This window comes from Heterodontus francisci, chromosome 7 (genome assembly GCF_036365525.1).
Source record: "Heterodontus francisci isolate sHetFra1 chromosome 7, sHetFra1.hap1, whole genome shotgun sequence".
Lineage (NCBI taxonomy): Eukaryota > Metazoa > Chordata > Chondrichthyes > Heterodontiformes > Heterodontidae > Heterodontus > Heterodontus francisci.
In genome coordinates, this window is record NC_090377.1 from 78431291 (window position 1) to 78553980 (window position 122690).

General features: G+C 45.7%; 2 protein-coding genes across 7 annotated transcripts; one reads left to right on the forward strand and one right to left on the reverse strand.

The window, feature by feature from the left end:
* The first annotated feature begins 30015 nt into the window (after positions 1-30015).
* hnrnpa3 (heterogeneous nuclear ribonucleoprotein A3) lies at positions 30016-67888 on the forward strand. Of its 5 annotated transcripts, XM_068035491.1 has the most exons (16): positions 30017-30145; positions 32813-32935; positions 34957-35103; positions 35179-35389; positions 40629-40721; positions 40811-40930; positions 41319-41393; positions 42385-42543; positions 42620-42748; positions 45835-45918; positions 46004-48084; positions 48180-48253; positions 49844-49988; positions 50089-50159; positions 51554-51789; positions 65578-67888. In XM_068035491.1, the coding sequence occupies exons 1-10, from the start codon at positions 30140-30142 to the stop codon at positions 45900-45902; spliced, it is 1131 nt and encodes a 376-aa protein (XP_067891592.1). In that variant the 5' UTR covers positions 30017-30139; the 3' UTR covers positions 45903-45918; positions 46004-48084; positions 48180-48253; positions 49844-49988; positions 50089-50159; positions 51554-51789; positions 65578-67888. The 5 variants fall into 5 exon arrangements, with proteins under 5 accessions (XP_067891595.1, XP_067891592.1, XP_067891590.1 ...); XM_068035489.1 differs by lacking the exon at positions 65578-67888 and having other exon boundaries at positions 51554-51975; XM_068035490.1 differs by lacking the exon at positions 65578-67888 and having other exon boundaries at positions 49847-49988; positions 51554-51975.
* Positions 67889-82786: 14898 nt separating this feature from the next.
* On the reverse strand, positions 82787-121135 carry LOC137372100 (nuclear factor erythroid 2-related factor 2-like). 2 transcript variants are annotated; one of them, XM_068035496.1, is made up of 5 exons: positions 88501-88572; positions 86885-87154; positions 86578-86670; positions 85924-86106; positions 82787-84449 (listed from the first exon to the last, which is right to left on the reverse strand). In XM_068035496.1, exons 1-5 carry the CDS (start codon positions 88516-88518, stop codon positions 83214-83216), a joined length of 1800 nt encoding a protein of 599 aa, XP_067891597.1. In that variant the 5' UTR covers positions 88519-88572; the 3' UTR covers positions 82787-83213. The 2 variants fall into 2 exon arrangements, with proteins under 2 accessions (XP_067891597.1, XP_067891596.1); XM_068035495.1 differs by lacking the exon at positions 88501-88572 and adding an exon at positions 121023-121135 and having other exon boundaries at positions 82791-84449.
* Positions 121136-122690: the final 1555 nt, after the last annotated feature.

Here is a 122690-nt window from a genome sequence, read left to right on the forward strand (position 1 = left end):
GAGCGGAGAAGAGATGTGGCAATTGAGGCACCGATTGCAGGAGGGAGCAGGATACTGTTGGAGGGGATGAAGGCATCAATCGTGGCTATTGATTGGTGAAGGAACACTTGGACGTCATTACGTCTGATGTCATTATGCAGTGACATTGATGTGTGCATGTGCAGAACCATACTGGCAAGTAGGCAAATGTTCGGTGTACTGATGACATCAACAATTGCTCTATGCATGCTCTGCGTTGTCAGGAAACACTCTGTTTAACTAATAACTCCAGTTTTAACAGCCAGCACATCTATTTCCAAAGTAGTCAGCAATTTTCCAGGATCAACCAGATGAGTACACAGCGGGGGGGTGTTTCTTCAGTAAATCTGACAGGCTAGAAAGGCTTTGAACAGTGAAACCGAAGAGCTCCAACCATGGCCAGGTGAGAGGCTGGTGCTCACAGCACCTCTTCAGAGATTTTACTTTCATTGCTTGCACTTCACTTACCTTGAGCTGCACATCCCTGCTGTCAGCCTTCATCATGGCATGGGAAAAACTCATGCAGCTCTGCCTTGCACCTCTGATGAGGAACGAGAGGAGCAGTACCAGCAGCACCAACAGCACCAGCTATCTTCTCCTCAGTCACAAAGTGCCCCACAAAGCAGAAGAAATGGACACACAGATCCAGCTCCAAGGAGGTGAGACCCCAACAAAGGGTCTACAGGCAGAGGATCAGCTCTCTCAACATACATGTGCACCAGTGCTTCAGGAGGTGCAGGCTTTCATGGCAGGCCTTGCTGACACCTGCAGCCTCCTGGAACAAGACCTCCTTCCCAGTAGACCAGGTGGGCACACATTGCCAGTGCCCGTCAAGGTGGCTGTCACTAGAGGGTCACCCCCTCTGCCACCCCCAACCCAGGCCTCTGCTCTCCCCAAAGTTGTGTGCCCGCTTCTCCTGCAAGGAGAGAAAGCAGAGAGTTAGGAGTGCTAGCAATGGATTGTAAAGAAGAAAAGAAATACTTGAATTTATATAGCACTTTTCACGACCACCGGTAGCTCAAAGCACTTCACAGCCAATTAAGTACTTTTGAAGTGTAGTTTCTGTTGTAATGTAGGAAATGTGTGGATAGGATGGAATGACAACATTTGTGAAGGGTGACTGTGAGGTACAGGTGCGAGAGGGCAATAGGATGAGGGTGAGTGTTGGCTGCTCAGATGGGCATTTGAGGAGGTGCCTGCAGAGAGGAATGAGTGGAGCTGCGTTGTTTTGTGCTGAGGAGTACTATACAGGGGAATGCTGGGAAGGTCAGACTGTGGGGCTTGGCACCTGAAAGTGCTCTGCTGCTGAGATACTCCTTTCCCCCACCGCCCCCCCCCCCACTCCTGAGATCCTTTATTCTCTTGTTACACTATATCCAGGTTGGAGGGACCACATTCCTTCTGCTGACTTCCTCAGCCTCTCCATGCAAGACTGCTTGGTTTGAGAGGCTGGCCTCTTTCTTTCATCCTTGGACAAGATCACCTCACTGACGTCCCTCAGATGCTGCAACAGGACCTCCAGATAAGCGTGAAGCACCCAGGAAGCAGCCTTCCCAGCTCTCCTCTCCATTCCTATGGTTACTGCAGCCTCAGCAATCTATGTCCTGTTGAGCCTTTCTGACAGATGCCGGGGTCACTTGAAACAGAAATCCTTCCTTTGACAGCTTTGGGGCTGAATTTTCCAAGCCCTTTGGAAATGAACTGGGAGGCGGGAGGGCTGGCAACATGGCAAGGCATTGGGAGTGAAGACCGATGTCTTCCTGCCCCTATACCATGTTGCCAGCAGCAGGAACCTTAGTGGCATGGCCGCTCATCGGGCGGTAAATTGAGCCACTCAAGATCCCACTCAAGGACCCCTTCCCGCCCCGGGTGGTATTTTTCTAGTGTCGGGAGGGCCTGTTGCCACATGGAGAGACCATCAGGTAAATCCTGGTGGCCTTCCAGCCGGTATTTGGGGAGTTCCCTCCTTGATGGGAACTCCATGGCCTACTGAGAGGCCCCCAGCAGCAATAGCCGCCCCTGGTGCCTAAATCACGCAGCTGGAATAACCCCACCCCCTCCGATCGCCAGGGCCTGCCTGCCTGGCCCCAGTTTCCTCAGAAAAACTTACAGCATTGAGGCACCCTCTCCCTCATGCTGCAGCCTCAGCAGTGGTCACTGCAGTGGTTACCTGATGGTGGCACTGCCAAGGCTGCTGAGCTGTTGGCCCTCTGATGGGGCCCGCAGCATTGGGGGGATGGGGGGGTGGGTGTTGCGCCGCCGTCCTTAATTGGATGGTAGCCCCAGCAGCTACCTGTTAATTGGCCATCACCAGTAAAATGCCGATCCAAGATCCCGCTGCCCGTTGGTGTGGGGTTGGCTCCTGCTTCAACCCCAGCAGCGGGACTTGATCCTCTCCGATAAAATTCAGCCCTTGGTGTATCACTCCCATGCCCTCTCTGATTGGCCAGGAAACCTGAAAGTGGGATGCTAATGCCATGGTTCTGTTAAAGAGACATGGCAAAGCCCACTCCAGCAGCAATCGGGTACCCGACCTGCTACAGATCCTGCTGTTTGGCCAGGGACTATTATTTTAAAATTCCGCCCAAAGCATCAGCTCAACTCATTAGCAGCATGCTTGCTTTTAAAGATTGTGGGTTTAAACTCTACTGTAGGACTTGCATTCAGTTGAGTCCTGAGGGAGTTCACAATTATTGGAGGTACTTTCTGTCAAAAGAGATGTTATAACTAAGGTCCTACCTGGTTCAAAAAGACATCAAATCGCTGGAGTTTTCTTGGCATCCTTGCCAAAATTTATCTCTCAACGAACACCACCAAAATATGTAATTGTTTTTGTGGAATCCTGCTGTGCCTAAATTGCTTGCCAATTTTGTCTAAATTATAATAGTGACTATACTTCAAAACATATATTGGCTATAAAACCATGGGAAAGTGCTACACAAATTACATAAAATTTACAGAACAGAAACAGGCCATTCAGCCCAATTGGTCTATGCTGGGTATTTATGCTCCACGTGAACCTCCTCCCACCTTACTTCACTTTATCAACACAACCTTCTATTCCTTTCACTCTCACATACTTAACTAGATTGCCCTTAAATGCATTTATATAGTGCCTTTACCACAGCAAAACATCCTAAGGCACTTCACAGAACTGTTATCAAATAAAATGTGACACCAAACTGCATAAGAAGGTATTAGAATAGGTGACCAATAGCTTGACCAAAGAGGTAGGTTTTAAAGAACGACTTAAAGGAGGAGAGGTAGAGAAGTTTAGGGAGGGAATCCAAAGTTTGGTGCTGTAGGTATAGCTGTCAATATTGTAGAGAAGAAAATCAGGGAGGCTCAAGGGACCAGAATTGGAGCAGCTCAGAGATCTCAGATTGTGGGGTTGGAGCAGGTTACAGAGATAGGGTAGGGGTGAGACCATGGAGGCACAGGAAAACAAGGAGGAAAATTTTAAAATTGAGGTGTTGTCATCCTGAAGCCATTGTAGGTCAGCGAGCATGGAGGTGCTGGGTGAATAGGGCTTGGTGCAAGTTAGGATTTGGACAGCAGAATTTGGTTGAGCTCAAGTTTACACAGGGTGTAAGGTTACAATATGCAAGCACAGGAGTTGTGAACGAGTGGGATCGGTGCAGGATAGAATATGGGCAACATTGTTACTAAAGAGTTGAAGTTTAAGGAAGGTAGAGGATGGAATAAAACAGCTATGATATATTCTTGCCAGGAGGTGAGAAAGGTATAGGTGAGAACATAAGAACTAGGAGCAGGAGTAGGCCAGTCAGCCCCTCAAGCCTGCCCCACCATTCAATAAGATCATGGCTGATCTGCCCCAGACCTCAACTCCCCTTTCGTGCCAGCTCCTCATAGCCCTCAACTCCCCGATATTTCAAAAATCTATCTACCTCCTCTTTAAATACATTCAGTGATCTATCCTCCATAACTCTCTGGGGTAGAGTATACCAGACATTCACTACCCTCTGAGAGAAGAAATTCCTTCGCATCTCAGTTTTAAATGAGTGTCCCTTTATTCTGTAACTATGGTCCCTAGTTCGAGATTCCCCCACTAGTGGAAACATCTTCTCAACATCTACCCTGTCAAGCCCCCTCTGAATCTTGTACGTTTCAATAAGATCACCCCTCATTCTTCTGAACTCCAATGAATAAAAAGGCCTAACCTGTTTAGCTGTTCTTGATAAGTCAACCCCTTCAACCCAGGAATCAGCCTAGTGAATCTATTTTGAACTGCCTCCAATGTCAGTATATCCTTTCTTAAATACCGTGACCAAAACTGTACACGGTACCCCAGGTGCAGCCTCACCAACACCCTGTACAGTTGTAACAAGACTTCCCTATTTTTAAACTCCAACCCCCCAGCAAGAAAGGCCAAAATTCCATTTGCCTTCTTAATTACTTGCTGCACCTGCATGCCAACTTTTTGTGTTTCATGCACAAGAACACCCAGATCCCTCTGTGCTGCACTGTTTTGGAGTCTCTCTACATTTAAATAATAGTCTGCCTTTTGATTCTTCCTACCAAAGTGCATGACCTCACACTTTCCTACATTAAACTCCATCTGCCAAGTTTTTGTCCACTCGCTCAACCTATCTATATCCCCTTGCAGATTCCTTATGTCATCATTACAACATGCCTTCCCATCTATTTTTGTATCGCCAGCAAATTTAGATATATTACACTTTGCCCCCTCCTCCAAGTCATTAATATAGACAGTAAATAATTGAGACCCTAGGACTGATCCTTGTGGCACTCCATTAGTTACGTCTTTCCAACCTTAAAAAGACCCATTAATCCTGACTGTCTGTTTCCTGTGAGTTAACCAATCCTCAATCCATGCTTATATATTACCCCAAATACCATGAGCTCCTATCTTGTGCAATAATCTTTTCTTTGGCACCTTATCAAATGCCTTCTGGAAATCCAAATACACTACATCTACTAGGTCCCCTTTAACAACTCTGCTTGTTATATCCTCAAAGAACTCTAGCAAATTTGTCAAACATGATTTCCCTTTCACAAAACCATGTTGACTCTGATTGTGTTAAGCTTTTTTAACTGTCCTGCTATTTCTTCCTTATTAATGGACTCTAGCATTTTCCCAACTACCGATGTTAGGCTGACTGGCCTATAGTTTCCTACTTTTTGTCTCCCTCCCTTCTTGAACAGGGGCATCACATTAGCAGTTTTCCAATCTGCTGGGACCATCCCAGAATCCAGACAGTTCTGGAATATTTCGACCAATGCCTCCACTATCTCTGCAGCCACTTCCTTTAAAACCCTTGGATGTAGGACATCAGGTCCTGACGACTTGTTTGCCTTTAGTCCCATTAGTTTGTCAAATACTTTGTCCCTTATGATAGAGACTGTTACAAGATCTTTCCTCCCATTAGCTCTTTGCTTATCTGATATCTGTGGGATGTTTATAGTATCCTCCACCATGAATAACAATGCAAAATATTGGTTTAAATTATCTGCCATTTCCCTGTTCCCCATTATCAATTCTCCAGTTGCATCCTCCAGGGGTCCCACGCTCACTTTAGCTACTCTCTTTCTTTTTATATACCCATAGAAGCTTATGCTATTTGTTTTTATATTTCTTGCCAATTTACTTTCATAATCAATTTTCTCCCTCTTTATTAGCTTTTTAGTCATCTGCTGCTGGTTCCTAAAAAATTCCCAATCCTCTGGCCTACTACTAGTTTTCACCGCTTTGTATGCCTTGGATTTTGATTGGACACTCTCCTTGACCGTCTCATCGAGTCCTTCTTTTTGACCAGGATAAATTTTTGCTGAGTGGTTTGAAATATTCGCTTAAATGTCTGCCACTGACCTTCCCCTTAGTCTATTTTCCCAGCCCGCCTTAGACAACTCTTTCTTCATACCTCCGTAATTGCCCTTGTTTAAGTTGAGGACACTGGTTTGAGACCCTAGTTGCTCACCTTCAAACTGAATTTGAAATTCCACCATGTTGTGATTGCTACCCCCCCCCAGAGGATCCTTAACTACGATACCTCTTATCAATCCTATCTCATTACACATTACTAAATCTAAAATAGCCTGTTCCCTGGTAGATTCTGCAACGCATTGCTTTAAGTAACAATCCCTGATGCATTCTACAAATTCGTCTCCCATGTTACCTCTGCCAATCTGATTTGTGCAGATTAAAATCACCCATGACAATTGTAGCGCCCTTCTTACATGCCTCCATTATTTCCCGATTTATACTTTGTCCTACAGTGAGGCAACTCTTCAGGGGCCGATAGATGACTCCCACCCATGACTTCTTCCCCTTGCTATTCCTTATTTCCACCCAAACTAATTCCACATCACGATCTATTGCACCGATATCACTACGCACCACTGCACTGATACCTTAGTTTGTCCAGTTTGCCTACCCACTGATTTTTTTCATGTTTGTACTTGCAGTTGTTCAGTTTTCAGTCCGTTAACACCCTATCTGTACCAATGCTTTGTCTTTCAACACACCATTGACATATTGTTTGCCTTTGCTCCATGATCTTCTAGTCGGTTATTCTCTGTGACCTTGTCCAATCTACACCTCCTTCTTTGTTATCTCTTGCCCCACCCCCGCTTTACTTGCTTAAAACCTTTCACATTTCTAATATTTGCCAGTTCTGAAGAAGGGTCACTGACCTGAAACATTAACTCTGCTTCTCTCTCCACAGATGCTGCCAGATCTGCTGAATATTTCCAGCATTTCTTGTTTTTATTTCAGATTTCCAGCATCCACAGTATTTTGCTTTTATTTTAACTACTCAATATCCTGTTGAACTCCCACTCTCCATAAACTCCTATTTCTGCAAAGATCTGCCACACGTATCCGGTCATACACTCCTGACCTATCCTGACTCTTTATCTTTCAATGTATTAACTTCATAATCCATGTAATCTTTGAATCCTTCTATGATCTTGCCATGACCTATTGACGCAATTTACTCCAGCACCATATCCCACCTCTCATCTCCTGTCTCTGGCCTGATGTACATGCCTCTTTTCTGCAGCTCATCATAGGTTACAGACCCTACAGTAGCCTTAGTCTTACTCTCTGGAATTCCTTCTGTAAACCTCTTGACCTCGTTGTAAAGCATATTGGAACATTTCATTACACTAAAGGGCGAATATAAATGCAAGCTGCTTTTAGACAGTGAAATTAGACTTACAGGACAGTTCCTTCCTCTTTAGGGGGTAGGTGCCATGGGTCAAATGACCATCTTCTGTGTTGTGCAGGGGTGAGAGTGGTCAGAGCCCAAAAGGTATGAAAATTAGTGGCCAAAGATAAAAAGTCTGAATTTTGTTTTGACAAGGAATCATATAATTATAGCACTGTTAATGATCTGTAATGACTGCAAATGCATCTAGGTCATTTCAAATGTATAGAAATGTTCGTTATCGCTTTGTTTACCTTCAATTGCCGTCAAGACGGTGGACCAATGCATTTATATAAAATCACCAAACTGACCTCAGCATTCCAACATTACAGCATTTAATAAAGTTAGTACATCATAAAGTTCACTTCATCCTTCATAATTACAACACCAAAACATAGCCTTCAAAACTTATTCATAAATCTCTGCTCGTTCCTTTGTTGTCACCAGAGCCGGTGGGGGACGGTTGGCATCATCTTGCTTTTTCTCTGGCTTTCTTCAAGCCTCCTTCAGTCCACATCTCAACGTTATCCACCCATTTGATTTTTCCTCTTCTATTTTTCCCCTCAATTTCTCCTTGAATTGTTGCCAAGGCAAAGCTGTCGGGTCTTTGTTTTCGATGTCCATACTTGGCTATCTTTTTTTTATTCGTTCACGGGATGTGGGCATCGCTGTCTAGGCCAGCATTTATTGCCCATCCCTAATTGTCCTTGAGAAGGTGGTGGTGAGCTGCCTTCTTGAACCGCTGCAGTCCATGTGGGGTAGGCACACCCACAGTGCTCTTAGGGAGTTCCAGGATTTTGACCCAGCGACAGTGAAGGAACGGCGATATAGTTTCAAATCAGAATGGTGAGTGGCTTGGAGGGGAACTTGCAGGTGGTGGTGTTCCCATGCATCTGCTGCCCTTGACCTTCTAGGTGGTAGAGGTCGCAGGTTTGGAAGGTGCTGTCCAAGGAGCCTTAGTTAGTTGCTGCAGTACGTCTTGTAGATGGTCCACACTGCTGCCACTGTGCATCGGTGGTGGAGGGAGTAAATGTTTGTGGATGGGCTGCCAATCAAGCGGGCTGCTTTGTCCTGGATGGTGTCGAGCTTCTTGAGTGTTGTTGGAGCTGCACCCATCCAGGTAAATGGAGAATATTCCATCATATTCCTGACTTGTGCCTTGTAGATGGTGCACAGGCCTTTGGGTGTCAGGAGGTGATCGTAATGCCATTGAATGTTAAGGGGAGATGGTAAGATTCTCTCTTGCTTGAGATGGTCATTGCCTGGCACTTGTGTGGCGCGAATGTTACTTGCCACTTTTCAGCCCAAGCCTGGATATTGTCCAGGTCTTTCTGCATTTCTACACAGACTGCTTCAGAATCTGAGGAGTCGCGAATCATGCTGAACATTATGCAATCATCAGCGAACATCCCCACTTCTGACCTTATGATTGAAGGAAGACCATTGATGAAGCAGCTGAAGATGGTTGGGTCTAAGACACTATCCTGAGGAACTCCTGCAGTGATGTCTTGGAGCTCAGATGATTGAGCTCCAACAACCACTACCATCTTCCTTTGCGCTAGGTATGACTCCAACCAGTGGAGAGTTTTCTCCTGATTCCCATTGACTTCCATTTTGGTGGGGCTCCTTGATGCCATACTCAGTCAAATGGTGCCTTGATGTCAAAGGCAGTTCCTCTCACCTCACCTCTTGAATTCAGCTCTTTTGTCCATGTTTGAACCAAGGCTGTAATGAGGTCAGCAGCTGAGTGGCCCTGATGGAACCTAAACTGAGTGTCACTGAGCAGGTTATTGCTAAGTAAGTGCCACTTGATGGCACTGTTGACGACACCTTCCATCACTTTACTGATGATTGAGAGTAGACTGATGGGGCAGTAATTGGCCGGGTTGGACTTGTCCTACTTTTTGTGTATAGGACATACCTGAGCAATTTTCCACATTGCCGGGTAGATGCCATTGTTTTAGCTGCACTGGAACTTCTTTAACCGTACTTAGCAACCCTTTTGATTCCTGAAGTTCAACTCATGATGTAACCCCCTCATTTGTCTTTGTGTCTATCCAGCTGATTCTGAGCATCCTCTGCCCTACCCATATTTCATAAGCTGTTATCCTCCTCACATTCTCTTTCTTCAGAGTCTAACTTTCCCATCCATTGAGTGCAACACTCCACACTAGTAACTAAACTTGATTTTTTTTCAACTTCATGCTGATGCTTTTGGACTTCCAGAAGGTACTTAAGTCACTGGACACACCTCTTGCCGTAGCTAATCTAACCTGGATTTCAATTTTGGATGCAACTTTGGTGTTTATCATCGAGTCAAGGTACTTGAATTTGTCCACTGCCCCTATCTCGGTGCTTCTAATAATGACTTTGCCACTGCCATTTAGAGCCATAATGTTGGTCTTTACCTTATTTATGTTCAGTCCAAAGGACTCATTGTGTCTTTTGACTAGGCCTGCCACAGTCTCTAGCTCTTCCTTTGTTCTGGCTATGAGTCTCGTGTCGTCTGCATACATGAGATTCTATATGCTACGACCTCCTATGAAGCAGCCACATCTCTCTGGTAACTCTCTTCCTGCACCATCCTCATTTTCTTCTCTCCCACAGCATTAAACAGCATGGGTGACAGAAGACTCCCTTCTCAAACTGGAATTAGTTTGTATGCTCATTACCAACTCTGACAACTCGTGAAGCATTTTGTGCTGTTCTTGTATTAGCCACACAAGATGCTTGGGTCTACACCAAAGTCTACAAGTGCCTTCCATAGAGCACCATGCTGGACAGTGTCAAAAGCTTTGGCATAGTCTATGAACATGAGCCAAAGCTGAGCTTCCTGCTTGTTTTACATTTCTCCATGAGATTTCTGAGCATAGCGTCAGTTGTACCCTTTCCTGGAATGAAGCCAAACTACTCTTCTGTCACTTCTCTCTTCACACAAGAGGGTGACTCTGCCTGATGATGTCACGTAGTACCTTAGATGCATGACTGATGAGACTTAGCGTAGGATGTTTTGGACAGTCATGTGTGCCTGCGAAATACTCCAAACTTGATTTATCCTCTATTCTCAGTGCATATTTCAGTTTGGATGGCACTCCATCCAGGTAGATATTAGCCATGGTGCTGAAAGAACTTTCAACCATAGGTCCATGGAAGCAGCTCATCAAAGCAAATACAAATCTGCAGAGAGTGTTGTACTTGCTCCCCTTGTGTATTTCATTCCACCATAAGTCTAAACCTCCATCCTTTTTGTATGGGGATAACTGCTTGTATGGAATTGTCTGACCTCCAGATTGAAGCTCTGAAGTTCTCCCTCAGTATCCCCATCCAACTCGCCACACAAATACACTGTATCCCATCCAACTCCCCCCACACACATGCACTATACCCAATCCAACTGCCCTTCCACACACACACTGTACCCCATCTAACTCCTCCCCCCCCCCACATACACTGTACCCGATCTAACTCTTCCCCCACACACACACGGTAACCCATCCAACTCCCTCCCCCCACAGACACATTGTACCCCATCCAACTCCTCACCCTTTCACACACACTATGTCCCATCCAACTCCCCTCACATATACACTGTACCCCAACCAACTCCTCCCCTACACACACACACACACAGTAACCCATCCAACTCCCTCCCCCCACACATACACTGTACCCCATCCAACTCCCCCCCCAATTATTACACTGTGGCCCATCCACCTCCCCCACACACACTCATTGTGCTCCCTCCAACACGCCCCACATGCACTCTGTACCCCATCCAACTCCCGCCAACACACACACTATATCCCCTCCAACTCCCCCCACACATACACATGGTAGTCCATCCAACTCCTCCCGCCCCCCACACACATTGCACCCCATCTAACTCCTCCCCTACACACACACGGTAACCCATCCAACTCCTTCCCCCCACACATACACCGTACTCCATCCAACTCCCCACCCTTTCACACACATTGTGTCCCATCCAACTCCCCCCACATACATTTACTGTGCTCCCTCCAACCCCCCCCACATGCACACCGTACCCCAACCAACTCCCCCCACACACAAACTATATCCCCTCCAACTCCCTCTAGACATACACACGGTACTCCATCCAACTCCCCTCCAAAACACACACTGTACCCCATCCAACTCCCCTCCAAAACACACACTGTACCCCATCCAACTCCCCACACACACACTGTACCCAATCCAACTCCCCCCGACACACAGTGCCCCATCCAACTCCTGCCCACACACTCACTGTACTCCCTCCAACTCTCCCCACATGCACACTGTAACCTACAGCTCCCAACACACACGCTATATCCTCTCCAACTCCCCCCACACATACACATGGTGCCCCATCCAACTACCTCACCACACATACACACCTACACTGTACCTCATCCAACTCCCCTCACTCACACATTGTACTCCATCCAACGCCCTCCTCCTCCCCACATATACACCACACACACACTGTACCCATCCAACTCCCTCCCCATTCCCAACACACACACTATACCCCATCCAACTACCCCATCACACACACTGTACCCCCATCCAACTTCCACCCCCCCCCCCCCACACACACACAAACAAACACACACAGTACCCCATCCAACTAAAGCAGTTTCGTGTTTTTTTTACAGCTGTTCTTTTAAAGTCAAAAAGGGAGAAGCCAACGGCGGATTTCCAAAACCCCAATGTTGGAAATCCACCATTTGACAGAAATTTCTCATCTCTGGTTGTGAAATTCTATGCGCAGCTCCAGGTACTTTAATGCATTACCTGGAGAGTGTCGGGAGCGGCGGCAGCATGGAACCTAGTACACACCAGAGGGGGGAAAAAAAACTGTGGCATCACTGGAAAGCGGTGAGTTGATTGGTTGGTGAGTATTTGCTGCTTAGGGCCTGAACAACCAGAAGCTTACAAACTTTAAAAATAATAAGTATTAGTAACAAGTGGGTAGTTGCTGAATCCTATCTTTTATTTTAAAATAAGGTTTATTACTATTGGTGAGGTTATTACTACTATTGTTAGCATTTTAGTATTGGTAGAGTATATTAGTAGTGGTATGGTAGATTTGTGTTGGTAACGTTTAGTATTAGCAGTAGTAAGGTTATTATTACTACTGGTAGGGTTATTAGTATTAGCAGTAGCAGGGTTTATTAGTGGCAGGGCTTATTAGTACTACAAAGGTTTATAATTTAATAGATAGAGGAATGGCAGGGCTGCTCCAACCTCAGGAGTGCACATCCTGTGTTATGTGGGAACTCCAAAACACTTCTTGGGTCCTGGATAACCATATGTGTGGGAAGTGTCATCAGTTGCAGCAGCTTGATCTCTAGGTTTCAGAACTTGAGCAGCAGCTGGTGTCACTGCGGCACATCCGTGAGCATGAGAGCTTTGTGGATAGCATGTTTATAGATGTGGTCACCCCACAGCTTAAGAGTATGCAGGCAGAGAGGGAATGGGTGACCACCACACAGTCAAAAAGAAACAGGCAGGTAGTGCAGGAGACCCCTGAGTGCATCTCACCCTTCAACAAGTATTCAGTTCTGAATGCTGAAGAAAATGATGGTTCATCTGGGGAGTGCAGCTGGAGACAAGGCCATGGCACCACAGGTGACTCGGCTGCATAGAGGGGCACAAGGAAGACTAGAACAGCAATAGTGATAGGAGATTCATAGTCAGGGGAACAGACAGGCGTCTCTGTGGCCGCAGATGTGAATCCAGGATAGTGTGTTGCCTCCCTCGTGCCTGGGTCAAGGATGTCACTGGCTGCAGAGCACCCTGAGGGGGAAGGGTGAACAGCTAGCAGTTGAGGTCCACATTGGTACCAACGACATAGGCAGGTTGTGGTTATGCAGAAAGAGTTCAATGAGCTAGGTAAAAAATTAGCAAGCAGGACCTTAAAAGTAGTAATCTCCGGATTACTCCCAGTACCATGTGCAAGTGAGTATAGAAATAGGAAGATAGTGCAGATGCGTGGCAGGAGGAAGGGCTTTAAATTCCTGGGACACTGGGGCCAGTTCTGGAGAAGGTGGGACCTGTACAATCCGGATGGGTTGCACCTGAACAGAGCTGGGACAAATTTCCTTGCGGGACGATTTGCTAGTGCTATTGGGAGCATTTAAACTAACTTGGCAGGGGTGTGGGAACCAGGAGGAAATATAAGAAAGGAATGCAAGGTGCACGCAATACTGGGAGAGATAGCTAGCACTAGCGTAGAGAATAGTAAGTTATGAGGTGGGGTCAGAGTAAGGGAGAAAGTAATAAAATCTAAATCAGGGTTAATGTATGTGAATGCACAGAGTGTTGCTAATAAGATTGGTGAGTTACAGGCGCAGATTGACATGTGGAAATATGATGATGTGGCTATAACAGAGACTTGACTCAAAGAAGGACAAGACTGGGTATTGAGTATTCCTGGATACAAGGTGTTCAGGAAAGATAGGAAAGGGAAAAAGGAGGGAGGAGTGGTGGTATTGACTAAGGAGAGCATTGTTGTGCTGGAGAAAAAAGATGTCCCAGAGGGGTCGAGGACAGAATCAATTTGGCTAAAGCTAAGGAACAAAAAAGGTGCTGTTACATTGTTCGGTGTTGCCTATAGGCCACCAACTAGTGGGAAGGATGTAGAGGGACAAATTTGCAAGGAAATTACAGAAAGGTGCAAAGATTATAGGGTAGTCATAATGAGGGACGATAATTATCCAAACATAGACTGTGATAGTAGTAGAGTAAAGGGGAGGGAGGGGCAAGAGTTCCTAGAGTGTGTTCAGGAAAATTTTCTACAACAGTATGTTTCTAGTCCAATGAGAAAGGAGGCTAGACCTGGTTCTTGGGAATGAGGTAGGCCAAGTGGATCAAGTATCAGCAGGAGATCATTTAGGGGACAGTGATCATTGTATTACAAGGTTTAGGCTGGCAATGGAAAAGGACAAAGAACAATCCAGAGTAAGAATAATTAACTGGGGAAAAGCCAACTTCAATGGGGTAAGAACGGAGCTGAGGCATATAGATTGGTGTCAAAGGTTGGCAGGCAAAATAGTAGCTGAACAATGGGTTACCTTCAAAGAAGAGATAGCTCGGGCACAGTCAAGGTATGTTCCCTTGAAGGGGAAAGGTAGGGTAAAGAAATCCAGAACTCCCTGGATGACAAAAGTGGTTGAGATTAAGATAAAGATGAAAAACTGAGCTGATGACAGATGCCAGGTAGAAAATACTATTGAGAACCAGGCTGAATATAGAAGGTTCGGAGGGGAAGTGAAAAAGCAAATAGAGAAGCAAAGAGAGAGCATGAAAGGAGACTGGCAGCCAGCATTAAAGAGTGGTAAAAGGAAGACTTGGGCCGATTGGGGACTATAAAGAGAATTTACACATGGAGGCAGAGGACTTGGCTGAGGTATTAAATGAATACTTTGCATCTGACTTTACCAAGGAAGAAGGTGCAACCCAGGCAATGGTGAAAGAGGAGGTAATTTAGAATAAAGGCCTGCTACCCGACCTGAACCAGACGGGACTCGACGACATGTGTCAGGTTCAGGTCAGGTCGGGCCCCTCTTCTGGGTCCGGCTTTTGGACTCGGGTCGGATAGGGCCGAGTCCAGATCGGGCCGGGTTCGGGTCGGGCAGGACATATGCGGTAAGTGTGTCAGGTCAAGTTGGGGTCGGGTCGGGTCGGGCTCGGGGCAAAATTGGACGGCTCAGGCCGGGTCGGGCTTGGGTCCGCTGTGAATCGGTCGGGTTCGGGTCGGGTTATTTTTCCGACCTGAGCAGGCCTTTAATTCAGACACTAGAAGGGTTAAAAATTGATAAGGAGGACGTATTAGATAGGCTGTCTGTACTTAAAGTGGATAAAGCACCAGGACTGGCTGAGATGCATCCAAGGATACCGAGGGAAGTGAAGGTAGAAATCGAGGAGACACTGGCCATAATTTTTCAGTCTTCCTGAGACTTGGGGGGTGGTGCCAGAGGACTGGAGAATTGCAAACGTTACACCCTTGTTCAAAAATGGGTGTAAAGATAATTCCAGCAACTACAAGCCAGTCAGTTTAACTTTGGTGGTGGGGAAACTTCTAGTAAGAATAATTTGGGACAAAATTTATGGTCACATGGACAAATGCAGGTTAATTAATAAAAGTCAGCATGGATTTTGTCATGCAAGCCCCCACCTGCCAAGAATGAGGCACTCGTATTTCGCCACATGAACACTGATTTTTGAACTGTTCCTGGAGTAAAGAAAGAACTTGTTTTTAAAAAAACCCATCAGACCCTTGACTGGAAAGACGTTTGCATGGTAACAGACAGTACTTGGAAAAGACAAAGAGGCCACTCTCTGCTCCAATTTAATCCACATTGGACTTTTGATTGCCAGATGTTGAAGGTGGAGAGCCTAGCATCCCAGGTTAACTGCTAAGATGGCTGAATACACAAATAGACATGGTCAGACCAGTTTAGTCACGTGACTAACAGGCTGTAGGTGTTTTCTTGAATTTGAACTTGCCACAGAGTTTTTGAACTGAGACAGAAAGCTCTTTGCTCCTGGACTGAGAACATCTCTCTCCTGTCTGCTCCCATCTCTTTCTCACAGAACTGAAGACCCATTGAAGACACATGAACCCCAAGAGAGAAAGGTCCCCTACAGTGAACAAGGTTTAAGAAGAATACTGGGCCCCAGTGAAAAGCAAGAATTACTTACAAGCAAGAACTACCTACAAAAGGACTACAGTGAGCTCGAAGCACAGTAACAAGAAACTCTCTGATATTGCCTCAAACCTCTCTACACTATTTTCCTTCTGCTCTTTTCTGTCTCTGTTTGCGTGTGCATATCGCATACATATGCTAGCGTGGGGTGCGGCGTGTATCCGTAGGCATTAACCGAATTAGAGTTTAAGTTTTAATAAATTTGACTTTTCTTCTTTACACCTAAGAAGGCCTGTTTGTGCTCATTTCTTTGCCTTATAATTGGAAAGTGGTGAACAAGGATTCACCAAGGGGGACCTCAAAACACAGTGTTTAAAATTAAACCGTGTTACAATAAGACCAGATGAAGACTGAGAAAGACCCTGCGACTCCTTTCTCACCTGGTCATAACAATTTCTTAAGGGAAAATCATGTTTAACTAACCTGCTGGAGTTTTTTGAGGAGGTAACAGAGAGGATTGATGAGGGCAATGCTGTTGATGTAGTGTACATGGACTTTCAAAAGGCGTTTGATACAGTGCCACACAACAGACTTGTGAGCAAAGTTATAGCTCAAGGAATGAAAGGGATGGTAGCAACATGGGTATGGAATTGGTTGAGTGACAGGAAACAAAGAGTAGTGGTTAATGGATGTTTTTCAGGCTGGAGGAAGGTTTGTAGTGGAGTTCCCCAGGGGTCAGAGTTGGGACCCTTGCTTTTCCTGATATATATTAATAAGCTAGACCTTGGTGTACAGGGCACAATTTCAAAGTTTGTGAATGATCCAAAACTTGGAAGTATTGTGAACCATGAGGAGGATAGTGTAGAACTGCAAAAGGACGTAGACAAGTTGGTAGAATGGGCAGACAGATGGCAGATGAAGTTCAATGCAGAGAAATGTGAAATGATTCATTTGGTAGCATACAATATTGTGTGGATGCCTGCACCTGTATACCGGGTGCACCTGGAGTGCAACCTAGTTTCGGGACCAGTGACCGTAGGGAATGTCCCTAGTTTGCCTGTGGACAGGGTTGACCTGCTCCTAGGTAATAATCTGGCTGAGGTGAAGAGAGTGGGGGGGGGGGGGGGAGGAGAGGGGGGGAGGAGAGGGAGGGGGAGAGGGAGGGAGGGGGAGAGGGAGGGAGGGAGGGGGAGAGGGAGGGAGGGAGGGGGAGAGGGAGGGAGGGAAGGGGAGTGGGAGAAGGAGGAGGGGGAGGGAGGGAGGGAGGGAGGGAGGGGGAGAGGGAGGGAGGGAGGGGGAGTGGAGGGAGGGGGGGGTAGTGGGAGGGAGGGGGGGGGAGTGGGAGGGAGGGGGGGGGAGTGGGAGGGAGGGGGGGAGGGGGAGAGGGAGGGGGAGAGGGAGGGAGGGGGAGAGGGAGGGGAAGGGAGGGAGAGAGAGAGGGGGAGAGGGAGGGGAAGGGAGGGAGAGAGGGAGGAAAGAGAGAGGGAGGGAGGGGGAGAGGAGGGAAGAGGGAGGGAGGGGGGGGAGAGAGGGAGGGAGAGAGGGGGGGAGGGGGGGGAGAAGGAGAGAGGGGGAGAAGGAGAGAGGGGGAGGAGGGAGGGAGGGGGAGAGGGAGGGAAAGAGTGGGCGGGTGGGAGGGAGAGTGGGAGGAAGTGTGGGAGGGAGGGAGTGTGGGAAGGTGAGCGGGAGAAGGAGGGAGGGGGAGAGGGAGGAGGGGGAGAGGGAGGGAGAGAGGGAGGGAGGGAGAGAGGGAGGGAGGGAGGGAAGGAGAGTGGGAGGGAGAGGGGGGAGGAGAGGGGAAGAGGAGGGGGAGGGAGGGAGGGGGGAGAGAGGGAGGGAGAGGGAGGGGGAGAAGGAGGGAGGGGGAGAAGGAGAGAGGGGGAGAAGGAGAGAGGGGGAGAAGGAGAGAGGGGGAGAAGGAGAGAGGGGGAGAAGGAGAGAGGGGGAGAAGGAGAGAGGGGGAGAAGGAGAGAGGGGAGGAGGGAGGGAGGAAAGAGAGTGGGCGGGGTGGGAGGGAGGAAGTGTGGGGGGGAGAGTGGGAGGGAGGGGGAGAGAGGAGGGAGGGAGGGGAGAGGGAGGGAGGGAGGGGGAGAGGGAGGGGGAGAGACAGAGGAGGGGGAGGGGAGAGTGGGAGGGAGAGTGGGAGGGGAGAGTGGGAGGGGAGAGTGGGAGGGGAGGGTGGGAGGGGAGGGTGGGAGGGGAGGGGGAGGGAGGGTGGGAGGGAGGGAGGAGGGGAGGGAGGAGGAGGGAGAGGTGGGAGGGAGAGTGGGAGGGAGAGTGGAGGGAGGGTGGGAGGGGGGAGGGAGAGTGGGAGGGAGAGGGTGGGGAGGGAGATTGGGAAGGGAGGGGGAGGAGGGAGGGGGAGGAGGGAGGGGGAGGGGAGTGGGAGGGAGGGGAGAGTGGGAGGGAGGGAGGGGGAGGGAGGGGGAGAGGGAGCGAGTCGGTGGGAGAGGGAGTGGGTGGGAGAGGGAGTGGGTGGGAGAGGGAGGGAAGGGGTATGGAGGGAGGGGGAGAGGGAAAGAGGGAGGGAGTGGAAGGGAGGGAGGGGGAGAGGGAGGGTCGGTGGGAGAGGGAGGGAGGGAGGGGGAGGGAGGGAGGGGGAGAGAGGGAGGGGGAGAGAGGGAGGGGGAGAGAGGGAGGGGGAGAGGGAGGGGGAGAGAGGGAGGGGGAGAGAGGGAGGGGGAGAGAGGGGGGAGAGAGGGAGGGGGAGAGAGGGAGGGGGAGAGAGGGAGGGAGGGGGGGAGAGGGAGGGGGAGAGAGGGAGGGGGAGAGAGGGAGGGGGAGAGAGGGTGGGAGGGGGGAGAGAGGGTGGGAGGGGGAGCGAGGGGGAGAGGGAGGGAGGGAGGGAGGGAGGGTGAGAGGGAGGGAGGGGGAGAGCGGAGAGTAGGAGGGAGAGTGGGAGGGAGGGGCAGAGGAGGGAGAAGGGGAGGGGGAGAGTGAGGGAGGGGGAGAGGGAGGGAGGGGGAGAGGGAGGGGGGAGAGGGAGGGAGGGGGTGAGGGAGGGGGGAGAGGGAGGGAGGGGGTGAGGGAGGGGGAGAGGGAGGGAGGGAGGGAAGGGGAGAGGGAGGGAGGGAAGGGGAGAGAGTGGAAGGGAGGGAAGGGAGAGTGGGAGGGAGGGAAGGGGAGAGTGGGAGGGAGGGAAGGGGAGAGTGGGAGGGAGGGAGGGGGGTGGGAGGGAGGGAGTGAGGGAGGGAGGGGGAGGGGGGAGAACGAGGGAGGGGGTGAGAGGGAGAGGGAGAGGGAGGGAGGGGGAGGGAGGGGGAGAGAGAGGGCGAGAGGGAAGGAGGGAGGGAGGGGGAGAGGGAAGGAGTGAGGGAGGGGGAGAGGGAAGGAGGGAGGGAGGTGGTGAGGGAGGGAGAGAGGTTGGGAGGGAGGGGATGGAGGGAGGGAGGTGGAGAGGGAGGGAGGAAGGGGGAGAGGGAGGGAGGGGGAGAGGGAGGGAGAGAGGGGGAGAGTGAGGGAGGCGAGGAGGGAGGGGGAGTGAGAGAGGGGGGGAGGTGGAGAGGGAGGGAGGGGGAGAGGGAGGGAAAGAGTGGGCGGGTGGAAGTGTGGGAGGGAGTGGTGGGAAGGTGAGCGGGAGAAGGAGGGAGGGGGAGAGGGGGAGAGGGAGGGAGGGAAGGAGAGTGGGAGGGAGAGGGGGGAGGGGAGGGGAAGAGGAGGGGGAGGGAGGGTGGGGGGAGAGAGGGAGGGAGGGAGGGAGAGGGAGGGGGAGAAGGAGGGAGGGGGAGAAGGAGAGAGGGGAGAAGGAGAGAGGGGGAGAAGGAGAGGGGGAGAAGGAGAGGGGGAGAAGGAGAGGGGGAGTAGGAGAGAGGGGGAGGAGAGAGGGGGAGAAGGAGAGAGGGGGAGGAGGGAGGGAGGGAAAGAGAGTGGGCGGGTGGGAGGGAGGAAGTGTGGGTGGGAGGGAGGGAGGGAGTGAGTGGGAAGGAGAGTGGGAGGGAGGGGGAGAGGGAGGGAGGGGGAGAGGGAGGGAGGGGGAGAGGGAGGGAGGGGGAGAGGGAGGGAGGGGGAGAAGGAGGGAGGGGGAGGAGGGAGGGCGAGAAGGAGGGAGGGCGAGAAGGAGGGAGGGCGAGAAGGAGGGAGGGGGAGAAGGAGGGAGGGGGAGAAGGAGGGAGGGGGACAAGGAGGGAGGGGGACAAGGAGGGAGGGGGACAAGGAGGGAGGGGGAGAAGGAGGGAGGGGAGAAGGAGGGAGGGGGAGGGAGAATGAGGGGGAGGGGGAGTGGGAGGGAGGAAGAGTGGGAGTGAGTGGGAGGGAGGGGGAAAGGAAGGGAGAGAGGAAGGGAGGGAGGGGGAGAGGAAGGGAGGGAGAGGAAGGGAGGGAGGGGGAGAGGGAGGGGGAGCGACAGAGGGAGGGGAGAGTGGGAGGGAGGGAGAGTGGGAGGGTGGGAGGGAGGGGAAGGAGGGAGGGGGAGGGGAGTGGGAGGGGAGAGTGGGAGGGAGGGAGGGGGAGAGGGAGGGAGGGGGAGAGGGAGCGAGTCGGTGGGAGAGGGAGTGGGTGGGAGAGGGAGGGAAGGGGTATGGAGGGAGGGGGAGAGGGAAAGAGGGAGGGAGTGGAAGGGAGGGAGGGGGAGAGGGAGGGTCGGTGGGAGAGGGAGGGAGGGGGAGAGGGAGTGGGTGGGAGGGAGGGAGGGGGTATGGAGGGTGGGAGAGAGAGGGAGGGGGAGAGAGGGTGGGGGAGAGAGGGTGGGGGAGAGAGGGTGGGGGAGAGAGGGTGGGGGAGAGAGGGTGGGGGAGAGAGGGAGGGGGAGAGAGGGAGGGGGAGAGAGGGAGGGGGAGAGAGGGAGGGGGAGAGAGGGAGGGGGAGAGAGGGAGGGGGAGAGAGGGAGGGGGAGAGAGGGAGGGGGAGAGAGGGAGGGGGAGAGGGAGGGGGAGAGAGGGAGGGGGAGAGAGGGTGGGGGGGAGAGGGAGGGAGGGGGGAGAGAGGGAGGGGGGAGAGAGGGAGGGGGAGCGAGGGGGAGGGGAGGGAGGGAGGGTGAGAGGGAGGGAGGGGGAGAGCGGAGAGTGGGAGGGAGGGAGAGTGGGAGGGATGGAGAGTGGGAGGGAGGGAGAGTGGGAGGGTGGGGCAGAGGGAGGGAGAGAAGGGGAGGGGGAGAGGGAGGGAGGGGGTGATGGAGGGGGGAGAGGGAGGGGGTGAGGGAGGGGGGAGAGGGAGGGAGGGGGTGAGGGAGGGGGAGAGGGAGGGAGGGGAGAGGGAGGGAGGGGGGAGAGGGAGGGGGAGAGGGAGGGAGGGAGGGAAGGGAAGGGGAGAGGAGGGAGGGAGGGAAGGGGAGAGAGTGGGAGGGAGGGAAGGGGAGAGAGTGGGAGGGAAGGGGAGAGTGGGAGGGAGGGAAGGGAGAGTGGGAGGGAGGGAGGGAGGGGGAGAGTGGGAGGGAGGGAGGGGGGTGAGTGGGAGGGAGGGAGGGGGAGGGGGGAGAACGAGGGAGGGGGTGAGAGGGAGAGAGGGGGAGAGGGAGGGAGGGGGAGAGGGAGGGAGGGCGAGAGGGAAGGAGGGAGGGAGGGGGAGAGGGAAGGAGGGAGGGAGGGGGAGAGGGAAGGAGGGAGGGAGGTGGTGAGGGAGGGGGAGATGGAGGGAGGGAGGTGGAGAGGGAGGGAGGAAGGTGGAGAGGGAGGGAGGAAGGTGGAGAGGGAGGGAGGAAGGGGGAGGGAGGGGGAGAGGGAGGGAGAGAGGGGGAGAGTGAGGGAGGCGAGGAGGGAGGGGGAGTGAGAGAGGGGGGGAGGTGGAGAGGGAGGGAGGGGGAGGGAGGGGAAAGGGGAGAGAGCGGCGGGGGGGGGGAAGGGGAGGGAGCGGGGGGGAGGGGGAGGGAGCGGGGGGGGGAGGGGAGGGAGTGGGGGGGGGGAAAGGGGGAGGGAGCGGGGGGGGGAAAGGGGGAGGGAGCGGGGGGGGAAAGGGGGAGGGAGCGGGGGGGGAAAGAGCGGGGGGGGAAAGAAGGAGGGAGCGGGGGGGAAAGGGGGAGGGAGCGGGGGGGGAAAGGGGGAGGGAGCGGGGGGGAAAGGGGGAGGGAGCGGGGGGGAAAGGGGGAGGGAGCGGGGGGGGGAAAGGGGGAGGGAGCGGGGGGGGAAAGGGGGAGGGAGCGGGGGGGGGAAGGGGGAGGGAGCGGGGGGGAAAGGGGGAGGGAGCGGGGGGGAAAGGGGGAGGGAGCGGGGGGGAAAGGGGGAGGGAGCGGGGGGGGAAAGGGGGAGGGAGCGGGGGGGAAAGGGGGAGGGAGCGGGGTGGAAAGGGGGAGGGAGCGGGGGGGAAAGGGGGAGGGAGCGGGGGGGAAATGGGGGAGGGAGCGGGGGGAAAGGGGGAGGGAGCGGGGGGGAAAGGGGGAGGGAGCGGGGGGGGAAAGGGGGAGGGAGCGGGGGGGGAAAGGGGGAGGGAGGGGGAAAGGGGGAGGGAGGGGAAAGGGGGAGGGAGGGGGAAAGGGGGAGGGAGCGGGGAGGGAAGGGGGGAGGGAGCGGGGGAGGGAAGAGGGGGGAGCGGGGGAGGGAAGGGGGGAGGGAGAGGGGGGTGGGGAAGGGGGAGAGAGCGGGGGGGAAGGGGGAGAGAGCGGGGGGGGAAGGGGGAGAGAGCGGGGGGGGAAGGGGGAGAGAGCGGGAGGGAAGGGGGAGAGAGCGGGGGGGGAAGGGGGAGAGAGCGGGGGGGGAAGGGGGAGAGAGCGGGGGGGGAAGGGGGAGAGAGCGGGGGGGGGAAGGGGGAGAGAGCGGGGGGGGGAAGGGGGAGAGAGCGGGGGGGGGAAGGGGGAGAGAGCGGGGGGGGAAGGGGGAGAGAGCGGGGGGGGAAGGGGGAGAGAGCGGGGGGGAAGGGGGAGAGAGCGGGGGGGGAAGGGGGAGAGAGCGGGGGGGGAAGGGGGAGAGAGCGGGGGGGGGGAAGGGGGAGAGAGCGGGGGGGGGGAAGGGGGAGAGAGCGGGGGGGGGGAAGGGGAGAGAGCGGGGGGGGGAAGGGGGAGAGAGCGGGGGGGGAAGGGGAGAGAGCGGGGGGGAAGGGGGAGAGAGCGGGGGGGGGAAGGGGGAGAGAGCGGGGGGGTAGGGGGAGGGAGCGGGGGGGGTAGGGGGAGGGAGCGGGGGGGGAAGGGGGAGGGAGCGGGGGGGGAAGGGGGAGGGAGAGCGGGGGGGGAAGGGGGAGGGAGCGGGGGGGGAAGGGGGAGGGAGCGGGGGGGGAAGGGGGAGGGAGCGGGGGGGGAAGGGGGAGGGAGCGGGGGGGGAAGGGGGAGGGAGCGGGGGGGGGAAGGGGGAGGGAGCGGGGGGGGAAGGGGGAGGGAGCGGGGGGGAAGGGGGAGGGAGCGGGGGGGGAAGGGGGAGGGAGCGGGGGGGGAAGGGGGAGGGAGCGGGGGGGGGAAGGGGAGGGAGCGGGGGGGGGAAGGGGAGGGAGCGGGGGGGGAAGGGGGAGGGAGCGGGGGGGGGAAGGGGGAGGGAGCGGGGGGGAAGGGGGAGAGAGCGGGGGGGAAGGGGGAGGGAGCGGGGGGGTAGGGGGAGGGAGCGGGGGGGGGAAGGGGGAGGGAGCGGGGGGGGGGAAGGGGGAGGGAGCGGGGGGGAAGGGGGAGGGAGCGGGGGGGGAAGGGGGAGGGAGCGGGGGGGAAGGGGGAGGGAGGGGGGGAAGGGGGAGGGAGCGGGGGGGAAGGGGGAGGGAGCGGGGGGAAGGGGGAGGGAGCGGGGGGGAAGGGGGAGGGAGCGGGGGGGGAAGGGGGAGGGAGCGGGGGGGGAAGGGGGAGGGAGCGGAGGGGGGGAAGGGGAAGGGAGCGGGGGGGGAAGGGGGAAGGGAGCAGGGGGGAAGGGGGAGGGAGCGGGGGGGGGGAGGGGGAGGGAGCGGGGGGGGAAGGGGGAGGGAGCGGGGGGGGGAAGGGGGAGGGAGCGGGGGGGGGAAGGGGGAGGGAGCGGGGGGGGGAAGGGGGAGGGAGCGGGGGGGAAGGGGGAGGGAGCGGGGGGGAAGGGGGAGGGAGCGGGGGGGAAGGGGGAGGGAGCGGGGGGGGGAAGGGGAGGGAGCGGGGGGGAAGGGGGAGGGAGCGGGGGGGAAGGGGGAGGGAGCGGGGGAGGAAGGGGGAGGGAGCGGGGGGAGGAAGGGGGAGGGAGCGGGGGGAGGAAGGGGGAGGGAGCGGGGGGAGGAAGGGGGAGGGAGCGGGGGGGGGTTGGAAAGGGGAGGGAGCGGGGGGGTTGGAAAGGGGAGGGAGCGGGGGGGGAAGGGGGAGGGAGCAGGGGGGGAAGGGGGAGGGAGCAGGGGGGGAATGGGGAGGGAGCGGGGGGGGAAGGGGGAGGGAGCGGGGGGGAAGGGGAGGGAGCGGGGGGGGAAGGGGGAGGGAGCGGGGGGGGAAGGGGGAGGGAGCGGGGGGGGGAAGGGGGAGGGAGCGGGGGGGGAAGGGGGAGGGAGCGGGGGGGGAAGGGGGAGGGAGCGGGGGGGGAAGGGGGAGGGAGCGGGGGGGAAGGGGGAGGGAGCGGGGGGGGAAGGGGAGGGAGCGGGGGGGGAAGGGGGAGGGAGCGGAGGGGGGGAAGGGGGAAGGGAGCGGGGGGGGAAGGGGGAAGGGAGCAGGGGGGAAGGGGGAGGGAGCGGGGGGGGAAGGGGGAGGGAGCGGGGGGGGGAAGGGGGAGGGAGCGGGGGGGGAAGGGGGAGGGAGCGGGGGGGGAAGGGGGAGGGAGCGGGGGGGAAGTGGGAGGGAGCGGGGGGTGAAGGGGGAGGGAGCGGGGGGGGAAGGGGGAGGGAGCGGGGGGGGGAAGGGGGAGGGAGCGGGGGGGAAGGGGGAGGGAGCGGGGGGGGAAGGGGGAGGGAGCGGGGGGGAAGGGGGAGGGAGCGGGGGAGGAAGGGGGAGGGAGCGGGGGGAGGAAGGGGGAGGGAGCGGGGGGAGGAAGGGGGAGGGAGCGGGGGGAGGAAGGGGGAGGGAGCGGGGGGGGGGGTTGGAAAGGGGAGGGAGCGGGGGGGGTTGGAAAGGGGAGGGAGCGGGGGGGGAAGGGGGAGGGAGCAGGGGGGGAAGGGGGAGGGAGCGGGGGGGGAAGGGGGAGGGAGCGGGGGGAAGGGGGAGGGAGCGGGGGGGAAGGGGAGGGAGCGGGGGGGAAGGGGGAGGGAGCGGGGGGGGAGGGAGCGGGGGGGGAAGGGGGAGGGAGCGGGGGGGGAAGGGGGAGGGAGCGGGGGGGGAAGGGGGAGGGAGCGGGGGGGGAAGGGGGAGGGAGCGGGGGGGAAGGGGGAGGGAGCGGGGGCGAAAGGGGGAGGGAGCGGAGGGGGAAGGGGGAGGGAGCGGGGGGGAAGGGGGAGGGAGCGGGGGGGAAGGGGGAGGGAGCGGGGGGGGAAGGGGGAGGGAGCGGGGGGGAAGGGGAGGGAGCGGGGGGGAAGGGGGAGGGAGCGGGGGGGAAGGGGAGGGAGCGGGGGGAAGGGGAGGGAGCGGGGGGGGGAAGGGGGAGGGAGCGGGTGGGGGAAGGGGGAGGGGGTGGGGGAAGGGGGAGGGAGCGGGGGGGAGGGGGAGGGAGCGGGGGGGGAGGGGGAGGGAGCGGGGGGGAGGGGGAGGGAGCGGGGGGGGAGGGGGAGGGAGCGGGGGGGGAGGGGGAGGGTGCGGGGGGGAGGGGGAGGGAGCGGGGGGGGAGGGGGAGGGAGCGGGGAGGGAAGGGGGAGGGAGCGGGGAGGGAAGGGGGAGGGAGCGGGAGGGAAGGGGGAGGGAGCGGGTGGAGGAAGCGGGGGGAGGAAGGGGGAGGGAGCGGGGGGGGGGGGTTGGAAAGGGGAGGGAGCGGGGGGGGTTGAAAGGGGAGGGAGCGGGGGGGAAGGGGGAGGGAGCGGGGGGGGAAGGGGGAGGGAGCGGGGGGGGAAGGGGGAGGGAGCGGGGGGGGAAGGGGGAGGGAGCGGGGGGGAAGGGGGAGGGAGCGGGGGGGGAAGGGGGAGGGAGCGGGGGGGGAGGGAGCGGGGGGGAAGGGGGAGGGAGCGGGGGGGGAAGGGAGAGGAGCGGGGGGGAAGGGGGAGGGAGCGGGGGGAAGGGGGAGGGAGCGGGGGGAAGGGGGAGGGAGCGGGGGGGAAGGGGGAGGGAGCGGAGGGGGGAAGGGGGAAGGGAGCGGGGGGGGAAGGGGGAAGGGAGCGGGGGGGGAAGGGGGAAGGGAGCAGGGGGGAAGGGGGAGGGAGCGGGGGGGGAAGGGGGAGGGAGCGGGGGGGAAGGGGGAGGGAGCGGGGGGGGAGGGAGCGGGGGGGGAAGGGGGAGGGAGCGGGGGGGAAGGGGAGGGAGCGGGGGGGAAGGGGGAGGGAGCGGGGGGGAAGGGGGAGGGAGCGGGGGGGAAGGGGGAGGGAGCGGGGGGGAAGGGGGAGGGAGCGGGGGGGAAGGGGAGGGAGCGGGGGGGAAGGGGAGGGAGCGGGGGGGGAAGGGGAGGGAGCGGGTGGGGGAAGGGGGAGGGGGAAGGGGGAGGGAGCGGGGGGGAGGGGGAGGGAGCGGGGGGGGAGGGGGAGGGAGCGGGGGGGGGAGGGAGCGGGGGGGGAGGGGGAGGGAGCGGGGGGGGAGGGGGAGGGAGCGGGGGGGGAGGGAGCGGGGGGGGAGGGGGAGGGAGCGGGGAGGGAAGGGGGAGGGAGCGGGGAGGGAAGGGGGAGGGAGCGGGGAGGGAAGGGGGAGGGAGCGGGGGGAGGAAGGGGGAGGGAGCGGGGGGAGGAAGGGGGAGGGAGCGGGGGGAGGAAGGGGGAGGGAGCGGGGGGGGGGGTTGGAAAGGGGAGGGAGCGGGGGGGGTTGGAAAGGGGAGGGAGCGGGGGGGGAAGGGGGAGGGAGCAGGGGGGGAAGGGGGAGGGAGCGGGGGGGGAAGGGGGAGGGAGCGGGGGGAAGGGGGAGGGAGCGGGGGGGGAAGGGGGAGGGAGCGGGGGGGGAAGGGGGAGGGAGCGGGGGGGAAGGGGGAGGGAGCGGGGGGGGAAGGGGGAGGGAGCGGGGGGGGAAGGGGGAGGGAGCGGGGGGGGAAGGGGGAGGGAGCGGGGGGGAAGGGGGAGGGAGCGGGGGGGGAAGGGGGAGGGAGCGGGGGGGGAAGGGGGAGGGAGCGGGGGGGAAAGGGGGAGGGAGCGGAGGGGGAAGGGGGAGGGAGCGGGGGGGAAGGGGGAGGGAGCGGGGGGGGAAGGGGGAGGGAGCGGGGGGGAAGGGGGAGGGAGCGGGGGGGAAGGGGGAGGGAGCGGGGGGGAAGGGGGAGGGAGCGGGGGGGAAGGGGGAGGGAGCGGGGGGGAAGGGGAGGGAGCGGGGGGGGGAAGGGGGAGGGAGCGGGTGGGGGAAGGGGGAGGGGGTGGGGGAAGGGGGAGGGAGCGGGGGGAAGGGGGAGGGAGCGGGGGGGAGGGGGAGGGAGCGGGGGGGGAGGGGGAGGGAGCGGGGGGGGAGGGAGCGGGGGGGGAGGGGGAGGGAGCGGGGGGGGAGGGGGAGGGAGCGGGGGGGGAGGGGGAGGGAGCGGGGGGGGAGGGGGAGGGAGCGGGGGGGGAGGGGGAGGGAGCGGGGGGGGAGGGGGAGGGAGCGGGGGGGAGGGGGAGAGAGCGGGGGGGAGGGAGCGGGGGGGGAAGGGGGAGGGAGGGAAGGGGGAGGGAGCGGGGGGGAAGGGGGAGGGAGCGGGGAGGGAAGGGGGAGGGAGCGGGGAGGGAAGGGGGAGGGAGCGGGGAGGGAAGGGGGAGGGAGCGGGGAGGGAAGGGGGAGGGAGCAGGGGGGAAGGGGGAGGGAGCAGGGGGGGGAAGGGGGAGGGAGCAGGGGGGGAAGGGGGAGGGAGCAGGGGGGGAAGGGGGAGGGAGCGGGGGGGGAAGGGGGAGGGAGCGGGGGGGGAAGGGGGAGGGAGCGGGGGGGGAAGGGGGAGGGAGCGGGGGGGGAAGGGGGAGGGAGCGGGGGAGGAAGGGGGAGGGAGCGGGGGGGGAAGGGGGAGGGAGCGGGGGGGGAAGGGGGAGGGAGCGGGGGGGGGAAGGGGGAGGGAGCAGGGGGGGGAAGGGGGAGGGAGCGGGGGGGGAAGGGGGAGGGAGCGGGGGGGGAAGGGGGAGGGAGCGGGGGGGGGGAAGGGGGAGGGAGCGGGGGGGGGAAGGGGGAGGGAGCGGGGGGGGAAGGGGGAGGGAGCGGGGGGGGGAAGGGGGAGGGAGCGGGGGGGGAAGGGGGAGGGAGCGGGGGGGGAAGGGGGAGGGAGCGGGGGGGGAAGGGGGAGGGAGCGGGGGGGGAAGGGGGAGGGAGCGGGGGGGGGAAGGGGGAAAGAGCGGGGGGGGAAGGAAGGGGGAAAGAGCGGGGGGGGAAGGGGGAGGGAGCGGGGGGGGAAGGGGGAGGGAGCGGGGGGGGGAAGGGGGAGGGAGCGGGGGGGGAAGGGGGAGGGAGCGGGGGGGGAAGGGGGAGGGAGCGGGGGGGGGAAGGGGGAGGGAGCGGGGGGGGGAAGGGGGAGGGAGCGGGGGGGGAAGGGGAAGGGAGCGGGGGGGGAAGGGGAAGGGAGCGGGGGGGGAAGGGGAAGGGAGCGGGGGGGGAAGGGGAAGGGAGCGGGGGGGGGAAGGGGGAGGGAGCGGGGGGGGAAGGGGGAGGGAGCGGGGGGGAAGGGGGAGGGAGCGGGGGGGGGGAAGGGGGAGGGAGCGGGGGGGGAAGGGGGAGGGAGCGGGGGGGGGAAGGGGGAGGGAGCGGGGGGGGAAGGGGGAGGGAGCGGGGGGGTGGAATGGGGAGGGAGCGGGGGGGGGTGGAATGGGGAGGGAGCGGGGGGGGTGGAATGGGGAGGGAGCGGGGGGGGGGGTGGAATGGGGAGGGAGCAGGGAGGGTGGAATGGGGAGGGAGCAGGGGGGGTGGAAAGGGGAGGGAGCGGGGGGGGGGTTGGAAAGGGGAGGGAGCGGGGGGGGGTTGGAAAGGGGAGGGAGCGGGGGGGGGTTGGAAAGGGGAGGGAGCAGGGGGGGGTTGGAAAGGGGAGGGAGCGGGGGGGTTGGAAAGGGGAGGGAGCGGGGGGGTTGGAAAGGGGAGGGAGCGGGGGGGGGTTGGAAAGGGGAGGGAGCGGGGGGGGGGTTGGAAAGGGGAGGGAGCGGGGGGGGGGGTTGGAAAGGGGAGGGAGCGGGGGGGGGGTTGGAAAGGGGAGGGAGCGGGGGGAGGGAGCGGGGGGGGGGGGGTTGGATAGGGGAGGGAGCGGGGGGGGGGGGTTGGATAGGGGAGGGAGCGGGGGGGGGGGGGTTGGATAGGGGAGGGAGCGGGGGGGGGGGTTGGATAGGGGAGGGAGCGGGGGGGGGGGTTGGATAGGGGAGGGAGCGGGGGGGGGGGGTTGGAAAGGGGAGGGAGCGGGGGGGGGTGGAAAGGGGAGGGAGCGGGGGGGGGGTGGAAAGGGGAGGGAGCGGGGGGGGGGTGGAAAGGGGAGGGAGCGGGGGGGGGTGGAAAGGGGAGGGAGCGGGGGGGGGGGTGGAAAGGGGAGGGAGCGGGCGGGGGGGGGGTGGGGAGGGAGCGGGCGGGGGGGGGGGGGTGGAAAGGGGGGGGCGGGGGGGGAGGGGTGGAAAGGGGGGGGAGCGGGGTGGAAGTGGGGGGGGAGGGAGGGGAATTGGACAAAGCGCTCCACAGGATGAGTAATGGATAGGGTTGCGGCCTTTCATTTAGTCGGAGGAACATGGAGAGAAATATAAAATAGGTACAATTCTAAAAGGGGTGCAGGAGCAGTGGAACCTGGGTTTATATGTGCACGTTATTGAAGATGGCAGTACAGGTTGAGAGAGCCCCAACATTGGGGCATGGAGCCTTTGGGTCCAATGGTCCCCTCGGCCAGCTACTGGAGTTCTGATCAACATCGGCAAAACACCAGAACTTTCGTAAAATGGCCTCTAAGTGAGGCCTTCATTGCACAAATTGGCTGTTCGACTGAATGCAGCAGGCAGCTACCTGGTTCCCAACCTGACCTTGGGAAAGACCCCTGGAGGCCGGAACGCATCAGGGTGCCCTCCAGCGCTTCCTCCAACCGCAGAAAAAATCTAGCACGAAGGGTGGGACCAATCTTCGTTACAGACCGGAGGACCAGGTTAGTCTGAGTAACACAAAGGGCGGGGCTAGTCTGAGGGATGCATCGAACAAAGGACGGGGTTCGCGTCAGTGACGTTCTACGCCGAGAGAGGGGCCAGTGAGGCACCGCGTGGAGATCGGACCCAGTTTGTCTGACCTCTGCGGAGAGGGCGGGGCCAGTGTCAGTGACGCCTTGCGCAGAAGGCGGGCTCAGCATGATTGACGCGACTATGAGAAAGAGGCCGGCGTGATTGACGCAGGTGTCGGGGCGGGATCAATGTGAATGACGCATATGGGAGGCTGGTTTTCTGCGCTGCAGCGTCTGTCGGGTTGCGATAAAGCTTTTGTGTTCGTTTCGCGCTTTCTCAGGCCGCAGACGTTCAATAACGTACATAATGGAGGTAAGAATAGATCCTTTTTTTCCCTCTGTCAATCGAGGCCTGCTGTTCCCATTCGGGCCCTTTCGTTTCTTAATTAATTAATTTGTTCTGGTTAAAGGGGCTGACATTCGCTCTGTCGAAGGTGCTGAGGTGAGGGGACTGTTCTGTGCGCGGCCTGTACCTTTGGCCTCAACCTTGTGTCTTCGGCCTGTGAGTTCATAATATGGACTCCGCATCGACTTTAAGATGGCGGCCTGGCGGGTTAATTATTAATCGGCAGTTTCCGTTTATCGGAAACGGTCGTTAGAGAGTCGAGCCGGGGCCTGACACCGGAACTCGAGCTTGGGCCAGACACCGGGAGTCGAGCCGAGGCCTGTGTTGAGCGCTCCATTCTGTTGCCCACCCGAGCTGCTGTTGGACGGGAGGCTGGCGCACTGCCCGCTTTGGGTGGAACCGGTTCCACTCGTTCTCCTGTATCCAGCGGGCTGCTGCAGAAATGCTGGCCTCCTTTCGTTTCCCGATTTAAGGGTAAACCTGGAAATGCTAAGGTTGCAGTTTAGATGCAATGCAGCAGGCTCTTCGCTATTATCTCCAGAGTTGGTGTGCGGTGCGGGCTTAACACTCCTATGTAATGTGCTTTTACTTTTAACCTTATACTTTGTAGGGACATCTTGAGTTTATTCATTAATTTTATTCATCGTTTTGTAAGGTAAATCAGCCTGTTGATTTTTTAATGGCTGCCGCCGTTGTTCAGAATGTAATAAATCCTGAACTTCTTCGTAAAGATCTTACGTTCTCAGCAGCAAATGTTGGTTACCTTGTTCACATTGCTGCCCACTTTTGTCTACACTATATTTTATTCATATATTTGTCGTGAAAATGAGTTGTTTTGACAGTACAATCAGCATCTATCAGCCAGAACTGCCCATTCGTCCTCTGCTCAACTCAGATTTGCATTATCCTAATCTTTATCCAACAATCCCTGCTAGACTCCTGAATTTTAGATGCAGACAGGATGTTACTTGCCCCTCCATGGGCGATTAGCCTGTAGCACTCACTTGGGTGTATGAGGAATGGCACCTATTGGATGATATTACAAGAAGGTTGGGTGGGTGGAGAAAGATGTGCAGTGGTTCAAAGCTAGGATGTGGGTCGAATTGGCGAGATGTAATTTCTAAGTTTTAACGGTTGATTTTGAAATAATTTTAAAGGCACTTGAGTCTATGATTTTTCTGGAAGCAAAGCAATTCAAATTTTGCAGTCTCATTGTATACTGTGGTTTAAAAACATTCCTACTCCCAGACTTGTTGCTGAAGTTGGGATTAAGATATCATTTTTTTAATGGAGCTTTTCATTTGGTTTGTGCAGTGCTTGATGTTGACGCTCGCTGTCAAAACTCCCTAGTACTAGTTTACTCATATTTTGGGTAACATAATTCACCAGTAACCTGTCCCTAGATGCAGAAATTAACAAACACATGGGAAAGGCTTCCACTGCTATGTCCAGACTGGCCAAGAGAGTGTGGGAAAATGGCACACTGACACGGAACACAAAAGTCCCAGTGTATCAAGCCTGTGTCCTCAGTACCTTGCTTCTTGGCAGCGAGGCCTGGACAACGTATGTCAGCCAAGAGCGACGTCTCAATTCATTCCATCTTCGCTGCTTGCGGAGAATACTTGGCATCAGGTGGCAGGACCGTATCTCCAACACAGAAGTCCTCGAGGCGGCCAACATACCCAGCTTATACACACTACTGAGTCAGTGGCGCTTGAGATGGCTTGGCCATGTGAGCCGCATGGAAGATGGCAGGATCCCCAGAGACACATTGTACAGCGAGCTCGCCACTGGTGTCAGACCCACCGGCCGTCCATGTCTCCGCTTTAAAGATGTCTGCAAACGCGACATGAAGTCCTGTGATGTTGATCACAAGTCGTGGGAGTCAGTTGCCGGTGTTCGCCAGAGCTGGCGGGCAGCCATGAAGGCGGGGCTAAAGTGTGACGAGTCGAAGAGACTTAGCAGTTGGCAGGAAAAAAGAGAGAAGCGCAAGGGGAGAGCCAACTGTGTAACAGCCCCGACAAACAAATTTTTCTGCAGCACCTGTGGAAGAGCCTGTCACTCTAGAATTAGCCTTTATAGCTACTCCAGGCGCTGCTCCACAAACCACTGACCACCTCCAGGCGCTTACCCATTGTCTCTCGAGATAAGGAGGCCAAAGAAGAATTTTGTCCAAAAGCAGGACAATGAAGTGGCATGAGTGTTACAGCCCTATGTAATTACACTTCATTGCTAAGTATTTTGCTTTTATGCAATATGGGCTTTGCATGGTAGTTTATGTAATTAAGCTTTGTACCCTTTGTACATTTCAATTTTTAAAAAAATCCTTGATGTGGTTATGGGAACTCTCAAGATTGGTCATAGTATTCTGGTAGTAATTTAGTAGCCCAAAGAGTCCTGATAGTTTTTTTTAGATTATGGTCCCATTATTTTCCTCTTGCACTGAACTCATCTAGGCAAAACTAAGAAATTTCATATGTCTTTTGAAAATCTTGTTCTGCTAAAAATTAATTTTGTATACACAAGAATCTAAAGAACAGTTTAAAGGTTGAGATTCTAGTTGCTTCATTCACTAGCGGTCATGATCTGTAGCTGTTTGTTTGCATTTTACATGCTATTACATTTTTGTTTCAGAGTCAAGAACCTAAAGAACCAGAGCAGTTGCGCAAGCTGTTCATTGGTGGATTGAGTTTTGAAACTAATGAAGAGAGTTTAAAGGAGCATTTTGAGCAATGGGGGCAGCTAACCGATTGTGTGGTAAGATTTATTATTTGGTTTTGTTTTTAGCTTGAGGCTTTCTGCGTACTACAAGATTGCTATTTCAGATTTTTAAAAGTTCGTTAAGTGTCACATTTTTGTACTTGGTATCCATCCTTTGTCAATAAAAAAAATCATAACTTTCTGCTTCTATGAAAACCATGAGCTAATTTCTTTTTTTGTGCCTGTGATGTGGGTGTCCTGGGCAAGGCTGTATTTTTGGCACATCTTTAGCTGTTTTTAGGTGTTGCTGGACCTTCTTGAACCACTGCAGTCCTTCTGGTGATGCTGCTCCCACAGTTGTGTTAGGTAGGGAATTTCAAGATTCTAACTTCCATCATAGAATGGCGATTATATGTCCAAGTCAGGGTGGTGCATGGCTTGGTCCTTGATGGCAATTGTTGCTCTTCTACCTCAGAAGATGATTCTATCAAAGTAATGTTGGTGAGTTCGTACATACTGCAGCCACACTGCACTGGTGTAAGGGAGCACTTGTTTAGTTCAGTGGTTGGACTACTAGTCAAGCGAACTGGTCCATCTTGGATGATACCTTGCAGTATTGTGGCAGGGTGCATGGCAAGTGGAGAGTATGCTATCATACTCTTTACTTTAACTGTCTAGATTTTGAAGAGGCTCTAAGGGTCAGGAGGCAAGACACCTGCTCTTGTAGCCATGGTGTTGATTTTAGTTCAGTCAACTTTTTGTCAATGGTGAGAATGCCTTCCCAACACCCACCCCAAAAGATGTTGATGGGGGAGAACAGTGATGGTGTTGGCAGTGAAATGGAGGTGCCAGACCTTTCTCTTGTTTGAGATGGTACTTGTCTGGCATTTCTGTAGTTTGAATGTTACCTAATAACCTGTTGCTAGCCACTCGAGTCTGGATGTTGTCCAGGTCCTATTAGAGGCTGGCATGGGCTGTTTCACTCAAAAGAATTGTGAATGGAACCAAGCTGTCAGCAAACAGCCTTATGATATGGGGCAAGGTTAATAATGAAGATGGGGTAAGAGCACTTGCCTGAAAGCTGCTGCTGGAATGTCCTAGGGCTGTGATGTTGGGCCCCTAACAATTTCTGCCACCATGTTTGTGTTGAGAATGACTGAAGCTATTGAAGGGTTTTTCCAGCTGCCTGACTGGTGTCATTCCTTGCCACATTCTGCCTTGATGTTGAGGCATTTTGGTTATTGGTGAGTAGCTGTTGGTTGATTCCTTCAACCACTTCACTGGTTGGAAACATACTGGCTGGCAAAAGATGATACACATGGCAAACAATCCCATTTAGGTGGGGTGACTTCTCTTGGTGCACCTTTTGTTAATGGTGAGACAGGTTCTGCTACAAGTGCTTGCACGTGAAACTGCCAAGTGACGCAGTGAGTTGTTGTTTTTCGACTTTGGCATCTCTTGCCTAGCTGCTGTTGCAACTGGTTGTCATGGTAGTGCGCACCAGTCCATAGGATGTGTCACCATTTCCCTCTTTCGCCAGCTAGTGACTCCCAGGTGCAATTGTCGATATTTAGGGCCTCCATGTCAGGCTTGCAAGCATCCTTGAAGTGGAGCTTTGGGCGTCCCACTGGTTGTCTGGCCAGGGCTGTCTCACCATACAGAAGGTCTTTGGGTATGTGACCATCTTCCATCCTGTGGATGTGTCCGATCCGCCAAAGCTGCCTCTGTTTGATTCGTGCCAATACACTTGGGAGGATTGCCATATTTGTAATTTTAATATGACTGTTATTAACTGTTAGATTTGTTCTGTATTTTGTGCATAGGACATGCATGGCAATCTTCCATATTTGCATTGAGTCAAATTAATGTATTTTTTATTAATTTCCCCATACTTGGTATACGCTATGTGAAAAGCCTAACTTGTAAGTAGTTACAAACTATTTCCATTTCATATGGGAAGATAACTCATGAACAAGGAAACTGGTAATGAAGGATCATGTGCATCTGTTTCCACTTGGTTTAACGTAAAGGAATGTGTTGGCACCTTGTTCTAAATAGTTTTATCTTTCTGCTTTTAGGTAATGAGAGAACCACAGACAAAACGTTCAAGAGGATTTGGATTTGTGACTTATTCTGCTGTATTGGAGGTGGATGCTGCTATGTCTGCACGGCCACACAAAGTTGACGGTCGTGTTGTCGAACCCAAAAGAGCAGTGTCAAGAGAGGCAAGTTGTAATTTATGCAGGTGTATACTGTGCTTAAAAATGGAGAATGTAACTAACTTGTCACTTGTTTTGTAGGATTCTACAAAACCTGGTGCCCATTTAACAGTGAAGAAAATATTTGTTGGAGGTATCAAAGAAGATACCGAGGAGTACCACTTGAGAGATTATTTTGAGAAGTATGGCAAAATTGAAAATATTGAAGTTATGACTGATCGAGGAAGTGGGAAAAAACGAGGGTTCGCCTTTGTCACATTTGATGATCATGACTCCGTTGACAAAATTGTTGGTGTGTGTTTTTTATATATAAAATGGATTGTTCTAAAAAAAATATATATATATTTTTGTTGGAGTTGCTGTTTCTGCTGGGCTGCTAATAGATTTAGTACAGTGTAGAAGCGGAAATAGTGGTAAATTATAATCTAGGTGAAGAAGTAAAGTCCATTGTACTGGACACCAGCAAACTAAATAGGAGAGAAACAAAGTAAATCATAGTGCTTTGGTATCCCTTACTTATGCCCTTGGGCTGTTAAGTTGTGTGTGCCTCCAGGCACCTCAAAGAGGTAACGTTTAACAGTGGACTACATGTACTGCACTTGATAAACATCGACAAAACGTGTACGGATAGTAGCCCAGAAAATGCTTGGATTGTGATCCGTGTTATAACCTGTAGTACTGAATCTCCAAGTTTGTGAGGACGGTGGAAGAGCACTTTAATATGCATGGGGCAGGACATTGTAAAGGCCACTTTGCCATCTGACTGTGGGGCCTTTGCCAAGATAGATGTTGGCACTGCTCCAATTAGCAAGCTGATCCAGGAATTTTCTTTTTTTTTTAAACAAGGCAGCATTTTATGCTTGGGGGTGCAAGCTGCTGCTTGAGCCTGGACCCATATATTGGATTTTTTTCTGGGGGTGGGGGCGGGGTGCTGGGGGGAAACCGTACAGTATGCTTCACTTCACTGTGTATCAACCACCGTTACTGTGCTGTGCCCCTTCTATGAAATAATAATTCCTGGCTGAGTTCCTGCTCCTTTCCTTGTCTTGACACCAAAGTTTCTTGTAGGTGAGTACTCGTGTTAACCAGTCTTGGCTGTTTCCTTTGGGATGCCACTGGAGTTAGGGTGGGTAATCAACTTGCCCACCAAGGGGTTTCAAATCCAGTATCCCTCAGGCTTAAACAGAAAATATTCTGTGCATTTTCTCACTGAATTTCCTTGTAATTCAATTGATGCTAGCAAAAGAACTAAAATTTACTAATAATGGAAAAGGCTGGCATGGTTAATCTTGGAGATATGGACTTGTTTTCCTTAAGTTGTACTTGAGATGCCTATTTAATGTGCTAGGTGGTAGCTTTCCTACTAGTGGGAATTGCAGGAAGTAGTTTTTCTTTAGCTAAGTTGAATGGAGTGGTCGTATTGCAGTGAAGGGAAATACATTTTGGGACTTGTGAATTATTTGTAAATCCAGTCTATCTTGTGTATATGGGAGCATTCCTTTTCTGGAGATGCTGTGCTTGAGGGCTGCTGTATAATTACAAATTTTAAGCATACATCCTTCGAAACCATTTGCCATAGAAAACCTTTTCTGCTGAACTGATTTTAAACATGTTACTGTGCCTTGACTTCAAGGCAGAGATAGTTCAGGTGCATATTCCCATAAGGAGGAAAGATGGGGCATCCAAAGCTAGAGCTTCCAGACTGACAAGAGAAAATAGATGTTATAATGGAACAGAAATTGGGTTTATGACAAATGTCAGGTACAGAATACAGTAGAAAACCAGAATGCAGTGGGAAATTGAAAAATATAAGGGAACAGAGTGTGAAGATTAGCAGGTAAAATAAAAGGGAACCAAAATCTTTGGTAAACACTAAATAGTAAAAAGATAGTTGCAGGAATGGTGGAGCTGATTAGGAACAAGAAAGGAAATCTTGTGGAGGCAGAGGGCATGACTAAGGTACTGAATGAGTATTTTGCATGTAATTGTTTTTTAAAAGATGAAGTTAATGTTTAGAGGAGGTGGGGTGGCAAAGATATTGGGATAAAAATAGATAGGAAGGAGGTGTTAAATAGGTTGGCATCACAAAGTTGACAAGTCACCTGGCCCAGATGGGGTGCATCCTTGGCTCCTGAGGGAAGCAAGGGTGGAGATAGCAGAACCTCTGACCGCAGTCTTTCAATCCTCCTGGACATGTACCAGAGGATTGGATAATTGCAAATGGGACACCCATCTTCAAAAAAAAACCTGGTAGCTACAAGCTGGTGAGTTGCAGGAAAACTACTTGACTCCCATCAGGGACAAAATTAATTATGTTGGAAAAGCATGGGTTAGCCAGCAAAGATTTATTAAAGGCATATCGTGTTTGACTAACTTGATTGGGTTATTTGAAGTAAGAGTTGATGAAGGCAGCGCAGTAGATGTGTGTATATATGGTCTTGCAAAAAGCATTTGATAAAGTACCACATAACAAATTTATTAGGAAAATAGAAGCACATGGGATTATCTGAATAATAGGCTATATAATTGGCTGAAGGATAGGAGGTAGAAAGTAATGGTAACCAAATGTTTTCTGACTGAAGAAAAATTGCTGTGGGGTCCCCCAAAGGTCATTGCCTTTCTTGTATATAAATGATCAGGACTTTGGTATATGTGTACAGTTTCAAAGTTTGCAGATTATTGCAGATTATTTGCAAGTTTGCAAAATTTGACAACATAGCAGGGCTCAGTACTGGGTCCCCAGCTTTTAGTGGTATAAACGATTTGGACATAAATGTAGGGGGCATGATCTAGAGGTTTGTAGGCAACACAAAGATTGGCTGTGTAGTAGATGACTAGGAGGATGCAGGCTGCAAGGAGATATTGATGGTCTGGTCAGATGGGCAGAAAAGTGGCAAATGGAATTCAGCCTGGAGAAGTGTGAGGTGATGCATTTGGGGAGGGCAAAGGAATACACCATTAATGGGAAAATACTGAAGTGTGGAGAAAGTGAGGGACCTTGGAGTGAATGTCTACAGATCTCTGAAAGTAGCAAGACAGGTCAGGAAGGTGGTTAAGAAGGCAAATGGAATCCTTTCCTTTATTAGCACAGGTACGGCATATAAGAGCAGGGAGATTATGCTGGAACTGTATAAATCATTGGTTAGGCCACAACTTGAGTACTGTGTGCTGTTCTGGTCACTTCATTACAGAAAGGATGTAATTGAACTGGAGAAGGTACAGAGGAGATTTACTAGGATGTTGCCAGGACTGGAAAATTGCAGCTTATGATGAAAGATTGGATAGGCTTGGGTCCTTCTCCTTGGAACAGAGAAGGCTGAGGGGAGATATGATTGAAATGTACAATAGAGAAGTGAAGGGCCTATTCACCTTAGCAGAGAGGTCAATGACTAGGGGTCATAGATTTAAAGTGATTTGAAAAATTAGAGGGGAGATGAGGAAAAACTTTTTCACCCAGAGGGTGGTGGGGGTCTGGAACTCACTGCCTGAAAGGGTAGTTGAGGCAGAAACCCTCAACTCATTCAAAAGGAGTCTGGATATGCGCCTCAAGTGCCGTAATCTGCAGGGCTACGGACCAAATGCTGCAAGGTGGGATTAGAATGGGATGGATTGTTTTTTGGCCGGCACAGACACAATGGGCCAAGTGGCCTCGTTCTATGCCTTAAATTTTCAATGATTTCTATGATTCTAGTAAATAGTGAAGAGGATAGTAGCAAACTTTAGGAGGACATAAAAACAAGTGTTGGAAATACTCAGCAGGTCTGGCAGCATCTGTGGAGAGAGAAGCAGAGTTAACGTTTCAGGTCAGTGATGAAAAGTCCAATCCCCTCTAAACCTCCTGTCCCTTACCCCAAATTTATGCCCCCTGGTTCTTGACCCCTCCGCTAAGGGAAAAAGTTTCTTCCTATCTAACCTATCAATGCCCCACTAATCTTGTACACTGCAATCATTTGCTGCTTCAGTCTTCTCTGCTCCAAGGAAAACAACCCTAGCCTTTTCAGTCTCTCTCCATAGCTGAAATGCTCCAGCCTAGGCAATGTCCTAGTGAATCTCCTCTACACCCCCTCCAGTGCAGTCACATCCTTCCTATAGTGTGGTGACCAGAACTGTACACAGTATTCCAGCTGTGGTCTAACTAGCATTGTAACTTTGGTTGTAAGAATAAAAACAGAATACTTTTTAAAAGGTGTGTAACTTGTAAATGTTGATGTTCAGAGGGACTTGGGTGTACTCTTACAAGGAACACAAAGTTAGTATGCAGGTACAGCAAACCATTAGGAAGGCAAATGGGATGTTGGCCTTTTATTGCAAGCGATTGGAGTACAACAATAAAGAAGTCTTACTACAATTGTACGGGGCTTTGGTGAGACCACACCTGGAATACTGTGTGCAGATATACTTGCCTTGGAGGCAAAACAGTGAAGGTTAATTAGATTGGTCCCTGGGATGAGAAGGTTGTCCTATGATCGGCTGAGTCAATTGGGTCTCTATCTTTTGGAGTTTAGTAGAATGAGAGGCAATCTCATTGAAACAAACAAGATTCTGAAGGGGGTTGACCCTAGGTTGTGTCCTCTGGCTGGGGAATCTAGAACACTGGGGCACAGTCTCAGGATAAGGGGACGATCATTTAGGCCTGAGATCAGGTGAAATTCCTTCACTCAAAAGTTTGTGAATGTTTGGGATTCTCCACCCCAGAGGGTTGTGGATGCTCCATCATTGAATATATTTAAGACTGACAGAGATTTTCAGGGTATCAAGGGATATGGGGAACAGTGGGGGAACGGTATATACGAATTAGCAGAAGTAGGTCATTTGGCCCCTCGAACCTGCTCTGCCGTTCAATACGATCATGGCCGATCAATTTGTGTATCGGATTCCACCCTCCCATCTGCCCCCTTGATTCTCTTGCCTAACAAGAATTTATCAACCTCCGCCTTTTTTTTTTAATTGACCCCCGCCACCACCTTCTGAGGCAGTGTGTTCCAAAGTCTCTCAACCCTCAGAAGAAATTTCTCCTCATCTCTGTCCTAAACAGGTGACCCCTAATTTTAAAACTGTGCCCCTTAGTTTTTGATTCACCCACCAGGGGAAACATCCTCTCCACACCCACCTTGTCAAGACTGTTCAGGATCTTATAAACCTCAATCAGGTCTCCCCTCACTCTTCTAAATTCCAGTGGAGTTGAAGCCTGAGATCAGCCATGATGGCATTGAATGGCAGAGCAGGCTTGATTGCCGTGTGGTCTACTTCTCCTATTTCTTGTGCCTCCTGCCTTCTGTGCTGCATGATTCTAGGTAGTGATTTTCTGTGCTAGGTAATAGAAACAGAAAGTGCAGGAAATAAATGGGTCTGGCAGCATTTGGAGCTTTTATCTCCACAGATGCTGCCGGACCTGCTGTGTATTTCCTGCACTTTGTTTTTATTTCAAATTTTCAGCGTCAACAGTAGTTTGCTTTTATCTTCATGTTAGTTTTAAATTTATTTTGAGTGTTGTGGCATTTAAGGAAAGTAACTGATGTTTTTGTTTCCAGTTCAAAAATACCACACTGTGAATGGACACAACTGTGAAGTGAGAAAAGCACTTTCACGACAGGAGATGCAGGGGCTGGGATCCGGCCAGAGAGGTAATTGGAGAGGATAAAATGGAGGGAGGGAGAGAAAATATGGAATAAAAGTTCAGTTAACTGTTTACATTATCTGTCTCGTTTCTAAGGACGTGGTAGTTCTGGAGGTGGCAATAGCCCTAGCCATTACATGGGACGTGGTGGTGGAAATTTTGGAAGTGGAAATGGAGGCGGCAACTTTAACCGAGGAGGAAATTTCAGTGGCAGAGGTATGCCAATCAAATTGAGCTTGGATTTGTCAAAATCCTAATAATTTAATGTGGTAAACTTGGCATCATCTCTATTACTAATCAAAAGTCTTGTATATACTTAAAATTTAATTATCTATTTTAGTAAAACTTATCTGAATGTTGGGTTCATCAGGATAGGTCAATATAGTGGAACACTTGTATATTTTCAGATGTTAATTTTGTATGCAGTTTTGCACTTCACGTGTGTATGTTATCTTCTGTTGACTGTCCTCTCCTGTGATTTTGGGTGGGGGAAGCCAGGATGGAGATTATAAAACTAGCTTGTGAATGTGCTGTGTTCATCTTTTTTTTTTCTTTCATTCTCTCTCTCTCTCTCTCCTCTCTCTCTCTCCTCCACCCACTCCAGGAATGGGAAATTTTGGAGGTGGCCGGGATGATTATGGAGGGAGTGCTGGTGGTGGATATAATGGATTTGGTGATGGTAAGTAAAGGTTTAGAATGTCAGTATTTTAGATGTATTAATTTGCCAGTGTAAGCAGATTTCTGAAGCTTGCATTTGTCAGCTTTCTCTGAGTTTAAAAACTGAAAAAATTGAGTTTGCCTTTTAAAGAAAATTTGAATTGCTTTTTAACCCTAGATGAATTCAGAATATTGAGGTGCCTCCTATAAAAGAATTAATATTGATTATCTTCTGTGACATATTTTACTCCCAGCCCTTGCCAATGGCTCTTGCATTGCAGTTTATTGCTAATGGATTTGCTTCTCACTAACTGGCTTAATGGAAAACCATAGTTAAAGGTTGGCTTTAAAAAAAAAAAAGTTGCAGTGAGAAGAAACTGCTGAATGGTACTGGCAAAGATTATAATTCAAGTAGTGAAACTGGACCAAATTAAAACTTTGGAATCTCTAATAAAATTAGAACAAGCAAAAGAAAGATCATCTGAATTTCACTAGATTATAGGATGAGTGCAGGGTTTATCAAGATTGTTCTGCTCCCATCTGAGGTTAAAAGCAACTTTTGCATTTTTGTGACTTTTTTTCTAGCCATGCTAATCTGGTTGAAGGACCTGAAGTGTAAATTTTTTTATACAGAATAAAATTAAGTATATGACAAGCTTTACATTAATGTAATATTCCTCAAAGTCTCATTAGCTTCTACCACCCCCACCAAAATTTCCTGGAAGTCAAACATTATAGGTTAAAGATCAACAGTTTCAAGTATTGGTGTACTAAACTTCTAGTACGATGCAGAGCAGCTAAGATCGTGATTTTGGTTTGGACGGGCTAAGCACCAAATGGGTTGGGGGAGATTGGAGCTTGTATGATTAATTTACTGTTTGGAACAGGTTAGTCATAACCTGGGAAGCATTCATCAGACCAACCCTTGGGTGAGAGGATGGTGCAGAAGGGCTGTATAAAGGAAAACATCAATTCTTGGGTTTTTAATATAAATACCTACTAATGTTCTTCAGGTGGCAATTTTGGAGGTGGCCAAGGTTACGGCGGTAGAGGAGGAGGAGGATATGGCGGTGGTGGCCCAGGTTTTGGCAACCAAGGTGGTGGAGGAGGAGGAGGAGGATATGGTGGTGGTGGTGGCTACGACAACTACAATGAAGGTGGAAACTTTGGAGGTAAGATTTTTGACTTTCAGTTTGAAAGAAAAGATATTCACAAATGGTGAATTAATCTGTAAACTCTTATTTTTAGGAAATTTTGGTGGTGGTGGTGGTAGCAGCGGTGGGAGCTATAATGACTTTGGAAACTATCCTAACCAATCATCAAATTACGGACCCATGAAGAATAGCAATTATGGGCGGAACTCTGGTCCCTATGGCGGTGAGTACATTTACTAATTATAGAGAGGGAGAACTTGCTTGGAAACATTTGTATTCATTGCAATTGAGGCTGCAGCTGCATTACTTTAGTGTATAGTCAGCTTTTATTCTTTAGGATACTAAATGAAGATTTTTTTTTCAGTTCACATGGCAAAAGAAAATATAGCGCTATTCAAAACTAAAGGGGAATCTAAACTAAAAACAAAGTCCTGGAAATACTCAGCAGATCTGGCAGCATCTGTGGAGAGAGAAACAGAGTTAACGTTTCAGGCCTGTGACTTTTCATCAAAACCGGCAAAAGTTAGAAATGTAATGGGCTTTGACCAAGTAAAAGGGTGGGGCTGGGGGAGGGGAAGAACAAAAGGGAAGGTGTGTGATGGGGCAGAGGGCAGGACAGATTAATGACAGATGTCACAGAATAAAAGGCAAAGTGAGTGGTACTAAAGTATGAGTCCAGAGAGAGGTGTTAATGGCAGAATAATGAACAGCTGTCCAAAAGCAAAAACATGGAAAAACAAGAAATAAACCAATTAAAAAAAATAAGTCAAAATGGCAGTTATGCTCTGAAATTGTTGAACTCCATGTTGAGTCCAGAAGGTTGTAGTGTGCCTAATTGGAAGATGTGGTGCTGTTCCTCAAGCTAACGTTGAGCTTCTTTGGAACACTGTAGCGGGCATGAGAGCAGGAGGATGAATTAAAATGACAGGCAACCGGAAGCTCGGGATCATGCGGATTGAGCAGAGGTGTTACGCAAAGTGGTCACCCAATTGTAGAGGATACCACATTGAGAGCAGCGAATAAAGTATACTAAATTGGAAGTACAAGTAAATTGCTGCTTCACCTGGTAGGAGTGTTTGGGGCCTTGGATGGTGAGGAAAGAGGAGGTATTACACCTGCGGTTGTATAGGAAGGGGCTGAGGTGTCTGGAGTGATGGAGTGGACCAGGATGTCGTGGAGGGATTGGTCCCTTTGGAATGTTGACTGGAAGGGCAGAGGAAGATGTGTTTGGCATCACGTTGGAGGTGACTGGATGGCAGAGGATGATCCTTTGGATGTGAAGGCTGGTGGGGTGAAAAGTTGAGGTTCTGGGAGGAGGGGAAGGGATGCGGGCAGAAGTGTGGGAAATGGGCAGTCACGGTTGAGGGCTCTGTCAACCACAGAGGGGAGAATCTTCAGTTGAGGAGAAAGGAAGACATCAGAAGCTCTGTGGAAGGTTGCATCATTAGAACAGATACATCTGAGATGGAGAAACTGGGAGAATGGGATGGAGTCCTTTACAGGCAGCACAGTGCAAGGAAGTGTAGTCGAGGTAGCTGTGGGATCGGTGGGCTAATAACGAATATTTGTAGACAGCCTATCCCCAGAGATTGAGACAGCGAAGTCGAGGAAGGAAGGGAAGTGTTGAAGGTGAGAGGGTGGAAATTGGAGGCAAAGTTGAAGTTTTCAGTTCAGGGCAAGAGCAGGAAATGGCACCAATACAGTCATCAGTGTACCGGAAAAAGAGTTGGGGGAGGGGGCTGAGTAAGACTGGAATAAGGTGTGTTTGACATATCCCACAAAAAGACTGGCATAACTAGGACCCATGACCGTTATCTGGTCTAATCCTGACATTGTGATCAAACCTGCTGTCAAGGGCGGTGCTGTTATCAGGTGTACTGATCTCAAACTTGCAGAGGCTGTTCACCAGCTCTCGGATACTTCTTTCCACCTCCCCCTGGGCCATGACCTCACCACTGAATATCAAGCTACACCCTTAATTTGGAGGAAGTGAGTGGAGTTGAAGGAGAAGTTGTTCCATGTGAATAAGTTCAGCCAGGAGGAGGAGGGTGGTGGTGGATGGGGACTGTTTGGGCCTCTGTTTGTGGAAGAAGCAGAGAGCCCTCAAACTGTTCTAGTGGGGGGTGGAGGTATAGAGAGATTGGAGGTGGTTAGAGCCAGAAAACTGGAGTCATGGGTGTGGGTAGGAAGAGACTGGACCAGGAAGGAAAAAATAGTCAAGATAGGAAGAAATAAGTTCAGTGGGGCAGGAGCAGGCTGAAACGATGGGTCTACCAGGGCAGTCCTGTTTGTAGATTTTGGGAAGGAGGTAGAAGTGGACTGTCCGGAGGTTGTGGAATTATGAGGTGGGAAGAGCTGCATAGATGAGGTCCGTGATGGTCCTGGCAATAGTAGCTTGATGTTCAGTGCTGGGGCTGTGGTCCGGGGGAGGTAGGAAGAAGTGTCTGGAAGTTGGTGCTCGACCTCTAAGGTAGAGGTCAGTACGCCAGACAACAACAGCACTGTTATTGTCAGCAGGTTTGATCACACTGTCAGGGTTAGACCTGAGAACAACGTGCAGCAAGTTCAGAGGGAGACAGGTTGGTGAGTGAGGGGAGCAGAGGAATTAAGACGGCCGATGTCACGCCAACAGTTCTCAATGAAAAGACCAAGAACGGGTAAGAGGCCAGAGGGAGAATACTGGAGGTGGGTGAGTGGGTCTGCTGGTCGGGGACTCCTGGCCAAAGAAGTGAGCCCGGAGGTGAAACGGCGGAAGAAGAGTTAAGCGTCGTGCTGAGCACTACTTTCATTGAGGTGGGGGCATACGGGGTTAAAACTGAGTGCTTTACTAAGTATAGATCATTCAGCATCAGAGAGGGGAAGGTCAGAGGGTATTGTGAATACATGGCAAGGGCTGAGATTAAAAAGGGAAGTGAAGAGGAAGAAAGATCTGGAGCAGTGTTGGTCCCCATGAGCTGCTGGAGCTCATGTTCCTTAACAGCTGAAAGGAAGAGAAACTTTTTTTAATGCATCAGATAAGGTGAAAGGGGAACCTAACTTGTACAATTTTTTAGCCTTTTTGTGGCATTGTATGAAGTATGTGCCAGAGTGGGGAAAGAGAATCTCTTCTGCCTAACTGGGAAAAATTCAGTTTTTCACCATCTCTCCCCTCTAATTGCTAGTAAGTATATTACTCCCTGGTCTGTTCCAGACTTTGCCTACTCTTGAAAACCCTGGATATGTTTGATTTGGAAAGCACTGTTCCCAAAAAATGTTTAATACATGTGTAGGTTCAAATTTGTTATTTGTCACTGAGGCTTTTTTTTTAAGGTGGTTATGGATCTACTGGTGGTGGAGGAAGTGGTGGAGGAAGTGGTGGCTATGGTAGAAGATACTGAACACATTTACTGAAAGGTAAGCGTCAATACCAATTCCATGAAAATGTAGTATCCATAATTCACAGTACAATAAGTAACTCTTATCCTGTATCATTCAACAGGCAACAGTTCTTAGCAGGAGAGGATGAGCCAGGAGTTGTCAGGAAAGCTGCAGGTTACTTTGAGACAGAATATCGACCAAGTTCATTTTAAAGGCTGCCCACAGGAAGAGCGATGGTCCAGTAGTCAGAAAAGTCACTGCAGCATTAACATAAGATCATTTCTTGTTCAGGACTGTTTCCTATAGAGAGATTGCAAAAAGTGCAGTTGTTTGTTGCAATGTAGTTGCTGTTAGATGTACATTCCTGAGGTTTTAAAAAAAAAAAACGATGTTCTAGTAATGTCTTTATTTTCCTCATTACCATAGCTGTTGAGCCATGTAATTTATGGTGGTAGAAATGGGAATAAAAAGGATGAGAACTTTTTAACTAAATGATCTGTTTGGAAGTTTTTCTCCATTGTTATTCCAGAAAGGTATTCTATTTAATTTTTAGGCTTCTCAGCACGCTAGAGCTTACTGGAAGTCCAAAAGCTAAATTGACATGTTAGGTCCACCAAACTGCAGTTCTAAGAAAGAAATAACCTGTTAAGTTGATAGATGTAACAGAATAGATCTTCAAATTTCAAATTATTTTGAGGCATTCCTGATCAGTTATTGCATGTCTGAGTACAGAGTGGTGTGATTTTTAAATTTGGCAGGTAAATGCTCTTCAATTTGAAATATTTTTCACTTAAGCTATGACCTATGGGAAACTGCTGCACTAATGAATGTATGCAAATATTTCTGAATTGGGAGACAGTTATCTGTCTGTTCCTGTTCTGGATTTTCTCTCCCTATTCTTTAGAGACTAATTGAACCTGAAGTTAAACTGGATGGATTGAAGGACCACAAGTCGTTTGTGTATGTGTATGTTTTAATCACCAGAAATGCTATGCATGTGATTAGTTTTCAGAAGTGCAATTGCTTCTCCGAAATTTGGATAGGAACACTTCCTTTGTTAGAAGTCACTGTAAATGTCAAATTTGCATGGTTTTGTTTAATGTAGGAAATGGCTGATTTAGCATGGGATATATTGTCACCAGATTTACATTTTTGCTCTTGTAACAAACCTGATTGAGCTGCATTACATGACAATCTTTTTGTTCTAACTTAAAGTTTCATAGTGCAAGTCGCAAATGTTTCCTACAAATTTTTTGCCATCTTTTTGTATGTATAAAATGGTTAAAGTATTTCCACGTTTGGTTACAGGAAGTATCTTAAATCTCCTCAAACCAGACCATTTGGTTCCATCTGCAATTTTGTATGGTAATTTTGATTATGTAGAATAACAGTAATTAACCTTTTTGGATAGGAATAATATTGACCTAATGGGTTTAAGGCATAGGGTACTTTTTTTCCTTAGATTGATTATGATGACATTGGTAAGCTGCAATTTCAGCTACACAAAATTATTTTCCTTTGTCATTCATTTTGGTGGGAACTGTAACTGCTTTGAAATTACAGATGTAAAACCAGGTAGCATTTTGAGTGGATTAGTTTAAATGAGAGAACACCTTGTGATTTTCATCATTTTGCAGATAGATTTTCAGGTAGTGGATGTCACTGGCTGACATTTTTCAAACTTAATATGCCCATGTAACTGAAGGTATTAACAGTGAAAATAATTGCATGCATTTTAAAGGTATGTAAGATTAAATCTGCAAATCATTTCTAGAACTAGATTCACATGGTATATAGATCGCTTCCCTAAGTTACAGATACCAAGCTATTGTAAGAGGACTATGAAAAGGCTATCAATGTCTACAGTGGAGCTACATTAGCACAGTGAATCATGGAGATCCACTAAGACAGGACTACTGCAGCATTTGGACAAGTCAGCATAATTAAAGAATGACAAGGCAGGAGGAGCAAGAGCAACATCTTCGAGAGGAAAGAAAAGCAGGAAGTTCTGTGCTGTTAGGAAACTTCATTATCCAAGGCTAGCTTGGCCTTGAATGACAGCTGAAGTGTGGAAGAGAGTCTAGCAAGAATCTGCAACCTATGGAACGAACTCAGCCGTAGCTACTAAAAGGGACATCAGGGCAGCATAAGCACTTGTAATAGGACTAGCAGTCAAACCTGAAAGGAAAGTGCTGAGTGTAGGTAAGGTTTGACTTTTATCATCATTGCGTTAATAAAAGGAGAAATTAATTCTCTTTGATCAAGTCAAGAGAATAACTGATCTGCTTAATTTACAGATTGAATAAGAAGTCGTCTTCCAGTTTTTACAGTGGCAAGTTGCAAACTGCATTAATGCTCAATTTCTGGAATGGTAAGATTGGAGAAAAATGTGGTGCATCTTGGCTTTAATATGGTAATATCTTTCTTCCCATAGATCGTAACACATTTTCATTGTACAACTATTCGAGTAATGAAATGTTGATGCATAATTATATAGCAAAATAGTTATTGTGCATTTGGCTGCAACTCCCATTTCAGACAGGTCTGATCCTAAGAGTGCCACAAACCTTCAGCTAATCCAGTTCTGATCTCCTCTCAACCTGTGGAAACCCTAGCAATGGAGGTATAGCATCATACTTTAACCAGACACAAATGGTTAATTAACTGACAAGATAACTAAATAAAACAGGAGCCAGGGTGATTAGATTTTTGTTGGCAGTAGTTGCATGCTGTTAAGTGCTCTTATCATTCATTGTTTCTTTATCCCTGAACTTGGCTATTCCTCCAGTGATTTTGTTTTATTTGTTTTTAATAAAGGTTTTTATCACGTCTTCACATTGCCATTGCAAAATGTTCAGATTTCATAAAGTAGTATTTAAGCTTAAATTCCAAATTTATTGTATTACAGAATTTTTTCATGTGTGTAAAATAAAATGTTGCTGAATACAGCTGTGCTACGTCATTTAGATGTATAAAATTAGATTATTTTCTATATGTAAAATTGTAGGTGTTTTATTGAACTATGAAATTATTGCATTTCATCTTAACTATGTTTGCATACTCTTTCAGCCTCTGCTATGTCGAAAGATTACATCCATTCTTACACTCACCTGGTGTAACAATTGTAAATTAAATGCTTTCTATATTGCTGTGGCAGAATAATTAAAGATTCTAGAAGCAAAGGAGAACACCCTATAGGGTGAAAAAGTATATGGCATATCATTTAATAAATGCAACCTGAATGTGTAGATGACTGTTAAACAGGAGAGGACCTAGAATGTGGCTTGCTGTTTACTTTATTAGTAGGATAAGGATTTGGTGCTCTTCCATGTAGCTGATGAAATGAGTTTGTTCCTTTTTGGTATAATTGTTTACAGTTTTAACTGAGGCCCAGCCCAAATATTGCTGCTTTTGGATAAAGCTGTATAATTTTAAAAAGGAGGAGTGATGCTGTGCCAGTTGAATTCCTTAGCATATATGTTTAACTTGGAAACGACTGCTTTCTCTACAGTACCCTTTCAATAATACACTGATTTTAGTTGTAGCAGTTATGAGCTGGTCCTGCAACATTGGTCTGTGTAAGTCTATTGTGATTGCACTGGCATCATCCCTACGTGTCTGCACCATTCCAGTGATGATGGTCAAGGAATGCAGGCATTTTGTTTAAAATAAAAATCAATTGACCTGCATTGTCAATAATATTTGCACTTTGCACTATTTTGGAGAAAACATGTGGGTGGCAACTCCAGGATTCCTTTCAGAAGTCTGCACTGCTTTCTTTGAATCAAGGAAAGAATTTTTATTTAGGCAGTCCCATTCATATCCTCCGCTGTTACAAAGAATTACTATTGAAGTGTAAATAGTGTTGGTAAATTTGGGCACAGGTAAATGTTGGCCAGGATCTCCTGAAATTCCCTGGTGTTAGTGAATAGTGATTTGATCTTTTTTATGTTCACCTTAGCAGGCAGAGAGGGTTACAAGTCTTTGAAAAATGGCAACTTTTGGCAATACTGTCTTGAGTACTGCACTAAAGTGTTAGCTAAGCTTATGTGCTGAAGTCTCCAGAGTGAGGTTTGATCTGCCCCCAGATCCGTCTGAGTCAAGATGTAAGTGCCACCTCTGAGCCAATTAATAAATTGTCTGCAAGAAGTTCTTTGAACATAACAGAATATGGTTTGTAAATCATCAATTCCATTCCTTCCACAGATCATATCCAGTTAAGCACGCTATACCCATTTATAATCTTTTTGATGGAAAGCTGTCTGTCCGACTCAAAGGTAAAATAAAATTCGAGAGAGAATTTCCCATCACCATTTAAGCTTCTATAATGAAACCTGGGATCTAGCATCATTAGATGGTGAGTGTAGTATTAAGCAGCTGTTGGTGCATATCCCTAAAATTTGCATCCTATTTCTAAGCAGTGGGGTGGATACCAAAGATAGGTACACAATCTCTTGTTACATAGAAATTACCTCACAGAAACAGGCCATTTGATTCAACTGGTCTGTGTTGGTATTTGTGATCCACATGAGCTTCCTCTTTGCCCTTGGCCCTAGGTTTTTCTTTTTTGCCTCCCCCCAAGAGATCACATGTCTAAGGCAAGGGAGACTGTGTCTACTTGCAATGCTGTGGCCATCAAGTGTGGGGCAAGCTTGATGGACCAGTTGAATTTTTGTTTTTGTCCCATTTTAATATGTTCACATAAGCCAGACAGCGGAATCCCAAGCTTAATTTGCTATCTGCTGATACAGTTAATTGCAATAAGAGGAGGCAATTGGGATGTACCACCAGTACTCGTGGACAGTGGTGGGCGAATAAAGCAGTTGCAAGCAGTACAGACAACTTAGGCTTAGAACTGACTCTCATGGTCACCTGGTTGAAGAATGAGGTACTAGAAGGCTGTAGATACTCATGGGACCTCAGCCCACTAATTGCCTTGACTGCAGTTATTGCTACCTGCTCCAAGATGGTGTGTCTATTCCCCTGCGTAAAGGCGATGCTCCTTTCCCACTCTAGATGAGAAACCATGCACCAGTTTGAAGAAATTTAATTTATTTTCTTAAATTGACAACCACAGGACTTGAGCTGATAAGTTGACAGCATTTCTTGGGCTGGGCAAGTGAGATAAGAGGAAAGAGGTGCATCACTTGCATTCATGAATGCATATGAAATACTGTTATCTCCCTGCTGTTAAGGTTATAGTGGTTAATTGTAACTTTATCCACTTGTGCACAAATTTTGTATGCATCCTACTTGAATAACAGAAATGAGTGCAAAATTGGAGAAAGGCAGGATAACCTCTAACAGGTTGCATACGCTAGTCTGTCAGCATTTGTGGAGAGAACGAATAAGTTAATATTTCAGGTGTAGATCTCTCAGAATTGGTGTTCAGTAAAGCTCTGTGTTCCTGTAAGTTTTTTCTTTTGTGACTGTTGCCCATGAAGATGATTTTCCTTTTTGAAAGTTTTTTTTACATTCTAGTTTTGGGTAAATATCACCTTGAACCCAAAAAGCCTGACATCTGTTAAGGGTGTAGCTTGGTTGCCAGCTGAAATCCAAATGTTCAAAAATAATTTTGGGCAGATGTCACTGCTTTATATTCATGTTTTAAATCAATTGTATTTGGGAAAATCTTATCCATGGAACTGTTTATTTCCTATTTATTTCCTAGGTACACTGATCATTCTGGACGAGTTCAAAGTTCTGTTTTAAGTTTAGTATGGGGGTACATCCTTAAAGGGAACGTAATCCAACAATAACGGCTGGGCAGTTGTCCAAAACAACTGACTGATATATAGACCTGGACTTGGTTACTGAAGGCACCATATCTAAAATTGCTGATGCCCCAAAAGGAGTGTGGTCAACTGCAGAGGACGTAGATGTCAGATGAAAATTTAATGCAAAGGGGTAAGATTAGAACAGGTGTTGGCCAGTATGTGGTTAATTGGGAATACAAATGTGGCTAATTGCATTTTTCAATTAGTGAACACACAGACTACTGCTGGGCATGTGGTCTTTGTTCTGATTGTATGATGTATGGATGTGTACTCTTAAACTTTTTGTGCCTGTATTGGTAAAATGACCAGATGAAAAGCAGAGTGAGTTTTTTTTTTTGTGGTTTACTTATTGGTCATTTGCTAAAATAGTGTGTAACATGGCTGAAAATGCTGGGCTCCAGCAGCATTGTATTGGGAGAATGACTCTGTGCTCCAGACCAGCAGAAGAAAGTGAGCCTAACCAATAACTGGCAGCTCCAACAGGGCATATCGTGGCAAAGGGCAAGCACCATCCACATGCATTCTTAGTGGAGAGCAGTGTGCCAGTCTGGTGCATCTTGTGTGCATTCTCAGCAATCAGGCTGAAGTCTGCTCACAACTGTTGGACAAAAACCCACAAGCTTCACGAAGATGTGCTAATAAATTGCCGTCCAAAATTCAAAATTTGTTTTAGTAAATATATCCATGCAGTTCAATTTACCTGTACTTTGTGTGGTGTTTCTGTGAAAAATATCAGTGCATGTGGCCAAAATGGTATCCCTGTGCCTAGTCAAGTGATTTCTATTGGGTGATGCTCAATTAGAGTAGACCTGGGGGTTCAGGTACACAAATCTTTAAATTAGACCTTGTGTAGGTTTTCAATCAACTCTTTAGCTTTTACTGCATATGACCAAAGTAATTTGTGGATCAGTAGCAATCAGATGGCATGGGGGGGGAAAGACAATAAGGATTCCAGGCTTTTAGTCATATTAGCATAAACCTCGTGTACCATAATCCCACTTTTTACAACTTGCCATCTGATTTAAAAAAAAAAGAAACAAGGTTTTAATAACTTGATTGTTACATGAGCTGCCAGTCATTACATCACCTGTTTACCTCCCTTCAATCGTCCCCACCTTCCAGTGTGTAAGCTATGATGTATTTGAGTCCAGAAAAGCCTAATCAGTGACCCAGAAGGGGCAAAAGTAGCTGATGGGGACCTTAGGAATAGCAGTAGTCCTGATATCTGCATCTCGTCTGTTTGTAGAACCTAGCTTGTGCAAATTGAGCTACCAGAGTTCCCTATATGTTAAGTGATCACACTTTAAAAGTAGTCTATTGGCTCTGAAGCATTTTGGAATGTCCTGAGACCAATTTTAATTTGTTTCTTTTTAGAAAGCCCAACAGTTAAATAGATCAGGTTTGAACATCAAATCCCTGTCCACTAATAGTTGATTTGCTTTTGATAGCTGACCATAATAGTAACCATCATAAAATGCCGCCTTTGAGGCTATAGGTTGCTTGTCAGTGACCACACATTCAATTAGAGTGCAGCTAATGTATCCTGGATAACGTTCACATCAAACGGACTGAGTTTGAAGTCAACTAGGTATTCTCTGGAAAGTTTTTCTGGGCTACCCAGTTACAAACTCTCATTGATGGAGTTTGTTCCTTTTTTAAATTTGCATAAGCGTGGGTTTTCTCCGGGTGCTCCGGTTTCCTCCCACAAGCCAAAAGACTTGCAGGTTGATAGGTAAATTGGCCATTATAAATTGTCACTAGTATAGGTAGGTGGTAGGGAAATATAGGAACAGGTGGTAGGAATATGGGATTAGTCTAAATGGGTGGTTGATGTTCGGCGCAGACTCGGTGGGCCGAAGGGCCTGTTTCAGTGCTGTATCTCTAATCTAATAACTTTGGTTATATTTTCTTTGGAACTTGTGTTCTCTGTTAGATCCATAACAGAACTCTCCTGTTCTTTCTAGGACCTTTTGAATCTTGTTTGAAGCTCATTTTAGGATGAAATTAGATAGTGGTCTTGTGTTTTTAAATTAGTTTTACATAGAGATAGGCTGTCATAAAAGGCATAGCCGAGTCTTTTAAACTTAACTGCCATGTATGTTTTGTTTTTTGTTTTAGAGATACAGCACTGAAACAGGCCCTTCAGCCCACTGAGTCTGTGCCGACCATCAACCACCCATTTATACTAATCCTACACTAATTCCATATTCCTACCACATCCCCACCTGTCCCTATATTTCCCTACCACCTACCTATACTAGGGGCAATTTATAATGGCCAATTTACCTATCAGCTCACTTTAAATTTGGACGATCAAATGGAGTACTTCCAACTCTACAAGATATTTGTTTGTAAGCAAGTAGGCAGTAACTAAAATTCTTATGTCATTCATGTCCTCCCACATAGCCAAAGACTTGCAGGTGATGGGTAAATTGGCCATTGTAAATTGCCCCTAGTGTAGGTAGGTGGTAGGGAATATGGGATGTATGGTTAGTATAAATGGGTGGTTGTTGGTCGGCACAGACTCGGTGGGCTGAAGGGCCTGTTTCAGTGCTGTATCTCTAAATAAATAAAATATGCCTGCACAGCAGTTGCTTTGAGGTCATTTTATGGTTAATTTTAATGAACCTCTGAACAATAGTCTGCATGTTTATCATGCCTAATAAATTAATTTGTAGGATGGATCTTCAGATTTCCCAGTATATTCATTTCATTTTTTTCCCAGATCGTGTAGTCAAGGTGTCTACATGAATGCAAAAAGCTGGAGTGGGAACAAGGCAACCTGGTAGTAATATCAGAAATGTCACTAATACCGCAATGATTATTACAAACAATGGCATAGAATGTTCAAGATAGAATAGGCAAGGAAGGTTGTTTATATCTAGGGAACCTGGGAGGCTAAGGAAATAAATCCTGTTACGTGAAATGCTATCAAGTAATTACTTTAGGTATTTTGGCACAGGAAGAATAAAATGGGCATGTTAGAGCGAGGTAGTTTACTCCATGAACAGATGAGGGACACCTGAGACCCGGAAGTTAAGTTGAACTATCTAATTTATTAGATAGTAATGTTGGAGTTGGTAATTATAATGCATGATTCTTTTATGATCCAGTATAACATAACAGCTACATCATGGCACTGAGAGAATTCCAACCACCCTGGATAGTAGTAACACAATGTGTTTGAGAGAAATTGATAGCATTTTGATTAACAACAAATGGACTACCTGTAACAGCATACTACAAGATGTGCAGCATAAGTATGTATCTATAATTAGCATTTTCATATTGGACAGGTCAAAGTGAAAAAAGAAAAGCAAAGCTGCAGCTTGTGCAAGGGGAAAACTAAAAGAAATAAGATTTTAAAACAATTACTGATTTTTTTTTTAAAAAGTTGGCAAAATAGAAGTGATCATGGGTGTCTGCATTACTAACTTTTTTTTTAAAAGTGCTAGTGCTATAAACTGCTGTCAGAAGAATGAATCATAATGTACATTATTTAAGTGCTACTTAACACATCTTCCATAGTTAATGGCTAGACATTTCCATCAAGATAGACGTTTTAGAGTCAGATACAATGCTGAAACAGGCCCTTCGGCCCACAATGTGCTGACCATTAAGGACCACCCATTTATACAAATCTTTCATTAATCCCATATTCCCTACCACATCACCACCTTCCCTCAATTCTCCTTCTACCTACCTACACTAGGGGCAATTTACAATGGCCAATTTACCTATCAACCTGCAAGTCTTTGGCTGTGGGAGGAAACCGGAGCACCCGGCGGAAACCCACGCGATCACAGGGAGAACTTGAAAACTCCGCACAGGCAGTACCCAGAACTGAACCTGGGTTGCTAGAGCTGTGAGGCTGCGGTGCTAACCACTGTGCCGCCCTAAACAAATATTCCTGGGATAAATGGGGTTTATCCTAGGTACTAAAATACTGGGATTTATAAAGTGTTGTTTGCCAGTGTTGAGTGTGTCTTAATTCTGAGAGGCCCTGTTCTGTTGCTATTCAAACACGAATAGACTAGTAATTACTCATCAATAACTGCTACTGATTAGGAGAAAAAGCATTGCATGTACATTAGCAATCTGATGAACTGTAACTTTGAAGCAGCAAAGTGGACTGATAGCCTTGTGATGCGCACCTATATTTTTAATTAACGTTCCACACAAAAGATTGCAACATTATCTTGACTTTAAAATAAAACAATTTGTATTTATAGAGGCTGTTAGTGTTGAAATTTTCCATGGAGCTTCATAAAAATTGACTCCAAGCCATAGAAGGAGCTATAAGAGGGGGTGACTAAAATCTTGGTCAAAGAGGAGAGGATTGAGGAAAATTGAATTACTGAATACAGCCAAAGGATCAATGTTTAAAACCTGTATCACTAATTGATATCAATGACCAATTCGAAAGTCAGTGCCAAGGTCAAATTAGCAGACAGCACTAAATAGGCATACATACAATTTAAAAAATCAAATGTCACCCAAGACTACCAGCTGAAGTTCAATAGAACAAGTGTATGGCAATTCAAAGATGAAGGAGGATGGACAGCAATTAGAATGCTGAGCAGTCTTGCTAAATGAGTGAAGCACAAGTCAGACGATGTCATACTTAACTGAGAAGGGAGATATTCAAGTCCAGTGAGTGGTATAGCGAGCGCTGCAATACAAGGAAAGGCAAAAGTCTCTGAAGCCTAGAAGGGACCTCGGCGGTATGCAAGATGATCAGCAATACAGAACTGAGAATCTGGAAAGAGTTAATTCAAAGAGATCAATCATCTCCCATGTAGAACATGTGAGCCAAAAAGCTTATTTAAGGAACAGTTGAGTATTGTAGTAGGTGGACTGTATGTATTGTATAAAAAATGTCCCTGTTGAGTAAAAATACCTTAAGTTGTCCACAATCAATTTGCTAATGTGAATTCTTCAAGATGGAGAGTGACGTAGTTGATTCTGAGACTAGGGTCCTGAATCTTGGTAAAGGAAACTACAAATGTATGTGGCGCGAGTTGGCTATGATGGATTGGGAAACGTTACTTAAAGGGATGACGGTGGATGGGCAATGGCAAACATTTAAAGAGCGCATGGATGAAATGCAACAATTGCTTATCCCTGTCTGGCACAAAAGTAAAACGGCGATGGTAGCCAAACCATGGCTTACAAGGGAAATTAGAGATAGCATTAGATCCAAGGAAAAGGCATATAAATTTGCCAGAAAAAACGAGACCTGAGGATTGGCAGCAGTTTAGAATTCAGCAAAGGAGGACCAAGGGTTTGATTAAGAAGGGGAAAATAGAGTACAAGAGCAAGCTTACGGGGCACATAGAAACTTTTACAGTCAGTTTTTATAGGTATGTGAAGAGAAAAAGATTGGTGAAGACAAATGTAGGTCAATCAGAAACGGGAATTTATTATAGGGAACAAGTGGCTAGCACCGCAGCCTCACAGCTCCAGCGTCCCGGGTTCGGTTCTTTTGGTTCTAGGTACTGCCTGTGTGGAGTTTGCAAGTTCTCCCTGCGAATACGTAAGTTTCCTCCGGGTGCTCCGGTTACCTCCCATATGCCAAAGACTTGGGGTTAATAGGTAAATTGGTCATTGTAAAAAAAAAAAAATTGCCCCGAGTGTAGGTAAGTGGTAGGAGAATTGAGGGAAGGTGGGGATGTGAGAGGGGAAAAATGGGATTAATATAGGATTAGTATAAATGGGTGGCTGATGGTCGGCACGGACTTGGTGGGCCGAAAGGCCTGTTTCGGTGCTGTATCTCTCTGACTCTAAATGGCTGACCAACTAAATGCATACTTTGGTTCTGTCTTCACAAAGGAGGACACAAATATACCAGAAATGTTGGGGAACACAGGGCTTAGTGAGAGAGAGGAACTGAAGAAATTAGTATTAGTAGAGAAATGGTGTGGGGAAATTGATGGGATTGAAGGCCGATTAAATCCCCAGAGCCTGATGGTATGCATTCCAGAGTACTTAAGGAAGTGGCCCTAGAAATAGTGGATGCATTGGTGGTCATCTTCTAAGATTCTATGGACTCTGGAACAGTTCCTGCAGATTGGAGGGTAGCTAATGTAACCCCACTATTTAAAAAGGGAGGTGGAGAGAAAGCAGGGAATTATAGACCAGTAAGTCTGACATCTGTAGTGGGGTAAATTCTAGAGTCCATTATCGAAGATTTTATAGCAGAGCACTTGGAGAACAGTGGTAGAAACGGGCAGAGTCAGCATAGATTAACGAAAGGGAAATCATGCTTGACAAATCTAGAATTCTTTTGAGGATGTAACTAGTACAGTTGATGAGGGGCAGCCAGTGGATGTGGTTTATTTGGACTTTCGGAAGGCTTTCAACCAAATCCCACAAGAGATTAGCATGTAAAATTAAAGTGCATGGGATTGGGGTAGTGTATTGCGATGGATAGAAAATTGGTTGGCAGACAGAAAACAAAGAGTAGGGATAAATGGGTCTTTTTCAGAATGGCAGGCAGTGACTAGTGGGGTTTGGTGGGATCGGTGCTAGTCCCTAGCTATTCACAATATATATTAATGATTTAGATGAGAGAACTAAATGTAATATCTCCAAATTTGCAGATGACATAAAACTGGGTGTGGGGGGGGGGGGGGGGGGGTGAGTTGTGAGGAGGATGCAGAGGGGCTTCAGGGTCATTTGGACAAGTTGAGTGAGTGGGCTAATGCATGGCAGATGCAGTGTAATGTGGATAAATGTGAGGTTATCCACTTTGGTAGCAAACAGGAAGAGATTATTATCTGAACGGCGATAAACAAAGAAGGGAATATGCAGCGAGACCTGGATGTTCTCGTACACCAGTTGCTGAAGGTAATCATGCAGGCGGTAAAGGCAAATGGTATGTTGGCCTTCATAGCGAGAGGATTCAAGTACAGGAGCAGGGATGTCTTGCTGCAATTATACAGGGCCTTGGTGAGGCCAAATCTGGAATACTGTGTGCAGTTTTGGTCTCCTTATCTGAGGAAGGATGCTCTTGCTATGGAGGGAGTGCAGCGAAGGTTTACCAGACTGATTCCTGGGATGGCGGGACTGGCGTATGAGGAGAGATTGAGTCAGGATTATATTCGCTGGAGTTCAGAAGAGTGATGGGGGAATCTCATAAAAACCTATAAAATTCTAACAGGACTTGACAGAATAGATGCAGGAAGGATGTTTCCAATGGTGGGGGAGTCCAGAACCAGGGGTCATAGTCTAAGGATACGGGCTAAACCATTCAGGACTGAGATGAGAAATCTCTTCTCCCGGAGAGTGGTAAGCCTGTGGAATTGGCTACCACAGAAAGCAGTTGAGGCCAAAACATTGTATGTTTTCAAGGAGGAGTTAGATATAGCTCTTGGGTCTAAAGGGATCAAAGGGTATGGGGAGAAAGCAGGAACAGGTTACTGAGTTGATGATCAGCCATGATCATAATGAATGGCAGAGCAGGCTCGAAGGGCCGAATGGCCTACTCCTATTTTCTATGTGACTGCAGTGACTATTGTGACTATCTTTTTTTAAAAAAAAACATTTGAATGGTGTGAAAACAGTTCCTAGTTGTAGCTTAGCTGAGGTAGATGGTGCCGTAGTGGTAATGTCACTAAACTAGCTTAGAGTATGGGGATACGCCATGACAGCTGGTGGAATTTAAATTCAATTAATTTGAAATAATACTGGAATTGAAAACTAGTAATCTATCATTTACAAGAATGTTACCAGGGCTTGAAAGTTGCAGCTATGAGGAAAGATTAGATCGGCTAGGGTTGTTTTCCTTAGAACAGCAGAGGCTGAGGGGTGACTTAATTGAGGTGTACAAAATTGAGGGGCCTAGTTAGAGTACACAGGAAGGACCTGTTTCCCCTAGTGGAGAGGTCAATTACCAGGGGGCCCAGATTGGTAATTGGTAGGATTAGAGGGGGCAGAAGGAAAAAGCTTTTTCATCTAGAGGCTGGTGGATGTCTGGAATTTAAAAGAAGGTACCTGGACATGCACCTAAAGTGCTGTAACTTGCAAGGCTACGGACCAGGTGCTGGAAGGTGGGATTAGATTGGGCGGCTAGTTTTTTCAGCCAGTGCAGATACAATGGGCTGAATCGCCTCTTTCAGTGCTGTAACTTTTCTATGATTTCTATCATCGATTTGTGGTTTAAAAATAAACATCTGGTTCACTAATATCCTTTAGGGAAACAAATCTCCCCTTGCCTGGTCGGGCCTACATGTGACTCCAGACCTACAACAATGTGGTTGACTCATAGCTGCTCTCTGAAATGGCCTAGCAAGCCACTCAGTTGGCAGGGGCAGTTCGAGATGGGTGACAAATGCTGGCCTTGCCAGTGACACACTCATCCCATAAAAGAATTTTTAGAAAAAAAATTGAGCATGGTTGTACTAAATTCCTCCACACAATTCCTGTTAGGTTAGAGAAATAGACCTTTACGCAAGGAGTCTCATCTCAAGGAAGGCAAAAACATTCAAAGGCCTAATCAACCTAGAGCATTCAATAATGCCCTCTCCATTCTGATATGAGTAAATAAAATGGAAAGAAAAAATGCTGGCTCCACGACAGGTCTGGCAACGTCTGGCCCATGATCTTCCATCAGAACTAAAAGATGTTGGAGACTAATAGTTTTTAAGCAAGTGCAGAATAAGGGAAAGATCTGTGATGGAGTGGAGGGCAGGATTAATTCAAGGAGAAAAGGGATGATGATCCAAGACAAAAGATGATGACGGGACAAGTATGGTGATGAGATGGGTCTAGAAGAGGTGCAAATTACAAAATGTCCAGGGGTTACATTCTGTCCATAATCGTCTACCACCTCAATTGTGCCATAGACTGCATCTTTGCTCCCTAAGTTCCAAGAGGTGCAGATCTGAGTGCATTTACTGTACAACTACTTTAGCCATGATCTGGCTGGACTGTTCAGTTCTAATGGGCTTCATTCAATTGCCAAACTACCCGCAGTCACAGGATCATCATAAAGAGCAAAGATAAACCCTAACTTATTTTCTCCACAACCAACTATCACCTTAAACTCTTCCACACTCTCCTCCAACAACATGGATTTCTTTGTACTAAGATTATGATGTGTTCTGCTGCACTACCTTACAATGCTGCCTCAGCCTTGAACCCGTAACTCTAGTTTTCTCCCATCATATCACATGCCATTCCAAGCTCGTCTTGCCCATGAGACTTATCATTTCTCCCCTTATCCCATTCTCAGTGCTGACCACCCATTGTCCCTTGGTCCCCATGCGAGTTGACATTGTAACTGGTGCGCTCATGCACACTCACCCTTTCAAAATCAGTCAATACCCCCTCCACACAAATCCCACCCATAACCCCACTATCCTTGCTGTTTTCCAAAGTTGTGTTTCCTCACCAACCTTGAATGTTTTGTCACTTCTAAATCTCTGCACATTTTTCCATATTTGAATTTCTCTAATCTGGTTTCAGCAGCTAGTAAAGCACAAACAGCCCTAACCAAAGTCACAAGTGCTCTCTGTTACTGAGAGCCTGGTGTATTATAGCTTCTGTTCCTTTTCAACCTCTGCAGTAGTTGAATTGTTGACCACACCATTCTCTTCCCATGCTTTTCCACCATCTATCCTAGGCTCCTTTTGATCTACATTTATCGTCTGCAAATATAAGGATAACTTCCACATGTACTCTGATGACACAGCTATGCTACTGCACCACCTCTCTTGACCCTGCCATTGCTTCGATGTTAACTCTGACATCAGTCTTTGAGCTGCAATTTCCTCCTATTAAACTTTGGAAATACTTTTTTATTCATTCTTGTGGGTGTCACTGGCAAGCATTTGTTGCCCATCCCGAATTGCCTGTGAACTGAGTGGCTTGCCAGGCTATTTCAGAGGGCAGATTAAGAGACAACCACCTCGAGTCACATATAGGCCAGACCAGATAAGGATGGCAGATTCTGCTTTCCACCTTAAAGGCACTAGATAAATGCAAGTTGATTATCTGAGGGGCAGGCAACAAGACTGTGAGGGCCCTAAAAGGTAACTGCCTTTCTTCCCCCCCCCCCCCCCCCCAGGTTATGCACAGATATTTGTGACTTAAGGCCTTCATGCTGCTGTTTAGTTTACAGATACAGCACTGAAACAGGCCCTTTGGCCTGTGCCGACCATCAACCGCCCATTTATACTAATCCTACACTAATCCCATATTCCTACCACATCCCCACTTGTCCCTATATATTTCCCTACCACCTACCTATACTAGGGGCAATTTATAATGGCCAATTAACCTGTCAACCTGCAAGTCTTTGGCATGTGGGAGGAAACTGGAGCACCCGGAGAAAACCTACGTAGACACAGGGAGAACTTGCAAACTGCACACAGGCAGTACCCAGAATTGAACCCGGGTCGCTGGAGCTGTGAGGCTGCGGTGCTAGCCACTGTACCGCCCCTTGGAGAATAGCTAGAAGGCCCTGCAGCTATTCCTGCTACTGTACCCATGAAAGTGTTATAGCAGTGGCTGACTTCCCTCCAGCACAGCTAGGCACTGCTGAGGAACCTACATCCCACTAAAATATGCTAAACCTTGATTCAGGTCATGTCAGATAAAACTTACTTCTGGTACACTTGTGTCCAGGTTGAAAAATGGGCCTATTGTATTTTTTATTTTGTGTTGCTTGAGGTGCTTTGTACTGCCCATGTGACTAATGAATATCACAGTTAATTGTTGATAGAATACAGTGCCCTATATTGGACCTTAAACTCCAGTGAATTTGGCCACGCAATAAACATGAAAGGACATTAACTACCAAAAAATATGAGGCATGTCAATAAACCAGTGAAATTATGGCAATGGTCTAATCTTTCAAATGTCACCTACAGTCTAAGTATCAACAACAGTGAACAAAAAAATGCAGTAGTTGCTTTGAAGAAGGAACATTTTAGGACTAGGTAGAACAACAGCCACATTACTGTTTAATTACCCAATTTACAAAGTTAAACTACTCTGGTTGTTCTGTCTTTTTTATAAGTTATTAATGGATCTGCTGTACTATTGGCACTAGTAAGCTGAAGTATATCTTTTAAAGCTCACAAAGATTATGAATAAATTCTCCATGTAACTGTGTCTCTATTTATTGTCCATGTTTATTTTTATTTTACTCTGATTTGGTCTTCACTTTTTATGGCTCACATTTTCATTATTTCATTGTCTCCAACAACATTGTGACTCCTTTCAGTTAAGTCTTTGGCCAGAATTTCCTTGGGTGTTTTCTACTCTACTGGGTTCTTCCAGGGCCTTGGTCCAAATAGGGACAAATGAGTTTAATTCCAAAGGTGAGGTGAGAGTGACTGCCCTTGACATCAAGGCAACATTTGACAGTGTGTGGCATCAACAAGCCTTAACAAAATTGAAGTAAATGGGAATTGGGGTGAGGAAAGCTCTCCACTGGTTAGAGTCATACCTAGAACAAAGGATTTGGTTGTGGTTGGTGGAGGATAACCATCTCCTCTCAACCCTAGGACATCACTGCAGGAGTTCCTCAGGGTAGTGTCCTAGGTCCAACCATTTTCGGCTGCTTTATCCTTGACCTTCCCTCTAACATAAGTCAGAAATGGGGATGTTTGCTGACGACTGCACTGTGTTCATGGCAACATATCATACAGCATGACCTGGACAACATTCAAGCTTGGACTTATAAGTGGCAAGTAACATTTGTGCCCAGCAATGACTATCTCCACCAAGAGAGAATCTAATGATCTCCCCTTGATGTTCAATAGCATTACAATCACTGAATTCCCCCATCATCAACATCCTAGGGATAACCATTGACCAGAAACTTAACTGGACCAGCGATGTAAATACTGTGGCGACACGAGCAGCTCAGAGGTTGGGAATACAGTGCCAAGTAATTCAGCTCCTGGCTCTCCAAAGCCTGTCCACCATCTACAAGGCACAAGTCAGGAGTGTGATGGAATACTCTCCACATGCCTGGATGAGTACAGCTCCAACAACACTCAAGAAGCTCGTCACCATCCAAGGCAAATCAGCCTGCTTGATCGGTTCCTCATCCACCACCTTAAACATTTACTTTCTTCACTACTGATGCACGGTAGTAACAGTGTGTACCATCTACAAGATGCACTGCAGCAACTCACCCAGGATCCTTCAACACTTCCAAACCTGTGACCTCTATCAGTAAGAAGAACAAGGGCAGCAGATGCATGGGAATACCACCACCTGCAAGTCTCCCACCATCCTGACTTGGAAATATATCTCTGTTGCTGAGTCAAAATCCTGGTACTCCCTCCCTAACAGCACTGTGGGTGCACATCAACCACACAGCTGCAGTGGTTCAAGGCGATGGCTCACCACCACCTTCTCAAGGACAATTGTGGATGGGCAATAAATGCTGTCCTTGCCAGCGACTCCCACATCCCACAAATGAATTAAACAGACTGCCATAACTCTGGCAGAAGTTCAGTGGTGGAAACCCTGAGGAAATTGCTTGCCTTTTTCTTTTCTATATACTATTGCAGCTTTTTTTTCACTCTGTTTCTCACCCTGTATTTTTGTGGATCTGAAGGGCAGGGAAACCACAAATACTATGAGCAAGAGGGAACAAAGGACAATATACTTACCTTGACACTCTGAATTTATTCTTGGATCTGCAAAACTATGTTCACCTGCTTCCTAAAACTGTCCTTTATTTATTTTACACCATGCTTCCTTCTAGGCAGCTTGAGCAGTTACCTTTTTGGAAGAAGCTGGCCTGTAAACAGCTACCAACCTCTTTAGCTGTGCCTCCCATTAGTACTATCTCCAGAGTTTCGTGACTAAATTGAGCTATTTTTACCATATTGTAGCTTGACACACTTAAGTGACTATTTAGGGTGAACATCTTCCTTTTAAGCACTGCTAACAGCCTCAATTTTGTGATTGGAAGATAGCTTGCAGGCCTGACTTCCCAGGCATTTTTTCCATGTGTAGAGAATCCAGGCAAGTGAGAGGCTAGAAATTAAATTGTAAAATTTTGTGCAACAAGCCCCACCACTCAATGGTCACAGGAACACCTGCTGTGTAAGTGCAAATTCAATTTTTCATGTCTCACAAAAGAGAGGGATAATGAACCTTCATTTCATTCATAATAGATATTTTGGGACTCGCATTCTAGTTCTATTTCTAGAGATACATTGTATTACAGTTCAATTGGTTAGTTACTGCAAGTATTAGTTATATAAACTGCATTTGTGCTTTATTACTTAACGAAGTTTCGCTGCTCTCGTTGCTTAGCTATTCATACACATTTTGTCGAACTAATTCCATAATTTCCAAACTGCCTCCTTCAGTTCTACTGCCCCTCCTGGCATTGGTCATCCTCTGTTATGTTACCTAAGCCTTTGAGAATTCTTCAGGGTAAATCATGGGACTTCCAATGTAGATCTTGGGAATTTGTAAGAAATTGCTGCTGAAGAGTAGAAAACATAAGGAACATTTTTGAAGGAGTTATTTCAGGATGGGATGTGATGACTAGGATGCCCCAGTGTTTAGGTCATTACTATTTCTAACTTATTTTATTGATTTTTAATTCATAAACCCCATACAAATTAGTGAAATTTATCAATGAATTATGCCAAAGTAGATAGGGCAGTGGAATTGAAGGAAGCAGTTTGGAAATTTCAGAATGCGTTGGATAAAATGTGAGCGGACTGAAAAATGGCAGAGAAAATTTTAAGCAAGATAAAATTTAATAGAGATAGGTGTTAAGTTCTATGCATGGGAAGGGAAAATGGGTGAGCAGTATACTCCAAAACTGGTACTGAAATAGCTACGGATGAGGTTGAAACAGAGTCTAAGTGACATTGCTGCTCTGGATGTCATAAGCATTAATCAATGAAACCAATAGAATTTTCAACTTTTTTTTTAGCAATACAAATCAGAGGAGGTCCTATTCAATGACGACTTGCATTTATATAACACCTCTTGTGTAAAGTGCTTTACAGCAGCGTTATCAGAGAAATTTCGACACTGAGTCACATGAAGGGAAATATGACCAAAAGTTGATCCTTTGTATAAAAGGTCTGAGTTATGAGGAGAGACTGAGCTTTACATGCTGGAAAGGATGTGACTTCGAGGTGATCTTATAAAGGTATACATGATAATTAAGGGTATGGAATTTTTAAAAATTCGTTCATGGTATGTGGGCATCACTGGCAAGGCGAGCATTTATTGCCCATTGCCTTGAACTGTGTGGCACACTAAGTCATTTCAGAGGGCAGTTTAGAGTCAACCTGGAGTCACATGTAGGCCTGACTAGGTAAGGACAGCAGATTTAGGACATTACCAAACCAGATGGGTTTTTATAACAATTGTTTCATGGTCACTATTAGACTAACTTTTATTTCCAAATTTATCGATTGAATTCAAATCTCACCATCTGGTGTGGTGGGATTCGAACCCATGTCCCCAGAGCCCAGGCTTTTATTTTACTAGTCTAGTGACCTTATCACTATGCCACCTCCCCTAATGGTAAATTCTGATTGCTACTTTGTTAATTTGCAAGAGTAGGACAAAAGGACACTGGTTCAAATTAATAAAAGTTAAATTTAGCATTGAATCCAAAAGTTTTTCTTAACATAAGGAGTGGTCAATGCGTGGAATGGAATTGCAGATGGTGGAGATGAAGCCCTTAAATCATTTAGGAAACAATTAGATGCTGCAGTGTGTTCAACATAGAGGATATAAATTGAACCTTGTTCCCTTTTTATGAGTGTAAACTGTGAGTGATGAGGACCAATTATAAGGATCAACATCCTGCACCCCCTGGACACCTGAAAGATGGTCAACCCAATATTAGGTCAGTCCATTGTTCAGCTGTGAGGGTGGCCACCTATAAAGGGGTGTTAGGACCTTTGCATAAGCCAAAAAGGGCCTAAATGTTGGTTTTAGATCCTCACTAGTAAATTGAGCTTTCCTGAGTGGAGAAAGCCCGGCACCTGTTCTGCGTGCAGCTGAGCAAGTGGCTGCCAGCAAAAAGATAAGTACATTTTTAAAGATTTTAATGTGGAGCCAAGAGGAACAAGTGTGCCACTGCCAGCCTGTGATTGGATCCCCTCCTGTTGGCCCCACCCCATACCAGGATTTACCTGAGAGCCACTGTTGATGAAACAAGGGGAAGAAATTGATCCATCGTCAATGTGGAAGTTGCCTCTGGGGACGTGACGGGCACCAGCAGCTTTCCCAAATTCTTGAAATGAGGCTCAAGACCCAATTTCAGGTGAGTCTCATGCTTCTCAGTTGGGATGTGTGTTTTGTGCACTGTTAATTACATGCCTGAAAATAGGCTATAACCAAGTTCTACTCCATGTGTTTTTTTTTGGGTAGATGGACTAAATGTTTTGTCTTATCTGGAATAAATTTCTGACTCTAGCCTAAATGGATATTGTTACTTTATGAACCCTGACAGTGTGAGTGGTGGTAGACTGTTCAATTTTAAGGATAATGCAGCTTATCCTCTCCTCATCCAATGTTCACATGGTTCCACTTGCAGCAGGAGTCATGGATAATAATCAGGAGTGATCTGGTTTTCTTTTTCAAATCAAAGACACTGAAGCCCGCTGTGCTGCTTCCCAGCTCCACCACAGCTGAGATCTGTTAACTCAGGATGGACCGGAGGTTGAACCTAGGACCTTTCTGCTCTGAAATATAAACAGAAAATGCTGGAAACACTCAGCTGGTTAGGCAGTAGCTGTGGAAGGCAGGGTTAATGTTTCAGGTTGATCTGTTGTCAGAGTTCTAATGGAGGGCCATCAACCTGGAACATTAACCCTAAGTTCCTCTCTGCACAGATGTGGCCCGCCCTGAGTCTTTCCAACAATTTAATTTGTTTTCGTTTCAGATTTCCAGCATCTGCAGTAATTTATTTTTGTTTGACCTTTTCTGGTCTGGGTGAGTCAGCTACTCATGATTAGACCCACAGACCAAGAAATGGAGGTGAATTTTACATTCAGCCTCATTTCCATTCAGGCTGGTGCAATACAAATTTATTTTTTGCTTTAAAATATCTCCTCTCAATATGAAGAGTGTGAGACTTTTCATCCTTTTTTTTGCTTACCCACCCTGCTGTTTCTCTAGTGTTTACTTTCAGTTCAGATATTTAAAATGACATTAGTAATCTGTATTTATGGTAATGTATTGACATTGTAAATGAGAAAATAAAACATTTAAGAAAAATATAAGATGAGTAAATATGGAAATGGTTTTTTTAAGTTTATTGATAATTAGATAAGATATGAAAATACAATCAATAGTTAAAAGTCCAATTCTATTACAGTTATAATTGTTTTATTTGGTATATCTTTGTGCTGGAAAGATGTACCAGAATTTGATTTAAAATATCCACTTACAATTTTAAAGTATTAAGACCCAGAAATGTCATGGTTGTGCCAGTCTCCTGCCTTAAAACTGGGACAGTAGTGTCAGAAAAAACAGGGAAAAAAGAACAGTTGTGAAAGGTCTGCACAGATCTCCACTGATTCCAGAATTTTTCTGGTTTTCTTGTAAGGGGCAGAACCTCTGCCTGGCAGAGCCAAAGAATTCCTCAATGGGATTTGATGCTCCTCAGGCTGGAAGGGGCCAGGCATATCAGTGAAGTGCAGTACTTCAAGTGAGTGGAGGTCTACTGGCCTCCAAAAGGGCTAATTGTGCCCCACAAGTGGGGTTCAGGTCAGGCAAGTGGCCTGGACACCTAAAGGAATTTTTTTTACATAAGCAGAGGATCAAAGGACAGCAGCTGGGGTGGGGGAGTTTTGGCACAGGCAGGTAAGCACTAGAGTTTCCAATGAATATGTGCAGACAGACCAAAGATCCACTCAAAGTGGCACCAGCACTTTCCTGACCCATGTAAATGATCCCATAAATTCCCACTCTAGGAATTTCAGAACCTTTGAGAAAATAGTCCAAAGAGTCTCAATGATGTGCTTCTTCTCATTGTTCAACATCAGTTCCTCGTATTCTTTCAAAATGTCGAAGTCCACATTTTGGGTGGAGGGCACCAACCCTAGTTGGTGCCAAGCCATGTAATCTTCCATTCAGCATCCACTGGGTCCAACATTTCTGAAGACATTTTTTGCATTTATGTCTTTTTTGGTGAATTGTCATTATCTAGTTGAGAGATATCAATGCTGGCAGTGGAACATTTTGTTACCCAGCGTCAGCAATATGTTCTGTCAGTTCAGGTACAAACTTCTGAATGTTATTTAATGGGGGAAGCACTATGTTATGCACATGGTGCAAGACATCTCAAAGCATGTCCATCCATGAATGGGTAGCCATTAATTGTATCAGAACTTGAAAGGGACTTGAGGTAATCATTGACTTCACTAAAAGTTCACAAGCAATGTGAGATAGCTTTCAGGAATAATGGTTTCTTGCGTGCACTATCAAGTCATGAAGTACAGAACTAAAAGCAATATAGTTGGATTATATAAGGTCTTGATTCGTCCATATTTGAACCATTGTGTCAAAAGTTTTATCCCTATATTTGCAGATGGATATTGAGGCTGTAGAGAGGACACAGGAAGGCAATGTGGATAATACCTAAAGGAAGAACTCTCACTTTTATATAGCATTTTTCCCAAACTCAGGACACTCAAATGCTCCACAGCAGTAAGTTACTTTCGAAATATCAAATTGTTATATAGGCAAACAGGTCCTAGAAAGGTATAAGATAAATTGCCAGTTAATCTGGTTTTGCTGGGCAGATCGCTTGGAACTTCATTCACCTCATTCAAATAATGCAGTGAGATCTTGTACCTTCATGTGGATTTTGGTCTCAGTTGCTGGGTTGGTGAGAGTTAGTTTGTCGCTTTGGACAAACATATATGCTAAAAATTCCAATGAAGCCACAATGGTGGGCCCTTGTTCAGCTGTAATTTCACCTGTCCCTTTAGTCATGCAGTGTCCCAAACTTTTCTTGAAATTGGGCATACTGTGCATGAAAATGTTAACCGCCTAGAGTCTGTATGAAGGTTGTACATCACGCTCATTTAGGACATTAACAATAATTTATATTTATGTAGCAGCTTTAATGTAATAAAACATCCCAAGGCGCTTCACAGGAACATAATAAAACAAAATATCACTGACCCACATATGAAATTTAAATTAAATTAAAGTAACTCTACATAATGCATCTGGAGTGCCTGATCAGCTGTCCAGATGTTCAACATTCATTTCAAAGGTAGGCTCCTTCTGTTTTGTACAATGTTCTTAAACTGCACATTTTTAAAATTACTACCATTATCTGCTCATTATTTTTCCTCAATATTGTAGAACTGAAGGGTTGTTTGTCTGCTTGTCTGTGTTGCTGCTGTATGCAAACATTGTACAGATTAAATTATCATATTTCTACTCCAACTGATAGCTTGTTTGCTCTGTGTCCACACTCATGCAAGTGCTGCCTATATGCATATTCCTCTGGGAATTCATTTTTTTGCCAGTTTTGAGGGAGAATAAGAGGAGGTAAGCTAGACAGATACGCTGGCACCTTCAGTGTCTTTAGAATCTGTCCTCATTTTGTATTCATTTGTACAAGGTCATTCATTCATAGGCACACAAGAAGACACCTGCACCGGTAGAATGATTATTCAAGGGAGCCATCACAGAATTGTGCACTTTCTTGCAGCCATAACTGGAAACTACCTTATGTCTTTGGCAATCAAGGTATCCACTGCCTTGAACTTTGACTCCATTAAAATCCTGTCAAGCAACAAACCTGCAGTGCACAGTTGCATCATGTGGATCACACAAGCCTTGTTTTCATATAGACTGGGAACATACTTGGCACATAGGAAGATGGCTGTCATAGTCGTAGGTCAATCATTACAGCGTCAGGACACCGTTCCAGGAGTTCTAAGGGGAGTGTCTTAGCCTGACAGCAAATTTGTAGACCAAGACTTTGCCTGCAAATCCCGCTGTTTATACTTAAAAATAAATATAGTAAGTTTGTTTCTGTGACATCTCACTGAGTGAAATTGCTGCCTGCTGTAATACTAAGCCAGAGACCCAAAAAATCCCAGGTTTGATTCTCAGTCTGTACTGATTGAGTTAAATTCAGGCAAGTTGAGGTGTGATGATTTGACCTCCAGTAAATATAAGCTGAGAGGGGGGAAAAAATCAGCTGGCATCCTTGCTTGTGAAACCTGGAATTTTTCTGGATTTTGTGATAAAGTCCAGTTCATTTTAAAAGCTCAGCATCTACTGAACAGCCACTCATTACACTTCTTTGAAAGGTGCTCTGATCAGTTGGTTCAGGGGATGGCAACCTTTTTTTTTTAATGTGAAGAGCCTTTTTTTTTGGAAAATAAAATGCTGAAAAAAGCTATTGGGACACACAAGACACAAATTTGGCATTTCTAAACCTCATACTTGGCAAATTGCCAATTGCCTCTGGTAGAATACGTAATTTGCATATATAATAATACATGCATTGAATTTATGTATCAATAGAAAAAAAGAAATTAAAGTAGACCTACCTCTGAATTATCGTGTTTTGACTTTTTTTTACTATAACTTTGTCAGTAAAGTCATCTTTAGAACAAACTTTGATGTGTAGAGTTAAGACAACTTTTTTCAGCTATTGCTTTATGATTTTTTTTTAAAGCTTCTAATAGCACATTCAGAATAATTTATTGTCTCAGCTATATTAGAAACAATGGTCACAACCATAAAACCTGTTCCTCGAACCAAAGGTGGTGGGCAGGATTTAGTGGAACTGGTGGGGCTCCCGACACTGGGCCGCAAAGGCGGTGGAAACCCCGCCTCAGCCTTGCTGAGCCACTGGTTTCTATTTAATGGCTCCAGGCCAATTAATAACCCAGCGCTGGGATCCCTGTCCCTTTAAACCCACTGGGAGTGGTGGTCACTGCCAGTACTACAAGAGGCTTTGGAACCATGCCCAGCGTTGGTGACCTGGTCCCAAGATAAGTGAGATGGGGTTGCTGGGACCAGTCCATCAGGTGATGGGAAAGAGGGTGGGCATTGAGTATAGGGGGAGGGGTGTTCAGGGAAGTGAGTGGCCTTCTGCCAGGGGCCCTCCGTGGGCCACAGATTGCCCATAGAGGAGGGCTGCCCAAGCCCACAGGGAGGTTTCCTTGTTTTACTGGGCGACCTCCCCGTGTGGCATCGGCCCCCCTCCCAGAGCTGCCTTAATTCCTGTGGTGGCGGGAAGAGGCCTTTAAGTGACTGATAATGGGCTTCAATTGGCCTTTGGGTGGAAAGGCCGTTCTCGGTCTATCCCAACTCTATTCCGGTGCAATAGGTCGTCAGCCCTTGCCTCCTGTCGCAATTTTATGGGACCCCCGCCTCCTAACCTGTTTTTAGGGCTCCATTAAATCAGCCCATTGTCTATAGCCATGGTGTATACCACTCAAACAGGTTTATTTAGAACACAAGGATCTTTTTCGTTAAGATAATCATTTGAGATCTTAAAGTGCAGCATAATGATTAGCTTTTATCCCCACAATAAAAACACGGCTCTTTTTCACATTGATGTGATCCAACTGGAAAAAGTTGAGAGTCGTGCTGTTTGCTCAGTGATTGATTGATTGTTCTGTGCTGTGTTTGTAAGACTGCTCCCTAGCCTGTCAGTCAACCCTGAGGGGGTGTGGTTCCAAAAATGAAACCAGGACAGATCCAGGAAGCCAGCTTGAATAAAAGCCTACACACACAAGTCATGTGTCTAGTTTCTTCATGCTTGGAGTACAAAACATAACATCTGGCAATGAAGATGGCAAGTAATTTAAGTTTAGCGGCCCCAGCTACTTTCCTGTCATTGCCGGCAGAGCCTCCCATTCCGTGGGATGGATGAATTTCTAGGTTTGTGACCTATTTGCTCGGTACAGATGTAGCAGTGACCTGCAAGGTGCTACTTGTGCATTGCCTTGGAGCAGAGAATATATTCGAGCAGCTACCTGATGATATGTCTACATTCGATAAGGCAATAAGTGCTCTTGCGAAGTACTTTGGCCTGAAGAAGTGTGATGATTGAACAATACGTGTTCCACCCGAGATGCCAGGGAAATAGTGAGCCCATAAAGTAATATGTGGCAGTGTTTTGTCAGTTGCATTCTACATGCAAGTTTGGCACACTAACTAATGAACTAATTTGTGACCAACTAATTGAAAAAACTTCAATCCCACGAATTGGGGAGCACCTACTCATGGAGGATGATGGTTTGACTTTGGAAAAAGCAGTGACCTTGGCCATCCAAATCGTATCTGCCATGTTAAATTCAAAGATAGTACACAAAAATACACCCTCAGGGTCACAGACAAAGCTTTCCCAATCAGCTCAAGTGGAAGGGTTACAGACAGACACCTCAGCAGGCTCATCAACACTTGCCTTATCATGGTCAGGCACCCTCAAAAACATACCCAAATTGTGGGGGTACCCATGGATTCAAAACACTACATCCGGCATGAGGGGAAAAAGTGCAACTCGTGCTCAAAGATTAATCACTTCGCAAAGGTATGCAGGTCATTGAAGACTTTGTAAGTTCAACCTATTCCTGAGAGCGTAATATGGTATGTGTATACTATCGTGGACAGCGAGGTGCCCAGTCCCATGTATGGGGGTCAGTTCAAGGATTGCGCAGTGGAGAGGAATTGAAAATCAAAGTAAGGATGTTATGCTTCAGTTATACAGGGCATTGGTGAGACCACATCTCGAATACTGTGTGCAGTTTTGGTCTCCTTATTTAAGGAAGGATGTGAGTGTGTTGGAGGCGGTTCAGAGGAGGTTTATTAGATTGATACCTGGAATGAGCGGGTTGTCTTATGAGGAAAGGTTGGACAGACTGGGCTTGTTTTCACTGGAGTTTAGAAGAGTGAGGGGAGACTTGATTGAAGTATATAAGATCCTGAACGGTCTTGACAAGGTGGATGTGGAAAGGATGTTTCCTCTTGTGGGTGAGTTCAGAATTAGGGATCACCCTTTTAGGACAGAGATGAGAAATTTTTTTCTGAGGGTTGTGCGACTTTGGAATTCTCTACCTCAGAAGATGGTGGAGGCGGGGTCATTGGTTATTTTTAAGGCAGAGGTAGATAGATTCTTGCTAGGCAAGGGGGTAGATGGGAGTGTGGAATTCGAGACAAACAGATCAGCCATGATCTTATTGAATAGCGGAGCAGGGTCGAGGGGCCGAATGGCCTACTTCTGCTCCTAATTTGTAATCGCGTGCATTTCATTGTTGCTTCTCATTGATGTGGGTGTGAAAATATCCATATTGAAGGAAGACCTCTACCGTCATTTTTTGCAGCTTTCACTCTTGCAACTGACACTCTTCAAGCTTATGATGACTTGATTGTCCCGGTCTTCGGAACGATCACAGTTCCAGTGCGTACAAAAATGTCAACCTAGACAAATTCACATTCTATGTGCAATTAACACTCTCTTTGGACTAATGCTTTGTCTTTTACTACAGCTATTAGCACTACCTTTGCCTTTTATTCCATGACATCTTTGTCATTAAATCTCTCCTGCCTTCCACCCTATCACACAACTTCCCTTTTGTTCTTCTTCTCCCTCCCCCGCCCCACCCTTTCACTTGCTCAAAGCCCATTAAATTTCCAATGTTTGCCAGTTCTGATGATAGGTCTCAGACCTGAAACATTCACTCTGTTTCTCTCTCTGCAGATGCTACCAGACCTGTTGAGTATTTCCAGTACTTTCTGTTTTTATTTTTGTGGGGGAAATATGTTGCATTTGCAGGAAAAACTGTTCCCATGAACTAATGGTACAAGGACTAGGGGACACAGATTGAAGGTTTTGGGCAAGAGATGAAGGGGGAATATGAGGAAGAACACTTTTACGCAGCGGGTGGTAATGACCTGGAACTCACTGCCCACAAGGATGGTTGAAGCTGAGACAATCAATAACTTCAAACTGAATGGCCCCACTTGCAGGCCATTGTCATTGAGCATGGGAGTGGAACTGACTGAATAGCTCTGTGGAGAGCCAGCATGGACTCGGTTGGCCGAAGGGCCTCCTTCTGTGCTGTAAATGACTCTGACTCTATGATTACTCGTTCTGTGTTGTGTTTGTAAGACAGCTCACTATGCTGTCAGTCAAATCTGAGGAGGTGTGGTTCCAAAATTGAAACTAAGACTGATCTGAGCAGCCAGCTTGAATAAAAGCCTACATACAAACAAATCGTGAGCCTAGTTTCTTGACGCTTGGGGTACAAAAGACAACAAGCCTCAAATGAGAGAGTGAAGAGACACATGTGGCTCCGGAGCCGAGGCTGCAAATCCCTGAGTTAGTTCTAGCAAATAGCATAGATGCTTCAAGGTGTTTTTCCATTATAAGAGTTTAGTTAACTGAAGATGAGCACTTGTCCCAGTGTTGGCTAACCCCAAGTGTAAACAGTGGGATTTGCAGGGAACTGATGGCTGAATAGAACCACGAAAATCTGAGTCTATGAATTTGACACCAGATTAAGTGTATCCATTCCAGCAAAGTAAATGCAGGGAGGCAATCCTATATGGTTTGCACTCTGGACCTCATTATATTGCAGGGCCAAGTACACTTATGAAGACCATCGTCACCTACTGCTACAAGGTTGGAGCTTGGAAATCATCCTCCACAAATGGGAACCAAGAGGCGTTAAGTTTAAAAGCATCTTTAGTTGGAAAAACACAAGGGGCAGGTGTTATTTTTCCTGGCACTTGTGTTGAGGCTTGTCTGATTCTGTTTGGTTATAGTGTACAGTCTGTGTCTATTGAATTTTATAGGTTGTAGTTTTATGTACAATGTTTGAAATAGCTTTCAAGCTTTGTTGGTTATTTTTGTAGTCTTCTGGGGTGACTTCAACTTGCTTTCCAAAGATTCCGTAACTTGGTAGTTACAGTTACAGAAGCTTAGTTTGATGGTCCACAGGGTAAGCCAAAGGGCTAGAAATTGCCTTGTGTAGCAGTGCTTTTAGTGACACACTGGATTCCTTGCACCACAAGCCACATCCTGCGTGGCCCATGTGGCGTTTCTGGAGGAGAAGGGCATAAGCGGGGGTATCCCAGCGTGTGCCAGAAGACCTCGAATCGACACTATTCTGACTGCACACAACCTTAACCAGCTGATGTGACACCAGTATTCTAAATATAAACAACACAGGTCCAGGCCACAAGCTTATGCATCACTTGACAAAGATCAGGCAGCAGCTACAAGGTGGTATATGAACCTATGTTAATTAAAGGACCACTCCACAAGTTGCAGTTGAGGTGTTTTTCAGTGTGTTTCTCTCAGGCACAGTTGGTGAAAGCACTGTGCTGTGTTCTTGGAGGTGCTTTTGGCCAATTTCTGAATACAGCCAAAGAGGAGAGGACTACCTGACCCAGGTATGAGGGTAACAAAAACAAAAAGTACTGGAAATACTCAGCAGTTCTGGCAGCATCTGTGGAGAGAGAAGTCCAGTTAATGTTTCAGGTCTGTGACTTTTCGTCAAAACTGGCAAGGGTTAGAAATGTAATAGGTTTTAAACAAGTGAAGTGGGGTTGGGGGGAGAGGGGAAGAGAGCAAAAGGGAAGGTGTGTGATAGGGCAGAAATGACAGATATGTCATGGGACAAAGACAAAGGGAGTGCTAGTGGTGTGGTGAAAGACAAAGCTTTAGTTCAGAGAGAGTGTTAATGACAAAATAATGAGCAGCCCTGTCCAAAAGCACAAACATGAAAAACCAATCTGCATTTGGTGAGGTGACTGCATTGTCGGCAGTGAATGCAGTATACTAAATTGAAAAGTGATAGTAAATCGCTGCTTCACCTGGAAGGAGTCTTTGGGGCCTTGGATGGTGAGGAGAGAGGAGGTAAAAGGGCAGGTATTACACCTCCTGCGATTGCATGGGAAGGGGATAAGGTGTCAGGGGTGATGGAGTGGACCAGGGTGTTGCGGAGGGAACGGTCCCTTTGGAATGCTGACAAGGGAGGGAAAGATGCGTTTGGTGGTGGCATCATGCTGTAAGTGGCGGAGGATGATCCTTTGGGGGTTTAGGCTAGTGGGGTGGAAAGTGAGGGCAAGGGGAACCCTGTCACGGTTCTGGGGGAGGGGAAGGGGTGAGGGCAGAATTGTGGGAAATGGGTCAGACTTGGTTGAGGGCCCTGACAACCACAGTGGGGGGAAGCCTCAATTGAGGAAAAAGGAAGACATATCAGAAGCACTTGTGGAAGGTTGCATCCTGTTTCCTGGCCCTAACCGCCTCCTCTTCATGGTGGGCATCCAATTTCTCTACACCTCCATCCCCCACCAGGACAGTTTGAGGGCTCTCCACTTCTTCCTTGAACAGAGCCCCAACCAGTCCCCATCCACCACCACCCTCCTCTGCCTGGCTGAACTTGTTCTCACATTGAATAACTTTTCCTTCAACTCCACTCACTTGCTTCAAATAAAAGCTGTTGCTATGGTTACCTGCATGGGTCGTAGCTATGCCTTTTTTTTGTGGGGTATGTCGAACATTTCTTTTTCCAGTCTTACTCAGGCCCCTCCTCACCTCTTTCTCCAGTACATTGAGGAGTGTAACTGTGCCGTTTCCAGCTCTCCCCAAACTGCAAAACTTCACATTTGCTTCCAATTTCCACACTTTTCTCTCACCTTCACATGGGCCATCTCCGGCACTTCTCTTTCCTTCCTCAACTTCTCTGTCTCCATCTCTGGGGATAGATTGTCTACTAATATTCATTATAAGCCCACTGACGCCCACAGCTACCTCGACTACACTTCCTCACACCCTGCCTCCTCTAAAGACTCCATCCATTCTCCCAGTTTCCCCATCTCCGACACATCTGTTCTGATGATACAACCTTCTACAACAGCGCTTCTGATATGTCTTTTTTCCTCAACCTTGTCCGACCCATTTCCCGTACTTTTGCCCTCACCCCTTCCCCTCCCTCCCAGAACCGCGACAGGGTTCCCCTTGTCCTCATTTTCCACCTCACCAGCTTCCAAATCCAAAGGATCATCCTCTGCCGTTTTCGCCACGTCCAGTGTGATGCCACCACCAAACATATCTTCCACTCCCCTGTCAGCATTCCGAAGAGACCGTTCCCTGCGCAACACCCTCGTCCACTCCTCCATCACCTCATCCCCTTTCCACGCAATCGCAGGAGGTGTAATACCTGCCCTCTTATCTCCTCTCTCCTCACCATCCAAGACCCCAAACACACCTTCTAGGTGAAGAAGCGATTTACTCGCACTTCTTTCCATTTAGTATACTGTATTCGCTGCTCACAAGCAGTTGCCTCAACAGTGGGGAGACTAAACGCAGATTGGATGACTGCTTTGCGGAACACCTCTGCTCAGTCTGCAAGTATAACCCTGAGCTTCCGGTGGTTTGCCATTTAAATTCACCACCCTGCTCCCACACCCACATTTCTGTCCTTGGTCTGCTGCCGTGTTCCAGTGAACATCGCAAGCTCGAGGAACAGCACCTCATTTTCCGATTAGGCACTCTACAGCCTTCCGAACTCAATATTGAGTTCAATATTTTCAGAGCTTAACTGGCCTTATTTTTAAAAAAAATTTTAACCATGTGCCTGCCTTAAACTTGGTTTTTCATGTTTGTGCTTTCAGACAGAGCTGTTCATTATTCCGACACTAACACACTCTCTAGATTAATGCTTTGTCTTTCACCACACCATTAGCACTCCCTGTGCCTTTGTCCCATGACATCGTTGTCATTTAATCTCGCCTGCCCTCTACCCTATCACACACCTTCCCATTTGTTTTCTTCACACCACCCCCACTTCACTTGCTTAAAACCTATTACATTTTTAACCTTTGCCAGTTTTGATGAAACATCACAGACCTGAAACGTTTACTCTGCTTCTCTCTCCACAGATGCTGCCAGACCTGCTGAGTATTTCCCGCTCTTTCTGTTTTTATTTCAGATTTCCAGCATCTCAGTATTGTGCTTTTATTCCAGGTATGAGGATAGTTGTTACAGTTCCTCCTGGTCTGCAACATGACCAAGAAATGGAACAGAGAATGCAGAGAGAGGAAGCTCTGTGAGGAGGGAAGCAGAGAGGAAGAGGAGGAGGCGGCATAGGAGGATGTGGGCAGGAGGCATCCTGAACCCAGTGTAAATGAACTGACTGCCTGAGTGAATTGTGAGGCTCTACTTCCACTTCAACAACTTGTCCATCTCAACATGGAGCTACCATTACATCCATTTCACACTCCTCATCACAACGTCCCTTTGGCTAACATTCAAAAATACAAGCCACCAACAAAAACCTTCCATCTTCACAAAACATCATTTTAGAACTATACATCAATTACACAAACAGCCATAAACTATTCACCACTATGCATTCCCTTAGTGCCTGGCTGGGAGCTCCTACACAAGGTTACCCCTGTGGCTGCAGCATGGTTGGTGGGAGGCTGCTGACTTTCACGCGGGGAGACAGCAGATGGCCTTGCTGGGTGATCTAAAGCAACTCTGGGCCTTCAGGCCCAACTTCAGACTGCACCACCTCGGAATGGGTGACAGCAGTCAGAACTGGCTGGTTGAGAGGCAACAGTAAGGGTACTGATTGAGTGGCAGTGGTGGGAGCAAGAATGCTGTTTTCCTGAGACAACAGCAGGCCATTGCCTCTCCACAGGGCAGCACCTCACCGATTTCAGTAATCTGCTGGACTACAGGTTGCTGGACTGCCGTGAAAGCCTGCAGCCCTTTTGAGTCATAGAGTCGTACAGCATAGAAATAGGCCCTTTGGCCCACCATGTCCATGCCGACCATAATGCCTATCTATACTAATCCCACCTGCCTGCATTAATTCCATATCCCTCTATGTCTTGCTCATTCAAGTACCTGTCCAGATGCCTCTTAAATGTTGCTACTGTTCCTGCCTCCACCACCTCCTCTGGCAGCTCATTCCAGATGCCCACTATTCTTTGTGTGAAAAATGTACCCCTTTGATCCCCTTTAAACCTCCTCCATCTCACCTTAAATCATCTTCTGTGGAAAGAGCTGTGTCTCCCCACACATTGCATTGTCATGTTATAGGAAATCAGTTGTTTTATGTTGGAAATGCCCCCTATAGTTTCTCTGCGTTACCTCTCATCTTAAAGACGTTGATTAGATTACCCCTCAATCTTATAAACTCAAGGCATGCAAACGAGGTTTCTGCAACTTCCCCTCAAATTAACTTTCAAGCCTAGTATCATTCTACCAAATCTGAACTGTACGCCCAAGGCCAACGTATCTTTCTTGAGATTTGATGTCCAAAATTGAATGCAGTACTCCAAATGGGGTCTAAGCTAGGCTTTGTTCAACTGAAGCATCACTTCTCTACTTTTATATTCCAACTGCTTTGAACTAAAAAAACATGACTGTTTGATTACTTATTTTAAACCTATGCATTAACATAGTAATGCGTACAGACACCTAAAATGCCTTTGCTCCTCCACAGCTCCTATTCTCTCACCATTAAGAAAACATTCTGGTGTCTTTCTCAGATCTAAAGTAAATGACCCCTCACTTCCCATATTGAATACCATATATAATTATAGACAATTGTCTATGTCCCTTTTGTAATTTCCCATCAAGACAAATTACTGTGCCCAAATCACACAAAGGTTAGCCGTGAATCAAATGAGTAAACCAAACACTGGTCCTTCCACATCTAGGTGATGCGCAGTCTGCAACTGAAGTGTGCGATTAGACATTCTTTTTAAAGGCTGCACTTGTTTCATGCACTTCAACTAATTCTATCCACTTTTATATGGGATTTATGCCAATAACTTTCAATTGGCATGGAAATGAATGACCCAGGAAACACTCGTAACACTCCAGAACATTGGTGGGCACAAACCATTTTCACTTGTATTACAGCAGAGCAACTTATGTGTTTTCCAAAATCATTGGAAATTTAAGGTCAACTTTTTTCATAACCTTTCAGATTTCCCTCAACACTTTCTGTTTGGAGGTTGTTCTCTAAATGGTCCCTCAAAAGACTTAAATCATTCTTCCCTTCTTTCTCAAAACTCTTCTGATTTGGGTGATAAAAGGTGAAATTTTTATATATCTTTACTTTTCACAAAGCAAACCCTACTTAGCTGAAGATAAGTATTAGTAACCAACTAAGCTGACACCTTGGAAATGCTCCATGTGATAGAATGCATCATTGAAATAGATAAACACATTTCAGAGTACGAAGATCAAATTTAAGGTATCTTGATACAGACTAGAAGTTTGTCACATCCCATATCTTTGAGTTCTCCACAATCTAAATGATCAGTAATGTCTTCTTAAAGCTTCTCTATCTTTTCTGTTGTTTACGTCAACACCATGACCCATCAAATTACCCTGTTAACCAATTCACAGTTGAAATTGTGAATGTAAGGACAACTTGCATCTGCATAGTATTGCCTCTGAACCAGTGATCTGGAGCACCATTTCCGCAAGGGGACTAGCAAAGCGTGCGGTGTCCGCCCGTACGCTTGAGGCCTTCCGCGACCGGTGGGCATCGCAGGGACTGGAGTGCATCATTGACGCCGAGAATGGCATTTTAATTTGAGTTTTTTGTTTATTTAACTGTTTTTAATAGTTATTTTAATAATGTAAATATATAAAGGGGGCCTGAGGAATAAAGGCCCCCTCGACAAGAAATAATATAAAAGGGGCTTGGGGTATAAAGGCCACCATAAAAAAAAACGGGGGATAGAGTAAAAAAAAAGAAAAAAAAAAGGGGACTAGCGATGCAGTCATGCAGGTCCCCTTCTGCTTTTCTGAGTCTCCCTAGTGTGCATTTCTCACCAATTGCAGTTAAATAAATGTGTCCTTCATATACCATAATTACACATGGGCATATAATGTACTGTAATTGCATAAATAAGCCATCTTTTACATACAGCGAGTTGCATTTTTCTTCCCCTCAGATTGAAGAGTTGAAAAGTTTATGGGTGGTTATATTTTGATAAACTTACCTAACATTTAATAAACTCAGTCTATCAAGAGATAAGGCGCAAAGGTGGGTAAATGGAGTTGAAGTCCTATTCAATTAGATCATAGTTGAGAAGTACAACAGGCTCAAGGGGCTGAATGGTCTACTCCTGCTATGTTTTAAGCATGAGGGTATGGTGGACAAAACAAAAAAATCCAGAGTGAAAATGCATTAACTGGAATGAAAATTGTATATAAAAACAGAAATGGTTAGTTACAGCAGCACTGATGGGAAAAAGTCCAAAAATGAGACTCTACCCCCAAACATAATTGATCAGAAACTTCCTTCAGAATTCTGCAAGTTGATTTTGCATTCTTTTAAATGATCTATTGTTTAGATATACACTCAAAAATGTTTTAATGATTGCAGATTAATCAGTAATCAGGTGAATCGATCAAACTAGTCAACTTTCATACAAAAGGATGTTCTAGACAGTTTGACTTTAGTCTTGCCATTTCATATGGGTTTTAAGAGGCTACTTCGGAAATGGTCAAAAGTGACATACTCAAATGCATATGCTCAGCAGTTAAAACTATTTAACTGCACAAATGCATTTACATGCAGTTTTCTATCCACGTGTCTTTGGGAGCCAGTTGGGGTATGTGGTCCTGGTCTTAAACGGATAGTCACAGTGGTCCTTTCAGATAATCGCAGTTTTGATTTTCAACTCCCACAAACCAGTATTTAAATTACATATAGATAACACTAATGCGAGTTATAAAAAGACTTCAGAGATAAGTTAAAATTAGCAGTAGGAATATAACCTTTCCACAACTTTCAGTGAACCTCTGTGACTTGAAGAATCAACAAAAATAAAAAAACTCTGGAGAACTAGAGCAAACGGTGCAGAAAATGCATCACACAAGAGTCTCAAATGTGGCAGACCAGAGAAGGGACTCAAGGAGATACAAGACTGTTTATCTAGGATAAGTAAGTGATATACGGGAGACCACCATTTCAGCAATTAATCACCCAAATAGATCCAAACTGGAACCTATATTTGGATTTTAATGGTGTAAATACTAAAGTTGGAGGCCACACTTTCATGACAGAAGTCAACACTCTTGCAATACATAAAAGCAGTAACATTTTATTTTAAATTTTTCTATATAAAGCAAAGAAAATGAAAAAATCATACATTTTTAATTAAATTTTATCTGTTTTTGAAATGTAATAAAGTTATAAAACAAGTACTTGCAACAGAAGAAACATTAGCTTACTAAAATACAATCTTTATAATTCAATGAAAGATCTTCAATTTAATAGCAAATGAGAGATATCTGCATATATAAATAAGATGTGCAGTATTTACAAAACTATACAGGAACACTAATAGAAAAAAGTGTGATAAGCAGTAGAGAAATCATCAAAATGAAAGCACTGGAGAAAAGGCAGGCCATTTACAGTCAATTTGCAGCCATGACTTCTGTTTCACCTCGGCCACCAATAACAATAAAAAATTAGTTTTATTTTGCATAGGAAATTCTAACATATGAAAAAGAAAAGTCAAACTTGCATTTCACAAGGTTTTTTATAGAAAAAGGTCCAATAAAACAATGCCTATGGAATTTTATTCTCTCTTTATCTCAAGTTTCTTGCTCCTTGGAACGAGGAATACACTGCCATCACTGGTCTGCTGCAGCGAGTATTCACTGGGAGAATACGGTTTTCCATCTTCATCTCGTAGCATAGTAAAAACCTCATGATACAGATTGTTCAGCTGCTGTTTGATCTGATGAATGTTTTTGGCATGCTCCCCCTTTTCTTGCAGAAGCTCCTCCTTCTCATCTTTAAGTTGATCCAGATCGTGTTCGAGACCCACTATGTTTTCTAATTTACGCTTGCGGCAATTCTGAGCTGCCACCTTGTTTTTGCCACGGCGACGGATATCACGGATGAGAGCAAGCTGGGCCTCACCGAGCTGATACTTGGACACCATTTCATTGAAATCATCAACAGGAAGGTTAACAATCTTTCTGACGGAGAAGGGAACATTCAGTGCTTTTGCCCGCTGCTCGTCCCTGGTGAGCCGAGCTTCCATTCGTTTAGAATACTTGTCTTTGGTGAATGGGGCTTTATTGTGGCCAGGACACTCTGGCAGATCATCCTTTGGTCCTTTGTTGTCAAGGTTCAGTCTAGCATTTGACTGTGTAAGATCATGAAGAGAGGGTTCCTCATAGTCACAGTCATTTTGAAACTGCATTGGGTACAGTTCAGCAAATTCAGGCTGAACACTCCCAGAACTGCTTTCCATGTCAGAGTCACTATAACTATTAGAAGCATCACCACAAAGAGACGATTGCACTGAATTACCTGGAGAGGCTCCACCAGGGCTTGAGCTCATAGACAGGCCAGAGTCTGAATCTAGAATCTCAGGCAAATTTGGTGGCTGCTTACAATCAAAATCTTTATTCACCTCCAACTGAGAGATGTTGATTTGTTCAAGAAGAGGATCATCTAGAATATTAGTAAGTGACTCATTCATATCGTTACCTTGGGAAATGCTTCTCTGGGTATTCAGAGGTGTAGAGAAAAGCAGGTCACTGAAATGATTATTGTTAAATGAAAGGTTCATACTATCTGAAACATTTGTTTTGAGCTGCAGGAGTGTGTGGCTTTCAGATGGCATTGCTTCTTCATAGGGATCAAAGAGAGAGAGGAAGCTGGTATTGCTGCCTGTCACATTGTCAGCTGGTACAGTTGCACTGAGGCTGTAATTGTCACTTTGCACTTCAGAAGTTTTACTCTTGGAAGTATATCCTGTAGATCCAGTACTAGTAACATTCTCATTCTGCATGTACAGCCACTGTAGAGAAAAAGCAAACAAACACATCAGGAAGGATCAAGATATAACTTCACCTCTTATTTAAAAAAAATTAAGTGTTGTCTGAAGGGAGTTCAAGGTCTAGGATTTATGAAAGGGTTTGACAGGGTAGACATAAAGAGGTTTCCACTTGACCAAACCTTGGGGCCATAAATCTAAGATAGTAACTAATAAATACAAGAAGAAATTCAGGAGAAACTTCTTTACTAAGTGCAGCTGGAACGGGAGACCACATGGATTAGTTGATGCAAATGGCATAGATGCATTTCAGGGAAGCTGAACAAGCATATGAAGGAGAAAGGAATAGAAAATCACCCTGATAGGGTTAGAGGAAAAGTGATGGGAGGATGTTCATATGGAATATTAGCACTGACACAGACTACTTGGTCAAAGAGCCTGTTTCTGTGCTGTAAATTCTATGTAAGAGTGCAGAAAGTTCATCTTAAAATGGGTCAGGCTCCATCTATTTGAAATGCTGGCAAAAAAATAGTATCATATGCAACTGCTGAATATTTACCCAGCAGGACCTCTTCCAAAGGCAAAAGTTGAACTGCCTGAAATTTTAATATCTACTAAAATAAAATTCAGAATATAATAATGTAATTCATTCTTTCATCTAAATTCTTGTCCAGGTTAAAAAGGGCAAGTGCAAAAACAAGGATGTTCTCAAATGAAGCGCCCCCCCCCCCCACCCCCCACCCACAATGTGTTAAAGATACTAATATAATAAATATGGAGCTTAAAATACTATTCAAATGTTAGATCTTAATGTAATGAGGGAGTATGATGTTTTCTACACAGCATAATTTTGACAAGTTAACAGTAAGTGCAAAAAAGCCACTGACAGCCAGTAACCAATGTGACATTACTGCATTAGATATCCCTCTCAAATCACTTTAGAGTATTGAAAATCTGCACAGGGACCTACTCCTAACACTTAAAAGTTATAAACATAAATCTGGAAAATGTATTGTTCTTGTATGTTCCTTTCCCTTTATATAATTATACTCATTGTGCTGTCTGTAACTTGTTTGGCCTGGCCTCAACTTTCAAGATAAAAATGTAGCTTCTGTAAATTAGAGGAAAGTAAAAGTTTATATATTACCCCTGTCCACTGCCCCCCAAATCAACTGTCTTAAATGCAATAATTACACACTAGTAATGTATGATTAAACCCTGCAAATCAAATATAGATACATTCTGCAGGATGAAAGCTTTTATTGTTTAAAATGAATAGTTATCTGCATTTAAGCACACACACAAATTAAGGTCACATAATATGCATTTGAAGAAAAAAGTAAACTGAGCTGGACCCTAAATGTCAGATTAATATCCCCAGACACAATGACAGGTTTGTTCTGTGAACCAATGGTTTATTACAAGTCTGAATTCTTTGGGTGTTTGTTACATCCATGCTCTCTCTGTATTAAGTGCTGAATTCAGCTATTGTATTTACCTGAAGCTCTGGGATCGAAAGGAGCTCTTGCCAGGTTTGCTCCAAGTCCTCCAGAGAGTTTGATTCAGGTGCTGTAGATGGAAGGATTGAAGTAGTTCCTTGCTGTGTCTGATGAGGAGCCATTTGCTGTGGACTGGTCTGAGCTGGAACTGGAACGGGAGGTTCAAGGACAACTGTACGAGACTAGAAACAATATGTTTTTTTTTTAATTTAAAAGAGCTCTTTGCTGCTGCCCAACCCTTTCTGTAAACCCTATATTTCCTGCATTATGTTGCAAAACTCTTGGAGGAACTATTTAGGTTCCTTGAATCTCTATGGTTATACTTCCTCATAAAAGCTCACACAATGTTTCAGTAGTTATGACTGGAACAGCAAAACCAGAAGATAACACTATGTAAAAGTTTAGCATTTTTATAAAATCCAGCCAATGGCCATTTTCAAACTACTACTTATTTCAGAAACATCCAAATTCTAAATGAATGCCTATTCTAAAAGGGCAACTAAAGTCATATGCCTTGTAAACACAGGAACCAAAATGCTGTAAAAATTTCATACACAGTTATTATAACGATAAACATTAGGAACCCAGCAAACACACAACATCTTTCTAGAGTTTGCAATTAGATGGTAGGACTGATAACAAAAAGGACTCACCTCTATGTCCTCTACAAATGGAAATGACTCTGCAAGAAGCTGCATGCATTCATCAAACGACAAAGCTCCATCATCTCTCTGTGTCTTTGCAGTCTAAATTAAAATGGGTTGGCAACCAAATCGTTTTTTTAAAAATATATAATAGAATGGGGAGAGAAGAAAAATAAGTTTAATAGATGATCTTTCTGTAAATATTTAGAGATCTATAAAAAAATAGATACATTTCTAAGTTATTTTTAATGGGAGAGCAAAGTAGTTCCCCAGGCTTGAGCTGTGCTTCATACAGAGCTATTAAAAGTCTTTGTACCTGTGCAGGTTTTGTAATTCCTCCCGGGATTTCAGGTTCCCTGTGCTTTGCTGGCCGAATGGCAACAAATTCACCCGTCTCTTCATCTAGCTGCAGCTGTGCAAGTACAGCCTTCTCCTGTTCTTTCTGCAACTGCTCCTGCTTTTCCTTCTCAAGTTTCTTCTGTTTCTCTAGTTCAAACTCCTTTTGTCTGTAGTTATAATCAAAATCTTCACGGACAACACCAAGGTCTATGTCCTGCTTCCACAGGATGTCAATTAAATCAATATTCTGTTTAAAAAAAAAAGCAAGTCAGATTAAAAGTACTGTAGTGAACTGCACCATTGCACTTGCGTCACAGATACACTACATAAATAACCCCAGAGATTGGTTATAAATACATCAATCTAATGGTTAGGTGGAAATACTTAACCATTTCCAGGTATCACATCTCTATTTAACGTCACACTCCCTCTGTGATTCTAAGGATCAATATTGAATTTACATTAGCAACCACCTTTCAGCTAAGGCAAGGTACTAGTTGCTAAGCAAAATGAAAAGCCCGAATGCCTTGTAGTGTATCAGTTAGAAATATCCATGATTTTCAGTCTCAAACAAAAATCAATCCTGCTCATCCAAGTGTCAAAGAATTTCAGTAATTTCTAAACATTTAAAAATTGCATCAGTAAACAAGTTCAATAAAGCTAAAATATTTTTTACCCTGACTGGCGTAATAGGCAAAATTTAAGTCGCAGTCTATGGTAATTGATTTTTGTTCTTTCACATTTTCTACTTTTTCAAATGATCAGAAGGCTTTAGTTAGCCACAGTTTAAAAAAAAAAGTAATGCCATCTTAATTTCAAATACTTTTACATGCCTGAAATTTGACTCCAGGATTCCACAGCCAAGAGCATACAGCAAAGCTTTTGCAAAGAACAGACAGCCATTCATTTTAAGATTCAACTTAAGAACTAAGCATAGTTGTTGGTGAAAGCAGAGGACAAAGAGACATACAGTATGCAATTTGTGAAAACTATCGTTTGACCAGAAAGTAGCTCTTAAGTTCAACCCTGGTTAAAGCACTTCATAAAATTTTCACATGTAGATAGATGCTGAAATGAAAAAGAATTGGGATTCAACATTACATTAAACACAAAAGATCAAATCTAGTTCTTTCAGACACACTCTAAAGTCAATAGACCTTTTTCCATATAGCCAACTGCAAACAAAATCCGAACCACACATTCAAAGATGCTGACCTGATAGGATTTTAAAACCGCCACATAAACTAGGCTCAATGTTTGACAGGCAAGGACAGCAATTATTTCTTCTTTAATATTTAAAAAGAGTGTATGTCATTTAAAAAAAAAGGTGGGGCTATAACACACAGAACACAAAAGCTGCCTTTGTAGTTAAGAACATGGTCACCAGGGTGCCCAAAAGTACCCGTTAAACACCATCCTGTGAGCATTACAGTAAGTGGCTCGATTAACTACACTGAGCTTTTTTTAATCATCCTGTGTTACAAATAAAATTAGAAACTTTAAAATGTATATTACAAACATTTAGTATTTTAGCACGAACACAAAGCAAGCATTTTAATGAAAAATACAACATAATTTACGGTTCACAAATACCTGTACTCTAGTCCTCATTAGGTAAGCTGATACTCTAATGCAAACCTTGTCATTTACAGCTAAAAGGAAACAGTAGACAATTCATGTATTATGAAAGCCTGAACAGAAGGCATCTCCATTTCCTTGATTGCTCAACATATTGCATCATCTTACTGGAAGAGAAGCAGTGATCTGACTGTCTTAGTGCACTAGGGAAATGCCCACTCAAGCCTGCAACCACAAAAATGAGTTGATTTGCATACTGACCTTGATGGAGGGAGGAATAAGATGAGAAAAAACTAGCAACAGATACTTGTTCTGCCCATCCCTTCCACCTCGAGCTGCAGCACATTATTAGATTTGGGCTATTCCCTCCTGATTGAGAGGTCAGGTGACCTATTTCCAGGCCTCTACCACTGCAGTGTGTAAACCAGCCACAAGTGTATGATAGCACATCCTAGATGAATTGGTCCCTAATTCTTACACTGTCCCAGAGGGAAAAGAGCAAGGAACCGCAGGGATAAGTACAGAAACTTGTTTTCTAGATAACTGTTCTCTGGTAGCCAGTTATTTTTAAATAAAGAAATTAGAATCCACAAGTAGGGCATAAATGAGGCAAAAATACCCAAGAATGGTCAAAAACCAATCATGGCAAGTTGTGAAATTAAATTCAATAAACCTGGTAAGTTGTGGGTTGGCACCAAGGAGAATGACCATGAAAGTTATCAGATTGTTGTGTTACAATCAGGTGAGCAATGTCTAGGGGTCTTTTGCTATCTGGAATCTGGAACACACTGCCTGAAAGGGTGGTAGAGACAGGAACCCTCACAACATTTAAGTATTTAGATGAGCACTTGAAACGCCATAGCATACAAGGCTATAGGCCAAGTGCTGGAAAATGGGATTGGAATAGATAGGTGCTTGATGGCCGGCAAGGACACGATGGGCCGTAGGGGATGTTTCTGTGCTGTATAACTGACTATTTACCTGGTCTTATTGTAACAGGGTTTAATTTTTAAACACACTGTTCTGAGCTCCCCTTTTTGTGAATCCTTGTTCACAGTTTCCAATTATAAGGCAAAGAACTAAGCACACACAGGCTTTCTTTGGTTTAAAGCAGAAAGAGAAAATTTATTAAAACCTTAAACTTAACTAATACGGTTCATGCCTACAGATACACAACACGCTCATGCTGGCATGTACATGCAATATAAACATACAAAACAGGGACCAAAAAAAGAGAAAAGATAAGTAGAACAATTTGAGGCAATATCTTGTTACTGTTTCTTGAGCTCATTGTAGTCCTTGATTGAAGTTATAGTCTTGCGTTTCATTGGGGCCCAGTAATCTTCCTAAACTTTGTTCACGTGGCAAACCTTTCTCTGAGTTTCACATGTATCAATGGTTTCAGTTCCCTAAGAGATGAGCAGGCAGGCGAGATGCTCTCAGTTCATGAGCACATGGTGTTGTCCCAGTTCAAATCTCTTTGCTTGGGAGTTCAAATTCAAAAAGCTCCCAGGGTGCTCAGGTCAGTCATGTGACTAGCTCCTTATAAGGAACAGTCTCTTCAACATCCTTGGTTGGAGGTTCAAATTTCTCAGTCACAGCCAGTCAGCCATGTGACCAAAACTGGTCCGACCACTTCTGTGAATTGAAGGAACAGGGATTGGCTCCCTTTGTTTCCACATCGTCTGGTACTATGCAAATGCTCTTCCAATCAGAGATTGCAATTTTTAAAGTTTTAATGTTAATGTGGCAAAATAATGTGTGCCTCAGTCTTGGCAGGTGGGGTTTGCCTGACAGTTGGAATTCCAACCGATTCACTAATTAAAATCCTGATTTTAATTGCTCTATCACTGGTGCTGTACCTTCAGCTGCCAAGGCTCTAAATTCAAGACTTCCCTTCCTAAACCTCTCCGTCCTTCTACCTTTAAAGAAGCTCTGTAAAGCATAGCTCTCTGACCAATTTTTTGATAAGTCTTAATATCTCATGTGGCTTGGTGTAAAATTTTGCTCAACAACACTCTTGTAAAGTGCTTCATGACATTTTGTTACATTAAAGGCATTATATAAATGCAAGTTGTCATAGTAATGTCCTTCAAAGGAAGGAAAGCTGACACCCCTAACCTGGCTATCTTATATGGAACTCCAATCTCACATTATGTGGTTGGCTCTATGTCCCCAGGGAAACTAGTAATGGGTAATAAATGTAGTTTTGCCAACATTGACCACATCCCAAGAACAAATACAATGATGCCTGTCTCTAATAATCACAGCATGCTTTAGACAATTAATGTGTTACGTTCCTCCTTCTGTAACATTTGTTTTACAACTTTCTTGCTTAATTTTCAAAATTTTCTTTGATTTTTGTCCCTGTGCTCTCTTTTTTTATTCTGAAGCATGACATTCAGATAACAAGTTATTTCCTACACTAACGAAGAAGCTTTAATGAACCCAAGAAAGGAAAGATTTAAAACTGACCACCTTATTTACATTTTCATTACAATCAAGGAAGGGATTTTACAAAGATACTAACAGAGAGAAGCAATAAAGCCACAAGTCTACTCAATCCACAGAAACATAAAAAGGGTGAGAAAGAACCTGCAAGTCCAGTGTTCACCCAATTTGCTGGGTGGTGCAATCTTGTTTTCCCCAATCGCAAGTACTACTAAATCCTGATGAGAAGGCAAAAAAAAAAACAATGGCTTGCTTTAGGAGGGAAAAAAACAAGCAGTCTTTGGAAAATCCTCTTCAACTTTACAAATGCAATCAAACTGCAGAAATCATGATACCCAAGAAACATCATTAAACATCTCTAGAGTCTTCCAAGGATCAATCCTTGGCCCCTTCTCTTCCTCATATATGGAATTATCATTCTGGCGTCAGGAGCCACACTCCTGGATAATCTCTGGGCCCTGACCCTACAGCGTTAGTGCCAACGCAATTTTCCACGTATCAGCCATTAATTAGTCCAGAGGTAGGTTCGGTGCCCAATTAGGGGCGTTGGGCACACAGTCAGGTGGTGAGAGCTAGGAACGCAGGGAGAATTTAAAAGGCAGACAGCAACCATGACTGGGCTTGCTGTTGCATTTGCAAATGGATGAGCAGGGACAGTAGAGTGCCCCCCGCTGTTTGGGTAGCTGTCAACGGGCAGCCCCATGTTTTTCTGATGCCTCTCGAGGCCCTGATTGAGGCTGTGGCAGGCAGGACAGCTGTACTCTTCCCTCCATCTGGAAGAACTACTCCACCGAACCAGACCAAGCAGGCACGGCCACAGGTGGCCACGGATACCAGCAACCTCACTTTCCTCTTCAGAGTCCAAACACATTCTCCCCTCAAAAAAAAAAATCAAGCTTCTCAGCTCTAGCGACGACAACTCTGCCACTGCATGAGCAACTGAGTGCTTGCCATTTGAAAATTCCTAAATATTGCACTGATACTCAAACTCTACAAAGAGCAATTAATTCAAGGCGTGCCAGTTTCTGGCTCCCCACTCCCACCCTCCTTTTGAAAATCTCATCGCGTCAGTGAGGTGTCAGGAACCAGTGACAGCTTCCAAGTGTGCGATTTTCCGGACCAGCCCGTGCCCAAACTCACCCCACGGGCGACTCAAAATCCAGTCCATGTTGTCCCCTGGAGACACAAAAGCCATGGGGGGTGGGGGGGGGGGTGGGCAGCTTCCTTATGGATGCTGATGACATGTCTCAATTTCTCCATAATCTTGATCAACTCACCTATTTTTCATTCATTCATTTGGGGAATGTGGGCATCCCTGGCTAGGCCAGCATTTATTGCCCATCCCTAACTGCCCTCGAGAAGGTGGAGAGCTGCCTTCATGAACCACTGCAGTCCTTGGGGTGTAGGTACACCCACAGTGCTGTTAGGAAGGGAGTTTCAGGATTTTGACCCAGTGACTGTGAAGGAATGGTGATATAGTTCCAAGTCAGGATGATGTGTGGTTTGGAGGGGAACTTGCAGGTACTGGTGCTCCCATACATCTTCTGCCCTTGTCCTTCTAGGTGGTAGAGGTTGGAGGGTTGGAAGGCACTGTCGAAGGAGCCTTGGTGAGTTGCTGCAGTGCATCTTGTAGATGGTACATACTGCTGCCACTGTGCATTGGTGGTGGAGGGAGTGAAGGTTGAAGAGGGTGGATGGGGTGCCAATCAAGTGGACTGCTTGGTCCTGGATAGTCTCAAACTTGAGTGCTGTTGGAGCTGCACCCATCCAGGCAAGTGGAGAGTATTCCATCACACTTCTGACTTCTGCCTTGTAGATGGGAGACAGGTGGTGAGTTACTTGCCACAGAATTCCCAGCCTCTGACCTGCCCTTATAGCCACAGCAGTTATGTGGCTGGCTCAGTTCAGTTTCTGGTCAATGGTGACCCCCAGGATGTTGATAGTTGGGGATTCAGTGATGGCAATGCCATTGAATGTCAATGGGAGATGGTTAGCCCCACTCCAGACTGATCCTCCTGGAGGGAGTGCTACACACAGTCAGAGGTACCGTCTTTCAGATTGGACCTATGGGTCTTATCAGGTTGGGGCAAGATCCCATGTCATTATTTAAAGTAGAGCCTGGAATTCTCCTAATGTCCTGGTCAATGATCATCCTTCACTCAAGGTTAACAAAAGGCAGATTATCTGGTCATCTGCCTTATTGCTATTTGTGGAATCTTCCTGTGCATAAATTGACTGCCATGTTTCCCAACATAATAACAGTAACAACACAAAGTATTTTGTCATCCATGAAGTGCTTTGGGTCATCTGGAGGTCACAAATGCTGCAAGTTCTTTGAGACCTGCAGTGCTGTCTGGCACATATGAACGAACCTTAACAGAATGCAGCTTAATGGTGTGTTCCAAAGGCTTTGTATAAGAAGTGGAAGACCTTCTGGAATTCACAACATGTACCACATTCTTGTGCAACAGGAAAACACTCCACTATCCCGACTACCCTGGGAAAATATAGATGATGCATTTAAGATTATTATTCTATAGTGTGGATAATCTTTCCTTCAGTCTCCTCACTTGTTGCTGGAGGTCAGTTATTAGCTGCCTCTGAAATTGAATCTGGGTGAAAGGAAACCACCATCTCAATAGAGGAGAATAAGACAAAGGGCAGTTCTCTGGAAATACCTGAAGTCCAGCCCGAGAGAATAAATGAAGCAAGCCGTCAACTGCACTAACAGAGGATGGAAGCAGTATATTGAAGGGGGCAGGGAGGGGAAGGAGGGAGAGAGCACAGGCTTGTCCTTAAATATTTGTTGTAGAGAAACAGGACAGAAAACAGCATGAGCAGGTACTCCATCTGTGTATGGCTCAAACTTTAAGAGCAGCTTTGAGCACATATGTGACATAGGGAGTTCTTTAAAATTCCCAACAAATGGGTGGGAAGTAGAAGTGTTTTAAATTTTGAACCCGACCCGGAAGTGCATCTAGGGTCTGCAACCAATAGTTTCTCGGAAGGTGGGTCAGACACAAATCTTTTAAAGAGGCTGTGTGCCTCCTGCTACAGCCACGTGGTGAGGGGTGTGGATGGTTCTCACAGTTCAACTCCCACCTGACTGCAGCAAGTGTTTGTTATTAGGGTTTAACCCCTTTGTGTTTTATGTGTCAAATAAACCAACAGCGACAGATTTCTTGTAGGTTTAAAACAGAAGATTAATTATTAAGCAAAACGCCTTATCCTAAAATTGCCACAACCACATCCACTCATGCATTTAAAGGGGGGACGGTGACATAGTGGCAATGTCAGTGGACTAAATCCAGAGGCCCAGGCTAATGTCCTGGGGGCACTGGTTCAAATCCCAGCAGCTGATGGAATTTAAACTTACTTAAAAAAAAACCTTTTTTTTTTTAAAAATCAGGAATTGAAAGTTAGTCTCAGTAATAGTGCCATGAAACTACCGATTGGCGATCCAGATGGGTTTTCAGGATGATGTCCTTTAGGGAAGGAAATCTGCTGTCCTTACCTAGTCTGGCCTACATGTGACTCCAGACCCACAACAATGTTGTTAGCTCTTAACTGCCCCCTGAAATGGCCTAACAAGCCACTCAGTTATCAAGGGCAATTAAGGTTGGGCAACAAATGCTGGCCTTGCCCACATCCCATGAAAGAATTTAAAAAATTCACTCGCACACGCACGCGCACACACAAAGAGGGGGAAAGGGGAAAGTTTTTTTTTAAAAAGTGAGGTAGGGTTTTGGGGTTCACAGTAAATGCGTTGAATTCTCTTAGAGGTCAAGTTCTCTTTGGTGGTTGAAATTTCAGAAGAAGACAGAGAATCACTTCCAATTGACTGCTGCACAAGTTTAAAATGTAAAATTCACAGCAGGGCACCTCCCTTCTTGGCTTGTTGGATTTTTTTCCCCCAGCTCTTTGCTGGACAAGCTTTTAGTGATGCTTCTTTCTGGGTCCTCTCTCTAGGGAGCTAGGATGTGGCTACTTTATGCCTTCTTCGTTTCAGAAGAAACCATTCAATTCAAAAAGTCTCTTGATGGGTGTAATTGACATTTCTTCGTTTTGAAAGTATTCTTTTGACTTTGCCAGACTGTTTGAATATACAAAGGCAGGTCTTTTAACCTTCGGCTGCCATGTTTTAAAAGTGTCAATTTTTATAACTCTTCAGGGCAAGTTCTGTATTTTCGATCGCTGCACTTCGCGTGAGCGTCACTCTCCATTTTCAATGCCGGGCAAAAGGAAGCAAGAAGGACTGGACCCACAAGGTTAGTGCACTTACAGAACTGCTTGTGGGCCAAGAGGAGCAGAAGTGTTTCCTCCAGGCTCAACAAGCTTACCTCTTTACATCTCAGCGATCTCCAGCTTACATCCCCCAACCCCACCCCTTACCTGGCATCCAGTCCTTGGCTGCTTTCAGACACGAAGCTTACTGAAAACATTTAAAAGATGTCCAGCAGTTAAATACTGCACAACATCAAAATACTCTTACGTCCAGGTTTCCTGTCCATAAATTTGCACCCCCACCACCCCTCAGTGGCCCCAAGTAAATATCGGGGCCATAAAGTCTAATAGCCAACTATAAAATGGTAGAAGTACGGATACCAGTGTTCACTAAAATGATTACCTTCAAAGAAAAAATTCAGGAAATAAAGGCCCAATTTCAATTAAATTTTGCTACTCGTCCCACTGGTCTGCCTTGGTGGGAACAGGTTTTTCCCCTATCATATTAGATCACGCTAATGAAAATTATGGGGAAAAATGCAGAATAATTGGTTTCTGCTCTGATGTACAAATTGAAAGTCTCCTCTTTTCTTCCAGCAGGAAGAACAGGTTAGGGTTTATTTTTAAAGGAAAGTTCAGGGAAGTGCTGGATAATTTAGAAAAGCTTAATAAATGGGGTGTGCACACATACACGTGCACACACCAGCCTTTCCCCCACTGCACCCCCTACGCGCTTCCTCTATAGTGATTGTATTTCAGAGCTGAAAAATTAAACAAGTTAGTGTAATTGCTTGGACATTAGCCATTACTTAAATCTTTAACAAACTGTGATACAAACCACTTACACACCAGAAAATTGCTGCAGATGAAAATCACATCAGAAAATCTCAATCTACCTAAATAACCTAAGAGTTCAACCTGTACTACACAAATTCCTGCTACAATAATGAAGCAGTCAATGCATGTTCACAAATTTATTAATGTCCACAAATAAGCAGAAATTATATAATCAGAAAAGCAAGTATGCAGCACTTTATGTGGACTGAGAGCTTTGCAAGAGGTTTATTTTCAGATATCAGTCTGATTCATCAGGCTAGTCTCAAAATGGGATACCCGAACTGAGAGGTTGTAATATTAGGAAGGACTGAACGAACTGGGGCTCTTTTCCCTGGAAGAGGGGGCCAAGGGGTGACCCAACAGGAGGTTTTTAAAATTATGTACCAGTTTGACAGGGTAAACATAGAATAAATCCAATAAGGAATTAAGAAAGAACTTCTTTACCCAGACAATGGTTAGAAGGTGGTATAGCACAGATGGATTTAAAGGGAAGCAAAATAAGCACATGAAGAGGTAATGTATAGAAGGTTATGCTGATAGTATTAGATGAAGTAGGGCAGGACAAGGCTTGCATGGACCAGGTGGGTCGAACGGCTTGTTTCTGTACTGTAGGCTCCGTGTAATTCTATGTAATTACGCAACATGGTTTCTGTCACAAGATAGCGAAGATCATGTGCTTGTTCTTCCTTGATCTGCGACAATGGTACAGACCGACATTCAATGTGGTAGTGCCTGACACAAACACAAAGCAGAATCAAATTTTCTCAAACTAGGCAACAGGATGATTAACCCTTCAATACCTTTAAGCCTTCTCAGGAGCAGTATGTAAAAATGATTTTCTATTTGGAGAATAGGTAAGTGGAAGTTAAACATTTTCAAGTCAATGTCATCTCAAAATAATAATTTACTAAGCAACTTGGCAAAGCCTGTATCCAAAATTAAAGCGTATGCTTTTCAACTAGTGAAAATCAACTGCTTAGAAATTGCATCTATGTAAAGCAGTTAAAAACACTGAAGTTAAGTGAGGACTACAAATGCAGTTCAGCCAGAGCTCGAGGATGGACGCACTGATACACGCAACTTTAAATCTATTACCTGGAAACATTCAGCAGGCCAGTCTACATCTATGAAGAGAACAGATGAATTAATATTTTGGGTGTGGATCCTTTGGCAGAACTGGAAGGACATTACAGATGAACAGCATTCAAAAGCAGAATAAAAGGGAAGAGGAAAAAGAAACAGGAAGAAAGCGAAAATCTGTTAAGTGTTTTAGTGTAAAACAGGATTTGTTTAAAAGACTGAAGTGATATTAGCAAGACAAAATGAAGCACAAGGTAAGAAATTTACAAGACACAGAACATGTGAATTGTGTAAAGAGGACAGAAACAAACGTACAAAAAAAAAATCAAGAAGCTTGCTCCACTTAGGTCACTGGAGCATCACCCCTAACAACTCAGCTATACATGTCTTCAGTGTCCTGCAAATTCTCAATTTTTCCCAGGATATTTTACAATTGTCTCGTGTTAATATCACAACAGCCATTTAACCATTTCCTGTTTTCCACAAACATTATTGTGTCCTGTGCTTGCGTTTTCCTTCCCCTTTGGTTTCCTTTTTAAATGCTATTCATTTGTAACATCTTACAGTTCTGACCAAGTGTCCACAGCTGGAGTATCAACTCATTTGTTCTCTCCATTGGTGGTGATTGACCTGCTGAGCGTTTCTAGCATTTTCTGTTTTTGTTTCAATTTCCAGCATCTTCAGTTTGTGTTTTGCTTTTTGGATATATCGTCTGTTCATTATACATTTTTAATTGGTTTCTCAATATTCTTTTGATTTTGAGATGAGATTAAAATCCATCTGCAAAGGTTTTGCTTTGATACTGCCAATTTCAGTAACATTAAATAAATGCACTATTCAACTGGAAAAGAAAGAGTATATACGTGCAGGTGAATCAGCTACAGGATTATGGACTACACATCATTAAACCGGAAACACCTACATTGGCCTCCAGTTAAGCAATGCCTCCATTTTAAAATTCTCATCTCCTTTTCAAATCCCTCCATGGCCTCACCTCTCCTGTGTCTGCACTCCTCCAGCCCTACAATCCTCCAATTCTGACCTCTTGAGCATCCTTGATTTTATTTACTCCACCAGCAGCAGCCAAGCCTTCAACTGCCAGGCCCCAAGCTCTGGAATTCCCTCCCTAAATATTTCTTTCCTCCTTTAAGCCACTCTTTGAAAGCTTTATTCAGGGTTATGAGAATTACTAAGAACATTAACTGATGTTTATTCGGGAGAACCCCTTCCTAACCAATTTTTCCCATACCAACTGCTGCTGACACTGCTGCAGAAGCGGTCTTATTTTATATTGTGAAGGCCTTTTCACAGCAATCAGATCCACTTTAAAACAATGCATATACAATCAATCCACTGAAATGGAAACCTTTCCTAATTGTTAGTTAAGGTTTGCAGAAGTTTTTCTGTCTTGTTTTGATGTTGAAGACAGTGATTCAGTCCATGGGTAGTTGGGTTATTAGTTGTCTCCGCCTCTAGTGACACACTTACATACATTGGTAACAGCAGTGGCACATCAGTTAGAGAGTGTCCTTAGTAAGCCTGCTACCCAAAAACATGCGTCGGGTTCAGGTCGGGACGCACTTCCGGATCCGGCATTCAGGCTCGGGTCAGATCGGACACGCTCTACCACCACCTCAGGTAAGTGACTTTAATGTTAATTTACTTTTTGGACTTTAAACGTGGTTTTGCTAGTTATTTTAAGCTTGTGCAGGTAAGGAACAAAGTGAAAAATGGAAGGTAGGTTAACTGATGGTCGGGTTGGGTCGGGTGTGGGAAAAAAAAGGACTCAGGCCGGGTCAGGCTCGGGGTCGGATGGGGTTCTGTCGGGCTTGGCAAACTTGACTACCCTCAGTCTTCCTGTTCGAAAAAGTCTCTCTCCTCTCCTGGCTTTTATTTTTTTTTACTGAAGAGTGGAATCATCCTTGCTGAGTTTGAATGAAAAATTGTTGCTGCAATATTGTCTGATTACTAGAATGTTAATTTTCTTTTGCCTTTATCATGTTGGTTCAGACTCCGTTTGAAATCTAATCTGCATTTCCCAGCCCTACTGTCCTGTGCTCTTAACCCCCTAACTAAGGTCCTATTTGGGATAGTTAGAAATCCGAAAACCTAATTGTTAATATTCAGGACTGTAACAAACTATGTAAATAGTTTGGGTCTCATTTTCAGACCTGAGCAGGCCTTTAATTCTCATAGCCCTGAATAATTGTGTGTCAAAAACTTGTATTTATATAGCACCCTTAAAATAGTAAAATGTCCCAGAGCACTTCAAAGGAGTATTGTCAAACAAAAGTTGACACTGTGCCACACAAGGAGATATTAGGGCAGATGCTATTAGAATTTAAACATAAATCAGTAGGACATACTAGATTATATTTACAAGATAGATCTTTATACTCACTATGTACTCAAACTGATTCTATCCATTGCAATTTTACAATTCTTCAAATTGAGAACTACAATTGTTTCAGTGCAGTCTGGGTACAAACATCATCTCCCAAACTATTTACATAGTTTGTTACAGTCCTGAATATTAACAATTAGTCTGAAATCCGAAAACCTATCCCAAATAGGACCTTAGTCAGGGGGTTAAGAGCATAGGACAGTAGGGCTGGGAAATGCAGATTAGATTTCAAACGGAGTCTGAACCAACATGATAAAGGCAAAAAAAAAATAACATTCTAGTAATCAGACAATATTGCAGCAACAATTTTTCATTCAAACTCAGCAAGGATGATTCCACTCTTCAGTAAAAAATAAATAAAAGCCAGGAGAGGAGAGAGACTTTTTGGAACAGGAAGACTGAGGGTAGTCAAGTTTGCCAAAGGGAAAGCTGTGAGGGTTTTCATTGAGGCAAAGTACTTAAAAATGTTCACAGGGAGATAGAAGCCACATTCTCAGTTAAGGATGATCCACTGACATGACGCAATATGTATTCTTTATTTTGTATCAACAGGTACAGATAAATTGCTTGTATTAAATTAATTGCGTGTGGTACAGCTATTCTGTATGTTATCTTATTGTAAAATAAAGCACTTCAACGATTCAAGTCTGGCCTGATTTGACCTATGTTTACTCAGTTCACGAGATAAATATGCAAAAGACACAAATCTCTCATTCAAAGGCTGCAAAGGCTATGGGCCCTGACAATATTCCAGCAATAGTACTGAAGACCTGTGCTCCAGAACATGCCGCGCCCCTAGCCAAGTTGTTCCAGTACAGCTACAACACTGGCATCTATCCGGCAATATGGAAAATTGCCCAGGTATGTCCTGTACACAAGTCCAACCCGGCCAATTACTGCCCCATCAGTCTACTCTCAATCATCAGTAAAATGATGGAAGGGGTCATCAACAGTGCCATCAAGCGGCATTTGCTTAGCAATAATCTGCTCAGTGATGCTCAGTTTGGGTTCTGCCAGGGCCACTCAGCTCCTGACTACATTACAGCCTTGGTTCAAACATGGACAAAAGAGCTGAACTCACGAGGTGAGGTGAGAGTGACTGCCCTCGACATCAAGACAGCATTTGACAGAGTAAGGAATCAAGGAGCCCTAGCAAAACTGAAGTCAATGGGAATCGGGAGAAAACTCTCCGCTGGCTGGAGTCATACCTAGCGCAAAGGAAGATGGTTGTGGTTGTTGAAGGTCAATCATCTGAGCTCCAGGACATCACTGCAGGAGTTCCTCTGGGTCGTGTCCTGGACCCAACCATCTTCAGCTGCTTCATCAATGACTTTCCTTCAATCATAAAAGGTCAGAAGTGGGGATGTTCGCTGATGATTGCACAATGTCAGCACCATTTGCGACTCCTCAGATACTGAAGCAGTCCGTGTAGAAATGCAGCAAGACCTGGACAATATCCAGGCTTAGGCTGAAAAGTGGCAAGTAACAATCGCACCACACAAGTGCCAGGCAATGACCATCTCCAACAAGAGAGAATCTAACCATCTCCGCTTGACATTCAATGGCATTACCATCGCTGAAACCCCCACTATCAACATTCCAGGGGCTACCATTGACCAGAAACTGAACTGGAGTAGCCATATAAATACCGTGGCTACAAGAACAGGTCAGAGGTTAGGAATCCTGCGGTGAGTAACTCACCACCTGACTCCCCAAAGCCTGTCCACCATCTACTAGGCACAAGTCAGGAGTGTGATGGAATACTCTCCACTTGCCTGGATGGGTGCAGCTCCAACACTCAAGAAGCTCGACACTATCCAGGACAAAGCAGCCTGCTTTATTGGCACCCCATCCACAAACATTCACTGCCACCACCACCGGCACACAGTGGCAGCAGTGTGTACCATCTAAAAGATGCACGGCTATAACGCACCAAGGCACCTTAGACAGCACCTTCCAAACCCACAACCTCTGCCAACTAGAAGGACAAGGGCAGCAAATGCATGGGAACACCACCACCTGCAAGTTCCCCTCCAAATCACAGACCATCCTGACTTGGAACTACATCACTGTTCCTTCACTGTCACTGGGTCAAAATCCTGAAACTCCCTTCCTAACAGCACTATGGGTGTACCTACCTCACATGGACTGCAGCGGTTCAAGAAGGCAGCTCACCACCAGCTTCTCAAGGGCAATTAGGAATGGGCAATAAATGCTGTCCTAGCTAGAGACGCCCACATCCCAAGAATGAATTAAAACATTCAGGTAACAGGGGCACTTTGTTACCTCCCTGGATTGTGCCACTGTACAAGTGGATACTGAGCAGTGTGGGTCAACTCGCACAATAGCAATATGCTCAGATACTTAGAGGAGCAATATACCATCTCAGGCCAAGTGGTGTATCTACAGCAGATTTTAAAAAGTTTTATCTGCAGGCAGCAGCAAACACTCAAATGTAATTATTGAATTTAAATAGACATTTTCTGTTTTAGCACAGTTTAGATGGTTTGCTATTTGTGACTTATGTGTCAACATCTACAAAGAGGAAAGCAATTAGCCACAATTTAATTTTTTGCTGTATAGTATCTCATGTCACCCAGTGAAGTGCCAAACATCTGTGACAAGACTGGATACATTTTTAGCTGCTGTATTTACAATGAATATACAAGAATAAAAGGCAGAGGCTACACTTCCATAAGTGAAGTACTTTTAATCCAGCAGTCAGAAAACAAGTTAAACCTATTTGGAGTTCCCCCAGTGGTTCAAATAATAACTAGTTTGTATCCAAGCCAGTTTTCAGGTCCCAGGATCCATCTGCAGTCTGTCCCAAGTGAGAAGGATGCTACAATTGGGTTCAAACCTTAAAGCAGGGAAAATCAGACAGGTTTCCCACTTCTGATCACTATCCAATAATATCTGTTGGAAAGAATATGAATTTGAACTGTCTAGACTCAAGATTACCTGACCACAAAGTGATCATTCTTCATGGAAGATGATCACCATCTATGGAAGTGTGTTCCATCAAGCTGTCAACATCTACAGGAAAACGGGGAGGATGGAAAGGCAGAGAAAAATTGGCAGAGACATTCCGCTCTACAGCAAAGAATTCCAGTCTATTTCTTCAAATTCATTAGATTATTAAATTTCTGTTTCTGTCCCAATACTTCTATTGCATTTTCATGATGAAAAAGTGGATTCAAAATCTGCACCCCAAACGTACCATGTCTGAAATAGCATACCCAAGATCAGTAATGCCCTGCTATAATTGTTACAATGACCACTGAAGTTCATGTATGGTGACCAAATTCCTGACTCTAAATATGAAAAATACCTTGCAATCAGCCCAATTTACAGACTAAAGCTAGTAGTCAGGATTATTTATGGGTAAACAGAAGTGCTAAGACACAGCAAAATTGTAAAGTACGACAGAAAACAGCTCACAAGAGGTTAAACATTTTTTTTAAAACACTCATAAGCTTACAATACATTGGCATTAATTTCCTTGTTTATCATGGATCACAAGTGCCGCCTTTGACAAAATTTATTGAATATATGCTTGGATTCCTTTTATTTCACATCGAAATGTTGCCCTCAGCAATATCATCCAAAAACACATCAAGGTCCACATGTATGTTGACAACACTCGGCCTTACTCAGCACTATTTCTTGACCATTCTACTGCCTCAGATTTGTCACGCTGCTTGTCCAACATCCAGTATTACACGAGCAGAAATTTCCTCCAATTAAATATTGGGAATACAGAAGTCATTGCCACAAATTCTGTTCCATAGCCACCGACTCCATCCCACTCCCTGGCATCTGTGCCAGACTGAACCAGGCTGTTAGTAACTTTGACATCCTAGTTTACACTGAGCTGAGCTTCCAACCCCATATTCTGATCATCACCAAGACAGACTACTTCCACTTCTGTAACACTGCCAGCATCTGCCCTTGTCTCATTTCAAATGCTACTAAAACCTTCATCTATGCCTTGTTACACCTGGACGCAACTGTTCCCAATGCTATCCTGGCTAGCCTCTCACATTGCATCTTCTGTAAACTTGGTTATTCAAAATTCTGTTGCCTGTATCCTAAATTGAACCAAGTCCTGTTCACCCACTAATGCTTTGCTCGTTGACCTACACTGACTCCTGGCCTGGCAATGCTTCTATTTTAACATATTCCTCCTGGTTTTCAAATCCCTCCATGTCCTCACCCTTTCCCTATCTCTAATTTCCTCCAGCCCCACAAACCTCATATCTGCGCTCCTCCACTTCTGGCTTCTTGCACATTGCTGATTTTCTTCGTTCCACCATTAGCAGCCATGCGTTCAGCTGCCTACACTCTAAGCTCTGGAATTTCCTCCCCAAACTGTGTCTCTCTTTCCTCCTTTGAGATGCTCCTGAAAACCTAGCTTTGACCAAGCTGTAGGTCACCTGTCCTAATATCTCATGTGACTTGGTGTTAATTTCTTTTTGATAATTGCTCCTGCGAAGCACCTTGGGACGTTTTACTATGTTAAAAGTGCAATATAAATGCAAGTTGTTGCTGTATATTAAACTATGCTGATAGATAGAATTTTGGTCTTGGAATCAAGGCATATGGTGAGGAGGTGGGAAAGGGGACTTAAAGCCCAAGATCAGCCATGATCGTATTGAATGGCTGAGCAGGCTCGATGGGTCATATAGTCTACTCCTGCTCATATTTGTGTTCTTGGATATTACATAAATGTAGCTGTCCATTTCACTCTAAAATCAAATAGATTCAGGTTTAACTAGAATTTTAAACTTATGTAACAGTAATCCTCACATGGTTATATGCATCTCCAAGATAACCTGCAAACATCTAGAAGGATAAGAATAGCAGATGCATGGGAACACCACATGTGCAAGCTCCTCTCCAAGCCACACACCATCTTGACTTGGAACTAGATCACCATTCCTTCACTGTTGCTGTGTCAAAATCCTGGAACTCTCTTCCGAACAACACTGTTGGTGTACCTACAACACATGGACTGCAGTGGCTCTAGACAATAGCTCACCACCACCTCTCAAGGGCAATTAGGGATGGGCAATAAATGATGGCCTAGCCAGCGACACCCACATCTCGTGAAAGAATAAAAAACCCTAGAGGTTTCATGTTTACAAAACCACAGGATAAAAAAAAAGAGTCCTCCTCTACAATGCACTGCAATCTGCTACACTCATTGTGCGATCAGACATTTATTAAAGCAATTAATCATTCTGGCATTTCTTCACCAAACACTCAAAACGATAGACATTTGACCAGTTAAGAACAGTAATGCTACAGCTGGTTTTTAGAAACTGAGATGTCATTGTACCAACAGAACAAACCAGTTAGCAAAAAGAAATAAAGATGTAGGGTGCAAAATTCAATTTCAGTGGGGACATGAAACAGGAGATAGTAGATTGACAACCCGCTGTGTACGCCACCCAATTTTCCGCCCTGTCGAAGTCAAAGGAAAGGAATAAATAAGATGGGATGTGTAACAGGATCTTCTACCATCCTTTCTGAATCCTCACTGAAGTTGAATTTTACCACCTGAACTACATATTAAAACACAGACATGGTCCAACTCTAATAAAGCTTAGAGGCATGTGGTCTGTGTATAGCAAACTGAGTAAGCATCCTGCTTAAGAACATAAGCGCAGGAGTAGGCGATGCAGCCCCTCGAGCCTGCTCCGCCATTCAATACGATCACGGCTATTCTCATCTCGGCCTCAACTCCACTTTCCCGCCCATTCTCCATAACTCTTCAAACCTTTAATTAAAAATTAGGGCAGCACAGTGGCTAGCACCGCAGTCTCACAGCTCCAGCGACCCGGGTTCAGTTCTGGGTACTGCCTGTGTGGAGTTTGCAAGTTCTCCCTGTGACCGCGTGGGTTTCCTCCGGGTGTTCTGGTTTCCTCCCACATGCCAAAGACTTGCGGGTTGATAGGTAAATTGGCCATTATAAAAATTGCCCCTAGTGTAGGAAGGTGGTAGGAGAATTGAGGGAAGGTGGGGATGTGAGGGGGAAAATGGGATTCATGTAGGATTAGTATAAATGGGTGGTTGATGGTCGGTGCAGACTCGGTGGACCGAAGGGCCTGTTTCGGTGCTGTATCTCTATGACTCTAAAAATCTGTTTATCCCCTCAAATTTACTCAATGTCCCGGCATCCACCGCACTTTGGGGTAGTGAATTCCATAGACTCACGACCCTTTGAGAGAAGTAATTTCTCATCTGTTTTAAATCTGCTACCCCTTATCCTAAAACTACGACCTCTTGTTCTAGATTGCCCTACTGAGAGAAACATCCTCTCAACATCTATTTTGTCAATCCCCTTAATCATCTTAATGTCCTCAATTAGATCTCCTCTCATTCTTCTAAAATCTAGACAGTAAAGGCCTAAACTGCTCAATCTCTCTTCATAAACCCCTCATCTCTGGAATCAATTTAGTGAACCTCCTCTGAACTGCCTCCAATGCAACTACGTCCCTCAAGTAAGGGATGACTAAGTGTCAATATGGTCACTACAGTGTTGCAACGCACCACCTGCTTCTGGAGTTCTCTCTAATTATACATAACTTGTTTCAATAAACCTCACTTCTATCCTTAATCCTAAATGTTTGCTTGGTAGAAAATGATCAATAGCTTCAGTGGGAAGAAAACAGGAATAAAACTCAAGACAGTTGAGTATTTTCCATTTATGTTCGATTAAGTCAGCTGTAAAGAGCTCTGCTAATAATTAAGCTCACTTCAACAGCAAGAAATGCAAACACTGGATTCTTATCTCTACTGTCACTTCACTTCCTAACCCCAGACAAGAACTGTATGCCTCCCTCCATGAACTGGAAAAGCTTCTTACAGATTAAGCATATCACAAGAATAACCTGCAGCCGACTGCAGCTCTGCTCTTCACTTTTATTACAGATTTACGATAATACAGGAGATTTACAGAACATGTAGGCACAATATCTCATGAAATGGTATATGCAGAATGTTCCTGCAGGCTTCTTAGCAGCTGGTGGTTAGTAGAGCTTTTTAAAAAAAAAAACTCCATAAAATAAGCATTCTTTGAGCTCATGAGTATAAATTGAAATAGTTGAGAAACAAAGAAAAGAAATAAAAACAAGAAATGCTGGAAATACTTAGCAGGTCTGGCAGCATCTGTAGAGAGAGAAGCAGAGCTAACATTTCAGGTCAGTTCTGAAGAAGGGTCACTGACCTGAAACGTTAATTCTGCTTCTCTCTCCACAGATCCTGCCAGACCTGAATATTTCCAGCATCTGCAGTATTTTGCTTTTAAAGAAAAAAACTACTTAACAACCATCAGCCAACATCACAGACTCCTCCGTGATTCCTGGCTATGTCATGTCCCATAGGCAGAACAGACCCACCAGAGGTAGCGGTACACTGTACACAAGAGCAGCCCTGGTGTTCTCAACATTGACTTTGGGCCCACAAAGACCCATAGCATAAGGTCAAACATGGAAAAGGAAACCTCCTGTTGGTTACCACCTACCGCCCTTCCTCAGTTGATGCATCACTGAAGCAGCACTGAGGGTAGCAAGGGCACAGAACATACTCTGGGTGGGAGACTTCAATGTCTATCACCAAATAGCTTAGTAGCACCACTACTGACTAAGCCAGAAGGACAAATCTGCCCAACTGGGCCTGTGGCACGGGGTGATAAAAACCAACACAAGGGAAAAAAACTACTTCACCTTGTTCTCACCAATCTACCTGCTGCAGATGCATCTGTCCGTGACAGTATTGGTAGGAGTGATCACCTCAGTCCTTGGAGACAAAGTCCTATTTTCAGATGGTGGACGCTCTGGGCATCCATAAAGCGCTGTGGGCCAACAAAAGAACTGTATTCCACTATGTTCTATAACCTCATGGCCCAGCAAATCACTCACACTACCATTAAACTAGGAGACCAACCCTAGTTCAATGAGGAGTGTAGGAGAGCACGTCAGGAACAGCACCAGGCATACCTGAAAATGAGATGCCCAACCGGTGAAGCTACAACACAGGATTAAATGCATACTAAACAGCGAAAGCAACATTCTATAGACAGCGCTAAGTGATTCCACAACCAACAGACCAGATCAGAATTCTGCACTCCTGCTACACCCAGCTGTGAATGGCAGTGGACAATTAAACAGGAGGATAAGGCTCCATGAACATCCCATCCCCATCCTCAATGATGGCTGAGCCCAGCACACAAAACAATGCTGAAGCATGAGCATCCATCTTCAACCAGAACTGCCTAGTGATGAAAGGTCACAGACCTGAAATGTTAACTCTGTTTTTCTCTCCATAATGCTGCCTGACCTGCTGAGTGTTTCCAGCAGGAACTTTAAAAAATTCAGGACATCCCAGAGTGCTTCACAGCCAATGTTATGAACTCAGTGAGACTACCAATATGAAAATACGAGGTATGAAGCCTCAGACCAATTTAAAGAATTACTTGACAAAATTTCACATTTTAAGTTTATAACAAATAAGACATCCCCAATTAACTGAATAGTACTTTCTAAGTAGCTGATAACCCAATTACAAAAGAGAGGCATTTACTTATTAAAGTACTTGAAAACTTCATACCACACTTCTACATTACAGTCCTAATAGATGGCGAAATCCTTTGCAATTAAAAGTCCCAAACTCCTCCCAGTTGCAATGGGTTGGACCTCCCAGACTATTTCAAAAATCAGTGATCTCTTCACTCACTTCTTCAAGCACGTCCAACTTGGATGTCCGTGAATAAGAGATTTCCTGGTGATCCTGCTGGTCCTCCACTGCAAGCTTTGACTTTTAAAACAGGTTCAAGTCTTCACAGCCTTTTACTGTAACAGACTTCAGAGAACAGGTGTCTCTTCTCTCTTTCAAGGCCGCCACCGCTGCTTTCCTCTTACAGTCTGCTGTGAGGCTACAACCACTGAGTTCCCTTCTTCCAGCCTGCCTTGAGGCCACAAACGTTGGCTTCTTCTCTTACTGCCTTCAGAAAGTCTGTTAAATTTATCTGGACTTAGAAGTCAATAGCTCATTGTATCGTTCCAAAAATGCAGAGTCCAGAAGTCTGATTTCACAAAGCCACTTGGGCCTTTCCATTGTTCCCAGGTGCCAACAGCTGCCTGGTACATTTACATATTCTGAATTACTGTGTCCTTGTTTTACCACCCAAAAGTATGGAGGACGAAACCCATTGTTCTTCAGGCGTTAGCTCTGCCTTCTCTGTTTTTCAGAGAAAGTCTTTGATCTGTGTTCGGTGTTGTCCTGGCAACCTTACACAAAATGGAAGTACGGTCACCCGACCTTCTGGACTCCATCTTGAACTTTTTTTTTTTTTTAAATCACAATTTTTAAAACATAATCATGTTACAAGGTCCAGCGTTCATAACAGCCAATGCCTGACCTGCTGAGTATTTCCAGCATGAACTAGACATCCCAAAGCACTTCACAGCCAATGTAGGGAGACAGTAGGAACAAACTGGTAGCTGGTATAATCTAACAGATGTCATTTACAATTAGCTTTGAACAGAAACATTTAGCTTCCACTATCCCAATTTTTGAACATAGTGATTTTATTATTGAAATAGATAATTTGAAGAATGTCAAAGCTCTGCCGAATACCTTTTTCATAATATAAAAAGGACAAGTATAAGCTGACACTTATTAATTTATTTTTAGAAGAGCAACACCACAGGAAATTGGTACAGAAACTCATTCAACAGAAGCAGCATTGTTCATAGGGCCAAACCATCCATGTAATTAAATTGCATAACCTGATACCTGCTCAGCCATCACTAACTCTGTAGGTGAAAGTTCATATTGTACAGTGCAATCTTGTTGTATGCAACAGTTCAAATACATAAAAGTGTCTAATAACCTTGACAGGTTTAGCTCCTACCATACCATTTTTCTATAAAAAGAATCAACCTTGACCATGCATTGTACATGGTTATTAATATACCAGCATATTGCCGTCATATCAAACATCTTTTCACAAGTTACAGATTCCATTGATCACCAGCAGATCCTCAGTTTGCCAAATTTAGAGAGATTGTGTTCAATTTTTAAATTTTTTTTCTACTGCATTTTTTGAAGACATCATCAAGATCAAACAGAGGTATTTATAGGGAGGATGGTAATAACTGACACGTCACATGCAGATTTAGTACAAAGATTTTCCCTGGAGTTCAAAGTTTAAGATAATTATTTTAAAATCAGCAACTTCAAACATCAAAACAGGATGACAATATGAATCATGTCAAAAGATAGTACAAGAACAGTTTTACATATACTTGAAAATTGAAGGGTATATCTTTCTAAATAGAAATTTTAATATCTCATTTGTGGTTGACTACTTTCTGAGGCAAGAAAAGTAAAATTTGCAGCAGGTGGAAATCTGAAGCAAACAGAAATGCTAAAAACACATTGGTCAGTATCAGTGAAGAGTACAGATGAGTAGCATTTCTGATATACACCTTTCTTCAGATCTCGAGTCATTTTTGGACCAGCAGATCTCATGTAATTCTTGCTTTTGTTTACCATTAATATTTTCCTTTTCAATGACAACTCTCTTTAGAGTCTGCAGAGTGTTGCTGGAGGCACAGAGTGTGAAGGGAGTTTGGTAAGTGAGGGAGTTCGGGGACCAAGAAATTAAGAAAAAATTAATTTGTCTGCACTGAGAGCTACTTTGATTGAACAGAGTGTAAAGCGTGCGTTGTTGCGGGAGGAAATTCAGTGAGGGAGGGGCTCCTTCCTTTTTCTACCTTTTTTCAGGCTTCAGCAGCTGCCTTACTCTTTGGTACAGGGCAAGAAGCTAATTGGTGAGTAACTGGTAAATTATTATAATTCTAACTGTAATAAATACTTTTTAAAGTTACGGTATGGCTGGTCAGCTCGGCCAAGTGGAATGTACATCCTGTGGTATCTGGGAAGTCATAGATGCACCACGTATCCTAGACGAACGCATCTGCAGAAAATGTCAGCGGCTGCAGAAGCTTGATCTCTGGGTTTCGGAACCTGAGTGGTGGCTGGAGTCATTGTTCTGCATCCATGAGGCAGAGGGCTACGTGGATAGCTTGTTTAGGGAGGTGGTCACACTGCAGGTTAGGAACATGCAGGCAGAGAGGGAATGGGTGACTGCCAGGCAGTCTAGGAGAACCAGGCAGGCAGTGCAGGAGTCCCGAGTGTATCTTGCTTGCTAATCGTTCCATTTTGGATACTGGTGAGAGTGGTGATTCCTTAGAGGAGTGCAGCCAGAGCAAAGTCCATGGCACCACTGGTGGCTCAGCTTCACAGAAAGGGAAGAGCAGAAGAGCAATAGCGATAGGGGATTCAACAGTCAGGGGATCAGACAAGTATTTCTGCGGCAGTAAACATGACTCCAGGATGGTATGTTGTCTCCCTGGTGCCTGGGTCAAGGATGTCACGGAGTGGCTGCAGGACATCCTTCTGGGGGAGGGTGAACAGCCAGAGGTTGTGGTCCACACTCGTACCAATGCCATAGGTAGGAAGGGTATGAGGTCCTGAAAACAGACTTTAGGGAGTTAGGAAGGAAATTAAAAAGCAGGACCTCAGGATTACTCCCAGTGCCACGTGTTAGTGAGCATAGGAATAGGAGGATTGATCGATTGAACACATGGCTGGAGAATTGGTGTAGAAGGGAGGGAATCAGATTTCTGAGGCATTGGGACCTGTTCTGGGGCAGGTGGGACCTGTACAAGATGAATGGGATACATCTTAACAGGACCAGAACAAATATCCTTGCAGGGAGATTTGCTAGTGCTGTTGGGGAGGGTTTAAACTAGCTTGTCAGGGGGATGGGTACCTGAGGGGTAGCTTAAATTGGAAGGAAGTAAAGCTGGTAACAGGAGGTAGAAAAGTCAAGGCGACAAGGTAAAGGGCACTCTACCTGAATGCACGCAGCATTCGCAACAAGGTAGATGATTTAAAGGCACAAATAGAGGTAAATGGGTATGATCTAAATGTCATTACGGAAACGTGGCTACAGGGTGACCAAGACTGGGAACTGAATTCAAAGATATTCAACATTTAGGAAGGACAGGAAAAAAGGAAAAGGTGGCAGCGTTACACTGATAATAAGGAATGGGATCAGTACATTAATAAAGAAGGATCTCAGATCAGAAGAACAAAATATGGAATCTGTTTGGGTGGAGCGAAGAAACAGCAAGGGGCAGCAAACATTGGTAGGAGTTATTTATAGGCTACCAAACAATAGTGGTTAGTGTGGGGCATGATATTAATCAGCAGATTAGAGAAGCACGTAGCATGGGTAATAGAGTAATTATGGATAACTTCAATCTGCACATAGACTGGGTAAATCTAATGAGCACTAATGCTTTGGAGGACGAGTTTCTGGAGTGTGTTAGGGATGGTTTTCCAGAACAGTATGTTGAGGAACCGACTAGAGAACTGGCTAGTTTAGATCTAGTATTATGCAATGAAAAAGGGTTAATTAACAATCTTGTTGTAAAATAACCTTTAGGGATGAGTGACCATTAAATGATAGAATTTTACATTATGTTTGAAAATGATGTAGTTCAATCTGAAGTCAGGGTGTTAAATTTAAACAAAGGAAATTATGAAGGTATGAGGGGCAAATTGGCTGAGGTGGATTGGGAAAATACATTAAAAGGTATGACAGTGAGTGCATAGGCAATGGATAGTCTTTAAAGAATTATTACATAGTTTACAGCAACTATACATTGCTTCAAGGCACAAAAACCCCAAAAGTAAAGGCAGTCAACCGTGGTGAACAAAGGAAGTTAAGGATTGCATAAGATTAAAAGAAAAAGCCTATAAAGTTGCCAGAAATAGTTGTAAACCTGAGGATTGGGAGGATTTTAGAATACAGCAAAGGAGGGTCAAGAAACTGAAAGGAAGGGAGAATAGAATATGAGTGTAAACTAGCAAAAAACATAAAAACGACTGTAAAAGCTTCTATAGATACGTAAAAAGGAAATGTTTGGCTAAGACAAATGTGGGTCCATTACAAGCAGAGTCAAGAGAATTTATAATGGGGAATAGAGAAATGGCAGAGAAGCTAAATGATTACTTTGTGTCTGTCTTCACTGAGGAAGATACAAGAAATCTCCCTGAAGTAGAGATTCAGTTCCGATGAAGGGTCACGGACCCGAAGCGTTGGCTCTGCTTCTCTTTCCACAGATGCTGCCAGACCTGCTGAGTGGTTCCAGCATTTCTTGTTTTTATTTCAGATTTCCAGCATCCGCAGTATTTTGTTTTTATATTAGAGATCCAAGGGATTAGGGAGAATGAGGAATTGAAGGAAATTAGTAAGAAGGTTGTATTGGAGAAATTAATGGAGCTGAAGGTTGATAAGTCCCCAGGACCTGATATTCTACATCCCAGAGTGTTGGAAGAGGTAGCTATGGAGATAGCGGAAGCATTAGTGATCTTCCAAAATTCTACAGATTGGAAGGTAGCAAATGTCACCCCACTATTTAAGAAGGGAGGGAGAGAGAGAAAACAGGGAACTACAGACCTGCTAGCTTTACATCAGTAGTGGGAAAATGTTAGAATAGATTCTAAAGGATGTGCTAAATAGACACTTGGATAATAATGATCTGATTGGGGATTGCCAACATGGATTTATGAATGTGAAAACACGTTTGACGAACCTGTTGGAGTTTTTTGAGGATGTTACCAACAGAATGGATAAAGGGGAGTTGGTGGACTTGGTATATTTGGATTTTCAGAAGGCTTTCGATGAAGTCCCCCACAGGAGGTTGGTTAGCAAAATTCAAGCACACATGGGATAGGAGGTAATATACTGGCATGGATTAAGGATTGGCTAACAGACAGAAAGCAGAGATTGGGAATAAATGGGTCATTCTTGGATTGGCAGGTTGTGACTAGTGGGGGTACCACAAGGATCAGTACTTGGGCCCCAGCTGTTCACAATATATATATAACATATTAAAATGATTTGGATGTGGGGACCAAATGTAATATTTCCAAGTTTGCAGATGACGCAAAATTAGGTGGGAATGCGTGTTGTGAGGAAGATGCAAAGTGGCTTCGAGGGGATTTGGACAGACTTTGTGAGTGGGCAAGAACGTAGCAGATAGAATATAATGTGGACAAATGGGTGAGGTTATCCATTTTGGTAGGAGGAATAGATGTGCAGAGTATTTCTTAAAGGTTAAGAGATTAGACAGTGTAGATGTACAAAGGGACTTGGGTGTCCTCGTCAATAAGTCTCTTAAAAACTAGCATGCAGGTGCAGCAAGCAATTAGGAAGGCTAATTGTATGTTAGCCTTTATTGCAAGAGAATTTGAGTACAGGAGTAGTGAAGTCTTTCTTCAATTATATAGAATCTTGGTTAGACTGTACCTGGGGTACCGTGTGCAGTTTTGGTCCCCTTACCTTAGGAAGGATATTATTGCCTTAGAGGGAGTGCAATGAAGGTTCACCAGACTTTCTCCTAGGATAGCGGGACTGTCCTAAGAGAGATTGGGGAAACTGTGCTTGTATTCTCTAGAGTTTCAAAGAATGGGAGGTGGTCTCATTGAAACTTACAAAATACTTAAAAGGGATAGACAGGGTAGATGCAAGTAAGATGTTTCCCCTGGTTGGGGAGTCTAGAACCAGGGGACACAATTTCAAAATAAGGGGGAAGCCACTTAGGACAGAGATGAGGAGAAATTTCTTTACTCAGAGGGTTATGAATCTTTGGAATTCTCTACCCGAGGGCTGTGGAAGCTGAGTCATTGAGTATGTTTAAAGCCGAGATTGACAGATTTCTAAATACCAATGACATAAAAGGATATGGGGATAATGTGGGAAAAAGGCATTGAAGTGGATCAGCCATGATTGTATTGAATGGTGGAGCAGGCTCGATAGGCCGAATGGCCTGCTCCCAAGTCCTCTGTATCCCTCCCTTCCTCAGTTGTGTTTATACAGAAAGGGAACTACTTTCTTCAGCCACATTAGAATCAATCATACAGCACAGAAGGGGTGCCTGTCCCAACTCTTTTTATTCCCAGCCCCCCCACTTTTGCCTCATAGCACTTGTGTCCCTCTAAGTATTTATCCAATTCCTTTTCGCAAGTTTAGTTTTAGTTTAGAGATACAGCACTGAAACAGGCCCTTCGGCCCACCGAGTCTGTGCCAACCATCAACCACCCATTTATACTAATCCTACACTAATCCCATATTCCTACTACATCTCCAACTGTCCCTATATTTCCCTACCACCTACCTATACTAGGGGCAATTTATAATGACCAATCTACCTATCAACCTGCAAGTCTTTTGGCTGTGGGAGGAAACCGAAGCACCTGGAGAAAACCCACGCAGACACAGGGAGAACTTGCAAACTCCACACAGGCAGTACCCAGAATTGAACCCGGGTCGCTGGAGCTGTGAGGCTGCGGTGCTAACCAATGCGCCGCCCTTATTTAATCTACTCCCACCATTGTTTCAGGCAGTGCATTCCAGTTCACAACTTGCTGCATCAAAACATGTTTCTGTATGTCTCCTCTGATTCTTCTGTCAACTACCTTAAATTTGTGTCCTTTGGTTACCAATCCTTGTATTGCAGGAAACAGTTTCTCCTTATTTCCTCTAATAAACCCTTCAGGATTTTGTACACCTCTATCAAATCTCCCCCTAACCTTCGCTGCTCTAAAGGGAAACAATTCCAGTTTCTCTAGTCGCTTCACATAACTGTTCTATTAAATCTGATCTGCATCCTTTAAGATCTTGACATCATTGCTAAAGTGTGGTGCCCAGAATTGGCCACAACACTCCAGTTGGACCTAACCAGTGTTTTGTAAACGTTTAGCATAACTTCCTTGCTGTTGTACTCTATCCCTCTATTTATAAAGCCAAAGATCTTGAATACCTTAACAGCCTTCTTAACTTATTCTGCCCTTTTCAAAGACATATGTAACACCCCAGGTCTCTGTTCCTGAACATCCTTTAAAATTCTACTATTTAATTTATAATGCCTCTCCTTATTCTTACCAAAATGTACCACTTCACAGCATTAAATTATATCTGTTACATGTCTGGCCATGTCCTCCTGAAGACTGTTACTATCCTTCTCACTATTTACTATATTTCCAAGTTTTGCGTCATCTGCAAACTTTAAAGTTATGCCCTGTATTCCCAACTCCAGGTCATTAATATGCATCAAAAGGAGTAGTAGACCCAACACCTAACCCTAGAGGATGCTAGGGCACACTTTCCAGTCTGAAAAACAATCATTCAGCACTACTCTCTGCTTTCTGTCCCTTAGCCAATTACGTGTCCACACAGCAAATGCCCTGTAATCATATGGGCTTCAATTTTGCTAATAAGTCTATTATGTGGTACTTTTATCAAATACCTTTTGAAAAAAATCCAGATATCAATCACACTATCCTTATCCACTCTCTTGCATTCCTTCACTAAGAAGTTAGTCAAACACGATTTGCATGTAGCAAATCTGTGCTGATTTTCATTTATTAACCCATATTTTTCCAAGTGCTAATTAATTTTGTTCTAAATTAATGTCCACTCCTGGCATTAGGCCGATTGGCCTATAACTGCCAATGTTTATCCCTTTCCTTTTTTTTTTGAATATGTTGTAACATTTGCAGTCCTCTGACATCTCTCTCATCTCCTAAGTAGGGTTGGAAGATTGTGACCACAGTCCATGTCACATTTCTACCCTTACTTCCCTCAGCAAATTAATATGCATCCCACCCAAACCCAGTGACCTTTTATTTCCATGTCCTCAAAATGTTGCAAAGCACTTTTACAGCCAATGAAATACTTTTGAAATGTAATCATTGTTGTAATGTGATTAAAAGCTTACAGCACAGAAGTGGGCCATTAAGCCCATCTAGCCTATGCTCGAGCAATCCAAAACTATTCCTATAGTCCTTTATCTTCCACTGCTTTGAATATGTATCCAACTTTCCCTTAAAGTTGCAATGGTTTCTGCCTCAAACATTCCCTGTGGCAAAGCATACCATGTTCCAACAATCTCTGCACAAAGAAATTTCTTTGGGACCTCTCCTCACAGTGAAAATTCTAAACTGATAACCCCCAGTAGCTTGTTCCCCAACTAAAGCCAATAGCATTTCCCCAGTCACTCCATCAGAACCCTCAATGAAAAACTAGAAGGTTAGGAGGAAATTTGAAATAGAAACTGTTGGAGTATCTCAAGTCTATCCTCATTTCTGTAGTTTCCCAGCCCTGGCCTCAACCTGGTGCTTATGTGCTATATACTCTATGGGGTTCCAAAAGTGTACACATTACCCTATGGCCTAACTTTGCCTTGTACTTCTAATGAACCCCTCATCTAGCCTTTGTCATATCCAGACATGACTATTCCCATGCTCTCCTGGCCAATCTCCTATTCCCTACAAAATTCAGCTCAACCAAATTGTGCAGCCTATATCCTATCCCTCAAGTCCCACTCACCAATTATCCCTGTGCTCACTGACCTACATTTTATCCTGGTCCTTCATGCCTCAAAATTAAAATAATCATCCTGGTTTTTAAATGCTTTATTGCCTTGTCCCCTTTAGCTCCCAAAAATTCTGCATTGCTCCAACTTAGGCCTCTTGTGCATTCCCCACTTTCTTCTGGCGGGATGATGTGCCTTTAACTGTCTAGGCTATATGTTCTTGAATTCCCTCTTTAAACCTCTCCCTTCTCCTTTAAGAAGCTTCTTAAAACCCTGCTCTTTGACCAAGCATTTAGCCACCTTTCCCAATGTCTCCTTCTTTAGCTTGGTGTCCAATACTTGAATAGTCAAGTTTGGAGGTAAAAAATTTTTTTTTTTTTTAAATGAGGGTTTCAGCAGCAGGAGGGCTGAGGATGTGATGGAGAGAGGCAATAAAAGTGGGTAGCCTTTGTGATATAAAGCATTGAGGTTGGAAGCCCACATTAGGGTCAAATAAGGCACCAAAGTGGCGAAGAGCTTAATTCAGTCAGAGGCAGTGGCCAAGGAGGGGAATGAAATTGGTGGCTAGGGCCAAAGCCAATGTCTTTAATCTTCCCAAAGTTTAATTATGAGGAAATTTCAGCTCATTTAGGACTGAATGTCAGACAAGAAATCTGATAATACACTCCACTAGTAACAAATACAAACAGGATCGCAACTCAACAGACCAAGATTTACCTTCCCTCCTCTTTCCTTTTCAATGCACACTAGTGTCATTGACTATCTGCTACTTGCCTTAGCAGCTGGAGTCCAGTCATAGACTGCTGATATTTAGCTAGCAGCCAACATGACTGAGAAACTAGTGCACCACTCAAATACGTCAAAATGGCCTTTTGCACACATGCAGCAATAATGGAACGTACCCTCCCGAAACCTCCCTCTCTCTCTATGCTTTTAAGATGCTCCTTAATACTTATGTCTTTGACCAAACTTTTGGTCAGTTGTCTAATAGCTCATGTGACTGTCAAATTTTGTTTTAATAACACTCCTGTGAAGTGCCTTGGGACATTTTACTATATTAAAGCTACTTTACAAATGCAAATTGTTGGTGGACGCGTACACAAAAAGACTTGGATTCTGCTAAGCATATGCAACAGCATTTGGTTTTTAAAAGGACAAGTGAACTGACTTATTTTTAATATTCCCAAATTGTCCAACCTGAGCAGAGGATTTGATCAGCACAAACCCTTCTGATTGAAAAGAGAAAAAATACTTCAAAACATCCTGCATGTAAACAACCCAGCCACTGAGCCAGACACACACACACAACCACACAGATCACACCCAAAGCACTGAGCCAGACGCCTACACAAACATGCTACGGACCTCAGGTTTAAAAGTAGAAACTGAGCAAAAGGTACCTGAAAACAGCAGCTTGGAACAAATATGAACCTTCCCAACGACAAGATCAAAAATAATAAAAGGCAGAAGCAGATAAATTACAATATTTCCTTGTCAGTTAGGAAATGGGAGGATCCTAATATATCTCTTTTTATTTATTGTTCTTTAAGCATTTTTATTGTTCGTTTTGCTGTTTTGTCCACTTTCATTCTTCACTTTGTATAATAAATTCAGGGAGTTGGTCGTTACTTACCTGATCAAAATAGATTTAAAAATCTGTAGCTCATGACCTTCACCGTGCAGTAAATATTTCACAATACCATCACGCAAAGCAGTCAACCCATCTACATTAATCATTAACTACCAGAAAAATGTTGCCCTACAATCGCTGCAACTCGTACTAAGGGTCAGGAATCTTAGCCAAACATGAATACAACATACGCGTGACAGCTCATTGAATTGTGATAACTGGGCAAGTCGTCGTCTTCTTCTTTGGCCTCCTTGTCTCGAGAGACAATGGGTAAGCGCCAGGAGGTGGTCAGTGGTTTGTGGACCAGCACCTGGAGTGGCTATAAAGGCCAATTCTAGAGTGACAGACTCTTCCACAGGTGCTGAAGAAATTGTTTGTCGGGGCTGTTACACAGTTGGTTCTCCCCTTGTGCTTCTCTCTTTTTTCCTGCCAACTGCCAAGTCTCTTCGACTCGCCACACTTTAGCCCTGCCTTTATGGCTGCCCACCAGCTCTGGTGATCGCTGGCAACTGACTGCCACGACTTGTGACCAATGTCACAGGACTTCATGTCACGTTTGCAGACGTCTTTAAAGCGGAGACATGGACGGCCGGTGGGTCTGATACCAGTGGCGAGCTCGCTGTACAATGTGTCTTTGGGGATCCTGCCATCTTCCATGCGGCTCACATGGCCAAACCATCTCAAGCGCCGCTGACTCTGTAGTGTGTATAAGCTGGGGATGTTGGCCGCCTTGAGGTCTTCTGCATTGGAGATACGGTCCTGCCACCTGATGCCAAGGATTCTCCAGAGGCAGCGAAGATGGAATGAATTGAGATGTCGCTCTTGGCTGACATACATTGTCCAGGCCTCGCTGCCATAGAGCAAGGTACTGAGGACACAGGCTTGATACACTCGGACTTTTGTGTTCCGTGTCAGTGCGCCATTTTCCCACACTCTCTTGGCCAGTCTGGACATAGCAGTGGAAGCCTTTCCCATGCGCTTGTTGATTTCTGCATCGAGAGACAGGTTACTGGTGATAGTTGAGCCTAGGTAGGCGAACTCTTGAACCACTTCCAGAGCATGGTCGACGATATTGATGGATGGAGCATTTCTGACGTCCTGTCCCATGATGTTCGTTTTCTTGAGGCTGACGGTTAGGCCAAATTCGTTGCAGGCAGCCGCAAACCTGTCGATGAGACTCTGCAGGCACTCTTCAGTGTGAGATGTTAAAGCAGCATCGTCAGCAAAGAGGAGTTCCCTGATGAGGACTTTCCGTACTTTGGTCTTCGCTCTTAGATGGGCAAGGTTGAACAACCTGCCCCCTGATCTCGTGTGGAGGAAAATTCCTTCTTTTGAAGACCTTTTATAGCACCTTTCACTCAAGATGGCTCCTGGGCTATAAGCTCCCTAGCTGTGCAACTCTATCCATGGCCATCTGCTCCCTTTCTTAGTGCTTTCTCCCCCAATCTACCCTCTTAAACTGTTTAAATTCCCCTGACTCTTTATTCAGTACATTTTAGCCCTAACTACAAGTTAACAGCTAGTTTTATGTTACCTGGGCCCACTGCCCAGCCATACCTGTTCTTTGTTTTCCTCATTGACCACTCAATGAAATTGAATGAAATCCGGACGAAATTGCAAAGTCCAGCTGGGGATACTGGGCAAGTAAAGGAGGAACACTCGGTATAGGCAGATTATTGGGAAGGGGGAGGGAGAGAATTTAAAAGGAGAAACGAATACAATTTCTTATCACTACTTTTGCTGAACGGCCGATAAAGAATCAAACCTTTGCAGACAAGCCTATCTTTCACCTGTCGTTCAGTTACAGTAAAAGCCTGTGGGCGGAGACAAGATTACATCCTGGAATCAGCTGGAAACCTTCTCGAGGGGTCAAACGACAACCGACCTTTCTGAGAAATCACAAGATGGGGATCGCTGAACCGACCCACACGCTAAACGTTACCATCATTAGGCGAAGCAGGTTACAGCCCGCAATCTCCTTGAAGACAACCTTTTAAATAACCTTCCTTTACTACCACTCACACACTAGGATGACTTTGCACAATTTGCAATAAATTTGGCGCAGGATCGGAAATAACGCTCTTGGTGAACGCCCATATTTCACTGTTTCGCTTCACACCAACAAACAAGCTCAGAAAATATGTAGTGGGAGTGGATGGATGAGGAAACCAACTCCAAAGATCAAAATTACAAGGCGGGGAGGGGGGAGGCAAGAAATAACACCAATCTCAAGCTAGTCACCCAAACTACTTTAGTCTTAAGAACCTGTACAATTTAATGCAAATTAGCCTTATCCATTGGCAACGTTCTGTATCACGCAATCAGTCTAAACTATGAAACTTTACTACTTTGTCTCCGTTTGCCAAGTGTTTTCTACCCCACTGTCTCCGGTAATTCCTCTAAAATGCAGAAACTTTCCTGCTCTTTACCCTGCAGCTCCTGTTGGCAGTACCTGCTGCTGTTGTACCGGTAGCCGCTCAATCTCCATCACGCTCTCGCCACTTTCTCCTGGATAACAGATCACGCGCAACTGGCCTGACTCTTCCAGCTCTTGTGACGCACAGATCCCGGAACAGCGCGGGACTCGGCTCACGCCCCGCCTACAACCTGCCGGCCCAAACAACAGGCCAGCTTCTCATGTCAATCATTCACTGGGTCCCGCCCCATCTCTGCTATTCGGTCCCATGCTGCCAATCAATCAACCCTTCCGCCTGTCAATCATCGTCAGTCCCGTCTTCCGCTCTGTCAACCATAGCCTGTCAGGCACAGTCTGATTGTGTGTAAAGGAGCGATATAGGCTCGGACATGAATATGACACATAGAGCTAAATAACAGGTTGTGATGTCGAACATGTGGATTTCTGAGCGACCTCAAGCGGAATTTCCTCCTGTAAAGTGATCATTCATAATCACAAGGAAAGCAGCTCACCATGTTCCATATCATCGGAGCAAACACTTTATGTGTACGTGTAGCTATCTACACGTATTATAAAAATTATAGATACAAAGGATAAAACGATATATTACCAATTAAAATACGGAATAACATGAACGAACTCTGCCTTTCCGCCAGAAAGTTTGATACTTGTACAGTATTTGTAGTAGAATCTTACAATGTATTTGCACGTAAGCCTTTTTGAAAATGTTTAATAATTTTGAAAATGGTCAGGTAACATATTGTAATCAAAATACAATTAGTAAGTATTTCTAGTTTTAAACATTTATATAAAAAAATATATCAATAATGAATAGAACCACTTAATCCAGTCAGGTTATAGAGCAATTAACTTCAGTAATGTATACTTGTCATATCTTGGAGTTGAGACGAGTACTTTTGTAACCATATTTACGAAATCCAATCCATTACATGGTGTCTGGCCCGCCTCCACAGCCCGTCTCAGAACCTTCCTGAGGAACTGAAAAACATTCTCGAGCAAAAAGTCCCTTTTTAAATGACGTCCATGAAATTGCGCAATGTTGCAGTTTCCACTATCTCAAAGCCGGGTTGTTCTCCATATCTGAGGCTAAATTTCTTTTTGAAAAAGTATGGCAATTGTTTTATTTTATTTCATTTACATCTAAAGTGTTATTTTCTTTTTAGAACTTTTTATAACTGCGTTTTGCATTTTAAATCCGAATATACTTATTATGCCAAAGGCAAAACTGGTAGTTTTATGAAATGTTAATGATCTACGGGCTCCAAAGTGAGTGAAAAGTTGTGTGTACTAGACAACGTCAAAACTGATCAATAAAAATGGAAATATTTTCCGAGTAAAATTGTTCTGAACTATCTTTTTTCTTTCTTTTGGGCCTCCTTATCTCGAGAGACAATGGATATGCGCCTGGAGGTGGTCAGTGGTTTGTGAAGCAGCGCCTGGAGTGGCTATAAAGGCCAATTCTAGAGTGACAGGCTCTTCCACAGGTGCTGCAGAGAAATTTGTTTGTCGGGGCTGTTGCACAGTTGGCTCTCCCCTTGCGCCTCTGTCTTTTTTCCTGCCAATGAACTATACTGTGCGTTCAGGCAAATGTTGTACCAAAACATAAGGTTTCGTAGTTATTTAGGTGAAACTCCTGAACAGTTAAAGTAGAAATATATTTTTCTACTTCTGTTCCTTTTTCGG

Coding starts and splice junctions, on each gene's coding strand:
- LOC137372100 (XM_068035495.1), bottom strand. CDS start 121,058: ATGGAGATTGAGCGGCTACCGGTACAACAGCAGCAG. Junction 87,155..121,022: donor TACCGGTACAACAGCAGCAG/GTACTGCCAACA, acceptor TTTTTTAAACAG/AATATTGATTTAATTGACAT. Junction 84,450..85,923: donor TTTCGATCCCAGAGCTTCAG/GTAAATACAATA, acceptor TTTTCTCTACAG/TGGCTGTACATGCAGAATGA.
- hnrnpa3 (XM_068035494.1), top strand. Junction 35,390..40,628: donor CTCCGTTGACAAAATTGTTG/GTGTGTGTTTTT, acceptor TTTTGTTTCCAG/TTCAAAAATACCACACTGTG. Junction 40,722..40,810: donor GCTGGGATCCGGCCAGAGAG/GTAATTGGAGAG, acceptor CTCGTTTCTAAG/GACGTGGTAGTTCTGGAGGT.